At 38.2% G+C, this 125,154-nt stretch overlaps 1 protein-coding gene and 1 pseudogene across 3 annotated transcripts; one reads left to right on the top strand and one right to left on the bottom strand.

The window, feature by feature from the left end:
- On the bottom strand, positions 28,176–101,613 carry ENPP3 (ectonucleotide pyrophosphatase/phosphodiesterase 3). 3 transcript variants are annotated; one of them, XM_021087953.1, is made up of 25 exons: positions 101,244–101,613; positions 99,239–99,314; positions 95,138–95,260; positions 93,278–93,403; positions 88,969–89,029; positions 83,711–83,808; positions 76,174–76,253; positions 75,610–75,729; positions 74,940–75,049; positions 73,551–73,616; positions 72,984–73,056; positions 67,622–67,730; positions 65,653–65,781; positions 65,241–65,272; positions 62,214–62,341; positions 56,914–56,980; positions 54,896–54,983; positions 52,837–53,015; positions 51,125–51,176; positions 48,854–49,008; positions 41,329–41,464; positions 38,823–38,900; positions 37,771–37,903; positions 35,407–35,563; positions 28,952–29,207 (listed from the first exon to the last, which is right to left on the bottom strand). In XM_021087953.1, exons 1-25 carry the CDS (start codon positions 101,319–101,321, stop codon positions 29,037–29,039), a joined length of 2,625 nt encoding a protein of 874 aa, XP_020943612.1. In that variant the 5' UTR covers positions 101,322–101,613; the 3' UTR covers positions 28,952–29,036. The 3 variants fall into 3 exon arrangements, 2 of the variants coding, with proteins under 2 accessions (XP_020943619.1, XP_020943612.1); XM_021087960.1 differs by lacking the exon at positions 99,239–99,314 and having other exon boundaries at positions 28,176–29,207; positions 101,244–101,394; XR_002342887.1 differs by lacking the exon at positions 28,952–29,207 and having other exon boundaries at positions 35,504–35,563; positions 38,824–38,900; positions 101,244–101,404.
- Positions 78,247–79,327, top strand: LOC102160401 (annotated as a pseudogene).

Here is a 125,154-nt window from a genome sequence, read left to right on the forward strand (position 1 = left end):
TGCCCCTAAGCATTCTATTCATGGCCATTGAAGAAAAACTTTTAAATGTAAATCGGCAAAAAGAAAATAAATAAATTAAAATCACTCAAAATACCAGTACCTAGAGATAATTACCATTAATAATTTCATGCCAATTCTTCAAAACTTTTTCTATTCAAATATAAACATATAAAAGTTAACTCTTTTTTAAAAAAATGAGAATCAAATTCTACATGTGATTTTATAACTTGCTTTTTACTTGGAAGTATATCATCTCATATAAAAATTAAAATTTCTCTTGCTTTATTGCCCTCTATATAGATGAGCATACCATGAGTTGTTCAATGTTGTCAAACATTTAGGTAATCCCTCATTTTTCACTATTACTTTAAGCATCATTTATTCATACATTCCTACAGCATAATTCATACATGGTGCACTTGCCAATTATTGCTTCAAAATAAATTGCCAAAGCTCAAACCTGCATATTTACTGATGTGTCTGAGACATTGTCCTCCAGAAAGAGAATCAAACAATTCACTAGCAATGTTTAAAAAGGGCCGTAAAACCTGGTCAAAGAGCAGAATGAACCAATGATCCCAAAAATAATTCTAGGAGAGGGAAGAGACAGTTCCTCTGTTTTGCCAGGTGGCCCGATCACTGGGCTCTCAGAGTTCACTAAGACAATGTAAATGATTGTACCTCTGTTGCCCCATCCCAAACTTGCAAAATGAGATAGCAGCAGAGTTAGACGATTATCTAGAACAATGGAGAGTCCCAGGGCAGAGCCTTCTGAGAAAGTATGGGTTCAACATGCACTTGTTCAGGAAAAAGAGCAAAAGCTAGCATTTGGTGAAGAAAAGCTCATTGTCAGCAGTTGAGAAAAGATGATGCTTCAGAGAGGCGGACTTCTTTATTAAGCAAATACTTAAACAGCACTTATTATGGGCCAGCTACTCTGAGTACTTTATAAGCCTCAAATCATTTAATTCTCATAAAATAAGGCAGATAACACTTTCAGCCTCATTTTTACATGGAGGTTAAGTAATTTGTGGGGGATAGTTCTCAAGTCTGGTTGTCCCAGCACAAAGTACTACTACCCATCAGGGAATGTCCCTGATCCCACGATGGATCCCCAACTGCTCCCACATATATATGGTGGTAAATACGCAAATTTCCAATCAAGCAAGAAACACGATTTAACTGGTATTGCTGTAGTAAAAACAGCCACGTCCAAACTTTGTACACAAAATACCTAAAATAACTAAAATAGCTTTAGATAACAATGTGGTCTCTGTAACTGATTTGGCCTGGTTTCATTTGCCATCTATTAATTTTAATTATTTGGGTTTTTTTGGGTGGATTTAATTTCTCTTCAATAACTCATAACTGGACTGACTATTTAAGGCCTTACATTTTCCAAAGAAAGCCCTATAACATATTTCGTCTCATTTAATCCCCAAAACAACAACTTTGGAAGGTACTGAGGGTTAGAAAGTGACTTGTCTGAGGTCACTCAGCTAGATAAATAACGGAGGCAAAACACACATGCATTATCTTCTAACTACTTCCCCACTCTGTCCTAGCAACTTCCCTCCATAAGCATGTAGCAGACGTTGAAACTAAGGAAAGATATGAGGGAGGGTTAAAAGGCAAAGGTAGTTATATAGATAGATAAATATTTAGAGACATAGGCACACACCATAATATTTCATGTATTTTGAATTCAACTATCTGGTGGACATACCTTCCAAACTCAAAACCATGATCAATAAATCGATCGATCGATCTATCTACTCACTACTAGTCAGCTTTCTTCTCCAATCCCCACAGAACTATTCTTTTTTTATATTTTATAAATATGATTTATTTATATATAAATACTTTTTTATTATAGTTGATTTATAATGTTTCTTTAATTCAGTTTTAAATTTGTGTTAATTTTATGTTTTTTTATTTTTTTGATTCACCAGTTTTTAAATTTTTTTTAAATTTATTTTTTAATAGTTATTTCCCCAATACATTTTCCCTAGTGTACAGCATGATGACCCAGTTACACATACATGCACACATTCTATTTTCACACATTATCATGCTCCATCATAAGTGACTAGACATAGTTCCAGCAGGATCTCATTGTTAATATGTTCCAAAGGCAATAGTTTGTTATCTATTAACCCCAAGCTCTCCAACCACCTCACTCCCTCCCCTCCCACTTGGCAACCACAAGTCTACTCTGCAAGTCCCTGATTTTCTTTTCCCCGCAGAACTATTCTTAAAACTTACTTCAGGAGTTCCCGTCGTGTGCAGTGGTTAACAAATCCGACTTGGAACCATGAGGTTGTGGGTTCGGTCCCTGCCCTTGCTCAGTGGGTTGAGGATCCGGCGTTGCCGTGAGCTGTGGTGTAGGTCGCAGACGTGGCTCGGATCCCACGTTGCTGTGGCTCTGGCGTAGGCCGGTGGCTACAGCTCCAATTCGACCCCTAGACTGGGAACCTCCATATGCCGAGGGAGCAGCCCAAGAAATAGCAAAAAAGACAAAAAAAAAAAAAAAAAACTTACTTCATCTCAAATCTTCTGGCGTCTTTGTCCTCTGCAATTGACAGAGAAAGTTAAGGCCTCCTTTCATTCATTTATTCAGATGTTCACGTGTATGAGTGAAACTGCCCTTGATGCTCTCTACGCAACTTCCTAAAACACCTTCAGTCTCTCTCAACGTAAACACACACACACATACAAACACACACACACACCCCCCCACAGCCTGAGGCCTTTCATTCCCTCTACCTTTTATAGCTTATAGATTATATCTCAATTTCTTCTCTTATTCCTTAAGACATTATATTAAAATATTTAAAGCATGCCCCAAACCCTGTATAATAGCTTTGCCAAATCTTAACAATCTTACCCAATTGTTTCCTTTTGTTATAGAAATACACAATAAAAATACCGTAGATGCTTTCATCCCTCTCTCCTTGGCCCTTTTTCATTCTCTCCCTCACTAGAAGTAACCACTAACATGGACCACATCAAATGTGGGTTACTTATTATTTATACATATATTAACACTCCTTCATCTTTTGTATTCTTAAAATTTTCTTTAAATGGAATACTAGAGTATAATTCTGAAGCTTGTTTCTTCCTTCAATATTGCTTTTGAGATTTACCCATAATGATCTGTGTAGTTCTAGTTCATTGTTAACTGCATTTTATATACTATTGTACATACATGCTACCATTTGTTTACACTTGCCTCTTTATGAATATGTGGGTCATTTTTAATTTTCTAATTATAAGGTCTCATCTCCTGCTCCTTCAGGGGAACTATGCTTCTCACCCTGATATTAGCAAACTCCCCTGGAGCTGCTGCAGCACCACCTCACACACTCACCACTTAAGTACTGAGTTTTCTCTTGTGTTTGGGCCCTAGGGCTGTATTCCCTACTTTTTGCAATTTAGCTACATTTTTAAAGCATGTTTGTCATATCTTGTCCAACATATCTAAGTGTTACCTAGGAAGGATGTTTGGTTAGCTGGTTCTTACTGCCTGAAAGGGGAAGTCACTCTTTTTCTCTCTAAACTTCCCTTTTCTTTGATATCTCTACATTCTATTGCTTTCCTTCCTTTTTGCTCCTCTTCCCATTTCTTGCTCTTTAAATATTAGAGTGATCATAAAGTCAGTCCTGACCTCTTTCTCACTCCATCATACACTTCCCGTGTGATCATTTTCATAGATAAAACTGACAACAGCGTGCCGATGACTCACAAATCAGGAACCCCAAATTCTCCAGCCAGAATTTTCTTGACTTCCAAATCTGTATATCCATTACCTCTTGTGTATTTTCACATGAGCAGGCCACTGGAACTTTAAAGTCAGCACTTCTAAAACCTAACTCACTCCTCCCCCCAAATCTTCTCTCCCTCTTGTATCTCTAAGAGAAAGGCAGTGTCATCCACTCAAGTTAGCAAACAAAGTTGCTCTGGGCTCCTCCCTTTCCCTCAATCTCCACGTCTGCCTCCCACCAGAGTAATCAACTACCACATCCAATCAGTTCCACTTTCCTTCTGTTCTATTCAATCCTCCACTTTCCCACCTTTCCAGGCCTTTGCCATCTCTCTCTGAGCGAGCACAATAGCTGCCTCACCTCTGCTCTTGTGCTTTGCAACTTGGATTTACAAATGTAGCAAGTAAATATAAAGGATGCCCAGTTAAATTTTGAATAAAGAATCCATATTCCAGATAAAGTATCAATATTTTTAGTGCAGATATTTTCCAAATATTATGGGATATTAATATTCTTCGATACAGCCAAGAAAGTGAGCAAAAAAAAACTTACCTTGGGGAGTTCTCATTGTGGTGCAGTGGAAACAAATCCAACTGGGAACCATGAGGTTGCAGATTTGATCTCTGGCCTTGCTCAGTGGGTTAAGGATCTGGCATTGCCATGAGCTGTGGTGTAGGTCACAGACCTGGCTCAGATCTGACGTGGCTGTGGCTGTGGCTGTAGCCAGCAGCTATAGCTCTGATTAGACCCCTAGCCTGGGAATCTCCATATGCTGTGGGTGCAGCCCTAAAAGGACATAAGACCAAAAAAAAAAAAATCTTACCTTGGTATTCCCAGCTTAACATCCTCAGATGTTCCCCAGTGTCCACCGGATTGCCTTTGGCATGACACACAAAACTGGCCATGACCTGGCTACTCTGTACCTCTCCAATTTTTCTCACCCCTTAATCACTCATTCCAGCCCCACTGGCCTCCTTCTAGGTCTTGAACACAGGACTCTTTTCTGCCTTGGCATTTGCAGGTCCTCTGCCTGAACCACTCTCCCTGAATCTTTGAATGACTGCCTGACTCTCATTTTTCAGAACTTAGCTAAATGTCACTCATTCAGAGAAACTTTCTCTGGGAATTCTAATGATGTTACCCCTGGTCACTCTTCATCTCTATCTTGTTTCTTTCCTTGATAGCATTTTCACAGTCTCAAAGCAGCTTGTTTATTTGCTTACCAGTTTATTATCTATCCTTATACCATCTATAAGAGTGAAGACTTTGCCCGTTCACCACTCTACAGGTTTCATACAGCTTCTGACACACAATTGGGGTTTAATAAATATCTATAGCACAAATGCATAAATGAGTCAATGAATGAACAAGTGAATGGTTAAGCCCTCTGGCCATGAGTTTCTTTTGACCCTCTGTTTATGCCCTGTCCTTTATGCTTTATCTTAGTCAGTTTGGGCTACCATAACAAAATGTCATAGACTGGGAGGTTTAGAAATTCATTTTCTCATAGTTCTGAAGGCTAGAGATCCTAGGTCAAGGAACCAGCATGGCTAGTTTTTGGTGAGAGCTGCCTTCTTGACTTATAGATGGTTATCTTCTCACTGAATCCTCACACAGTGGAGTGAAAGAGAGAATGAGAAAACTTTCTGATGTCTCTTCTTATAAGGACACTAATCCCGTCATGAAGGCCTCACCTTTATGAACTCATCCAAACCTAATGTCTCCTACCTCTAACTCACATTAGGGATGAGGGCTTCAACTTATGCATTTTGGGGAGTCATAATTCAGTCCAAATAATGCCCCAAGGGTAATGTCATCTTTTCCCTTCTGTGTGTTCAAACATCATCATTTCCATAGATAGAATTCAGGCAAAATAAATCACATTTTCCTTTGAACCTCACCGCCATCCTAGTCACATGTAGTATTTTACTGTAACTGGCTTCTTACATTGATTGTCTGCCTTTCGGAGACATCTAAGTTCCCTGAGGGCTGTACCAAGACCTCATTGTGCCAGACTTGTCTGGCATAATATCTGGCACACAAAAAGAAACATTCATTGATTGAATAAATAGTTGGTAAATGAATATGAGCATCTACAAAGACCGCATAAAATGACTAGGACTTGAGGTAGCCAATATTCCTATCATATAGCTCATAAGAGCAACTCACAGAAGATGTATTCTTGAACTCTTTCATAATCTAAGTTATTGTTCATGACATTAATTAATTTGGTTACATGATTTCCAAATCAAGCTGTATTTGTTTGCCAGGGCTGCTTTAACAAAATACCACAAACCCTGTGGCTTAAACAAGAGAAATTGACTTTCCCACAGTTCTGGAGACTGGAAGTCCTAGATAGAGTGTTGGCAGGGTTGATTCCTTGGGAAGGTTGTAAGAGAAGAATCTATGCAGGACCTCTCTCCTTAGCTTGTAGGTGGCCGTCTTCTTTCTGCACCTTTACATCAAATGTCGCAAATGTCTGTGTCCAAATTTTCTCTGCGTGTAAGGAGACCAGTCTAATTGGAGTAGGACCCACCTTAATCACCACATCTTGACTTAGTTACACCTTCAAAGATCCTGTTTCCAAATAAAATTAAAGTTTCAGGGATTAGGACATCAACATATGGATTTGGTGGGATTACAATTCAGCCTCTAAAACCATCTCTGTTATGCTCCTGGGAGAAATGACAGGCAAGGCTGGTCTAAGCAGTCACATAACAGCAGAGAGAAAGGTGTTATCCACACACCTGAAACCAAGGAAGAGAAAATGGCAGATGCAGGGGCGGCAGAGGCATTGAGGAAGAACTCACTGAAGAACAAACACAAGACATCTATAAAAGGATACTGACCAAATGGTGGAGTGTACCCTGCTCATGAAAATGAATAGGGTCTTTAGGAAAATATTTGGTTATGTTTTAAATAGCTTATTTCAAGGAGCAGGAAAGGCTGTAATACATTTTATAAAGCAATCCTTCAAGTGTGGTTCCATGGTTTTAAATATTGCTTCTTAAAGGTAAACCTCCAGGCCCACAAAAAATTTAGCTGCTTAAAAAGACTCAGCCTCCGGTGGTCCCATTGCTTCCTGATAACTTCCATCTTAAAGTCAATTACCACAGATCATAGAATAGAAATGAAAACACAAAAGATCAAATAGTTCCAAAAAGTAGGTGTAACCATCAGGACCTTGCATTCAGGTGAGAAACTCCTACATGTAAAATAAGACACGTGCTTTCCTTCCGTTCCTGTTCTTGCCCTTGACCTTCTCTTCTTTGCCACCCACCTTGCAGGACATCTGCTTAAACATCCTGGAAGCGTGAATCACCATGTGTAAGGAAACCCTGCAGTACTGGTTTCTTGGAAGTCTGGCAGGTGACTCATATTTCTTAGATTTTGCCTTTAACAATTTTATTTGGAAAAAAGTTTTCATGTTTCCCAAATATATGGTGTGTCTCTTAAAAAAATTTAAACATTGGAGTTCCCGTCGTGGCGCAGTGGTTAACGAATCCGACTAGGAACCATGAGGTTGCGGGTTTGGTCCCTGCCCTTGCTCAGTGGGTTAACGATCCGGCGTTGCCGTGAGCTGTGGTGTAGGTTGCAGACACGGCTCGGATCCCGCGTTGCTATGGCTCTGGCATAGGCCGGTGGCTACGGCTCTGATTCGACCCCTAGCCTGGGAACCTCCATATGCCGCGGGAGCGGCCCAAAGAAATGGCAAAAAAAAAAAAAAAAAAAAAAAAAAAAAAAAGACAAAAAAAAATTTAAACATTATAAAAGCATGCATAGCTTGTTAAGCCTAGAGAGTGTTCTGGAATATGGGGTCAGTAGATGCAAAGTATTACATTTAGAATGGATAAGCCACTGGGAACTATGTCTAGTCACTTATGATGGAGCATGATAATGTGACAGAAAAGAATCTATACATGTATGTGTAACTGGGTCACCATGCTGTACAGTAGAAAAAAAAATAATGTATTGGGGAAAGAAAAAAAACATAAGATGGATAAGCAATGAGGTCCTACTGCATAACACAGGGAACTATATCCACTCTCTTGGATAGACTGTAGTGGAAGATAATATGAAATAAAGAATGTATATATACATATGTATGCCTGGGTCGCTTTGCTGTACAGTAGAAATTGGCACAACATTGTAAATCGATTGTACTTTAATTTTAAAAATGTAAAAAGAAAAAAGAAAAAAGTGTTGCATGCTTTTTTTTAGCCTAAGGTATTTATTTTCAGTTCGTCATGTTGCTCTATATTTATTTTTAAACTGTAATATCATCACAACCACATTAATTATGATAATGCTAACAGTTTTAACAAATATCCATATATATATAATTCAAACACATCACCTTGAGTATTTGGGATGGCTAAACTCTTCCTCCGGCAATCCTAATACTTCCGTATTTGAAAATGAATCAAGTATGAGAACATTATATTCTAGTTCCACTTAACAAAGAGAGACTTCTTTGCACATTGAATATTCCTAAATTTTTTCCTCAGTAGATTAGGAGATTTGGCTTTGGTCTGAATTTCTTTATATTCTTGAAATCTCCTGGTGGAATTCTTCAACTTAAGCTAGTTCTTGGACAGCTAGAATGATGGTGAGCATTGCAACATAAGTAAGCTTATCTATTTAGCGTGCCATAGGTCTTAAATAAATAAGACTGCTCTTTGGAAAACTCCCAAAGGGATTACTTTCTACCTTTGGAAGAGCTGAGTGTTTCTACTTGTGTAAAATCACTTTTCACAATCTAGAAAGGGGTTTAATAAAATATTATATATAGAGCCCTTGGCTAAGTAACTTAGATACAGGGGACAGAATATAATCAATACACAGCATATGGCCCTATACAAGCATCACTAGAAGGATATGCATCCAGATACAGCAGCAATTTGCTCTGCTTGGTAATGTTTCAAGCGTTATTTCTTTTGCCTGTTTGTGTTTCTCTGTTTACTGTAAACAAATATAGTTTTATAATAAATAAAATTAAAAAGTGATTTTTTTTTGGTTTTTAAGATAATATTTTAAATTCAGTGCAAGTGTTTATATATTTATTATTATTATTATTATTTTTAGGACTGCACTCGCAGCATATGGAGGTTCCCAGGCTAGGGGTCAAATCAGAGCTGTAGCTGCTGGGATCCAGCCACAGCAACGTGGAATCTGAGCCATGTCAGCAACCTACACCACAGTTCACAACAACGCTTGGTCCTTAACCCACTGAGCAAGGCCAGGGATTGAACCTGAGTCCTCATGGATGCTAGTCAGATTCATTTACCGCTAAGCCACGATGTGTCAGTGCAATTGTTTATTAATCCATCTCTTTTTTCAGCTGAAATTTCCCTCGTTAATTGGATAGTCCAAAATACTCATTTGCAAAATGGGTCCTATTTCTCCTTTAGGTGTTGAACGTGCGTTTAAATTTTTGTTAGTGACATGCAGATAGAACCAGAAAGCACCCATGAAAGAGAATACTTTCTTATCTAAGAAAGTAGTCATTATTTGCTTCAATATTCTAAACTTGGAGGACAAGTATTAATAGCAGCTAACCTGATTATCATAACAATATTTTCAGTTAAGAGATGGATCACTGCCTAAAAGTCTCAGTAACCCTAGTGTGCCTGAAATTCTGTGCTGGCTTTTGTTCTCACCCTGTGCCTACTCTGAAGCCAAAATCAGCTTTTTGTCACATCTCCAAAAGAAATCCCATGCTAAAATGCAATCACAAGTAATGCCAATTTTACTGATGATTTCTAGGGGAAATGAAGAAAGAAAATTGCATCACATTATCATGCAGAGAAACTTAGTAAAAGTTCAGCTTCACTGTTTTCTTCCACACTCCCTTCTCCTGTCTGTCAGTCAAAAAAAATCTGCTCTATTGTCCTGACATTCAAACCCAGCCTTTGGCTTGCTGCCAGCAGTATCTGCACCAACAACAGTCTTCACCACGGCTGTGAAAAATAGATCAATACCAACTTAGCGTTAGTTCAGTCTGGCCCGTGAGTATTTTATGTTCCATCTCGGGCAGTTACCAAAACATGCACCCAATAAAACAGGTATGTGTGTGGTGGTGGTGATGGTAGTGAAATTTTGTAGCTAAGAGCATATATTATTTTCACCGGCTGGATAAATACACAAAATCATCACAGATCCACAAGGATACACGGATAATGATATAAAGACTTTTCGACTCTGCGCTCAGCCAGTCCTTGTCCCAAACTTGGGCTCTCATTGAGAAAGAGCTGGCCATCCCTGGAGACCTTAGAGATGGGACTGAGTTCCTTCTACCTGGGAGCCTTCTGTACGCCTCTCTGAAGCGGTGGCTTCAGAGAACACATGGAGCTTCCCAGTGTAAAGTATTTTTTAAGAAAATGTTTTAGCAACCTTAAAAAAATTTTTTTTTGTCTATACTTTTGTGTAAGACACTTGACTAATCAAGTGAATTTTAGTTGGAAACACATAGCAAACTTCGACTTTCCTTCAATAGTCATGTGTCCAATTAGTATATAAACTACCTATAAAATGAGAATAGGAAACCTTACCTTGATAGCTGTCGTGAATCCAAACTCAAGCTTTTTTCCAACTATTTACACCATCACTCAGCAACCATTTAGTAATTGCCCAGTTGCTGTTTCCAAGTATGTGGGCACTGGCTTGTAAAGTCAGAGTGGGAGAAGAGGAAAACCCAGCCTACAAAGTTTCCATCAAATAAGTCTAAACTCCAGACATGTCTTGAGTCACTCTGACGCTACTTGGTTATTGAAATTCTATGGAAACATTTTCCTACTCGTTGGCACTACTAAAACCTCCAGACCGCTGGTTTCCAGTCTTATGATGCGGTGTGCTGTTTTTCCCTAATTGTTTTTTGAAACCTAAAAGTGCAGTTCTTCCACTTTCATCTTTGCTGGTTTGGGGGTTTCAAAATATATTCTTATTTTAAAATAACAACAACTACAATTTTATATTTGAATTTACCATTTCATCTCAAAACCCAAGTTACCCACCCTCTCTGAGGCAGCCACATTCCACAGTGGTCTCAGAAGTACCTAGTGCATCCAGCTTTCCCGCAGCAAGCAAATCTGTGAAGGAGGGGAGAGTGTTATTAGCCCTGGATTCCCTTAGGCTCTTTTTTGTTAGTCCTTCCTTCATTATCATTCTTATCCTCAAAGCTTTTGCCCACATCTCAGGCATCTATCATTTCTTGAGATCCCAGAATTAAGAAATTAAGAATCAAGTGAGTTAATCTCTTAGGAGTATATGCTCTTCAAAAAAAATGCACAGACTTACTAAATCTCTCATGGGAATAGTTAAAACCCCAGGAGGCCCCGATGTGGCTCATTGGGTTAAGAGCCCAGCATAGTGTCTGTGAAGATGCAGATTCTATCCCTGGCCTTGAAGTAGGTCAGAGATCTGGCACTGTCACAAGCTTTGGCATAGGTCCCAGATACGGATCTGATCCACTGTTGTTGTGGCTGTGATGTATAGGCTGCAGGTGCAGTTCTAATTCGACACCTGGCCCAAGACCTGACATATGCTGCAGGTGTAGCCTTAAAAAGAAAAAGAAAAAAAAAAAAAAAGACTCTAGAAGGAAAATGTTTCTGGCAGGCTCTTAAAACCAGTTGGTCTCTCCTTGTTGGTCACCCCAGATTCTTCAGAGGGGGTATCATGTGGGACTAGGGACAAACTCTACATGTTCTGAACCTCTCTTGCTGCATCTGTACCTACTCGCAGGCTTGTGTAGAGACATAGGTTTGGGTAAAAATAAATAAGTAATATTTTATGTGAAAACTGGTGAAATCTGAATAAGGCTACCTAACTGGGCTAGTTAACAGTATCCTCCCATGACATTGCCTGGTTTTAATATTTACTGTAGTCTTATAAGATGTTACCCCTGGGAAAACCAGGGTAAAGAATATACTGGGCTTTTGTACTTTTTTTAACTTCCTGTGAGTCTATAATTAATTCAAAAATACTTTTTTGTGTGTGAGAAAAAGGTGAGAAAGGACTTTAAGATCTTCCTGGAAAGGCATAGTGCATTCAGGAAATATTAAAATGTTACTTACCTAATTTCCAGTATCTTTTATGACCCTAAGTGCTGTGTGCCTCATTTTAAAGTAACTAATAATTACCCCTTCCCTATACCTCATTAAGAAAGAAATACCTTTAGTTCTCAAAAATAGGTCTTTTTGAAAAGCATTAAGGGGATTTTTCCCTTTTGCCTATTTAGAGCATGAGCTGTCATCCCGACTTGCCCAAATGTGGAGAGGATATGAATGAAGTGAGGAAGTTAACCTTTTGCATTCTTTCATCAAGTACCAGAAGAAAGACTGGTGTTCTGATATTCAAGGTCCTAACCTTGCATAAAGACAACTAGATGTTTATCACAGATTTTTTTTTTTTTTTTTTTTTTGCTTTTGCTTTTTATGGCTTCACCTTCGACATATGGAAGTTCCCAGGCTAGGGGTCAAATCAGAGCTGCAGCTGCTGGACACAGCCACAGCCAGAGCAACAGGGAATCCAAACCGCACCTATGACCTACACCACAGCGCATGGCAACACCAGATCCTTAACCCACGGAGCGAGGCCAGGAATCGAACCCACATCCTCATGGATACTAGTCAGGTTCATTACCACTGAGCCACAACGGGAACTCCTATCGCAGATTATTATTTGGGGAAAAGATTATCTAAATTCCTTAACCTCCTGTCAGCACATTCAAGGACTGGCTTCACCGCCAAAACATAGTTTTCTTTGGGGAAGAGCCAGAAGAAAAGACTGCTCCTTTTTGGCCTCAGTGGACTCTGGAAAGGAAGAGTAAAAAGAAAGAGGAGCAGAAGCAAGCAGATATGTGTATTGGTTTTTATATCTCTGGCAGCCCAAAACATGACAGGTTCACAAGGAAATAGCTTATGAGGGTACAGTTGAGGTGGTCTTGCCTTTTGAACTTGGTCTTGCCTTTTGAACTTGGGGAGGAAGGCAAAATGGGGTGCAGACGTAAACACAGAGCAGAATGCTAGGCAGATGGAGCCCCTGGAGTTAGCTTTTCTGAGCTACTTGGCTTCCTGCTGGCATGGATCCTGAGCTCAAGGTCAACAGTGTGGGAGAAGGTATCCCACAATAGGGGGTGAGATTGGATTTCAAGACTAACTAGATAGAGGGAGGATGTGGTGAGAGACTCAGAGACTGAGATGCCTAAGCCAAACGGATGGACCTTGACGTCACCATTGGTAGCTTCTAACTTGGAGACTAATGGGGCAATTCCATGAGAGGCAGAAAGGAATTTACCTCTGAGGCCAGAAGATGCCAGCCAGTCCACACTCAGGGGCAACAGGAGGCCAGGGATCTCTTCTTCCCAGCCCCATAAGGTCACAAACTCTGCTTCTTCTTCTTTCAAACCTGGACACCATGCAAGAGGGAAAAAAAAGAAGAGAGACATTATATAAGAACGAAAGATTTTCATCTTAAAATGTCAGAACACTACCCAAAAATATCACTTTCATTTTAAGGTCACACTAGGCTTTAAGCAAGACTAGACTTTTGGTTAATTTTTTTCCCTGTCAACCAGCATATGATGACTCCTCTGCACACCTGAATATAACGTAGTTAGTTATGAGTTCTATTTTTCAGTCTGCTGTCCATGTGTCTTGTACGCTACAGGCATTCTACAGGGTACCTGAGCAACTAAAGAAAAAAAGAAATACTAAAATTGAGCAGGATTTGCTTTCACTCAGACAAATATATGGCAGGACAAATTATGTTATTTCATCTTTACATCTAAAGTCTCTCTAAGCATAAAGCACAATCTCTTTTCCCTTTCCTTTCCTTTCTTTTCTTTTTTTTTTTTTTGCTTTTTATGTCCTCACTCCTAGCATATGGAGGTTTCCAAGCTAGAGGTCAAATTGGAATTGCAGCTGTTGGCCTACACCGCAGCCACAGCAACACCAGATCCGAGCCATGTCTGCAACCTACACCACAGCTCATGGCAACGCTGGATCCTTAACCCACTGAGCAAGGCCAGGGATCGAACCCGCAATCTCATGGGGACTAACTGAATTTGTTTCTGCTGTTCCATAACGCGAACTCCTCTAAGTGTAATTTAGTATAGCTGAAGCTATAAAAAATACTTACCTTAGCGTTTACTGAGCCTTTCTCAACAGATTCACTGGTAGTTGCTAGTACAAAGATGAGTAAGAAAAAGTTCCTACTGTCAATTGCTCACAAACATTTAAGGAAATCATTGTGAAACAACATAGGCACTAAAATTAAAGACAATTAACAGTCCATCTGCCAGTCTTTCACTAAAACTCTAGTCAGCATTGTAACTGAATCAATAACGTGTCTAATAATAATAATGCCATCTATAATGGGTTAAAAAACTATACTTCAAAATGGGTAGGTTGTTTTATTATATGCTCAATAAAATGTATTTTTTTCTGCTAATTTTTCAGACTAGGCTAAGTTCTTTCACATTGAGATCTATAGGCTCACTATAATTTTTAGAACAAGTATCAGCCTAGAAAAAGAAGCACTTTTCATTTTTCTAAGCATAGTTCAGTGTCATTTCACTTAATCCTTACAACAGGCATTAAGTTATCCCATATTATCAGTAAAAGTGAACCACACAGAGTTCACAGTGAGCCCACCTTTAACCACTGTGCTGCACTTGCTTTTACTGTGCTTTTCCTAAAGCCCTTGGCAGGTCTAAACTAGTACTAGTCAATGCAGTAGTACTAGTTTATACCAATTGGCTTTGGTATTTACATTTACCAAAGTGTTTCCTTTAGAACACTAGAACTATAGGTATATGTTGCTAATATTTTTTGTTGTTAATTACAACTAAAATTTGGGTTTTTTTTTAATGAAATAAATCCTCAGAGCTGTTGATACATTAAAATGCACTGCATATATTTTCTTTTTTTTCTTCTTTTTTTTTTTTTTTGTCTCTTTGTCTCTTTGCTATTTCTAGGGCCCCTCCCTCAGATATGGAGGTTCCCAGGCTTGGGGTCTAAACGGAGCTGTAGCCACTAGCCTACACCAGAGCCACAGCAACACGGGATCCAAGCCGCATCTGCGACCTACACCACAGCTCACGGCAATGCCAGATCCTTAACCCACTGAGCAAGGTCAGGGATCGAACCCACAACCTCATGGTTCCTAGTCAGATTTGTTAACCACTGAGCCAGGACAGGAACTCCGACTGCATATATTTTCAAAGGACATTATAGTGCTTAGTGTTTTCTAGAACTATAGGCCATTTTGGAGCACCTCCCAGGTCTGTTAGGTTTCTCTAGAGAAACATTACTGATAAGATAAAAATAATATATATAAGATAAGGAGGCTGGCGAGTCCAAAATTTGCAGGGTTGGCCAACACTCCGGGGGCTCAGAAAGGAACCAATGTACGGTTCAAGTCTGAAGAGCTGATGTTGCAGATGATGTCAGCAACTTTTGTTCTGAGTAGGACTTTTATTCAAGTCAGTCCTTCAACTGATTGGATGAGGCTCCCTACATTATGAAGAGCACTGTGCTTATCTCAAAGACCACAGACTTAAAAAGTCCAAAAACATCTTCACAGAAGTACCCAGAACAGATGCAAGCAAGTTAATACATAAAATTCACTATCACACATAGAGATTAGAATTTCACAGAGATCACTTTAGAAAATGCTGCCCTAGCTGGATTATCATCTTCTTGGAGGCAAGACCTGGGTTTAAAATTCTTGTATCCCTCAATATCTTGATTAATTGATGGTAAAAGATTGTAACTCTGATCAATGGGATGAGCACTGGACTTAGAGTCAAAAAACACAGAGTCCAGTCCTGACTCAGCATTCTAGCAATTTTGTGATCTCAGGTAAACTATTCAATCTCTATTATTTTCAGGTTTGTTATATGTGAACTGGGAGTAGGCATAATTTTAGCAAGGAGTTCCTGCTGTGACGCAGTGGGTTAAGAATCCAACTATAGTGGCTCAGGTCCCTGCAGAGGCACAGGTTCAATCCCCAGCCCCATACACTGGGTTAAAGGATGGGGTTTTGCCACAGTTGTAGCACGAGTCACAATTGCAGCTCGGATTCAATCCTTGGCCTGGGAACTACCATATGCCACGAGTGTGGCAATGAAAAAAAAAAAACTCTATCAAAAGATTGTGGAATTAAATGAGAAGGTATATGAAAGTGGTGCAGAGCACACGAATTCTAAAATATTTATAACAATTATATAACTCCGGGACAAAAGACCACATTAAAATATGATAATGTCAATGTATATCTCTGAAAAAATCAATACCCTTTGTTATTTTTTTCTGTTATCCATATTTATTCATTTTATTTTTAGCCAAAAGTGAAACATTTCATGTTATTTTAATGTTACCACATTGGAGTATAGGTTAAACCATATGAAATTGTCATTGTTTAGCAGTTGTTGAGTTACTAGTTAGGATATGTCTTATCCTAATACTGTAATATGAATAGGTGGTAAAATGCAGGGTTACATTTGAGATTATTGCCAACAGACTTGTTATTGCTCATGAGAACTTGATAGACCCCATTCATTATTGTCTGCCTACAAGAAGATTTTATTCTGGAACAGAATAACTCAGAGTACCTATTAAACATAACCAAAAGGGAAAAAAAAAATTGATCACTTTTTTGAGCTGGGCATAACTTTTAAAAAATTTCCTTTATCTAGTTTTTTATTCTTCATGTGCATACAAATAGTTATGGGAGGTCTGAGGGGACAAGAAACTTCTCCTAATGGCCATGCTGACTTCCCACTCTTCCTCGAAACCGCCAGACTTCACAGATTCCTCCCTGGACCTGCCCAGCTAACACTTCATCTCCCCCAGGGCTTTGTCAGATCTCACCTTCTCCAAAAGGCCTACCCTGACCACCCTATTTATTATTTTTAGCAAACTTCCCCCTAAGTCTCCACAACCCATTGCCTGGATCCTTTCAACCCTGCTTTCTTTTTTCTTTTCATCCATAGCACTTATTTCTTTCCAACACATGTAATTTAATTTTTAAATTTGTTGTATCTATTATTTACTGTTTGTCTTCCTCACTAGAATAGAAGCTTCTCAAGGGCAGGCATCTTTTTGATCAATTTTGTTCACTGATGATCCAGAGCCCCTAGAACAGTGGCTGGTACATAGCAGGAGCTCAATAAACATTAGTTGAAATAACTAAATGAGATTAAATGAGAAGATCTTGAACAGGCAAGATGTGTTGTTGAATGACTAGAAGAAGGTAGTTGGCTCCAGATTCAAAGGGACTGCAAGAGAGGAAGATATTTCCCGTTGAAGTAATTGATGAAAGATGTGATTCTAAATTTCTGTTCCTTAGTTTGTGGAAAACTGCTTCAATGCTGTAAGAGGCAGAGCTGAAATCTGAAGAGATAGTTAATGATGAAATCTCTGCAGAGTAAATCCACTTTCTGAGATGAGATCCAGACAAATTGGGAAGAAATATATGAATCCACTGCCAATGCCTGTTCATCTGAGCCACTGTGGACAATCTGTTTCCGATTTTTTTCAGTATCTCAGGGTAACAAGATTAACCATGCCAAGGTTCCTTTCCCCATTCCACCCTTAAATTGCTAACATGGCCAAAACTTATAAAAATATTCTTGGACCTAACCAATGAATAAGAACTGTAATAGAGGCAGGCCAAATTTAAAGATCGGGGCAACCACAAACCATGATGGAGGATGCTCCTAATGTGACTAACCCATCCTGGCAGGAAATATAGGAGTCAAACCTCCAAATCACAGGGCAAAGATCAACCTGACACAATCCACAAATTTGAGTCACTGAAACTGTGCCTAAACCTAAGTGAAGCAGAAACCATTGCCTGGTTTGTTCAAAAAGAACGTGCTTTCTATACAATTGAGAGAGGGCAGTGCTACCATGTTAGAGCTGCTGCTGCACATAGTCTGGACCTGGTAACTTACTGAATCTCCACCACAACTCGGTGAGGCAGGGACTAGATGATTCCACTTTTATAGATGAGAAAACCAAGTCACAGAGTTCAAGAAATCTGCTGCAGTTTACACAGTTAGGAAGTCAGGATTTAAACCCCAGTGTCTGTAACTTAGAAATTCCTGGTCTTATCAATTCACTACCACCTCATAACACAACGAAAAAGAGTTGATTTCTTGAGAGAGGCTATCATAAATAAACTTTATAGATATCACATTAAATAGAGAAGCTATTGTGCAAATCATTAGGCAAAATTTCGAGAAATACGGGAGTTCCCATTTTGGCTCAGTCGGTCAAGAACCTAGCATCCATGAGGATGTGGGTTTGATCTCTGGCCTTGCTCAGTGGGTTAAGGATCCAACTTTGCCACAGACTGTGGCATAGGTCACAGATGCGGCTCCGATGAGGTGTTGCTGTGGCTGTGGTGTAGGCCGGCAGCTGCAGTTTTGATTCAGCCCCTAGCCTGGGGTCTTCTATATGCCTCTGGCGTGGCCTTAAAAAGGAAAAAAAAAAAAATTGTTTAAGGTCTTTGTTTATCCCTTAGAGATACAGAACACTATTCTCCAGTAGAGCGAGTTATACCAAGGGCCTAGCTGGCCTCTCTTGATTGCTTCTACACCCATGCATCTTTAATTGACACAGTGAAAAACATAATATCTTAGAATAACATTATCAGCCCTGCTCTAAGTCCAGTGTTGTAATTTACTAGTTGTTATTCAGCTACATTTGTACTGTGGATTTGGGACAAGTTAGAATTGTGAACCCTCTGTCACTGAGAGGCTGAGGTTTATTCCTGTCTGGGAGTTTATACAAGTGTAAGTCCACTGATTGAGGGAGTGATTGTGGTCTGCCACGGGTGCTGTGTAAAAAGGAAGTTGTTTCTTCCAACAGCCTTGTTTGTGTTTTTGAAAACCGTTTCAGTTTATGTGCTGTCTTCCATTCCCAGGCCCAGCCCTCTCAAAGTAAACAGATGACAAGTAGTGGTGGTGGGGTAATGGTGATGCAGGGGCGGGGATGGAGGTGGAGGAAGGAAAGAGATTTCCCTGGGGCAAGAAGCTTTTCAAAGAACCCAAATATAATTTCAAAATCAACACAAGTGCCCAAACCAGATGGGATTTACAGCATCAAGATCAGTCAAATCTATAAGTATAAATAATGGACATTCTTATTAAATTCCAACTAAATTAATGGTTAATGATGAATTCTTAGCACATCAATAAGTGCACCTCTTTATCCCATTCACTTCCACCCATCTGCTTCTACTTTCCCAGAAAACTCATTTATTTATGATGCTTTCTGGAAGAACAGACCCTAAGCTCCCTTAATTCCAACTATGGCACTGAAAATTCTGAATGAGAAGAAAGAGAGAAAGAGAGAAAGAGGGAAAGAAAGAAAAAGAAAGAGAGAGAGGGAAAGGGAGGAAGAAAGAGAGGAAGGGAGAAAATAAGTTTCCAAGGTCTTAACTACATCTGGAAAATAATCCAACATTTAAAATTTCCCTTCATTCCAAGTATATTCCCAAGACCTTAGCTGACCTCACTAGGGTTAGAATATTTTCTTTCTACAAACAAGATTTAATTGTAATCCTTGATTCAGTAACATTGAAACTCACAAAAATGTCTTTTTTATATACTGGTCTACCAAAATACATATAGCTAAAAATAGTAACAATGGGTGGTTCCTCTATTTAAAAGCAAGCAATTGTGTTCTATTAAATTATCATTTATATACAAAGCACTTGTCAAAAATTGAGCTGATCGCATACTTCAATGTCAGCAGGATAAAAAAGAAAGACAGTTACATCACCTGAGAGATGACATAGTTCGATTGTCTGAAAGTCAAAAAATAATTCGAGAAGGCTTGGGGTGATGGTTGATCATGGATGCTAACACAGATTATTACTACACCCACATAAGTCTCCATTAATTCTCAGCTACACAATTTTGTAAAAAAAAAACCAAGGAATTTATCAAAATATCAAGCAATTATTTCCTTACTCCAATAAGTTAAAATTTCTGATAGAAAGTGTTTTTGAAGTCCTTGAAACTCAAGTATTTTCCTGAAAAATTTGAAATCCCTCTGAGAAAAAAATTTGATTCTGAACCAGAGTGACATGGATTGACATTTCCTCAAATCGATGTTCAGATACTGCATTCAATGGAGAGGGATTCCCAGTGGCTATTAAGTAATAGAATATAATTGTTGTAACCACAATTAATTTTTTCATATAAGCATTTATATGTAAATTTATTTTATATATAAAATGTTTATATACATAGTATAAATATATATATTTACTTTGGATATTGTTACAATGAGTATGTGTTTATGATTTAGAAAAAATGAATTATTTGCATTTTTGGTGGGGGAAAACTACATCTCAGTACATTCAGGTCTTGAATATACCAATTTAGGAATTAAAGTTATGCCAAAATAATATTTTGATTTTTATTAAATAAAACTGCCATGTATATGTTTACCAGCTTCTAGGAATTTTCACAGATGATCCACTTTCAAAAAATTACATATGTGTAAGGTTATTCATTGCTATATATTTTTAACTACAAAATATTGGAAACAATTAGAGGTCCTTAATAGGAGATTGTCATAATAAACTAGGATAGCCCAGAGATTTGATAACCTAATTCAAATGAGCCTTGAAAGACAAAATCTGCCAAAACCACACAGGAAGAAATAGACAATCTGAGTAGACATATATTTATTAAAGAAATTAAATTATTAATGGCCTTCCCAAACAGAAAGTACTAAACCTAGATGAATTTACTTATAAATTCTTCTTAAGGAGGAAATTATATCAATTATCTACAATCTTTTTTAGAAAACAGAAGCAGAGAGCATATTTCCTAACTCATTACTTGAGGCCAACATTACCCTAATATCAAAACCAAACAAAGACACTATGAGAAAACTAAAGACTAATATCTCTCATGAACGTAGATTAAAAAATTCTCAACAAAATATTGGCAAAATAAATCCAAAAATGTATAAAAAGAATTGTACACCACAACCAAGTGGGATTTATCCCAGGTATGCAAGCCTACTTAAACACTTAAAATACAATTAATATAATTACACCCCACTGATAAATTATAAAAGAAAATCATATAATCATATCAGTAGATGTAGACAAAGCATTTGACAAAATCCAGCACCCATTCAGGATAAATAATTCAATAAACTAGGAATAGAGGGGAACTTCATCAGCTTAATAAATAATATCTCCAAATATCTACCATGAAAATCACACTTAATGATGAAAACTCAAACTTTCCCACTAAGATTACATCAAAGGCAAGGATGCTCCTTCTTACCCCTCCTTTTCAACTCATGCTAAAAGTTGTAGCTAATGTAATAGGACAAGAAAAGGAAATAAAAGTATATAGATTGGGAAGAAAGAAATAATGTCTTTGTTCACAGATGACATGATTGTCTTTGTAGAAAATACAAAAGATTTACAAAAAATTTGTTTAGACAAACAAAAGATTCAGGATAGCTGACATGATATTGAAAGATAACAAATTTAGAGAAATTATACTACCTGACTTCAAAATTTACTATAAAGCTGTAATAACAGAGTGATACTAGTAAAAGAACAGAAAAATAGATCAATGGAACAGAGTGATACTAGTAAAAGAATAGAAAAATAGACAGTCCAGAAATAGATCCACTTAAATATAGTCAATTGATCTTTAACAAAGGAGCAAAGTCATTGTAATGGAGTAAAGATAGTTTTTTCAACAAACAGTGCTAGAAAAATCAGATGTCCATGCACCAAAAAACTCCAAATGGATCAAAAGCATATATGTAAAATGCAAAATAATAAACTCCTAGAAGATATCACAGGGGGAAACCTAGATGAACTTGAGTCTGCTGAGGACATTTTAGGTATAACACCAAAAGCATGATCCATGAAAGAAACAATTGATAAACTGGGCTTCATTAGAATCAAAATTTTCTTCTCTGCACAAGACAATGTCAAGAGAATTGGAGGACAAGTCACAGACTGGGAAAAAAATATTTGCAGAAGACATATCTGACTAAGGACTATTACACAAAACTTTCAAAGAACCATTAAAACTGAACAATAAGAAACAAAATACCAGATTTTGTTTTATTTTATTTGTTGCTTTTTTTTTAGGGCCACACCCATGGCATATGGAAGTTTCCAGGTTAGGGGCTGAGTCAGAGCTACAGCTGCCAGTCTACACTACAGCCACAGTAACATGGGATCTAAGCTGCATCTGTTACCTACACCAGAGCTCATGTCAGCTCCAGATCCCCAACCCACTGAGCAAGGCCAGGGATCAAACCTGCATCCTCATGGATAAAAGTTGGGTTAATTTCCACTGTGCCACAATGGGAACTCCCCAAACACCTGATTTTAAAATGGGCCAAAAATCTTAACAGACACGTAATCAAGAAAGATACACAGATAGCAAATAAGCACAGGAAAATATACTTAATATCATCTGTCATCAGGGAAATGCAAATTAAAACAATAATAAGCCTTTTAGCGACTGTGAACTGGGGAAGATTGCTGGGAAGAAGACATAGGATCTGATTGTCCTCCCAGCTCTTTAACCCTCTCCCGAAGCCACTCAATAAAATGGCTTGATCCCAGGAAAAAAAAAAAAAAAAAAAAAAAAAAAGGCAATAATGAGATACCACTACACATTAAGTAGAATGGCCAAAATCCAAAAGACTAACAGCACCATGTGTGGAGCAACAGGAACTCTCATTCACTTGGGATGAATGCTTGCTGGGAATGCAAAATTCTGCAGCCATTTTGGAAGGCAGTTTGGTAGTTTCTTTTAAAACTGAACAAACTCTTACCATATGATCCAGCAACTGCACTTTTTGGTATTTACCCAAAGGGGCTGAAAACTTACACCCATACAAAAACCTGTACATGGATGTTCAGAGCAGGTTTATTGATAATTGCCAAAATTTGGAAGCAACCAAGATGTTCTTCAGTAGGTAAATGAATAAATAAATGAGTATATCCAGACAATGCATTAAAATCCAGTGCTACAGAAAAGAAAATCATGGACTTGGAGAATAGATTTTGGTTGCCAAGGTGGTGGGGAGGGAGTGGGATAGATTGGGAGCTTGGCATTAATTGATGCAGACGATTGCCTTTGGAAGGGATAAGCAGTGAGATCCGGCTGTGTAGCACTGGGAACTATGTCTAGTCACTTATGATGTTACATGGTAATGTGAGAAAAAAGAATGTATACATGTATGTTAACTGGATCACCATGCTGTACAGTAGAAAAAAATATATTGGAGAAATAAAAAAAAAACAAAATAAAATAAAAGTAGTTTCTTTCAAAAGCCAATAAAAAAAATTCAGTGCTAAAAAAATGATCAAGTCATGAAAAGACATGGAAAAAAGTAAATGGATATTACTCAATGAAATAAGCCAAATGAGAGGACTACATATTCTATAATTCCAAATATTATCATTCTAGAAAAGGCAAAACTATGGAGACAATAAAAGCGTTATTTCCAGTTGTGGGAAGGGTAGGGAAAGAGATAAATAGGTAAAGCATAGAGGACTTTAAAACAGTTCAAGTGTTCTAGATGATATTATGATGGATATATGTCATTATGTATTTTTCCAAAACCATGAATATAAAACACAAGAATGAATCCTTAGGTAAACAATGGGTATGGGATGATTATGATGTGTCAATGTAAATGTACCCTTGGGAAAAAAAATCACCGCTCTCGTGAGTGACAGTGATAATGCGAGAAGCTGTGCATATGTAGGGGTAGGGATTACACAGGAAATCTCCTGTACTTTCCTCTCAATTTTCTTATAAACCTAAAACTGCTCTGCTTATTTTTTGCAGAAATAAATACAGGAGGGATAAACTAAAAACTAATGACGTGAGTTATCTACACGTGTCATATGGAAAAGGATTGGAAGGACAAAGAACACTTCATCTGAGTGTTTTTTCCATCTAATATTAACTTTCAGAACCATGTTAACATTTTCAGAACCATGTCAAAAAGGATGGAAAAACCTTCAAATGCAATTTAAACAGAAACAAAGAATACTATTATATTTCAAAGAATAACATAACTACACTTAAGGGGGAAATTTAATCCAAGCCATTTGGGAACACAGAATTCTAATGATAAATTCTTAGTCTAAAAATACAAGAAAACTGAAGACATCTCAATTCTACTGAGTAGATTTGTTTCTCTCAATGGTATTGGTTAGCAATTGCTTCTTTCCTTGTAGTGTGGGATAGAGCAAATGAGCAAATATGAGAAGTTTGGGAACTAAGTTTCTTAAAAATGGAGAAGGAAGATACCATTATGAAATGGGAAAGGGTTGGAGAGAACCCTGTAGTACTGAATGGTAATTGAACTCTGCTTTTTATACATGTAATTATAAATATAAATAGAGAAGTATAGACAAAGAGATGTGAATATAGATTGTACTTTTGTTGACCAATGAGGCCTAAAAGCAATGACACTCCAGAAGTAATTAGAGCACCAGCACTCACTAAATGGAGAAATGGCTGATTCCAGAGTTAGCATAAAAGTACCAGATGAGCCTAAACCATTATTATTCTTTTTTGTATCAGGAAGTAAGAAAGTGCTCAAAAAAATATTGAGAATATGTCAAAAGGACACAGGTCCTCACGTACAAGAGCTCCCACAGGCCAAATGTGGGACAATTTGAGTAACAAAATAAATAATAATTACAGTGTATTTTAATCAACTGGAATAAAAACTAATCCACAAGTCTATACAGATAAGACACAAAGAGCAAACAAACAAACAAAAAAAAGAGAATGCTTTTCAATACAGGCAGAACACTAATAAAGGTAGAATGAATAATGGCAGTTTTTAAAATCACCCTTTTGCAACTGCTGCAGTAAAAACTGAATCAGGGTAGAATTATTAATGGATGCTGAAAACAGTAAGTGAAAATTTAATGGAAAACAGGATATTTATAAGGTCTCAAGTACTCCCCGCCATAACTTCAAAATTATAAAGAGAAAAATACTATCTTTGCAGAAGAGACGTCTGGTGAACATCAACTTAACCAAGTGACCAAATTTGGCATCAATAATAATGGTGAAATTGAACATCTTGTGCTTCTCGACATGAACGACGGAGGACACAGTATCACTGATGTCGTGTCCTACACAAATGCAGAACATGGATCCTATCATAAGGAAATGTCAGACTAGCCCAAATTGAGTCTGCAAAATAAATGAACTCCTCCAAAGGTCAACATTATTTGGTAAAGACTGAGGAATTGTTGGGAGTTCCCGTCATGGCTCAGTGGTTAATGAATCCGACTAGAAACCATGAGGTTGTGGGTTCGATCCCTGGCCTTGCTCAGTGGGTTAAGGATCCAGCATTGCCGTGAGCTGTGATGTAGGTTGCAGACGCCGCTCGGATCCCGCGTTGCTGTGGTTGTGGTGTAGGCCGGCGGCCGCAGCTCCAATTCAATCCCTAGCCTGGGAACCTCCATATGCCACGGGAGTGGCCCTAGAAATGGCAAAAAGACAAAAAAAAAAAAAAAAAAGACTGAGGAATTGTTGTACCAAAAGGGAAAGAAAAATTAATGCAATGCATGCATTCTGCTTTGTGTCTCAGAAAATAAAATGTAACGGAAATTCCTGAAAATGAGAAAAAATCAAATTTGATCAGGAAATTAAATGGCATTGGATCAACATCAAACTTCCTGACTGCGGTTGTGCGAGTTAATGTCCTCGAAGTTAGGAGATACACACGGAAGCATTGTGGGGTGAATGGGCATGACCACAGCATTCTCTCAGGAAGCTCAGGGGCAAAAATAAAGATGTACATAAATATACATACTGAGAATTTTAACAGTTAGTAAAGATGGGTGAAGGTAATAGAGAGCTCTTTATACTGTTCTTATAACTTTTCTGTATCTTTGAAATTCTTTCTATATATATATATTACATATAAAAATATATATATGTATTTTTATGGCCACACCTGCAGCATATCAAAGTACCTGGGCTAAGGGTAGAGTCAGAGCTGCAGCTGCTGGTCTATACCACAGCCATAGCAACATCAGATCTGAGCTGTATCTGTGACCCAATGCCAGATCCTTAGCCCACTGAGCAAGCCTGGGGATCGAACCCACATCCTCACAGACTATGTCAGGTTTTTCACCTGCTGAGCCGCAGTGGACACTCCTAAATAAATAGTTTTTCATTTATTGTTTACAATAACTTTATCATTTATGTTTTAAGATTTTTAAAATACAAGCTCATTACAAAAAATAGGCCACATACTGAAAATTATAAAGTAGTAATTGTAAATCCCCTGTAATTCCAGGACCTGTTAAATACTTGATGTCCTTCTTTTAGAATGCTTTTATACAGGCATATTTCTTTCTAATGGGATAGTGATTATACAAAAAGTTACATTATACAATCTCTATGTAAAAATATGTAATTTTAATTTTTCTCTGACTAAAATTTTTATTTCTATGTTGAGCACCTATTTGATCTGATACAGAAGGCAATGTGGTTGCTTTCAGAGAAACTCGGAAGCAATAAAGACACCCAGAGTTAAACTCAGTTTGAGGGGGGTGGATGGGTCACTTTGCTGTATAACAGAAATTAAAGAAACAATGTAAATCAACTATACTTTAATTTTAAAAAGTAAAGTAAAAAAAAGTCAGGAGTTCTCATTCTGGTTCAGAGGTTAACAAACCTGACTAGCATCCATAAGGATTTGGTTTCGATCCCTGGCCTTGCTCAGTGGGTTAAGGATCTGGCATTGCTGTGAGCTATGGTGTAAGCTGTAGATGTGGCTGGGATCCTGTGTTGCTGTGGCTGCGATGTAGGCTGGTGGCTACAGCTCCAACTGGATCCCTAGCCTGGAAACCTCCATGTGCTGAGGATGCGGCCCTAAAAAGACCAAAAAAAAAAAAAAAAAAAAAAGTCATAAACTCTCTAAAACGATATGGAAAAATATGAACATTGTCAGGTTAAGTGAAGAAGTGGAATATAAAATTATTCATCTACCATGATTATAACTGTTAAATATGTTGAATATTCACAGGGCATAAACAAACATTAAAAGCTAAAAAAACAACTCAGTTCAGGCCTGTAACCATTCTTCGCTTTTCTCCTCCCACAGTAGAGTCTAAATTCTGGGTGGATTTGTCTAGTTTCCAAGCCACAGTAGGGCAGGGGACCATTGACTAGGGGAATTCTGTCTGTAAACAGGGCATCAACACTTTTGCCACATAGCTGGAAATAGTGTCCAATTTTTGTCTTGTCTTTCCCCTTCTCTGTATTGCACTTTTTTTTTTTTTTTTTTTTTTTGGTCTTTTTAGGGCGCATCCAAGTCACATGGAAGTTCCCAAGCTAGAAGCTGATTTGGAGCTGTAGCTGCTGGCCTACGTCACAGCCACAGCAATGCCAGAAGCAAGCCGCGTCTGTGACCTACACTGCAACTCAGGCAACGTCAGATCCTTAACCCACTGAACAAGGCCAGGGATATGGATACTAGTCAGGGTGGTTACCTCTGAGCCACGACAGGAACTCCTATATTGTACATTTTAAAATGAATCCTGTAAGTAGAATAAAAAAAAAAAAATCCAATGGCCCTAAACTAACCTTTAAATTAGTTGTAATTAATGATTCAAAGTCCCAATAGAAATTGTTTTTTTGAAGCTCTGATCACAAGATTTTTTTTTTATCACCAGTAAAGCGTCTGTCCCCTGGATGAACTGGTCTTTGTGTCCGAAATGAATCTGGAATATTGCCAGTCAGCCAATCTAAATGTCTGACCAAAGGTATTGTTCCTCAAATAAGTACTGGGATCGTTTTGCTTAATAAACACATTTTGAAAGATTAAAGAGAGACATACAAAGATAATTTTGTTTTAAATTTTAGGCAACTCCAAAGGTCAAAAAGTAAAAATTTTATCTCCGTCCGTTAGTATTAATTCCTCCCTCTCTCCACACTGTCTTTATTATATAAATCAAGTTATTCACAAACCATAGCCCATAGGCCACCTCTATGCTGCCATTTGTTTTCATAAAGAAAGTTTTATTGGAACAGTTACTTCATTTATCTGTTATCTGTGACTACTTTCTTGATGGAATGGCAGAAGTTGAGTAGTTGCAACAGAGACTGTATGGCCTAAAAAAGTTGAATATCCAGCACTTTCTAGAAAAAATTTGTTAGCCCCTAAAACATGAGAGCCTGTTATACATGCTATTGACTGCGTTCATTTAACAATAGCCAGACAGTCAATATGTAAATCGACTTCTTTCTTTATAGAAGTGAAATAGCATTACTTTGCTCATAATGCCATAATTTGCTCAACCAGTCTTTTATGTAGTTTTCTGGTCTCTGCAAAAGTTTTATAAATGAAATTACTTAAATGAAGGTAATGTGTATTTTTTATTTTAATAAATACTGCCTGACTGCCAAGATTAAAAAATTTGATAACAAAACTGACATAGAATTGATTCAATTCAAAAGTGAGATCTACTTCTCTTGTTCTCCCTTTTGTTTCAATAATGCTGGGTAGAAAAAATACAGCCAAGGTTTACAAACGAGATGATAAATATAATAAGGAAGGTATAGGAGTTCCCGTTGTGGTTCAATGCATTAAGAACCCAACTAGTTTTTTTCTCAAAATTCTCTATCAGATTTTACTATAATCATACAATACAGAACTTGTAAAAACTTCAGCTGAGTAGTTTTGTGAAGTCATGTGTGTGTTCATTTTTTAGATACTTTGTATTTTCTTAAACTTGGTAATTGTGTATTTCTTTATCATTTAAAAATATACTATTTTTTTCAAAATAATAAAAAAAAAAAAGAACCCAACTAGTATCCATGAGGATGTGGGTTTGATCCCTGGACTTGCTCAGTGGGTTAGGTATCCAGCTGGGGCCTAGGTCACGGATGCTCTTCGGTTCCATCGTTCCGGGTTGCTGTGGGTGTGGTTAGTCTAGAGGCTGCGGGTCTGATTGGACGCCTAGTCCGTGAATTTCCATATGCCTCAGGTGTAGCCCTTAAAAGAAAAAAAGAAAGAAAAAAAAAAAAAGAAAGGTATAACATAGCATAACCTTTGTGCAAAAAAAATGGAGCTATTGTCATAGAAATGGAAAAGAGAAGAAAATAATGAAAATTATGCAACATGACTTTTAGAAGATTTAAGGAAAAATAGAAAAATTTATTTTATATTCTTCAACAGAAAAAATCATTTACATTTTTCCAAAATTGTTTTATATATTAAGTTAAATAATGGTTTCAAACGTGGGTAAATATGTCTTTAGTTGCAAAATTTCAGAGACAGGCTGTACTTTTTCCTGATAAAAGTCAAGTCCAGTAAGAAGTTCCACGTCACGGACCCGGGCAGCGTGTGCGTGGAATCTCTCTTCAACCCAAAGAGCCTCTGATTTATCCTCCTGAAAAAGAAAAAACAAAAGACTTTTTCTCTGGAGTAAGATTTTTCACTAACAGAAAGATCTTTTACCACTCAGAAAGTCCTTATTCGTGTGTGTGTTACTGAGATATAACTGACATATACAAAAGTTTCAAGTGGACCACATAATGGTGTCATATCTGTTCCTGAGGTTTTTACTGCCTTAAATCTTAATTTGATACAGCTAAGTTTTGCTGTTTATTAAAAGAAAAAAGTACAAAGTATACTATAACAAATACAGATCATCATCAAGTCATAGAGGTTAGCTATTTTTATATGTACTTCAGATACAAATTTTTTTTAAATGAAGTATTAGAGATGAAGTTCCCCGATCTTCCTCTACTCAGAGCTAATCATTATCATGAGTCAATCTGAATCCAGTCTGTTTTCAGACTTTCACTGCACAGCAATAACTAGCGTTGATTTACGTTTTCAAATGGATATACACGATGTCAGTCGTAATCTATACTTGCTTTTCCATTCAATATCATGTGCATAATCTATCCATAGTGAAATACCTAGATCTAGTTAAGTCAGTTGTTATTAGCGTGGTTTGTGGTAGCACATTTTATTTTTTTCATTGCCATGTTGGTTGTAGTTTGGACATTATAAATAATAGTATAATGAGGAGATTGGCCCATGTCTTCTGTGTTCAAGAACATGAGCTTCTAAGATATATAAATGGAATTGCTGGGTCATAGAGTACATGTCACTTTACCAGATAGTAAACCAAGCACTCTTCAAAACGTTTATATCAATTTACACTTCCATTGGCAGTGGAGGATAATACCCACTTCCTCACATGCTTGCTAAACTATAGTGTGAAATAATGGTTTTCCCTGTTTAAATTTGATTACCCTGAGTATTATTATCTTTTCAAATAATTAGTGGCCCTTTTAATTTTAACAGACTTTTAACTATATATAAAAATAGTAGTGAAAAATAGTAAATAAATACTACAGTAAAAATGTTTACCTATATATACTATATATATGTAAATATAAGTTTAATAGTTTAGAGCCATGGATTTCTTCAAAATTCCTCATTAATTATTAGTTTTCTGATAGTTATATGATATTGTTAAATTTCCAGTTAACTTTTTTAAAAGTAAGAAAGTGTATAGGTTTGTTTAGTAGATGGGTCTGCTTTAATAACTTTCAGTTAACTTCAGCATACATATACTGGTTTGCTTTTCTTTAAAATATACAAGATTAAAATAGGCAGCTACTATTTGAGACAGAGGAAGTATAAAAGGAAATCAAGCACTGTTGGTTTTGAACCTCTAAAGTACTTCTCCATGTGATATTGGTGAGATGAATTAATATTTTTTAAATAAATATTCAGTGTACTAATTTTAACTCATATTTCCAATGGGAATCAAATTCAGTCTTTTTTCCCCTGCCTTCACTATTTCAAATTTTAGCAGCACTGAACATTTTCGATGATTTTTTTCATAAACTTTTCTCCCATTTGGATTTTATTACTCTATATTTTCTCCTGGCTTATCTGGTATCTATCTGAATGTTTAGAATGTTTAGACTGAACACCTGACAGTCTTCATTTTAAAAAACTGCAATGAAATGGAGTTCCCTGGTGGCTCAGTGGGTTACACATCTGGCATTGTCACTGTGGTGGCTCTGGTTACAGCTGTGATGGAGATTCCATCTCTGGCCTGGAACTTCCATGTGCCATGGGTTCAGCCAAAAAAAAAAAGGAATGAAATGATTTTAAAATAGAACACATAATTATATTGAAGCAGGGGTGATACCCAAGCTGTTTCATAGCAGCTAGTTCACTGGTACCAAGCAATCTGAATAGCAGCAGCCAGCCACAGACAACTACTCTAGCTGTACCAGTGCATCCCAGGAGAATAGAAGCCTTGCATACAGTTTTTATGAGCCATGTTTAAATATATGCTTTTGACTCTATACATATACATGTGTATATATTTGTGTGCATGTGTATATATATTTGATTATATATGTATTCGACCTGTAAAATAAATACAAGTATTATGTACACCCAAATATAATTCAATTTTTCAGTTTTTTGAGGAAACATCAGTTTAAGTATTTCTCCCCCCTAACCACTTTCTTATTCTCTTCCTTCTTCACTTACAGTCTGGTTTATTGTTGCCATGATGCTAATTAAACCATTTTGACAGGGGTGACCTAACTGAGCAGATTTTTTGTGGACCTTTCACTTAGTTGTTCACCCCAAGGTTCTGAAAGTTCCTTCTTTGTCTTTTGCAGCCCTGCTGACTTGTTTGATGACACCTTCTTCTTGCTCAATTGCCTTTAGTTTTTTACATCCAAGAAGAATAGACATGTCCCTTAATATGATCTTTAGATTTCTTCTTTTCACTTTCTTCCCTTGGGCAATTTTATTTCACTTCCATGATTTAATACCACATCTATCTCTGCAGTTCTGTTCCCTTCCAAGATCCATATCTGTGCAATATACACCTATTCTATTTACAGTACAATTGTATACCCCAATTGCTTTTCCAATACACACTAATTTTGAATAATGATAGTCACTCGGACCCATGGCAACATTCTCATTTATTTGACAGGCAATTTCACAATACAAAGTTGAGGGAAAAAAGGAAAAGGAAGAGGAAGGAAGAAAGATGGAAGAGCAAGAGAAGAAAGAAAATAGATAAGGAAATAAGGATCTAGTTTCCTAAATCAAGTGAGAGGTGTTGTTGGGAATATACCATTTCTACAATTGGTGTCAGTTCCCTCAAACCTCTTAAGGTGTGAGTACCTCCCCATCCTTGGTGATTAGAATATTTAAAGATGCAGAATTTTCATACAATATAACCCTTAAAGCAAGCCAGCTATTTCATCGAGTGCTTGAAGCACAATGACCTGTTCTAAGGCTGGTTTCTCAATCTGAAGACCATCAACAGCAAATTTATCCTTCCCCAAAACAACTGATGTCTTTTATATTTCTTGGCCAGTCATGCCCAAATTTTCAGTCACTTTTGACTCCATTATCTTGTCTCTTCTATCCCTCGTATCTAAACGACAGTCACATATTATTAACTCTACAATCTCTCTCTCTCTTTTTTTTTTTTTTTTTTTTTTTGCTTTTTAGGGCCATACCCATGGCATATAGAAGTTCCCAGGCTAGGGGTCAAATCAGAGCTGCAGCTGCCACCCCACACCACAGTTTATGCCACATCCTCAACCCACTGAGCAGGACCAGGGATTGAACTGGAGTCCTGATGGATGGGTTTGTTACCAATGAACCACAGTGGGAACTCCCGATCTCTCTTTCATACTCATTATGTCTCCTGGTGATCTTTATAGAGGTCATATCCTTATCACCATACCGCCAATTCCTTAAAATCTTGGAATATGTCCCATTCATTAGCAACCACATCTTATTCATTAGAGGTGATGCCCTATTTACTTGGAGGTTGTCTCTACTTTGAATGTTCGGGGAAAGCTTCCTATGATTAGTACTTTACCTTGAAGTGTAAGCAGAATTTTTAGCAGGTTGAAAAGAAGGGAATTCTAGAGGAGAAAAGAACATGAGCAATGATGTGTAGGCAGGGAAAATCAAGAGGTATTCAAGACATTTTAAGAGCCTCAGTTGTCCTGGAACTTGGGTCTGCAAAGTCAATTGAGGATAAATTGTGAAGAGCCTTAAGTATAGGCTGGGAGATTTTTGTTTGTTTGCATTTTTATTCAAGGTTAACAATCAAACTTTTGGGATATGAAACTATGTCCTCATGAAGGCAAAGAGCTTGGTAGTGGTACACAGAGGTGAAGGGGAGGAGGACAGGAGACAGTGAAACTACCTATCAGAAGTCCTGATAGAAGGCAGTCTGAGCCCAGACCAGGGTTAGAAAATAGATTCTTTGTTTCACACCCATTCTAATCCACACATAATGGCTACCCAGCACCTCTATATAAAGAACTAATTATTCCTGATTCAGTGGAAAACAGCACCACACTGAATTAATCACCAATGTCTGCTGCTAAAAGAGGAAGTGAAGAAAGATGGCTTACCCTTGTCTGGACTAGAAAACTTCTGACAAGAATCAACTATGCAACATCTCCTGATAGCTTTTTGTTTGGAAAATCTTCCTCATTTTAGGGCTATGAGTGACCCACTGCTTAACCTCTAACCTTTGCCCTCCCTCTTTATTCACTGAAGGTGACTGAAACACTCAAGTCTAAATCCTATCTTTGAGACGCAGCGAAAATGTTGCTCTCCTTACCGGGAAGTATTTATTTCTCCTTTGAAATCCCACAACAATTTTATCTGTCCCTCCTTGTGTCATTTATTCTTCCTTCTTTTATTTTACCAGGTTTCTAAGTGCTAGACTCTGAGCCTTTTTGGTTAGAATTCATGTCTGTTGTATCTGTGCATCACCCATAGTCCACAGTATGGTGAAGGCAGTTTGTGTTGAACACCTGAAAGAATAGTGATGAACCCCAACCTGGCCTAGAACCTAAACTTTAATTCCCATCTCTAACAGCCCATGGGATTTTCCATGTGAATGGTCATTTCTACAAGCCAGATGTGCCTGAACTTAATTTTCCTACCTACCTGCCAAAACAGTTCTCATTCCTAACTCCCCTCTTTCTTTTTCCTAATTACTCACTTGTAAAATCTCTGATCCAGCTTTCAGACTCCCTTTTCTTTGGCTCTTGCATCCAGGCAGTTACTGAGTCCTCTTCCCTTCTTCACTCCCTCCCTCCTAATCCTCTCAATCTGCTTAAAATTCTGCCCTTCCTTAAGGGTGATTTTTGCAACCTTTATTGATTGATTATTCCAGCCAAATGTGTTTTGAATTTGAAATACTAAATCCTTATAATGACATTTGGCAATCAATCTTAACTTTATAATGTCTCTTTTTAACATAATTTTAAAAATAATTCTTATGTGATCAACTGACGCATTGATGTGTCAAATCGCATTTATATATCAAAGTTATATGTGAACCCCTTGAGAGCAGAGACAATGTATTCCTCCTTGGTGCATTCCAAACAGTTTCTATCATGAGACACTGTACTTAAAAGGTATATAATACATTTGTTGAATGACTTGAGTAAAACCCAATTACAAGAATACATATTTTTTCCATAAAGAACTGTATGAGGAGTCCCTTTGTGGCACAGCAGGTTGATCCAGTTGCTACTGTGGTGCAGGTTCAATCCCTAGTCAGGGGAACTTTCATATGCCATGGGTGTAGCTAAAAAAAAAAAAAAAAAAAGAACATATATGAAGGTGAAATAACTATATGCATATAATTTGTCTTGATACAAAAGATTTTGAGGTGGCCTATTTCATGGTGTTAAAAAAGGAATGTTACGTGAATTAATTCACTTTGTAAATATGTGTATGTGTGTGTATGTGTGTGATCCTATCCAATCCAACATAGATAGACAGATATATATATTTTCAGACTCATGTTTCAAGATGATGAAATTGTTACATTTACATATTTATTTAATAAATATTAATTTGTGCCAACATTGGGATGGAGTCTTAAAGTTTTTTTGTCCAGAATAAAAAGATTAATAAGATATAATCCCTTCCTTTGTTAGTGAAAGTGAATAAAATGTATCTAAATAAAATACATGACACGCATATATAAACACATGTTCATGTAAGCATATGCGTGTTCAAACTGACTGTTTTTTTTTAATGGCTGCACCTTCAGCATAATGAAGTTCCCAGGCCAGGGACTGAATTTGAGCAGCAGCTGCAACCTGCTCCACAGCTGCAGCAACACCAGATCTTTAACCCACCGCGGGGGGCCGGGGATCAAACCTGTACCTCTGTATCAACCTGAGCCACTGCAGTTGGATTCTTATCAGAACTCCTAAACTGATATTAATTCCATAGAGATCAGCATTCTAAGGAAAAGTTCAAAAATGAAGTTATATTTAGTACAACTCTAGCCCATGAAACACCTAAAAAATATTCTGCAGTCAGAGTCAGCATTTTTTTTCTTTTGGCCGTGCCCATAGCATGTGGAAGTTCCTGGGGCCAAGGACCGAACTTGCACCACAGCAGTGACCTAAGCCGATGTAGTGACAACACTAGATCCTTAATCCACTGTGCCACAAGAGAACTCCCAGGGCCACTTTTATGAAAACCCAGATGAGCTTTGACTGATCATTTTCTCAGGCCCGGGGCCAATCCAGGAGCATACTCACAGGGCAGCTCTCCACATTGGTAGGTCGGTGAGGGATGACAAAAGGTAGGACATCCAGCCACCCAGGGCAGTCTTCAGGGGTTTGGCTCTTATTTTTACAACTGGTCAACACCACAAAGTAGTGTGTTGGGATGGGAACACTCGTGTTGACTACATATCTAAAAACATAATTGAAAAGATTTGACTTTATTATACTTTTGCTTCTGAAGATTATACATACCTTTATATATTTTAAAAGAAATGTCAAGGTAAAATTAGAGTAAAAGAAAGTAAATAAATAGAAAATACAAAATCCTGTTATCATACATTTTTAAACTACAGTGAATCAGAAGAAGCGAGATTTATAGAAGCCCATGCTTGGTCATTTTAACATCATGGGAAAATATTAAAATACAAAGAAAAGCAGGGCGTAATAGTCTACCTCCTGTGTTTCCTGGTTTTGTTGACTTCATATTTCACAGTGACATTTACCACTAAAGCAGCGCCTGCACATGAAGAAGCTGGGATTCCAACTCTATCTGCACACTTCTACAAGATGTTTGGATGTGTATCATCCTCTAATATTCTATGCATTTCTAAGTTTTCTCAAGTGATCCTGTGCTACCAGCTTCACAGTATAGATGGGGATAAAACCATACAGCTGATATGACAGTCCTCCAGTCTCAGATAACAAACATAAAAGTTCTAAGTGCGAAGTAAAGGTAAGCTATTAGTATGAATCCACTAAAAGGAATATGAGCTGGTATAAGTAGTACCATATTACTGTGATTTAGAATCAGAGCTAGACTGTCTGGGTTCATGTTCTGGTTTTACCAGTTAGCTATGGAACCTAGACAAGCTGCTTAACGCCCCTGTGCTTCAGTTTCCTTTTCCAAAAGGAACTAGTAGAATTTATCATGGGGATCTTTTCTGGATTAAACGAGGTATACCTAAGTACATAGATGTGTACTTAGCAAGGAATAAAGTGCTATCAAGGTGTTTGCTAGGATAATTTAACAGTGAAAGACAGGATCAACAAACACTAAGATAAGGATAAGGCAAACAAAATTTAAAAGGTCACACACTTAGTGGTCATAAATGTTATTTTATGTAGGTGTAGGTAGAAATTATTGCTTTACATAATCTAGGCATAGACAGTGCAATAGTTTAGTTTGGCCCTTCATCCAATTCGATAATAAAAATAATGGACAACATTTCTAAAACTCTCTATTCCTGGAGTTCCCATTGTGGCTCAGCAGGTTAAGAACTGACTAGTATCCATGAGGATTCAGGTTCAATCCCTGGCCCAGCTCAGTGGGCTAAGGATCCAGCATTGCCATAAGCTATGGTGTAGGTCATAGACATGGCTCAGATCTGACATTGCTGTGGCTGTGGTGTAGGCCAGCAGCTGCAGCTCTGATTCAACCCCTAGCCTGGGAACTTCCATATGCTGCAGGTGCAGCCCTAAAAAGAATAAAATAAAATAAAATAAGACACAAAAATTCCTGCCTCGTGCAGCCACAAAAATTTTTTTAAAGTAAAAAAAAAAAAGCAAAACAACTCTCTATTCCTGTGTGCTACATTCAAGGTAATTCTTAGCAACCCATTATGACCAGGTTTAGTACAAAGATGTACAGTTTAGAAGGACTAGTTTTCTACAACAAGGCTATACTGTCTCCTAGGAGACATTTTTATGAATCATCCACTATCCAAAATATTGTACAATATTTTGAATAATCACGTCTTGACTTTTTTAATTTATTGCTGAATTGGTTCTATATTTATTGATAGCACAGTGTATCTTCCTTACCTCCTTAACCTCTACAAAATCACATTTTCCCTTCCCCATTAGTTTAGAAATTTTCCAAATAAAAATGTTGCTAAACGTTTCCTAGACATTTTTTTCTTTGCCTGTTTCAAACATTTGTCATATAAAATTTTTGCTAAATGTTTAGGTAGACTACTTGAAAATAGAAAAAACAATTACATCTCTGTATCAGAGTTCCTGTAGTGGCTCAGCAGTGACAAACCCAACTAGAACCTATCTAGTATCCATGAGGACACAGGTTCAATTCCTGGCCTTGCTCAGTGGGTTAAGGTTCCAGCATTGCCATGAGCTGCAGTATAAGTTGCAGATGCGGCTTGGATCTTGCTGTGGCTGTGGCCTAGGCTGGCAGCTACAGCTCCACTTCAACCCCTAGACTGGGAAATTCCATATGCTGCGGGTATAGCCCTAACAAAACAATAAATAAATTTTTAAAAATTACATTTCTATATAAATATGTTAGATAATATTTAGAATAAACTTTAATTTAAAATATTGAAATTTCCCCTTATGATACTCTATTGGTAAATCAAAAAGTCCATTTGGTTTCAAATTACTTACTCAGTAATTTCATCTGGAGCATCAAAATGACCGTCATAATTATAATCAAATACTGGTCCACTAACCACATTGACTCCATTCCTTTCCATGGCATAGTTTATAAGAAGAACATGGTGGAAGTAATCCCACATTTCTAAAAATAAAAGAATAAGGTGTTAAAAAAAAAAAACAAACCCTGCCTCTATTGAACACGGAAGCATTTTCTATTGTAAACAGGTACACTGAAATTAGCAACCAATTCCTTTTTTTTTTTTTTTTTTTTTTTTTTTTTTTTTTTTTTTGGTCTTTTTGCCATTTCTTGGGCCGCTCCTGTGGCATATGGAGGTTCCCAGGCTAGGGGTTGAATCGGAGCTGTAGCTGCCAGCCTACACCAGAGCCACAGCAATGAGGAATCCGAGCCGCGTCTGCGAACCACACCACAGCTCAGGCAACGCCGGATCCTTAACCCACTGAGCAAGGGCAGGGATCGAACCCACAACCTCATGGTTCCTACTTGGATTCATTAACCACTGCGCCACGACAGGAACTCCTAGCAACCAATTCTGCTTCAATACTTGTTAGTCGTCATTGAGTAATTCTGCAAAACAGTCTATGCCACAAAAATAAACAGCCACATCCATGATAGCTTTTTGTTGTTGATGTAGTTGCAGTCTTGAAATTACAGCTAAATACGTCTCCAAATGCCTCCCTGGGGCTTTGCTTTGGGGACAGTGAGTATTGAAAAATGGTCAGAACACATACCCTAATTATGACTGCAGGGACAAACATTTTTCATCTCCTTATGGTGAGTATCAGCGAATTTTGTTTTGTGACTAGCTCTTTACAGTAAAATTAGGATTAAAAGAATTATCAAAACTCTAGCAGCAAGTCACCCACAGTTGAAGTAAGTGGGAAAGAATTTATGTCAGAGATCCCTCCTGTTTCTATATTTAAAATATGAGAACAAAATGACTCAATAACAGGAACAAATTGCAATAAAATATGTGTCTAGTTCAGAAGTTCAAGGAGTCACTTAAGGTATTTAAAAACTAATAGTCTAAGTATATACTTACTTTTGAATGCTTCATACATAGGGACCAAATTACTTGTAATTAAAGCATCATATTGACTATCAGAAGTTCTGTTGTTGGCTGCAAAACAAATGAATTTTATTAAACCCAGCTACAAGAAAAATGTGACATTCTACATAATAGGCTCACTATGATTGCATATTAATGTAAATTTATTAACACAGGCAACACAAGGACACCAAGCACTCCCCAGTAGAAGGATAATGCAGGAAGTTTTAAGCATTTGATACCTGTAGTGGGTTGGTGACCCTCAAGAATATCTGTCCAAGTCCTCACCCCCATTGCTTCTGAATGTGATAGGTAGGGAAATAGTGTCTTTGCAGGTGTAAAGGTTTTGAGATGTGATTATCCTGGACTTAGGGTGGGCTCTCAATCCACCGACTGGTTTCCTTATAAGAAGAGGGAGGATTGAAAAAAAGGAGAGACTCAGGGGAGAAGGCCTTTGGAAGATGGAGACAGAGGTTGGGGTGATGCAGATACAGCAGCTCTAGTGAAGCAACACCTGCAGCCCCAGATGCTGGAAGAAGTAAAGAAGGACCCTCCCCTAGATTCTCTCCTTCAAAGGGACCGTGGCCCAGTCAACACCCTGATTTCAGACTTCTGGCCTCTAGAACTTTGAGAGAATAAACTTCTGTTTTTTTTTAGGCCATCAAGTTTGTGGGTAATTTGTTACAGCAGTTTCTAGGAAACAAACATAACACTGATAGGGAAGCATCGTTACTGAATATACATAAAATAATAATGCTATGAAAAATAATTCTTACAAAACAAAAAGTTTTCTTAAGAAAGCACATTTTAGACTTCCTTTGGGGCTCACAAAATAATGACGTGGTGCTGTTTCTACAGTGGCTGTGCCTCGATCCCTGGCTCAGGGGCTTCCATATGTCACAGGTACAGCCACTTAAGAGAAAAGAGAAAAAAAGAAAGTGAGTTTTAACTCAGTGAAGACTGCTGACAACACCACAAAGGACTGGTTTGGCGGGCTCATGGAAGTGCCATCTTGTACCGTGCATGCTGAGCGTGTGTGCCCTGGAACAAATCTACTGGTTGGAACCTCAGTTCCACTGCCCACCAGCTGACCCACTTGGACAAAATGCTTTGTCCCTCTGTGCCTCATGCGTCTCATGGCAGCTATCTTATTGAAATATTAGGAGGATTTAAATTGCTGCAAGCCTAGAGATGTTAGTTATAATGCTTTTTATATTTAAGCTACATTTGTTTGGCTACCTTAACTAATACTCCAATGAAAGGCCAATGTGTGGGCACCAAAAAGCAAAGAAAAGCAAGATTTTTTTTTCCCCTTAAAATTTCATATGCTGTTCATGTCCTCATATCCTCTGCTGGCCTTTTCTATTCTTAAACTAAACTCTGAAAGTTGGAAAAGTCAATAAATGTAACATTATCTTCTTTCCAGAGAAAAATAAGAATTTGCCTGTAACGGAACTGCTATCAGAATCTGTAATGGAGAGTTAGAAGGAAGTTTCATTCTATCCTTATAATTCTTGGAGACAAGCTGTTTAGTTCTTCATTACATTTTCTTGTTAAGGCAAACATTTACCAATCAACCAATATCTTAGGGTGTTATAGAAATAATTTTACATGCCAATTAAAAATGTTTTGTTAACAAAATGTTGCAACTATTTAAGGTTTATCCTAGGGTTTACATAAATTTGGTACAACTCTAATTATCTCTAGCTATTGTAATAAGATATATCAGTTTATTATCCCAGTTCTCTTAGATGTTTTACTTTAATATGCTACTTGTTTTCATTAAGCCTTTTTTTCCCACTACAAATTTCAGACTCTCTAAATTATAAATCTCTAAATTGATCTCTTTGATCATGGTTTCCAGAAAAATGAAGCCAAATATCTGAAGATACCCATTCCCAGAAGCTGAAAATTATTGGAAATCTCATGGGTAAATTAAAGAAATGACAATTCCTGTTGAACAGAGAAGAGATTTGAGTTTTAGAAAAATCACACTGGCTTTTGTATGTTCCCAAGAGAGAGGTTTTCTGAAAAAAAAATTTTTTTTAAGTTCATTCAGCTGCTTAATCCACAATTTAAAGTTGCTGGTTCATAAAGTGAGAGGCCCAAATTCCAGCCTGATTTATCGTCACAGGTACAGCTGCATTCGAGAAGAAAGCCTTAGCTTGGCCAGTCACCAGAAAAAAAAAAAAATGTTTTTTTAGACGCTTGTGTCCCTCTCCAAAGAATCTTCGGTTTTAAAATTAAACTTAAACCTGCCGAACTCTCTGAACATCTGGGCCAGATTAGAACTGATGTGTGGTTCCCAGAGCAAAATTTATTAGTCTCTATTATAGCTGTTGCCCTACTCCAGGCCAGCCCATAACCACTGGAAGCCTCCTGGACAGCTAGTTTAGCCCAAGCAGGTCGTTTTGGTGGGGAGCATATGTTTAAGGCACATGCCCACATCCAGCTGATGAGAGTTTTCTAAGCAGCTGCTCTAAAAAAGAGTTATACAAACCAGGAGGGTAGAGGAAGCCGTGGGTGATATTCTTGTCTGCTAAATAGAAGGAACAATTTTGGCTCTCAGAAGGAGCAACCCTGACATCAGCCCGCAGACAGTCTGGGACAGTGGGAGGAAGAGGCGATGTGTCTCCCTGTTGAAAGAGAGAAGAAGAAAAAAAAATGACGCCCACATTGTGGCTCACCCATCGCCTTATATGGTTTGTCGCTTCCCTAGAATGTTTTTCATTTGACCGTTTCCTATTTTCTTAGTGAATCAGGTCTACACAAGCAATGGAAATGGATGTCTTCAGCAATGTTTTCTTCTGTGGTTCCCTTCTGGTTAGGGACATGGGAAGGGCAAATCAAATACACCTTGGAAAGGAATATTTGCAGAATAAAACCTAAATTGAGGGCAGAGGAACAGTGGGAGCTGCTACTGCTAAAAACCAAAACCCTTTTCAGGATCTTAATTTTAGGTGGTGATATTTGCTGCACTTGCAAATAAAAATTGAAAATAAAATATAAACAACTTATTTTTAAAATATTGATATCCTTCAGTTGAGCAAGAAATTCTAATTAACTTAGATTAACTCAAAGAAGCTAGAATTGTATAAATTAACTCATTTCGGGACTTTAATAAATTTGTAGCTATGCTGTATTCATCATGAATATAGGAATATATTTTTATTTTCTTTGCAACTTTTTTTTTTTTTTTTTTTTTTTTTTTTTGCTATTTCTTGGGCCGCTCCCGCGGCATATGGAGGTTCCCAGGCTAGGGATCGAATCGGAGCTGTAGCCACTGGCCTACACGAGAGCCACAGCAACGCCAGATCTGAGCCACGTCTGCAACCTACACCACAGCTCACGGCAACACCGGATCGTTAACCCACTGAGCAAGAGCAGGGACCGAACCCGCTACCTCATGGTTCCTAGTCGGATTCGTTAACCACTGCGTCACGACGGGAACTCCCTTCTTTGCAACTTTAAAGACTAAGACAATAATTTATTTATTAGCAATCATCCTATAAATGTGGAATTTTTAAGGTAATACAGTATTATATGATCATATTTTGATTAGCACGCAGTCACAAGTATATAAACGTTTTGCTATTCATTTAATTTTTTCAGAGATTTTGATTTATATGCCCTCTACTGCCCACAATGTATATAGTCCTTGACAAAATTATTTTATAATTTATTTGAAAAATTAAATTAAATTAGAATGTTCTCCCTCTATTTACTACATTATACTAAAAGCAAAATTAGCTATGGTGGTCTAAAACATATGTGGGAATCATTTTAGAATATATGCATGCATCAAAGCATCACATTATATACCTTACACTTACATAATGTTATGTGTCAATTATATCTCAATAAAGCTGAGTGAAAAGAAACAAAACATACAAGAGCAATTCACAAAGGAAAAGGCAACGTATACTGCATACTATATCCATAGGCAGGAGAGCCCCACCATGAGGTATAGGACAGGCAGAAGTTGAAGATGAGGGGAAAGACAAGGAGAGAATGTATCCCTAACATACAGCAACATGCCAGTTGGAAAACACTATATAAAAGTTGAATAAATTTCTCAACTGACTGCCACACAAATATTTACCTCTGCTCCCTTCTGGGATCCCCTTAAAAGAACAGTAATGATGAAGACATATAAGACATGAAAAGAAATTTTTAGAAGCTGAAAGTCAGATAAACATGTTTGTTTACTACGGTAACCTTGACTTGGTAAACCAGTAAACACTGGTTGGGAGACTACAGTTGGGAAAAACCCAAAGAAGCTGATTCCTATTGTAGAACAGCAAAAAGCGTAAAACTTGGAGTCTCCTAAAGACAGGGGGTATGTGTACAGTTGGAAAGAAGAGGAGAGGTTGAAAGTCTGTAAATGAAGCCAGATAATTTATTCACTGGAGAGGCTGAACCAGAGGAACAGCAAACCACATTGAAAGCAATAGAATCAAATTAAAAACCTATATACTGAAAGGTAAGATTCCCTCCAGTCTCATCGCCTGCCCCCATGTAGCCTATAATCCTGTACTTTGATTCCGATGAGACGTCTTTTCTTCGGAAAACAAACCAGCCTGAAATGAAAACTAGATACTTACTATTGGAAGTCCCCAACAAAATGTCTGGTTCTTGTCCTGATTAACTATCAGGAAGCCTATCAAGCTGGCAAGGCCCAGCCACGTAGCCTAGTGCCTCTCCCTTAAAATATGAGCTGACAGCGAAGGACCACCAGATATTTCTTGGGCTTGGGGAGAGAAATTGAGAAGATAAAGAGACAATGCAGAGAGCAGAAGAAAACTCACTTCTCAGAGAGATGAGAGTATGTATGACATCCATAAAGAAAGAGCAGAAAAGAGAAAGAGATAACAGAAAGAGCTCTTAGGTTTATTTATTTATTTATTTGTTTATTTATTTATTTATTTATTGCTTTTTAGGGCCACACCCATGGCATATGGACGTTCCCAAGCTAGGGGTCTAATCAGAGTTATAGCTGCTAGCCTATGCCACAGCCACAGCAATGAGGGATCCAAGCTGCATCTGCGACCTATACCACAGCTCATGGCAACATCAGATCCTTAACCCACTGAACAAGGCCAGGGACCGAACCCACAACCTCATGGTTCCTAGTTGGATTTCTTTCAGCTGCACCACAATGGGAACTCCGAGCTCTTAGATTTAAAAATATGACAGCAGAAATTAGATAGTCAATGAGATCTAGAAGATGAATTTGCAGATATTGCTCAAGAAGCAGAATTAAAGACAAGAGATGGGGAAAGGGAACATATAAAAACATTAGAAGTCTATGATATCACTTACATGTGGAATAAAACTGTGTTCCAAATAAACACATCCAAAGAACAGAGATAGACTTACACACATAGAGAATAAAATTGCTGTTGCCAAGGGGGAGGGGGAAGGGAGAGGGATAGCCTGGGAGTTTGGGGTTAGTAGATGCAAAGTATTACACTTAGAATAGATAAGCAATGAAGTCATACTGTATAGCACAGGGAACTATAACCAGTCTCTTAGCATAGACCATGATGGAAGAAAATATAAGAAAGGGAATGTGTATATACCAGGTCTCTGTGCTGTACAGCAGAAATTGACACAACATTGTAACTCAACTATACAAAAAGAAAAAAAGCATTAGTCTAGTACTCTATTCATTTTGAAGAAAAATTGCATCTAAAATTCTAAAGCTAAACCATCAATTAAGCATATCGACAGAATAAAAACATCTTGAGATGCACAAAATCTCAGATATGTCTCTTCCCTAATTCCTTTTTCTTAGGAAACTCCTCAGTCATATAGTCACCAAAACAAGGAGCAGACCAAGAAAGATGAAGACATTTGTGTTAGATGCAGTGGATTAGCTCTCACCATTTATTTCACTCTCCTTCTGGTGGCAGATACTAGAAATCTTATTGCTTATATTATTATTGCTTAGAATTGCTTATATTTTTTCAAAAACATATAGTGAACAGTTCTGAACGGCCCGGTTTCTTCACTTGGCATTAAAGGGGCACATAAAAATGTTGTTAAGTGGGAGAATCAGAAAGGTTGACTGATGACCGAATCAGCCCTATAGACACCCAGCATATTGTCTGTTGAGGTTTCCTACCACCCAGTATTTGACTTGAAGAAATATATGATATACACATAAAAGTAGCTGTAGATGCACTTTCCATAATGTAAGGAAAGTGAAATGACTATATTTAATACTTGAAATCATAAAAATGTTAAGGAAGAAAGTTTATTATAATCTTTACTGAGCCTGCAGCCATGGAAGTTGTGCTCAAGCGATTTAATTGGGTGAAATGTTCACTACTTTTCTCGAAGTGGTGCAGACCTGGGGCTGGGGGAAAAGGGCCAGAATGGCCCTTACTTTAGTCAGAAAGTACTTAAAAAAAAAAAGTTACACATTTTCGGCTAATTGAAAATCTTAAGATGTGTTTCTTACATGTCAAACCTGAACCTCCAAATATAAGTGCATCAAGACTGGGAAAGACAGATGTGGCCTCCTTTATAAAGGAGAGATCATGCAGTAAGCAGCCTTCTAGAAGGATGAAGGGAAGCTGTGGTTCTATCATTTCTGAATCTTGGGCTCCTGAGAGAAGGCACAGGGAACCACCACCTTATCACTACGCCCTGCGCCACTACCTCCCCTCCCCCCACGGTTTTCATCCTATTATCCTTTCAGAGTTCCTTAGAATTTTTTAAGCCAGAGGATAGAAAGGCAGGAAAACAATAAATAGAACCCAAGCACTCAGATAAAATCTGAACTCCCTCGCTCTCAAAATTCTTCAAGGGAAGCAGACAATGAGCACAGACAGGAAAGTGAGATGCTTTCATTTCTAGTCTGGCATGGAAACAAAATAGAACTTGAACAAGGGATAAAATTATTTTTATTGACATTATAGACTCTCCTTACCTGTAGGCTGACTGCCAAAGCTAAAACTTCTTTTCTTGAAGACTGGATAATTATGATCTTGCCTTATGGTAAGGATAATGGCTATACACATTTTAAATTATTTTTCTACTCATGGGACTTTTTTCTATAGGGAAATATATTTCTTATAGTTCAAAAAAGCTTATGCAATAAACAATAAAGTCCCTAGTTTTTAAAGACTCACAAAACATGACTGGTCATAATTTATAATATCAGAGCTAACAAGCTTTTGAAACAAAAAAAGACGTTGTAAAACTTTAGATATGGGAAATGTATATACATATGTATATAGAGAGGGAGATATTTTTCAAAATGTATTACATTTTCTTCTCTGAAAAGCCCTTTCACTTCATATTCAACTCCTGAAGAATATATGCTAAGTAATAATTGTAATTCTTGCTATTATTTTTAATTTGTCACCAAGCAACAGAAAAAACAATTCCCATCTTCCTACTGAGAAGGCCCACAAGCAATACCCTTATACCATCTGATCAACCTTAATGGTTTTGAAACAAATGCTGTAGGACCATGATTTCAAATCACAGCTACTTCTCCAGAACTCTTCTGAGATAATAACAACAGCAATCAGAAAACCCACCAAAACCACAGGAAAACAAAAGCTCCCTAAAATTTAAAGACACAAGCCAATTGGGTCCATGTTCCAAAAAGTGCTTATTTAAAGTCTGATTTTTCAAACACAGAGCTGATTTACAACATTTTTATGTGAATCTCAAAACATCCTCGTATGTAATTTTCTTGAACCACAACATACTAACAGTAATTTCTGAATTAGAAAGCAGAAAATTGCTAGAATTCCATCCTGTCACGTGGAAGGAGAAATACACAAGCAGCTCTGTGGGATCAGTGAAAGGACAGGAACTTTTGGTAACAAAGAAGCTAGTTTTAAAACAATAACAAAAAAGAATTGTACTAAACTCCTCGTCTGAGCCCACTTAAAATCTCTCTGCCTTTGGTTTCCGCTAAAGCTCATATAAATTCAGGAATGCAAGACAGCAAGGGAAAGTATTAAAAACAAACATTCCCCTTAACTCCGCATAATCTCTGGTACCTGGACTTTTCAAATAGAGATCTGAATACTCAAACTGGCCTTGAATATACTGTCCTTCTCAAAAACAAAAAGGAAATAGAAATTATTTTAAGAAATAAGTAATTTCACACTACTGTTTCATAATATGCTTCCTAGCATGCTGAAGAAAATCAGACAACTGAACATTCTGCATATTATAGAAGCGATGTTACCATTAACCATACATATGAATGCAGGTAACTGTTTGTAAAATATTTGTCCACATTGGTAAACGACGTTAGTGCTCTCCTACCACTGAACACAGTTAGGCTATTGTCAGCAACAGAGTTGGCTTTCAGAACACACAAAGCTTTAGTTAGTAGTGGGAAAATATACTTATTTTTTTTCCCAAAATTCTGAATTGGAACAAGAAGAGTAAATAAACTGGATACAACCAATCACTTCTTTCCCATAAAAGGAAAGGAATAACTATACCCTTAGCAAGAACAGTAACAAGTAGGGGGGTGTCATCAGAATCTTTGCATCTAAAAATACTAAGATTTCCTCTACAAATACAGCTTCCTGATTATTTATTTACCCTGGTTGGAAGTACTGCTTTGTCTTTAGTTCTTTAAAAATAGTGGTTGGGGAGTTTCCGTAGTGGCTCAACAGTTAACTAACCTGACTAGTGTCCATGGGAACGCAGATTCAATCCCTGGCCTTGCCCTGAGCTGTGGTGTAGGTTGCAGATGTGGCTCAGATCCTGTGTTGCTGTGGCTGTGGCTGTGGTGTAGGCCGGCAGCTACAGCTCTGATTGGACCCCTAGTTTGCGCCCTTCCACATGCCATGGGTGCGGCCCTAAAAAGAGAAAAAAAAAAAAAATAGTGGTTGTAATTAATTTATCCAGTGCATTCATCCAATAAGCATTTAACTGGGCAGCTCCCTTGCGCTAAATAAAACCATTCCTGCCATTCAGGAGTGTTTGGGCTGATTTTTGACAGACTTCAATTTTGCTTTAATTTTTATTTCCCAGACTGCTATTGAAATTCAATTACTTGACTCATTTCCTTAGCCCATTTATTAACTAAGATGCCTATCATTCTCTTGTTTACTGGTAGAAATGTATTAGCTATTCTGGATCCCAATTGCTATTCTGTACACTCATCACTTGTTTCTTACATGCAATGCAGGTACACTGTCCCAACCATAACTTTTTTTTGCCACACATTAATGTTGGTGCAGAAAATTAATCAATTTCCTCTGTACTTTTGCTATTGTTGTTATTCTCTGTCCTAAGAAATCCTTCTCTATCCTAAGGTCAGAAAGATATAACAAAGGAAAATATCAATTTGCTGTTCACATTTAGGTCTATAAATTCACTTGCGATTTTATTTGGAATACAAATAAAAGAAGGAACCTAACATTTTTTTATGATAGCCAATTGTCCTGGTGCCATTAATTAAAAAGGAGTTTGCAAGATAGTGAAAGAGGAAAGAGGATTTAAGAATTGGATTCTCAACCTCAGTCTCTGCGACATGACACAACCGTGCGCGTAAGTCTAGCCTGACTCCTTAGAGTGCTAGATCTTCTGGGAAGCATTACCTCTTATTCACACGGTGTTTCTTGTGCCAACCACAGAACGCAGCAGATAGTAAAGTATTTTTAGGTAATCAAATAAATACAAAACCCTTAAGACCTCAGTTACCATCACCTTTCAGATATACCCACCATATATTTGGAAAATACCAAATGAAATGAGTCTCTGTACTTCCTGTTGCTTCTCTTTGAAATCTTTTTTCTGTCTGCTAGACCAACTGGCCAATTGGCCTGAAACACTTTCTACTTTCTCCTGGCTAAACACCATGTACTACTCTTTTGCATCTGTGTTGCACCTGTAAAACCTTGGACATAGATAGTCTTACAAGCCGAAGGCCAGCGGGCTCCCTTTGGAATCTCTACTGGAAATCAAAATTCAACTTTTAGAATATTAAAGAACTACAATTTCTTTCCAGTCTGCATGGATCAAGGGACACAGGAACTTACCGGTTTAGGGACAGTATATGAGCTCCAAAGGGGCATCCTGATAGTTTTGTCAAATCCACTGACATATTCCCTGTGATAAAGGAGACAGGGTTCTTTGTTCTTTTGCATAAGCCTGGGCCTCCCATATGGCAAATTTAGTTTCTCTGTTGCTGTTACTAAAATAAAAATAACATAAAATAAAAAATTTTTTGTGAAATTAGCAAATGTTTCTATACATAGCAACTATCACTCTCTGATGGCTTATTATTTTCCAGGTATTCATATATCTATTTTACATTTTTAACCTCTTTTAATCCTTACAACCACCCTATGAGGTAGGTGTTATTATTCCATTCTACAAATTATAAAACTAAGGCTTAGAGAAAATGTTTAGCTAAACAGCTAACAGCTCACAAGACATGTTTCAAGAGATAAAAACCTTAAAATCAAAAGTACATACTGTATAACAAAGATGACCTACTTTAATAATTCTTAGGAAAGAAATCAGAGTTTTATTAAGAGTATGTCCTAATGTATTTATTGGTTTTTAACTGTCTGCCATTATAATTTAAATTCCATCAATTATTGATGGTTAAAAAAACCCACAGGGTATTCATGTCAAGAATAACCCTCAGTAGCTTATAAGAAGATTGTCAAAACAGCCAACATATTTATTGAAGTTACTATGTGCAAGACACTATTCTAGGTACACACATCTGTTAACTCATTTAATCTTCATAACAACTCTAAAAGTAGGTATTTCCATTTTATAAATGATGAATCAGACCCAGAGAGTTTAATACAAGAATACTTAAAAGACAACAGGTTGACTATAGTTAATAATACAGTATTGCATATTTGCAAGTTGCTAAGAGAGTAAGTCTTAAACATCATCTTCACAAGAAAAAAGAAATGTTTGTAGGAGTTCCCGCTGTGGTTCAGCAGGTTCCAAACCTGACTAGTATCCATGAGGACGTGGGTTGGATCCCAGGACTTGCTTAGTGGGTTAAGGATCCATGTTGCCCTGAGCTGTGGTGTAGGTTGCAGATGCAGCTCGGATCCCATGTGCTGTGACTTTGGGGTAGGCGGGAGCTATAGCTCCGATTTAACCCCTAGCCTGGGAACTTCCATAGGCCGAAGGTTTGGCCTTAAAAAGCAAAAATAAAAAAAAAAAAATTTGTGGAGTTCCAACTGCGGCGTGATAGGATTGGTAGCGTCCTGGATGCTCGGGACACAGGTTCCAATCCCAGCCCAGCACAGTGGGTTAAGCATCTGGCGTTGCCACAGTTGTGGCTCAGGTCACAACTTGCGACTCAAATCTGATCCCTGGCCTGGGAAACTCCCTATGCCGTGGGGTGGCCAAAAGACAAAGAAAAACAAAAACAAAAACAGGAGTTCCCATTGTGGCTTAGTGGTAATGAACCTGATTGTATCCATGAGGGCAAAGGTTTGATCCCTGGCTTTGCTCAGTGGGTTATAGGATCCAGCATTGCCATGAGCTGTGGTGTAGGTGGCAGACTCGGGTCAGACCCCTGTGTTGCTCTGGCTGTGGTATAGGCCAGCAGCTAGAGCTCCAATTGGACCCCTAGGCTGGGAACTTCCGTATGCTTAAAACATGAAAAGAAAACAAAAACAAAAACAAACACCCAGCCGAAAAAACAAAGATAAAACCAAAATTAGTTACTATGTATGGGGACAGATGTTAATTTGACTTACCATGGTGGTCATTTTTCAATATTCACAAATATCAAATCATTATGTTGTTCCCCTGAAACTTATGTTAAATGTTAATTACCTCAATTAAAATTGTTTTATGTAAAAAAAAAAAAAAAAAAGAAAGAAAGAAAGAAACTGGTAGTAATAACATTGCTCCAGGCCAAGCACTTCTAAATTCTTTCCATGGATTAGCTTTTTTAATCTTCACAGTTATATGAGGTGAGTACCATTACTATAGATGAAGAGACTGAAACACAGAAAGGTTCAGTAATTTGGCCCAGGTTACACAGTCAGGAAGCAGTGGATGTAGAACTTAAACCCAGGCAGTTTGTCTCTTTACATCTAAGAAAGTGAAGAGGGCAATATAGACAAGGCACATGCCAGGCTTAGAACCACTGTAAGCACTCCATGCTTGTTTTGTTGTTCTTAGATCTGGGGTTTTTTCTTTCCTGAATATTGGCAATAAAATCTTTACGTTCAGATGAACCTGTGAGCTTATTTGGGAGAACCCCCAAAAAGCAACATGGCGCTTTGTTAGGTCTAAACATGGAAGCAACACACTTTCTGTTGACTTACTTTCATCTTGAGTGAGATTTAGCATCTGATTTACATGTTCTATGTCAGCATTCTGCAAGATAATGTGGGAGAGAGGGAGAAAGTGAATCAAAGTTACAACCTATGTTTTAAAAGGTGATCAAGATTATTTCTGTGGTAGTCACATGAATGTTTTACTACTGAACAAAAAAGTCAGACTAACTTGAGTTTAAATTCCAGTTCTGCTTCTAACTCAGAAATATAGAGATATAACTCCCAGGAACACTTTTTTTTTTTTTTCTTTGGTGGGGGGGAGTTTGCAAAGATGTAATCGATAATGGGACAGATTATTCTGACCTTAGCTGGAATCAACGACTAAGTTGGGATGACAACATCTCAGGGCTTCTCAAGCTTTAATATGCATGCAACTCCCTCAAGGATCTTGCTAAAATACAGATCCTGATGCAGTAAGCCCAACCTCAGTGGGGCCTGAGATTCTGAATCTCAAACTTGCTTACAAGCAATGCTGACATTGATCCTGGGACCACAGTTTGAGTAGCAAGGGGCATTGCTTACAGAGAAGAACTTGGGGTTTTCTGTCAGAGAGACTGAGATTCCATGACACTGGAAAATTTGCCTAACTTTTCTGAGCCCTCTTTATCTCTAAGGTGAGGAATAAAACACTCACCTTATAATATTTATTATTATTATTTTAATCAGTGGTTCCACTGAAATCCAGAGCAATAGGAAACCCATAACCTTACTCTGATCTTTTGTCTGGATTTGATTTTTATTGGGAAATTTGGACTTTTGTCCCTTTAAGCCTTTTTTGGTTAGTAATTTATTTACATATTTATTTCTGTGGCATAATATCATTCTGAGGATTAGAGAGCGTAGTCTTCCCTGCCCCCTGGCTCCCAAAAACAATTCTTATCTGAGGCAGCAGGTGTTTATTTAGTTCTACAACCACACTTTGAACTTGGTATCAAATGCACCTTGACATTAGCTTTAGCTTGATGGACTCCTGATAACTGGGCTCCCATTCCATTCTGAAATCCCAGCCCCATCCACTCGATGCAGTTCTCACAGGTGGGTTTGGTCCTTGCATTTTGAGCTCCTGTTCTGACTCCTTGCCTTTAGGAGGCCCCTCCTAGCGCCAGAATCTCACCCTGTTGAGAGTCTCCTGGGAGCTGAAGTCCTGCCCCTGAGCAGGACTAATCCACTAAAAAGAACTTCCCAAGGCTGAGTATTGGTCAGCCAGCCCCCGAGCATTATCTGATCAGAGGATATTTCACTGCTACCCAGAAGAATACCTCCCACTTTGGATACTAGGCTTCCCACTGAGTAGATGCCACAGCTCCTATCCTGGTGGGTGTATCTGATGCTAGATCCCAGGCCCTGCGTCCTCCCGCTCTTTCTGCTCTGAATTAACCAGGCATGACCATCTGATCCTTAAGGTATAAGAGGGATGGTTGATGAAGGAAATCCAACAGAGCCCCAGGCCTCCACAGTTTCAAATCACTGAAGACAGTTCACAAGGGATTAACAATTTCCAAATAGTGCTTTCCAGTTTATGAAATATATTCACATACTTAATCTGATAATGTATCTCTCATTTCCAGATAAGGCTCAGAGAAACCACATGTTTACTTAGTAAATGTCTGAGCCAGAACACAAACATGGTTGTCAGCTACCCTGGTTATAGATTAGATTGCCCCTTTACATTCTAATGGATTCATGAAGTTACTACTTACATTTTGTAGCCCAGGGCATGAACATTCCAGAGTATCTGTGGGCAATAGCACAGTAAAGCCGCAAACAGAAAACTTTGATACTTCCTCTGCATGGGATGGGTCATAAAAAGGCACCTTCAGAAGGTGGTTTAAACTACCATGTGTACCATTGTTTGGTGCTGGCTGAATGTGTAGAAGATCTGTTCAAAAAATAAATTCAAAGTAGTTTTAAATTAAAAGGCAACAATATCTACGCAGAGGGTGTGAGAAAACAAACACCCACTGTTCATTTCTTTAATACATTCTGCTGTAATGCAGTGGAATACGGCCATTCAGTTTACCAGTTCCTCCATAACCCACAATTTCCATACCTACTCTATCTAGAAAACAGAAACAGTTGCTGAAATGAGCCACAGGAAAGTTCATGAACTGTTTCTGCTCCTCCAGAGAAAAATGTCTTTGCTTAAACCATCTCATTTTGCCTTAGACATATCATGGTTTTCTTTTTATTTTTCTTTTTTTTTTTTTTTGTCTTTTTTTTTTGTGCTATTTCTTGGGCCGCCCCTGCGGCATATGGAGGTTCCCAGGCTAGGGGTCGAATCGGATATATCATGGTTTTCTAGCATAAAAAGCTATACTTTTAGTAAAAACAAAATTAATTTATTAATAAGATAATAATAATAATAAGACTGTACATTAGTTAAGTAATGTACAATCTTATGGTATATATATATATATTTTTGTCTTTTTTTTAAGGGCCGCACCACAACATATGGAGCTCACGGCAACACAGGATCCCTGACCCCCTGAGCAAGGCCAGGGATCGAATTTGCAACCTCATGGTTCCTAGTCGGATTCATTTCCGCTGCGCCACTACGGGAACTCCCCACTTATGGTATATTTAATTCTAGGAAAATTCTCTAAGTACATATACTTAAGAGAAATTAAACCTAGTAAACTTTGCTTAATATTTTGAGAATTTTTTCTAATTTTTCCCATAAAAACAAAACATACAACTATTTCACAAACATAATCTTGTAAGTGGCTCCTACTGAATACTATCAAAGAAATCTCTCCTTGAACTGAATCCCATCTGGTTCCTATTAAACCTTCCCTGAAAAGGGCCAGCAGCCCTGACCATAAAGTCAGCATTGGGAACCAGGAATTTAAGTTAAGGCTATAACACATTATTTCTAACTGAACACTCTTTGGTCTCTAAGTCACATTCGATTACCACAGGCCAGTGGCAAGATTAAGAGTGATAATTGTGAGCATATTTATGTTCACAAATTCCTATAGCTAAAGATGAAATTGCAACTCAGTCACTGACTAGCCTAGCTAAACGACGTGTGGTCCGAGGTAAGCATGTAGTCAGGATGGGAGGTTAGATTCCTCAAAACTCTCATTCATTAAGGTTTTTTTAACAATGAGTGTAATAAAAACATCTACCCAAACAGGACTTTTTTTTAACCATCCTTTTATGCTTGAAGCTTTCTCTCTGTAACTACAAGAAAACACTTCTGTTTTTTGGTGTGTTATTCCTGCTCTGAAAAGTTGAAAGTGTAATTTTACTTATATTAAATTCTACTAAATTTTCATATAGTAACTAATAGAAAAGCTGGTTTCCTGAGATCTAACCTTTATCATTACCAAAAAAAAAAAAAAAAAGAAAAAAGAAAAGAAAATATTCACACTTGTAACTGAATAATTCTGAATAATAAACAATTCTCCCTCCTCTTTTCTATTTTCTGTTTTCTTAGGGCAGAGCATCTATTTCTGGGATTCAATTTTTCACCAATTTCAAAAATGTGAGTTTAGGCTTTTTTCTGTGGTGCAGTGGGTTAAGAATCCAACTGCCGTGGCTCAGATCACTGAGGAAGGGCAAGTTCACTTCCCAGCCTGGCCCAACGGGTTAAGGATCCAGCATTGCTGCAGCTGTGGCCTAGGTTGCAGCTACAGCTCGGATTCAATCCCTGGCCCCAGAACTTCCATATGGCATGGGTGCGGCCATAAAAAAAAAAATACATATGTTTAAAACTCTACCTCTATTTGTTTGTTCAATTTATATAGACATACTTACCACACATTAGGTTATAGACTTCAATATTGTCAAATGGTTCAACTTCAGTCTTCTCTTTAAAACTGGGTCCATGTGCCAAAAAAATAGCCTAGGTGGTGATAGTCCTCCTGTTACTAGATGCCACGTAAACTCAAAAACAGATGTTGAAAGAAACACAATTTTCTTTCCCTAACAGCTCTTCTATTTGTTGTCTTAGCCCTCTGTCCAGACTTTTTTCCACTGTATGATTTTTTTTATAATTGACGTATAGTTGCTATACAATATTACATAAATTATAGGTGTATACATATATTGATCCACAATTTAAAATACTCCACTTATACTGGCTGCTTTGCAGATTTTTGCATCATTTCTACCTGTGACGTTGTACCAATCCCAATCAAATATAATCTATGCTGTATTTTCTAAATCACCTGCTTCCATAGAGCCTCCTATGTCAACAGACTAAGAGAATACAAGCAACGTGTGCAACCAGTCCCAGCACAATTTTACAAGACTCGGGCAATAGAAATTAGAATTCATCACACAGTGTCATATATTCTTTTTATACTCCTTTCATATCATTGTTCAAATATGTTGCTGCTATGTGACCAAAAATGTTGACATTTCTAAGCATTAAATTTTTGCACAACTTGTACCAACTCACTGATTTCTTAGATACATTTCCCATTTACTTTTAGGATGAAGAGATCTAAATATTTTTCTTTGTGTTTAACTAATTAAAGGTAACTTAATTATATTATTTATAACAGATCTAATTGTTTTAAACTCCAAACAGGAGGAACAGTATCAAACATGGATAAGCAATTCTTTTCAGGTGACAGGAATATATACACACATATATATTATCCTGAGATAATCAGCCAAGAATTGGAGGCATAGGTATTTTCTTATAGTAATTAACTTAATTATCAAATAGTACCCTAATTAAAAGAGAAGTATGATGTCTCCAGAAATTTCTCAAGTATTTACTAAGAGATATAACTCATCATGACCATGTTAAGAGGCAGTGTGTTCTATTCATAGAGAGCCCAATACATCTTTCTTTATTTGGAAAAGGATGTGTGTGTGTGTGTGTGTGTGTGTGTGTGTGTGTGTGTGTGTGTGTGTTACAAGTGGAACCAGGTAAGACAAGCAGGTTGTATTCCTTCACCTGTTGGGGAATATTAGCAACACTTTACACATGGCTTCCTTCAAGGCTCCAAGGACACCACACAACTCCTGCTTTTTTCCTCTTTCATTGGATCTGCTTTCAAGTCTAAGAGCTTAGGGCTCAGTATTTGGTCTTCTTCTCCACCTACATTCAATCCTTGAGGATCTTCTCTAGTCACGTACATAATTTATATTGTGTATATTTACTTATACACCTTATACACGTAAACAATTGATGAGTCTAAAGCTCGGTTTTCTGTCTCTTTAGGTAGACTCTCTAATTGCCTTTACATAACATCTCTTCTTGCATGCCTAATAAATACTTTAAATTTAACATGTCCACCTAACACTCACTCTTTCCCCTCCAGTCAGTTGCAGTCAGAGCCTAGTAGCCTTCTAATAGCCTAATGAAGGTTCTTGTGCCCTCAACACACCAGACACATTCCCACCTCAGGGCCTTGACATTGGCTGTTTCTTTTGCCTGGAACATTCGTCCCCTGAGTATTTGAAAGAAGAATTCTTTCACCTTCTTCAAGTCTCCACTCAAATGTCATCTCAATGAATCTTACTCTCTCCATCTTATTTAAAGTTGCACTCTGCTCCCATGGCACCCCCAAACACCCCCAATTGCTACCTGCTCTCCTTTCCTTTATCTTTATTTCCCATAGCACTTATCCCCTAACATACCAAACAATATATTGCTTTATTATGCCAGTTGTCTATATCCACCTGTTAGAAGGAAAACTTCATGAGGGCAGGGATCTTTATCTGTGTTGTTCACAAATGTATACAAGAGTCATCCTGAACATCAGCTGTCATAAAGTAAGTGCTCAATAAATGTTTGTTATAAAAAAGCAAAAAGTTACCTCCATGCTCTTAAATTCATTATTATAACCATGGTTGCCTCCTCCACAAGATGAAGATGTTTTACTCCTGTAAAGAAATGATATTATTACATTTTTACCAATCTTTTGACATGAAACCTTATTGCAAATGGAGCTGTAATGGATTTTGATGTAGCTTCTACTTTTATATAAGTAAATTTTTCAGTCAACAACAGCAGAAATAGATTTATTTTCATGTGCAAATTCACAACCACAGAAAAACAGACAGAAAAATGGTAGAGGATGGAAAATTCCAGGGTCTATAAATAGAATTCAAAGTGTTTGACTCAAACATTAAGAAAAGGATGAACAGGAGTTCCCATAGTGGCGCAGCAGAAATGAATCCAACTAGGAACCATGAGGTTGCGGGTTCGATCCCTGGCTTTGCTCAGTGGGTTAAAGATCTGGCATTGTCATGAGTTGTGATGTAGGTTGCAGATGAGGCTTGGATCCCAAGTTGCCGTGGCTGTGGTGTAGGCTGGCAGCTGTAGTTCCGATTTGACCCCTAGCCTGAGAATCTCCCTATGCCATGGGTGCGACCCTAAAAAGAAAAAAAAAGAAAAGGATGAACAAAGGCACAAATTTTTTAAAAATTTGTCTTCGGGCTTACCTGTACTTTTATACCTGTACTTTTATCCTTGTGTGACTAAGAATAGTTTGATTAATATGTTACTTTACGTATTTCAGTGCTTTAAAAATAAATCTTTGGAACTGAGGAAATTATCAAGAAAGGAGAAAGTAAGTACTACCTAGAATGGGGAAAGCAAGAGAGGCCTATTTATAAGGGGTTTAAATCCGATTACTCTAAGGTGTCAGTTCACATCATCTTAATTCCAATAAAATTGTTGGTAGAAGGTAAAATTTGTTTAAAAAGTATTTTTATCCCTATTGCATGGATATTCAGTTTCCCAAGATTCACCGAACTGTATGGTTGAGGATAATTCAGTTTTAAGTTCTGTGTGGGAAGCTAGAGTATTCATTAATGAAAAAAAGAAAAGGTCTTTTGAACCAAGCCATTGGTAAAATTTTCTAAAATTGATCCTTTATTTATCTTTCTGTTTTCAGAAAAATCTAGGGTTTTCTTTTTCTTTTTTCTTTTTTTGGCTTCACCTGCAGCAGGTGGAAGTTCCTGGGCCAGGGATCACACCTGAGCCACAGCAGTGACAATGCCATACACTTAATTGCAGGGAACTTTCAGAAGAAAACGTAGTTTTTGTTTGTTTTCATATTTCCAACTTCTAAACCAACTGAATTAGAAAACTTTAGTATTACAAAATTGCATTTGGAAGCAAAAGTTTAAAATATTGTTTAAAAAAGCTCTATTTTCTATCGCTTTCCAAGTGAAAACCTTAGAAATTTGCTCCTTTAATTGCCTGTATTCAAGCTTTCCAACCATTAATTTGGCACTGGAAATTACACGTGGAAAGATGGAAGCTGACACTTGGAAAAGATGAGTTGATTTTATCTGTCATAGTCTAGCTCAACTTCCAAGTACCATATAAAATTTTTTGAAACAAATTCTCTTTTATCTTCCTCATGTCTAATTAATAAAGGCAAAATCAAGGCCTCCTTTCTCACTAGAGGTGGGTAATGACACAGATGGGAGATGAGAAAGACTTCTCTCTTGATACCCAATTAGTTGCCAAGTCCTATCTTTTTGTTTCGTTTCTTTCTTCTACTTTCACCGTTCTAAGATAGATAGATCTGACCTAACTTGGTTATTGTGACTCTGAACTCCAGATCTTCCAAATAACTCTAATACACACACACACACACACACACACACACACACACACACACACCCCTAATTGTCTTTAACACTATATATCCCTGCTGGAAATGGAAACATATGTTGTAATGAGTACACATGTGAGACAGAATATAATGAACCAGTACCGTCCTGGGAAATCTGAGTCACCATACATAATTTCCTGATAGTGTGCTAACTAGTTTCACCACCCGCCATGGCGCCACAGTGTCCCTTGGGGCTGCCATAATGCTGAAGAATGAGTCACTACACCTCTTTCTAACTGGCTGTCTCTACCACTCACTGGACCATCTCCTCCATATGGAAGATGCAGCGAGACCTCTGAAATGCAAATCCCAATATATTTACCTCTAGCCCTCTTGTACCTCCCAATGATCTCCTATTTTCTCCACAAAGTCACAGTCCTTAGTCTTAAAAGGTAAGGTCCTTCATACAGAGGGAAGCTTCATTCACTAGTTGCTCTGGCAATAGGGAATACCTGCAGCTGATGGAATCTAGTCCCTCTGCCTGGAAACCCGACTCTCTACCCTTCCTTGCCCCAGAGTTGGTTTAAAAAGGGTTGGCGGGGGGCGGGGGGGTTCCTCTTCTCTGAGCAGAATAGTCAGAGAAGGAAGCACCTCTAAGAAGACACAGCCAGGCAGGCTCAAGGCTCAGCAAGCAGATGGCTGCCTCCAGTAAAGAAAAGGGGTCCCTTTCCTTCTGCAGACACAGTTTGTCAAGACTTGGCGGGCTGAGCAAGGAGTAGATTTCTGCTCCCACTCATCTTCTTGGGTGAGTGCCTCTGTGCAATGCACAGACCAGACAACTGCTCAGGAAGACTTGTTTATGGGGCTGTGTTTAGCATAAACCATCCTGAATCTTCAAAACCCAGGACAGGAAACAGCCTACCAGGAAGCATTCTCTAACATTATCTGGCATCCGTACCTGGGGTATGAACCTGGGGGTGAACTCACTCTTTGTTTCCTTGTGCCTTATACTTGATCCCAGGGCAGCAGTTGTTACACCCGATTATACCTGTTGCCATCCTCCTTCCCTGGACAGGAACCCTTAGGGTGGGAACTGCGTCTATCTCCATTTTGCCTAGGATGTATTTTGTCAGTTTCCAAACATAAAATGAAAAGCTTTTATTCATGTTCTCTAAAAGGGAACTTTAACATTATTCCAACTGGTTTCAAATAATCAGGTTTCCCAAACTAGTGAGATCTAACACATTTTTAAAATGGCAAATAAGAGAAGGAAGATAGATTATGCTATATAATGAAATTTTCTATAATTCTGAAAAGGGAATCTAACCTAATTATCAAATATTCAACATGATAACTAAAGATGACATATTTTAACTTAGAAAATAGGTAGCCTGAGACTCATATGTTAAGAGCTGGAGATAAAGTAAACCCAGGACCTAATCAGATGGGACTCCCCAGGTGTTCTGGTTAGGGCTGAGGTCAAGGTTTCCTCTAAGTTACCCTGTATGCAAATAGCAAGGGAATAATAAAATCAGACTATCCTTTTGTTAGAAATGAGAACAATGTTGCATTAAGACATTAATCTGTCCAAGTTCTCACCATAAGCTAGGTGTGGTGCCTGGTCTTGAACTCTAGGGCTGCTGCTCTTTTTACATCTGATGGCTAGCTAGTAAATGTACAAAGCTCACAATTTGAGACTGAGTATTAATGTGTGAAATCCAGAGGTATTTTGGCCGCTGGACTCTCCTTCTATAACCCATAGTCCATGTTGTCAAACTGACGGGTACTTTCTCATTTTGTACCAGTGGTTTAACTCCTTTGATCTCTTATCCTTAACAGTAAATAATTGGAGATCTTATTCACATTAATTTATTACATACATATACCACTAAAAATCCTATATATTTAACATTAATAAAGCTCAATTTTAGTCACAAATATTAATCTTCTTTCAGGGAACAGTACCCTGAACCACAGTACAGCCCACTGAGCCAAAGAGCTATGAGACTCCAATTCCAAGAAGAAAGGCCAGTGCCATCTAGTGGTGTTAATTTAAATTACACTCTCTCTGACTTAGCAGTGTACTTAGCTTTCTTGTTCTCTCATTCAATAGACTCTACCAAATCTCTAGTTCCTCATCCTGCACACATTAATATCAGAACACAACTTCCTCTATTCCATCTCCTCTTCCTCTGTTAAACATATCTTTCATAAAGATGTTTATAAAAAAAGAAAAGTTGTTCCCATCGTGGCTCAGCGGTAACAAACCCAACTAGTATCCATGAGGATGCAGGTTTGATCGTGGGTTAAGGATCCCGTGTTGCGAAGGGTTGTGGTGTAGATCCCAGACACCGCTCAGATCCCGAGTTGCTGTGGCTGTGGTGTAGGCCGGCAGCTGGTGCTCCTATTCGACCTCTAGCCTGGAAATTCCATATGCCACAGGTGCAGCCCTAAAATAAAAGATGTTTATGTTTCGTATCAAAAGCATTTTCCTCTGCATCCCCCTGGCATTTTGTAACATACAAACAAATAAAAAAAGGCCAGAAAATGTAATATTATCCTGATTCCATTTATATTCACTTATGCCTATGCAAAAATAACTGGAATACAATGCAAAAATAGGGAACATGAGTTAAACTATCAGAGAGTGTGTGTTTATTTACTGGCTTATTATCAGGCTTCTCCATTTGACCAGGAGGGCAGGAATCATTTCTGTATCCCAAATGCCTAGAACAGGGTTTGGGATACACATAACAAGCATCAGTAAAATTCTGTTGACTCAATTAATCGATTATTTTGGGGTGGAGTGATTCAGAATGGCTTTTATTTTCTCTAAAGAGACATATTTTGCAAATGCTCTATAGTCAATATGAATCACAATTATGACTAGAAAAAAAGAAAGGTTACAGCTAATTGATTAGGTTGGCCTTTTAGCCATAAGCATGCTCTTTTGTAAAAACCACAAAGATGACAAAGACCTGAAAGAGCCATTTAATCAATTACTCACTACAAGCCTGTAAGACAACTGGTACATCTTTATATCTTGTTTGCCACCTGAAGGAGACCACAGCGGAAGTTAAGAATGTACTGATACGGATCATCTCTGGAAAAGTCAATGAACAGTCAGCCTTCTTCTTCATTCTCATCTATATTGTGAAGGCTAGAATGCTAAGACCAGCCAACCAATAACTGTCCTTTCAAACACGGAAGCGCTAGATAGCATATAAAAGATCAAGAAATTGTCATGCTCAGGAAAACCCATGTGATCATAATAGCAGGTAAGGTTAAACAAATTTATAATGAAAGATGACTGTTAAAAGTACCACGAGACCCTAGTACATACAGCAAGACAACAAGGTCCTACTGTATAGCACAGGGAACTCTATTGAATATTCGGTGATAAACTGTAATGGAAAAGAGTATGAAAAATAATATATATATGCATAACTGAATCACTCTGCTGTACAGCAGAAGTTAACATATTGTAAATCAAATATACCTATAAAATTTTTTTAAATATTATGAGATAAATTAATAGGGACACAAACCTCACAGCCTGCCACTGTCGATCCACCAAAAGATGAGCTTTATCAATTCTGACATTTTTGGCATAGTGTAGTCGTTTTGGCAAATCAGGGGTCAGATAGGGTTTGAAATGCTGATCAGGTTTTCGGCACTGAAAAAGAAAGTATTTCCTCATGACACCTTTAAAAGATGCAAAATAATTCATAACTTCATCTCCTAAGTCAATTTATTAAACACTTTTTAAAAGTAAGAGAGTTGATTCACAGAGCAAAAACAGACTTGTGGTTGCTTAGGGGAGAGCAGGTGGAGAGGGAAGGATTGGGAGTTTGGGATGAGCAGATATTAGTATATAATAATAGTTTTATTATATACAGGATGGGTAAACAACAAGATCTTACTGTATAGCACAGGGAAATATACCAATATTCTGTGATAAGCCATAATGGAAAAGAATATTAAAAAGAATGTATATATATATACCTGTATGTACATATATCTGTATGTATAACTGAATCAATTTGCTATGCAGAAGAAATTAACACAACATTGTTAAATCAACTACACTTCAATAAAAATTTTTTTAAAGTAAGAGGATTTAAGCCTGGCAAATAAAATAGGAATATTAAACCTGTTTTCAGTGTAGTCACATTCCCTAAGTATATTGTTTTTAACTGTTGCAACATATTTAAGTTGCAATTTAAAATATGATGTAAACTATATGTTTGATGTTTGAAAGTTTTTCTTCCTGTGTATATATCTTAAATGACCATAAATACCCCTCCTTTTTTGACAGAGAATGGATAGAAGTCTAGATTTAGAGTGGCAATTACAACTTTGGAGTCTAAATTATACCTTAAAACTATGTAAAACATTCATAGATATGGGTAAATTTTTTAAAACTAGTTTAATTGCTCCAAAACATTCCTTCACATTTAACTCAATTACCCTGCATTTGCTTATTTTTCAAATCAGGTCAATAGTTTTTGAAATCTAGTACAGTCCTTCTACTTCTGAAAATTCTTTCTACATAAGAAAAAGAAGAGTCACTATGAAATAGACAAAAAACAATTTAAAAAGAAATACAGAGTAGGAGAGTGAAGAGTTATAGAATAAAAAAGGGAAGAGAAAAGAATTTATTGCACAAATATCTCCCCTATTTTTTCTTGCCTACTTTTCTATCTCTTCCAGGATTCTGGAAGAGAATGCTTTATCATTTATCATTACTTCTTTCTTAAGCTGCTATTTTGTAACTTCCAGGCAAGCACATGATGGCATCTGTTGCAAAAGCAACTTCCTCAAAGGTTCAAGGGATCAGAATGTGCCCTGAAGGACCACCGATCAATGGATGAATCACCCTTTGCCAGCTGGGTGTACAGCCAGATAAAATCCAGAGAAAACTGAGGATGCACTGCTAAGCTCTGAAGAATAATAAGGTTATTCTTTGCATTTGAGAATTTGAGACGAAGACCCTAGAGTTAAGATGAAACTTTGGTCATTTGATCTAAGAACAAAGCTGAAGCTGTTACCTGTCATGAAGCTTGCCAGTTCATGTTTGCTTATGATTGTCCAATATCAGCTCAATATAGGCCCACAGAACAGCATTCCTGGAAATACTGCACAACCACACCATTTTCCTGGGAAGAATGGACTACTTCGTAAAATGACAGTCCATTTCTTTGAGACTCTACAGCTCCAGGCCTGGTGCATGTCTGTGAGGTCATGTCATGACCATTTCCAAAGCCTGCATGTCCAATCCCTTTTGCACCACTGGGATTATTAGACGTTTGCCCTTTCTCATCTCACTAACAGGACTTCAGCTATGAGGATCGATAGGTGATGGAAAAAAGGGAAAACAATGTGTGGATTCTGAGTCCATTTGCTGATAATTTTCCACTACTGCTCCAGCTGCAAGAACACACTGCATGTACACCCCACACCAGCAGGAGGTAAGAATGCCCACCATGCTTAATCAAGACCAGAATATCAGATGTAAGAGAAAAAAAGGAAGGATTAATACTAAAGAATTTCTGCCCCAACAGTGCTTCCTACTTCAAATTTGCAGGGGGTCCCAAGTTACAGCAACCATTCTTTCCCCAATGTTTCCTAATCTTCAATCACTCACATTTCATTCTGAGTTTTTACTATAATTGCATATCACTTAGACAGAAATAAATCCAGCCCCATCCCAAGCATTGGCAAACTCATGAATCCATATAATCGTTTTACACTTGCAAATATACTTTAAGCATAGAACTATTAAAACCACCACACGAGGCTATTTCAGGTCTTTCCAGGAGTAGTGAACCCCACCTTGAAAAAATCCTGATTTCTCTAAGCTATTTCTTTTTTTGTCTTTTTAGGGCCGTACCAGCGGCATATGGAGGTTCCCAGGCTAGGGGTCCAATCAGAGCTACAGCTGCCAGCCTATACCACAGCCACAGCAATGCCAGATCCAAGCCACATCTATCACCTACACCACAGCTCACGGCAATGCCGGATCCATAACCCACTGAGTGAGGCCAGGGATTGAACCTGCAACCTCATGGTTCCTAGTCGGATTCGTTTCTGCTGGGCCACAAGGGGAACACCAGCTATCTGGTTTTTTGATCTGCTTGTTCACTTACAACCTGAGATGCAAGAGCCAATCAAAAGCAGTTACAATTACATTTAGGGTAAGGAATTTATTTTTCTGACTGGTACAAACGATCTATAATATCTGTGCTTCACTATTTTCTGATATTAAATAACAAAAAGTGTGAAAACCAATGACATCTGAAGCTCACTAGCCCAGCTCCTTTAAATGAAAGATTAGCCCATTCAATTTAGGAGTCAGCATCCCTGTTTTTCAAATGAATTTCCTATCATGGTGTCAACTCCAAAATAAGAACAACTAAAATGAAAGCAACTAACAGGAATATAAACTGTCAATGGCGAATTTAAGAAATAAATTGCAAATGGCTTAGATGGAAGTTAGAGAACACAAATTTCTTGAAACCCAGATTAAGGACATTACATTAACTTAAACATGTATGTTAAGAGACTGTACTTACACTGAGGTTCCTAACAATTTCTTCAGAATCAACTGTTTCGAAAGAAAAATAAATGTCACATTACAATTGATACTTGATAAATGCAAAAAAATGCAAAAGTTCACATGAAAATGAAAGAGACATTTATTAATGATTATGATCTGGTAAAATGAAATAAATTTTTTTTAAGAAAGACTTATTTTAGCACTTAAGAATGAAGTGGAATATATTTTAACCCAACAGTATTAGATACTACCACAGACTCTATCAATAGACTGTACTTAAATAGGGGAGTTTCTCGTTTGCTTCTGTATGGTCTTTCCAAGAAGTCAGAATAGTGGGGCTGGTAATCCCTTCATCCTCAGAATCAGAGGGCTATGGTTATTCACTTTTAGTTTTACCTTTATTTTTCCATTTCCATCTTCATACTTACAGGTAAAAAAGTCCTGAGGTATATTGCGAGCCCTGATGCGGGGGGCAGGTCCTTCATACATGTAGAAGTTTATTTGGGAAAAATAATCAGTCATATATTCCTGTTTTTCACAATAAGTCTGATCCATTCCTGAATTAAAAAAAAATTATCCACTGAATGTATAAGATAGTAACAATTGGTTGTCTTTTGATCGGGTCAAATAGGAGTCATATTACATTATGGATCTCAAACCAAGTTTCCCTGAGAACCTCTAGGAGTTACCCAATTACTTTACTCCAAGTGGCAGGCCTTAAAAACCCTGGCAGTGGAAGAGAAGGATCATGCTTATAAGAGAAGAATAGACAGGAATTATAAACAAATCATCTAGTCAATGTTGATCGATTAAAGTAATTTCAAAGAAGAAAGTTCTGTCAGAAGCTAAATAAATCTTTTTTTTTTTCTTTCTTTCTTTTTTTTTTTTTGTCTTTTTGCCTTTTTCTAGGGCCGCTCCCATGACATATGGAGGTTCCCAGGCTAGGGGTCAAATCGGAGCCATAGCTGCTGGCCTATGCCAAGGCCACAGCAACGCAGGATCCGAACCGCGTCTGCAACTTATACCACAGCTCATGGCAATGCCAGATCCTTAACCCACTGAGCAAGGCCAGGGATCGAACCCACAATCTCATGGTTCCTAGTCGGATTCGTTAACCACTGTGCCACAACGAGAACTCCGCTAAATAAATCTTTATAAATAAGGCAACATGCTATATTTTAAAATTTTTAAATAAAACTGTAACATGCATTTTTATAAAACAATATATTTAGAGAATATTTACTTTTCACATATGTATTATGTAAATTTACATACATAGTATATGTTCTAAAAAAGTTTTGGTAGTTAAATTTTTTAATTTGAAGATTCTTCAGACTCCATCCAAATTTATATTTTTATTAATTTTATTATTTGTATATTTTATCATTTATTTTCACAAAAGAAAATTAAAATATTTCCTTTAATTTTAAACAATAGGCCAAAGTATTAGAGCAACATTTTAGAAACTTATAAAATAAATTACTGTTTCCCATTATCTTGACATTCTAAGATGTAAAGAAAAGTTCTGCAGTCGTGCTCCTTTTCCTCTTCTTGCTCCACCTCGACTACTCCGTCTAGAAAAGGTCTATTTCTGTTTTATGCACTTCCTAACACACCATATTGAGGAAAGTACCCAGCATTGACTTAGCACTTAAACAACTTCTTTTTTTGTCTTTTCAGGGCCGCGCTCACAGCATATGGAGGTTCCCAGGCTGGGGGTCTAATCGGTGCTGTAGCTGCCAGCCTATACCACAACCACAGCAATGCCGGATCTGAGCCGCATCTGTGACCTACACCACAGCTCATGGCAACGCCGGATCCTTAACCCACTGAGGCCAGGGATCGATCCTGCAACCTCGATGTTCCTAGTCGGATTCATTTCCACCGTGCCTTGATGGGAACTCCTAAACAACATTTTTTGAATGAGTGAGTACTTTTAAAAAAAGATGAGGTTGCAGAGAGTGTGATAGCTGTCTCACTTCCTTTAACACTCAGCTTAAATGAAATGGAGGAACAATAAATAAATACACAGGAAATGGTAAAACTAACCAATTTTGTAAACTGTAGCCAACCTATACAAATGAGTCATTCACTGAAAAGAAGACACTTTTTATGATTAACAGCCCAACCACATCTGTGAGTACTATTAACTCCATTTTTACAGAAAATGAAGTCTATGGATAGATTTTTCGGGATGAATGTTAGGATAATTAAACTGGAAGTATAAATCTTAGTCCTCTGTTCATCCCAGCCTATGACAAAACTCATTCTTTGCTCATTCAAGAGCTGCTAGGTCTAGAAATACAGACTTTAAAACATCACAATTATTTTTGTATGTTCCCCGAAGTGATAAGATATAATCAATGATAAAATACAATTAAAAAAAACGAAGCATACCATGGTCAGCCAAAAGGATTATATTGACACAATTGTCTAAGTTTCTCTGTTTTAGGCCTTCCATCAACAATCCAAAAGTGTTATCCACTAACTGTAAGGCTCGAATTACCTAAGGGGGAAAAAAAATGGAGTTAAGATTGTCTGTATAACTTAGGATTTAATTAACCAAGTTAAAAATTAAATACATTTCCTTCTCTGAAATCATTGGGTTTTGAAATAAGATATCAGAGAATTAAGAAATCATTGGATTTTGAAATAGGATATCAGCAAGTTAAGAACCCGACTAATATCCTGAGGATGCAGGTTTGATCCCTGGCCTCATTCAGTGGGTTAAGGATCTGGCGTTTTGCTGTGAGCTGTGATGTAGGTCACAGATGCAGCTCAGATCGGGCATTGCCGTGGCTGTGGTGTAGGCCAGCAGTGGCTCTGATTCAACCACTAGCCTGGGAACTTCCATACGCCGCAGGTGTGACCATTAAAAGATTTAGTGAATAATATTTAACTGACATAACTTCTCATTATTTTTTCCAGTGAATAAGAAAGTGTAATAGCATTGGATTGGGGGCAATGTTCAATCTCTCTCTCTCTCTCTTTTTTTTTTTTTTGTCTTTTTGCCTTTTCTAGGGCTGCTCGCACGGCATATGGAGGTTCCCAGGCTAGGGGTCGAATCGGAGCTGTAGCCACTGGCCTAAGCCACAACCACAGCAACTCGGGATCCAAGCCATGTCTGCGACCCACACCACAGCTCATGGCAATGCTGGATCCTTAACCCACTAAGCAAGGCCAGGGACCGAACCTGCAACCTCATGGTTCCCAGTTGGATTCGTTAACCACTGCGCCACGACGGGAACTCCAAATCTTTCATGGTACTATTATTACAATGATTGTTTTCTTTCCTTTCTTGAGAAAGAATTTTACTAGCCAATTACTATTAAAAGTGTTAGTGCATTATCTTATGAAATTATCTCAGCAAACATTCATAGATGGTGCTATTGGAACTTCCAATGGAGTAACTAGGAAACTCAAGGTTTAAAGAAGATAAGTAGCATATTTGTGATCCTACAGGACAGAGCAGAGCTTGCTCTCATATCATGTCTATCTACTGCCAAATCTATGGACTCCAAGATGTTTTCCTGCCCTCATTCTTGGGGTGACACATGCACTCTGGTTTGCCAGTGAGAGTCACGGTTTCCACTTGTTGTCATGACAGGATTTTGTTCCCTTTCACATAGTCAACCTATTCATGGCTCCTGACTCCTCCAGCACTAAGAGCCCTTCTCCTTCGTCCTCCCCTGGCACCCTACTACCACTGGACTCTGCACAGTTTTGAAATCATCTGAGCATGTGTCTGCCTCCCCAGGAGCACATGAGCTCCTACAGGAAAGAGACAGTGCAATGTAACTCACACCTGCTTGCTAAGCACAGAGTGGTTCATGAAGTACACACAGATGGCACGTTGCACTGAACGTGATGTGAGTAGATGCCAGCCTCCAGCTCTCACCAGGACAAGGGAAGGAAACAAGAGATTCCTGTAGCAGGAGATGAGTAAGTGGTTTTTTGGATGCTAAGATAATTAATAGGAATAGAAAGAGGTGAGGCAAACTAGTTTGAGCAGAAAACTCTGCTTCTTTCACATGGAATCATGATCATTCACTTTCACAGGGGACACTGTAGAAACGGTAAAAATCAATCCTTGATAAAATGAACTAACTGGTAAGGCCCTCAATGAAAATTTTTCTTTGGATCCAGAAGTTCCCTTTGGAATTCAAGGCTGCTAGGCAGGAAGATTGATGGAACGGTGACACAGTCTACTTTTCAAAAGGTCCAACATCCTTCCCATCTTGTTCTGTCTCCCCAATGGAGAGCTTCAGCGCTCCGAAATTCTCCCAGCGCGGACATGAGCATTACCAACATTTAAATCAATCTGTTCTTAATTTCGATTTTGTCCTCTGAATTGAATTTTTCTTTCCAACTTTTTTTTTTGGCCACACCCATGGCATTCAGAAATTCCCAGGCTAAGGATGAAGCCCTTGCCACATCAGAGAAAATGCCAGATCCTTAACTCACTAGGGCACCTAAGAACTCCTCTTTCCCACTTTTCAGTCCATCTAAGATTAATAATTTGCTTTTCAATAAAGTATCGCAGCTAGATCTTATTAAAGTATTAGACAATTACTGAAAGTTACTAGGACTTCAGGACATTCTGTGCCTACTTCAATGTCAATGCTAAAGACTCACTGGGACAAATTTGTTATGAAGTACCTGATTTTACTATATTTCCAATGCTTCTCCACCTCCTCCTGCCTGTCCTAATTCCATCACCCTCTCCATCTCCATTTCATAAAGCCTTCTCCAGCTACCCCAGGTCATAATATTCTTCCCATTTAAACGCTATTTAAACTATGAAATCTTGTTAAGGTTTCTTTTTCTTTTCTTTTTTTTTTTTTCTTTTTAGGGTCACACCTGCATCATATGGAAGTTCCTAGGCTAGGGCTTGAGTCAGAGCTGTAGCTGCCAGCCTACACAACAGCCACAGCAATGCCAGTTCTGAGCTGTGTCTGTGACCTATACCACAGCTCAGGGCAACGCTGGATCTTTAGCCCACTGAGCAAGGCCAGGGATCAAACCTGCATCCTCATGGATACTAGTCAGGTTCTTAACCCACTGAACCATGATGACAACTCCTAAGGTTTCTTTTTAAAAGAATCTTGTTGTTTATTAACCCATTATTTCCTTTAGCTGCCTTTTCAACATGGTTTCTGGCACGGAGCCTCATTTTCATCACCTCTAAGCATGCCTTGCACAACATATGGGCCACAGGAAGCAGCTAAAGCTAGGCTTTAAAGGGATAACAGGTCAAGAGCAAGGGTATTGATGATTTAAAAATCTAGAACAAGTTTATAAGCTTTCCACATAGTAAATGAGTGAAAACAAACTAAAATCATCTTTTTACTTTTAAATTATGTCATACTAACCCTGAGTCAAAGTATGTGATTAAAAGTAACAATAGCAATAATAAAAGCATAAAATCTTCCACTTTCTCCATCTGTTTTGCCTCTTCCTCTTAAGTTTTAAATGAGGCTTAGTCTTAATTCCTCTTCTATTTTCATTCTTCATTCTTTCCTGAGTACATCTCTACTTCTATGCACTATCTGTATGCTGCCAAGCTGCCTGATCTCCATCACCTTTGTGCTTTATTTTTTTCATTTTTATTTTTTGTCTTTTTGCCTTTTCTAGGGCCACTCCCGCAGCATATGGAGGTTCCCAGGCTAGGGGTCCAATTGGAGCTGTAGCTGCCGGCCTATGCCAGAGCCACACCAACGCCAGATCCGAGCGGCATCTGCGACCTACACCACAGCTCACAGCAACGCTGGATCCTTAACCCACTGAGCAAGACCAGGGTTTGAACCCACAACCTCAGGGGTTCCTAGTCAGATTCGTTAACCACTGAGCCATGACGGGAACTCCACCTGTGAGATTTAAACTCCACATTCTGTTGCTTTCCAGACATCACAGTTCCCCCACTCACAGCATGGTCTTCTCCTCTCAACTTATCGCCCTTCAATGGTCTTATTGGAAGGAATATGCCTGCTTAGGATGAAAACCTGAAAACCATCCTTGACCCACCACCCCGTCACTTAGGGCACACCAAGTCATATCAAGTCTATCACTTAAATAAATCTTAAATATATCTTCTAAATAGTTGCCACCACCATAGTCCAAGTCAGTCTTATCTGTTTCCTGGAATGTTCTAAAAGCTAACTCGTCTCTCCCCACTTTCCCTTGCTCCCTCTAACCCATTTCTCTTCCACAATAAAAGTGATCTTTAAATGCACACAGATCTGATCATATCCTTCACTGATTAAAACACCTAAGCCCCCCACTGCACATTTTATGGCCTAGAAGGACCTGCATGTTTTGGCACCTGCCTCCTTCTGAAGACTTTCTACTAGCCCTGCCCCCTGGTTCACAGACCTTAGTGGGAGGTAATCCTCATACAGCAGTTCGAACAATACCTGGCTCAGAGCAGCAAACAATAAGAGTTAGCTGTGATTGTTATTTTTACCATTATGATGTTTTCTATTTGTCTAGTCACCTGTTCATCTGTCTGTCCGTTTGTTCATTTGATGTTTCTCTAATGCACTCAGCTCTTGCCTCAGTCAGATTGTTTGTAAACTTTTATCCTTTTTGTTATTCAAAGAAATTTTTGACCCTCCCTAACCCAGACTAAGCCCCTTTAGACCTCTCAGGGCATCCTGACCTTTTCCTTTGCAGCGCTTTTCCAAAGTATACCTAAAATGTATTTGGGTGCTACACTAGAGCATTGAATAGAAGAAAAAGATAATGGCACCTACACTCAGCTGTCGGAGTCAAACGTAGACGAGAATGCCCTCTCTCAAATAATTAATCACATCAAATATGTATGACAATTAAAATATAACAGAGGAAATGGTGAATATGCTGTCGATAGTTACTAAGCCATCACTCTTGGAATAACCAAATTAAGTGTTAAGTTCTGTGAGACAGTCAAGGGTGGTACAGGAATATAAAAGAGGACTAATGGGTCCAAAATGGTCAGACTTAAGCAGGGCTTAAACTAGGAATCATTTTGATTTAATGGGAAGGAAGAAGGGCATTTCTGATGAATAGCTAAGCCATGCTGTCAGAATAAATATAATTGCATTCCAGTTGAGGACAACTGTTAAATGACTTTCCATGGGGTAGAAAAATGCTGTACTCATGGATACCTTTGTAGTTTTATATTGTGTCCAAGACAATGCTGGCTTGAGTGGATTTCGGAAGAGAATTGGCTTCAAAAAATCATATTTAAAGACTCTATTTCTGCAGTAAATACAGAATGGTTTAGATAAAGAAGAAATTAATATTGAAGAATCTATTTCAAGTACAATGGGGGCCTAAGAGGGGAATAACTCTGAGGCAATAATACATTAAGTCCACTTATAAAGAACTTCTGATTGCAACTATGCTTGAATAGACAGCTGGATATTCCACGATGGACTTTCAAGTGACACAGCTTGAGATGGGCTACATTAAGATGTGAGGCAGACCCATGGTATCTAGCCTTACTGTTTTTGTCATGTGAAATAACTATGCTGCATCTAAGTATTCAGTAAGTGTTATCAAATTAGTCAAGATGTGGCGAATAAAGCAGATATTCTTTTTAGACATTTATTTTTGTGGTTAATAAAGCAGATCATTTTTTAGACTTTTAATTCTTTTTATGTCTTCATGTATCTATCAAAATATTTGTATTCCGTGGGAACTAAAGAATAGTGTTTCATGTTGTGGGTGAAGGCTAGAAAATTTAATATTTGTTTTTAAAAAAACAAAACAAACTTACTGCAGCACTGACTGGTCCCTCTTCATGACCTGCAGAATCAGGTTGTTCCACATATATGGTGTAAAAATCAGGTCTAGGGGTAAAATTGAAACAGAAAAAGATGTTATCCATTTGGGATAAACCTGCAAATGGGGTTTGGGAGATTTGTAGGTCTGGAACATTGTAGCAGTTCCCTCCTCTTGTTCTCTGGTCTTTCCTTCTCTTCATCCAGACCCAGTAGTTCAGTGTGTCCTCATCAGGGACAGTGTCCTACCAGGAAGTAAATGAGACCTTCCAGGATGGAAGCGTTGGTCTGACGCAGTTCTGAAAATCTGCCTTGTTCCTGCTAAGACTCCGTGCTGAGCCTCCCTATTTCCTGGTTTACAACCTTTGGCTGACTCTTTGTTCTGCCACTTTAGTTCTTTCTTTAAATGGTTGCAGGAAAAAACTTTAAAAAAACACCCATAAAAAGGAACTGCCAAGTTTTTGTTTTTGTTTTTCCAAAATGGTCTGAAACTAACGAAATACTTTCATTTTATGCCCACAAATATCACATTGTGCCAATACTTCTCTGATGCTAGACGTTACCTTTCAGCTTTGGGCAGGTCCAGCCACTTTAACACAGTAAAGATCCTCTCTTCATATGTGACAGTACTAAAATGAAAGGTAAAAATAATCTTTAATGAATAATCAAATCAAGAACAACTTCATTATATTCTTACTCAGGAAGGCAGGTTGATTTTTCAGCTGTTCATTTTATGTTCATAGATTATAAAAATACTGAAAGGGATTCAGGATTCAGTATTATTCAAAGCAATACCTGTTTTCAATACCCATATGGAGATACTCTTCTCTCCCTGTAAACTAAGTGTGTATTGCTTACTTTCCTTCTCATCCATCCCTCCTTCACTGTTCCTCCAAATAAAATAAATGGCCATTTATTATGATCCATTCATTCATTTCTTTTTATTCACTTCATTCATTTATGCATTTATAGGCAATGACTGTCTACTGTCAGACATAACGTGTTTATTTCAAACAGAATTTATCAGGGAGCAAACCAAAGATGGCTTTCTTCCTCGAGGCTACATTCTAGACGTTCTAATAGTACATTCTTACATTCTAATAATAAATAATAGGCCTGCTCCATAAATAAATTGCTTAGGTTATTAAAAGGCGACAAATGCTATGGCGGGGTGGGAGGTGGGGAAGCAAGACTAGAGCCAGAATAAGGAGCACTGAGAAACTAAACTATCCCTCTTGTAAAATCAGATAGTCTGGAATTGGAATTCGGCGTGATCAGGCTAAGACAATATTAGAAGATAATTTTGGAGCGAGAGCCAGAAGGAGGTGAGGGAGTGAGCTGTGATGATACACGGAGTGACATTATCGCAGGCAAAGGAACAGCTGGAACAAAGGCCCTACAGAGGAAGAAAGTCTGATGTGCTGAGGTCACCGAGGAGGTCAGAATGGCTTGACCAGAGTAAGAACCCAGGAAAATAGCAGGAGAGGAGTCTGAGAGGCAGAAGGATAGCAGGGCTCGTGTCAACAGGACCTTGTAGGCTTTCGCTCTGCGTGAACCAGTGAGACACCGAAGTTTATGGTGCCAGGGAGTGTCATAATTGGACTTCTTTTCTTAAGTAATTATACTGGAGGATGAATTGAGAATAGATTACAAGGACCAGAAATAGAACCAGGGAGATGTGTAAAGAGGCAACTGCAATAATACATGTAAAAGAAGATGATCGTTATCTATAAATGCATAATAAAACGTTCTCAGACTGCATATATTTTGAATTAGAGGCACAAGCATTTGCTGACAGAGCAAATAAAGGGATGTAAGAGAGAGGAATCTATGTTGACTTCAAGATTTTTGGCCCAGACAACTAGAAGAATACAATTACCATCAAGATTCAGACCCAGAAAAATTTAACCATTCCTGTCTAGGTGGGATCACACCTGCAAGTGCTTCACTACCTGTTGTAAATTCTGTATATGGAAGGAAAGGTGCCATTTATAAACACATCTGATCCTGGCCAAAAGAAGGTTCCAGCTTTTAAACCTTGATACATTGCTGTCAGCCAGATCTATAAAAAGAGAAAATTTCAGGTAAATGGAGGGCAGGAGAACAACTAATTTGGGCAAAAATGGTACTATTTATGAGAAACTGAACAATATTAACAGCTGAAAATTGTATTTAATTATTAAATTGTATTTAAATTATTAACATTTGTATTTATAGTAATTTTAAAAAGTAATTATCCAGGCATCCACCTTGGAAAACAAAAAAAAAAAATGTAGGCAGGCAATAAGAAAGATCATTCTTCGAACTGAAAAATCCATAGTTCTTTTTTCCCTTTTAAAGATTTATAAAACAGAATGGGTAAAAAAAAATGAATGGATACTCTTTCTGAGTAACTTCCAGGCTGATATAACATCCAAGTTTCAACTCAAGGCAATTTAGGTGAACAATCATACACATTTAAAAGACTCAAATTAATTATAAACAGAGGCGAAACACCTTCTCACCCTTAGCCCTTGGAAATTAGAAAGATAATGTAAAACGCAAAGTGGAGAGAGAAGAATGGTCCACTGTCACATTGCAAAAAGAAGGTTACTTTGGTGCCACATGTAGAATGCTACATACTGGTTGTCCTTGCCACCAAGCTGGATTTTCTTTCTCCTTCGAGGAAAGTGAAAAATTCTTGTTGAGGTTTACATCATACATATTATTGTCAATGATGCCATGTGATTCTGGATATAACCCCTAAAAATATAATTTTAAAAAAAGATTTGAGATAAAATGGCATTAATAAAACATATTTTTAAATTGAAATAGCATAACTCATATTTTTAAACAATGTCATACACCTTTCAATATAAAGCCCCTGGGTCTGAACCCAAATACCAGAAAAACCCCACAAAAAAACAAAAGCACAAACATATGAAAAACATAGCACTAGACAGTAGACTGTGAAAACAACATTTGTTTTTAGAATGGAGTGTTGCTTTGTTAAACCCCGGTTGGGAACATGTGAGCTGGATAACTTGAATGTTTAGGTGAATCTGCAAAATGGAATTTGCATTTACACACACACACACACACACACACACACACAACTAACTAAGGGCTAAAGTTTAAGTAAGCTGTAATTACTGTTCCAGAGTAATAAAAGACTAAAATGCAAAGTAGTTGGGGCCAAGCACTTACTGTGACAATGGAATAATGATTTGGGAAGGTTTTGGTTGGATAGGCAGGTCTCAGGTATTTTGAATGAATTCCACATGTTTCTGCAATGAAGCACAGTGAGAAATTAAGACATTGTTTCTTCCTTGGAAGTTGTTTGAATAACTAAAAATCTGAATACGAACGTTACCCAGAGAAACAGAAAATTAAGGGGTGAATTGCAGATGAAAAGAGGTTGAAATTCTGATGCCTAAAATTCCTCCATCCCAAGGAACGCCAGTTTTTAGGAGAGGAGGGAGCTAAATCATGGCTCAGGGGAAAAAAAATGATAATAATATGTTAGGCTTTGATCTCTGTTGCAACAGCTCAGCTTTGCTATTAAGGCCTCAAAGCATCCATAGACAATATGAAAACAAATGAGCATGACTATGTTCTAATAAAACTTTTTTGTAGACATCAAAATTTGAATTGCACACAGTTTTTTCCATGGCACAAAACATTCTTCTCCCCCTCAACCATTAAAGAATGTAAAACAATTCTTAGCATCAGCAGGCCATACACAAACAGGCAGAGTGGGACATATTTGGCCCATAGGCCACAGCTTGTTGACCACTGAGCTAAACATACCTTAAATTTTTATACAGTGCCAGCTTTGTTTGATTTTGCCGCTCTCCTCTTTCTGACCCAAGTCATTACAATAAGAATTTCTATGGAACATTTGCTTCTTGCTAGTTCTTCTACGTAAAGTCTCTAATAAAACGAAAGTTCACACAACTATCTAGGTAACTGAGAAGGAATTTGACTCCTATAAATGCCTAAATTCATACCATGTAGCAATGTTTACAAAATGAACTAACTTTACTGCTTATTATTTTTCAGTAGAATTTCCACTTAATCAGTGGAGTTTCCTGTGATCTGTTTTCCACAAAGCATGGCATTAATTTTGCTTTCAACTGTTCTGTTGTTTCTGTCTGTGCGATAACCCTATTGAGGAGGTCAGAGCCACTGGAGTCCATCGCTCTTTCCTCAACAGCAGTGAAAATTTTCCAAACCCAAATCCTGCTGACTCTAATTCTGAAAGAAAGCTTCACCGTTAGATACTCTATTCGGGTGCAAGCAAAAAGTGAAAATGACTGCTGTCCAGAAAGTAACAAATTTTGCAGCTGGAAATAAGGTTTTCTCAAGGCTTGCAGGTGGTCTCCTTCTCAGCCTCTAGAGTACTGTTTCCAATATGATCTAGGAATTACCTCCTTTAGAATCCTCTTGGGTCCAATACCAAGTCCACGAAATGGGATTTGGGGAGCGGGGGAATGGTGAGGGTTGAAAGGGAGAGGAAAGGGAATGCAAAAAAACCCCTACATTTCTAACAAGCACCCCAAGTTGTTCTGATGTACTTGAGTTTGAGGCTGGCACTAAGACATAGCATATCATCAAAGATTAAAATAACCTTTTTTCCTCTTTTTTAGTCAATACCTCCAATAGGTAAATCTTGTCCTCAATCGAGGAAAGACATATTTAATATTGTTAAGAAGTCATATGATTGGAGATCCTGCTGTGGTACAGTGGGTTAAGAATCTGACTGCAGTGGCTGAGGTCGCTATAGAAATGCTGGTTTGATCCCTGGCCCAGCTCAGTGGGTTAAAGGATCTGGCATTGCTGCAGCTGTGGCTTGGATTCAGTCCCTGACCTGGGAACACCCATATGCCATGGGTGTGGCCATAAAAAGAAAAAAAGTTATATGATAAGAAAACAAAATGAGAACTAATCCATCCATGTAATTAAAAGAATTTACGGAGTTCCCGTCGTGGCTCAGTGGTTAACGAATCCGACTAGGAACCATGAGGTTGCAGATTGGATCCCTGCCCTTGCTCAGTGGGTTAATGATCCGGCGTTGCCGTGAGCTGTGGTGTAGGTTGCAGACGCGGCTCGGATCCCGCGTTGCTGTGCCTCTGGCATAGGCCGGTGGCTACAGCTCCGTTTCGACCCCTAGCCTGGGAACCTCCATATGCCGCGGGAGCGGCCCAAGAAATAGCAAAAAAAAAAAAAAAACAAAACAAAAAACAAAACAAAAAAAACAAACAAAAAAAAAGAATTTACGTCAGGAAAACAATCATAAATAAAGAGACAAAAAGTCAGTTTCTATTTCATTGAAACATGACTAACACAGTCAAATTCTTAAATGCTTGAAGGCATACAGTATAAAATAAAAAACAAAGCTACCAGTGATGTGAAAACATGACACCATCCCAGTTTTAAACCAGACACACCTACTGACTATCAATAGCTTCAAGCTACCTTTTTGAATCACCTGCCTTTGAACCAGAGCTGTTATCAAAAGCAAGATCTTCTACCTTCGTTTCTTCCAGATCTCAGTAATCTAAATCACAATCGAACAGAGTAATTCTGGAAGGATACACCATAAACCAGTAAGAACAGTTACTTCTGCAGAGAAAAACTAGGAAGATCAGGAAAGAGAGTCTGTTGGTTGGTTAATTATTTTTGTTTTACTCTATACTCTTTAACATCACTTTCAAAAGTTTATCATTTCCAGATTTTACTTGTTAAAAACATCTTTTAAAAAGAAAGTACCAGGAGGTGTTTACAGCCACTGACATGGTTCGTCCGCTAAACTGCATCGTTGCTGTGCCCCAGAACATGGGCTTCGGCAAGAACGAGGACCTGCCCTGGCCTCCACTCAGGAATGACTACAAATGTTTCCAAAGAATGACCACAACCTCTTCAGTAGAAGGCAAACAGAATTTGGTGACTATGGGTAGGAAGACCTGGTTTCCATTCCAGAGAAGAATTGACCTTTAAAGGACAGAATTAATACAGTTCTCAGTAGAGAACTCAAGGAACCTCCACAGGGAGCTCATTTTCTTGCCAAAAGTCTGGATGATGCCTTAAAACTTACTGAGAAGCCAGAATTAAAAAATAAAGTGGACATGGTTTGGCTAGTGGGAGGCAGTTCAGTTTATAAGGAAGCCATGAACAAGCCAGGCCATCTTAGACTTTTTGTGACAAGGATCATGAAAGAATTTGAAAGTGACACATTTTTTTCCCAGAAATTGACTTGGAAAAATATAAACTTCTCCCAGAATATTCAGGAGTTCCTTCTGATGTCCAGGAAGAGAAAGGCATTAAGTACAACTTTGAAGTATAGGAAAAGAACAATTAATGTGAAAGTGTTTTTTGATCTATTTCACACCCTCTCCCTCTCCCCAAAATGTATTTTTTTTGTTGACTTTGGACCTGTGGATAATTATTTCAAAGCAGTGTGCTTCTATTTGCCATTCATCTAAGCTAGACATGTATCAGATACCTTTTGTGAAACATTTCTTGCTCTAACTGTCTGAATGCCCATCAAGAGCCAGGAATAGGTTACCAGCACCTGCCTAGGGTAGAATATCTACTATCTAGCAAGACAACCCAGAGTGGGAGAGTCCCCTGGCGGCATGAGTTGAAACCAGGGCCTGTAGAGATAGGAGCTAGACAGATGGGTCCAAAGGTGAGAAATAGATTTTACACAGAAGAGCTAGAACTCGGTTATTAAAATTAGATGAAAAGAGGAACTATGAATTACTCTATGTGTATCACACATCTGAGAAAAATTCTGTTCATTCACACCAGGGAATCTAAGTTGCGAACTCTAGGATAGTCCTTGGATGCAGTAAGGAGGCAGGTTTGAGACAGTCTTTTCAGTGGTTAAAAGGGTAGGTCTGAAACCTTTAAAAAGGTTTAGCAAAGATTTAGATGATTATATATCTAAAAAAAAAAATAGCATTTTCTGCCTTATAAGGTGGTACAACATTTTTAGAGTGTAAGTTAGAAACATCAAGTAAGATTCAACATATTCTTCAGCGTTCCCATTGTGGCACAGCAGAAACGAATCCAGACTAGGAACCTTGAGGTTTCGGGTTCGATCCCCAGTCTTGCTTAGTGGGTTAAGGATCCAGTGTTACCGTGAGCTGTGGTGTAAGTCCAGACGTGGCTCGGATCTAGCGTTGCTGTGGCTGTGGTGTAGGCCAGCAGCTGTAGCTCTGATTAGACCACTAGCCTGGGAACCTCCATATGCCACAAGTGGGGCCCCGAAAGGCAAAAAAAAGATTCAACATATTCTTGGTTTGGATCCAGAACTTCCACTTCTAGAAATTTGTCCTGAACAAGGAGATGAATCTAAGAGTTTTTGTTAAAACATTTTTTTTTAAACTTGGAAATAGCCCAAATGTTGACTAATAATAACTAACCAGCAGGTCTATTAAATGTATTATCTGCAGCAGTTAAAAGTAAAGAAGTACTGACAGAAAAATGACAAAAATTGCCGAGTAAAAGAAGCAAATTGTAAAAAAAAAGAAAAAAGAAAGTACCAACCCAAAAAACCTTAAAATACAAATGGAATGAACATATATCCATAGTAACTATAAACTATAAGAAGGAGTAGAAGACTTAATGGATGAGTAGAAGGAATAGCTGAAGAATGTACAATGCAGCTTTTGCAGCACTAGGAAATAAGTTCATAGCAATAAACACCTACATTAAAAAGAAAAAGTTTCAAATAAACAATCTTACTTTACACCTAAGGAATTAGAAAAATTAGAAAAAGAACAAACAAAATCTAAAGTTCATAGCAATAAACACCTACATTAAAAAGAAAACGTTTCAGGAGTTCCCATCATGGCTCTGTGGTTAACGAACCCGACTAGCATCCAGGAGGAAGGGAGGTCCATCCCTGGCCTCATTCAGTGGGTTTAGGATCCAGTGTTGCCCTGAGTGTGGTGTAGGTCACAGAGGCGGTTCAGATCCCGTGTTGCTGTGGCTGTGGTGTAGGCCAGTGGCTACAGTTCTGATTGGACCCCTAGCCTGGGAACCTCCATATGCCATGGGTACGTCCCTAAAAAGACAAAAGACAAAAAAAAAAAAAAGAAACAGTTTCAAATAAACAATCTAACTTTACACCTAAGGAATTAGAAAAATTAGAAAAAGAACAAACAAAATCCAAGGTTAGCAAAAAAGAAGAAAACAACAAAGATGACAGAAATAAGTGAAATTGAGGCTAGAAAAACAATTTTAAAAATCAACAAAATTAGAGTTGATTTTTTGAAAAGATAAACACAAGAGACAAAACTTTAGCCAGATTAGCAGAAAAAGAAGACTCAAATCAATAAAATCAGAAACGAATACCACAGACATAAAAAGGATTATAAGAGACTACTGTGAACATTATACCCCATAAACCAGATAATTTAGAAGAAATGGATATATTTTTAGAAATGTATAGCCATCCAAGTCTGAATTGTGAAGAAATAGAATATCTGAACAGAACAATAACAAGGCATCAAAAACCTCCTAACAAAGAAAAGCCCAAGACAAGATAACTTTACAGGTTAATTTTACCTAAAAATGCCAATTCTTCACAAACTTTACCATGAAAACCTCAAGATCACTGATATGACTCTCACTTCAGGGTGGTATTAGTGCATGCTCAGTTTCCACGAGCATTGTAGCCCAACCCAGGCAGCTTTGTGGGACACCAGAGATGAGCTTCTAGACTTTCTTCAAGTGATGTACCTTACCTCAAGCCTGCCATTCTTGGCAGGTCCTAATCCTCATGCTTTTACATCTACTCTTTTTTTTTTTTTTTTTTTTTTTTGTCTTTTTGCTATTTCTTTGGGCCGCTCCAGCGGCATATGGAGGTTCCCAGGCTAGGGGTCCAATCGGAGCTGTAGCCACTGGCCTACGCCAGAGCCACAGCAACGCGGGATCCGAGCCGCGTCTGCAACCTACACCACAGCTCACGGCAACGCCGGATCGTTAACCCACTGAGCAAGGGCAGGGACCGAACCCGCAACCTCATGGTTCCTAGTCGGATTCGTTAACCACTGCGCCACGACGGGAACTCCTACATCTACTCTTAACTGGGCCTCCTGGAAATGAAAGGCCCCTTTTGCCTTGGTAGACTAGATAGTGATGGCGTCACACATTAAAGGATTGAGATGTTGTATAAATGACTTTTAAAATATTTTAAACCTTAGAAAGGGAAAGCTCTGAAGGGCCCAGTATTTCATTAGTGTCCTTTCCAGCTCTGGATGGGATGAGCAAATCAAATAATTCTACGTCTAAAGGGATTCAGTTCAGCCTGGCTAGATGAAGTCCCTTTTGGACACAGGATTTAATATCCAGACTATCAAGGGAAATGCAGATAAGGGAACAGAAACTGAGATTTGTTAATTAACTTTCCAGGCCAAATACTTAGCAGTAAGTGGTGAATCTTGAATTGGGAGCCAGTTCTCTCTGGGACCCAAACTCTTAATCTCTATGCTAAAAGATCTGCCTCTGAATTGAGAGAGAAGCTAAAGCAACAAAGTCCCTTGTGTTGTAGGGGGAAATAATGTCTTTCTAATCATGGCATTTTAGTGCTGGAATTAGTAGTAGAACATTTGATCTAATCCTTGCATTTTACAAATAAGGAAACTGAGGTTCAGAAAAGGTAATCAATATATAATATATGTTTGAGTGTGTACACACACACACACACACATATGTTTGCGGTACTGCCATGGCAACTTGGGATCCAAGTTGCGTCTGTAGCCTACACCACTGATCATGGCAAAACCAGATCCCTAACCCACTGAGTGAGGCCAGGGATTGAACCTGCATCCTCAAGGATAATAACTGCTGAGCCTCAACAGGAACTCCTCAGATATTTGTTTAATAATTTGGAGAAAAATAAAAACAGGGAACTACAAGAATTGTCATAAATTTTGAGGACTGTGGAGGTAAAAGAGGGCCTGGCCCAGTAGAAGGATAAAGAAAGAGAGGCCTTGTGGGGCAGTGGAGAGTATGCACCCTGGAGCCAAACCTCCAATATGTCTTAGCTTCTTACCCTTGGGTACCCCATTCCTATTTATTATTAACTTTATAAAACTATGTGAAAGCCAACTACCCTAACTCAGAAGTACATCATGATAAAGATGATAATAAAGCTAAGCATTAATAACTTAGAATCACCTAATGTACACTGTATATATATTCTCACAGTATTTCTATCAGGAGGGAAGTGACCATTTTACAGATGAAGAGACTGAGGCACCAGCAGGGAAGTAAAGTGGTTCGAGGTCTCAAAGCTGGTAAGTGGTAGAGCCAGGTTCCAGGCATTTTGATTCCATATCTGGGAATAGATGCTGGACTATTCACCTACTCAGGTTCCTTCAGGTTCTTATCCTAACTAGTCACATCCACCTTGCTAAGACCCAGAACCCAGGTCTAACAAACGCCATATGAGATGGTATATATGCATAGATTTTCACAGAGCAGAAGTTATATCCAAATAAAAAACAAATCAAGACAGACAAAAAGATGAACATGCTGCAAAAAAAAAAGGAAGGAGGAGCCAACAAGTATGAAAATACATATCATGTAGTAAAGTCTTCAAGTTCTTGAGAGGACTTGGGTTAAGACAAAGCACTAAATATTAAAGGTAAAGGTCAGAAAGAAAGGTGCGCTGTCTGAATAACCAACTAGGTGTCTCACATCTGTATGACCCTGTTTGTAGGAGACTTACTCAGTTTGTTGATATTAGGGATTAAAGTACCCCATGTCTGTAAATATTCAGCTCTAAATCCATCCATGGAAAACAAAATAACGGGTGGAAGGTCAAATCTGAAAACGGAAAACAAAAAATTAGTCCATTATTTTAATTTTTTAAAAAAGACACTTTTCTATACTACTTATAATTCCCTTACTTAGAAAATGCTAGGAAAGTACAGTCAGAGATAGTTCCTAACTCAAGCTTTCCTTTGTCTTTCTAAAAATTATTTCCATTGGAATTCCCGTCGTGGCGCAGTGGTTAACGAATCCAACTAGGAACCATGAGGTTTCGGGTTCAATCCCTGGCCTTGCTCAGTGGGTTAAGGATCTGGCGTTGCTGTGGCTCTGGTGTAGGCCGGTAGCTACAGCTCCAATTAGACCCCTAGCCTGGGAACTCCATATGCCATGGAAGCAGCCCTAGAAAAGGTAAAAAAGACAAAAAAAAAAAAAAAAAAAAGAAATACAATAAAATAAAAATTATTTCCATTAACAATCAGTATTTCCCACTGTGGCACAGCGGAAACAAATCCGACTAGGAACCATGAGGTTGCGGGTTCGATCCCTGACCTTGTTCAGTGGGTTAAGGATCCGGCATTGTGGTGTAGGTCTTAGATGTGGCTCAGATCCTGCGTTGCTGTGGCTCTGGCGTAGGCCAGCAGCTGTAGCTCTGATCAGACCCCTAGCCTGGGAACTTCCATATGCCGCTGGTGCAGCCCTCAAAAGACAAAAGACAAAAAAAAAAAAAAAAAAAAAAAAAAGAAAAAGAAAAAAAGAAATCAGTATTTCCAGTGTGTTATTAATCCATAATAAAAAAGGTAAAATTTTTTTTAATGTTACATAAATTATCCAAGCTTTCAACTTGGATCTACCATTCTCTGAGTTCTAGAGTTTAAAAAAATTTGGCTAACTTTATTTCCATTTACTCCTTGGCATTTGCTATCTATGAAAACCACATGCACCGCATATGAAATATCTCTAGCCCTGAGAATTTACAATGACAGGGTAGGGTGCTGTGGAGAACAAGGAAGGGCTTTGGCCTTGAAAAACTTGAGTTCAGTTCTCTGCTTCATTCTTTATAAGCTATTTAACTAAGAAGTTATTCAACCTCTTGAAACTCAATCTCAGCCCACTCACTCAACACTTTGGAATCATTAAAACATGGCACGTTAGTATCATTGCCTCATCTCAGATATATTTAGTATTTTACAGGGGTAGGTATACATAGAGCTCATTATGTGCACTATTTGCAATAAAAGTCAGCAGCATGCAAGAAGAGCACTAACCAAACATCACCGAAATGGGATTCTTTATTACAGACCGTTCACAATCCTGGCTTTGCCTAAGGATCCAAAGGCAATAATTGCTGAATTCAGTACTCACTTTCAAAAACTATAAAAGTTACAATTATTCTGCCATCTTTTGGGTATAACTGTTACTTATTATGATATTGGACTTAGAGACTCCGTAGCTTATAAGACGTTTTATTCTTCTAAAGTTCTATATGTTTTATTCTTTATTTCAATATCTCAGGATATGAACCTCCAAAGCATTTCAATCTTTTTTGAGATGAGTATTTAAGCTATAATGATGAAAGGTAACTTTTGAATTATAGCCAGAGATTATCTTTTTTCCATTCTAAATTTTTTTCACTTTTAAAATTTTACTTGCGTTTTAAACACACACACATCAAAGATGTATAGCTTCATAAATGTTGCCTAACTGAACTCCAGGTGCAGCTATTACCCAGATCAAGAAACGCTATTACTTAGAATCCTTCCCTCAAGTTCCCTTCCTGTCACCAAACTCTGCAAACCACACTCCACCAAGGCCATCAGCATCCTGATTCTAAGAGCATAGATTCGTTGTATCTATTTTTGTACTTCTATTTATATATGAACAGAATCATACAGTATGTATTCTCCTGTGTCTAGCTTCTTTTACCTGATATTATGTTTGACATATTTTTACATATAGCTGTAGATCATTCATTCCCATGGCAGTCTAGAATTCCCGTGAATGAGTAAACCACAGCTTATTCATTCAACTGTTGATGGGCATTTAGATATTTCCCAGTTTAGGGCTATCATGAATAGAAACTATGAACACAGTAAGTTTGTTATAAAAATTAAACATAGTGCATGCAAATAAGAATGCCAGATATTTTCAATTCAGTGCTCAGTAGTTTATCTAAATTTTTGAAAAAACACATACAATTCCAAGAAATTTGCTTAGAATAAGTCTTTTAAAATTCTCACAATTGCCCAGTATTACTATAAAGAAAATTCTGAATGCTGATACCAGCTAAAAATAAGACAAATAATTTCAGTTCTTTTCAATACGTTTCCATAGAGCTAGCAAAAAATATTAGGGTTGTTGTCTATTTACACATTGTGAAAGAAACTGTGAGGAGAGTCTGGAGGAGGTCTCTTTGGTTTCCTGGAATGTGGCTTATTGTAGAGTAACTTATTTAACAAATATTTGAGGCAGACATGGTGCTAGATACTAAGAATAAAAGCATAGAGTGATGAAATAAACGTATCTAAGTGGTGAAATTGAGCCATAAATAGAAGTGGTTAAGGACTAGATTTGGGTATAGAATGTTATTCAAGTACATAAGAGGACATCAGATTCAATATTTGAAGGTAAAAGCAGGCTTTCCAGGGAGTGTGACATGTGAACTGATGCCAAAAAAACGAATAGAAAAATATGAAATGTGAATGAGACCAATGTTTTACTCAAGGAACACATGCTGTGCAGGAGCCCATGTTACAGAAACAATGCCTGCAATAATATTTATGACTCTCGAAAACATCAGGTTGAGCAAAAACAAAACAAAACAAAAAACAGATTCAAGACAACAAACGAAGGAGGTCCTGTCGTGGCTCAGCAAGAAAAAACGTGACCAGGATCCATGAGGAGGTGGGTTCAATCCCTGGCCTCACTCAGTGGGTTAAGGATCCAGTGTTCCCATGAGCTGTGGTGTAGGTCGCAGACACGGCTCGGACACTACATTGCTGTGTCTGTGGCATGGGCTGGCAGCTGTAGCTCCAATTGGAACCCTGGACTGGGAACTTCCATATGCCAAGGGTGGGGCGGTAAAAATAAAAAAAAAAAAAAAGAAAGAAAGAAAAGAAAAAAAAGGATATATGATTCCATTTATGTGAAATTCTAAAACAAGAATCCATGGTGATGAAAATTAGAACATCTTTCTGGGGAGATGGAAATATTCTATATCTTGGAAATATTCTATATCTGTGTGTTACATGGGGTTCTGAATTTCCTAATCTCATTATACTGAATACATAAATTGTGGAAACTTCAATGTATATGAACCATACTTTAAAAAAATATTAATGGAAAACTGTGACTACTTTGACTACAATGTGTGAAAAATTCATTAAGAAATTAAAGTGACATTGCAATTTGCATTTCAAAATACTTATTTTTTTCATAAAGTCATAAGTATAGTGCTGATCTTAAAATTTCCATTTATAAATATGCCATCAAAATGACATCGTCACTTAAAAACAGGGTTGTATATCTCTGGGATCAGGATGTTGATTCAATTCTCACAAGATATCTGAACTTGGCACTATTATTATTGCTATTATTATTACTGTTATCCTGGTTTTATAGATGAAGCTTAGGGAAGTTACTAGTGCAAAGTTATACAGGCGAAACCAGGACTGAAACTCAAGTCTTTTTTTTTTTATCATTCTGAATTCTTTTTTTTTTTTTTTTTAGGTTTAGCTTTTGTTTTATTTTTTTAATCTTTAAAAAATTGTTTTATTGTTATTTCCCCAATACAATTTTTTTCCTACTGTACAGCATGGCGACACAGTTACACATACATTCTTTTTTCTCCCATTGTCATGCTCCATCATAAGTGACTAGACATAGTTCCCAGTGCTACACAGCAGAATCTCATTCCTAACCCATTCCAAAGGCAATAGTCTGCATCTACTAACCCCAAGCATCCCATCCATCCCACTCCCTCCCCCTTCCCTTTGGCAACCACAAATCTATTCTCAAGTCCATGATTTTCTTTTCTGTGGAAAGAGTCATTTGTGCCCTATATTAGATTCCAGATTTAAGTGATATCATATGGTATTTGTCTTTCTCTTTCTGACTTACTTCACTTGTTATGAGAGTCTCTAGTATCATTCTAAATTCTTTACTCTTCTAACTAGAAGCTTCTGAAGAAGGCATCTGGATCTGAGGACTGGCATAAACCAAAGTAGCATGGTATACAAACAGACACATCACCCACACACATTTTTTTTTTAATGAAACAACATTATCTAAAAATGCCTTCATCAATTCTCTATAGCCAGATATTCCTTTCTCCTTCTTCTGTTTGACTGTCCCCCTCCCATGGCTTGAGGCAGAAAAGTAAAGTAGGTGAAGGATAGAAAGGACAACTGGAGGGGGAGGGGAACTCCTCTTTGACTGGGAGGTGACGTGGGTCACATTTCTAGGGCTGGGCAAAGTCTGGGGAGCCACCATCACAAACGTGTGGAGGAGATGCGTGGGAAGGGTGGGAGAGGGGCGGCGCCTCCCCCAGTTCATCTCCAGGGCCCTCCTGACAGAGTTCTCCTTCCCTGTTCCACAAGGTCTACTTCACTGGGAGGCCTTCCATGGACAAACCTCTTCCCCTTCCCTCAGTCAGAATAGATCTGAGGTGCCAGGATGATAATAAAAGAGAGCTCTGGCTGGAAACACTTAGATCTAAATTCTCCTGATCACAAGACCTTGGGATGTTCATATAAATAATCATCTTTTCAAGTCACTGTAAGATATGAATATAAGGTAATATATTTTAAAATGCTCTGTAGGAGTTCCCACTGTGGCACAACGGGATCAGCGGCATCTTGGGAGAGCTGGGACACAGGTTCAATCCCCTACCAGGCACAGGGGGTTAAGGATCCAGCGCTGCTTCATTTGCTGCTTAGGTTGCAATTGCAGCTTGGATCTGATCCCTAGCCAGGGCACTCCATAAGCCTTGGGGCAGCCAAAAAAAAAAAAAAAAAGAAAAGAAAAAAAAAAAAAAGCTCTGTAAACAGTAAAGCAAATGAAGGTGTGTTATGAGTTTGAAGCCACAAGGAATCTAATCTTTTGTTAACTTTTCTGTTTTAAAATGTTCATAGGGTGGAGGAAATTCCACCTTTGTCTCAACTATATTCCCACATGCCATCCATTAAAGGAGGATAAATATTCCCACGTCCTTCTCACCCTTCTGGGCACTGAGGCTGCTGGGCTTCGCCACACTCTTCTTCCACCCATGGGGTTTCTCCTGAAAACATAAGATCAAAATCTTTAGACAGGGAAAGAGAAACAAATGTTCAATGATATGATCTTTGCAAACAACTTATTTCATGTTACTCCAGTGAAGTTCTTCCAGAACATGTTAAATACTACTTCACATGGTGGCAAGGTCAGTGCCTCTGGTGATTTGCAGAGATCAGTAATTGACACTAACTGAATACCAGGAAGCCCATCTTTACAAAAGTAACAAAGGGAATTCCTCTAGCTGGAAAAGGCCAATTTTGTACTTCTTTTTTAAATAATGATTTTTCCTTCAGGGACAATTTCTTCCCAACTGCTAGGAAAAAAAAAAATGAGTTTAATAAATAAAAGAATACCATCCAAAGAAAAATGAAAAGCATGAAAAAAAGAGAAATAGCCAGTGAGAATAACTGATATTGATATCAAGTGGGAAAAACTGAACAAACAAAATTTCTAAGATTGTAAGTAAAAAATTCTCATTCTATAGATGTTTCTGTTTACAGAACATTCTAGCTAGTTAATGAAGTAGAAATGATAGAATAGGAAGGTCAGTATTTGCAGCTTCTAATGGATCTAGGCAATGATCATCAACAACTAAAATGCCAAAAAAAGAGACAACCAGACAAGTGGTGCCTCTTTACGGAAGTAATACACTACCTGTGAAGGATACATGTTAGATAGATAGATAGCGGTAGGAAAACACTTGAATATGAACAGTTCTCAGGTTCTAACTACCAATTTGTAGGAAACATAGGGGATGACAAACCATTTCTTAAGTTACAGGGGATAGAATCTGCAAAATCCAGACTGGAAAATTCTACAAGACAAATGACCCCATTTATTCAATATGTAAGTTGCAAAGGGGATAAAAAGAGGAAAGGAGAACCTACTTTTTTAAATTAAAATATAGTTGATTTACAACATGCTGCCAGCTTCTGCTGTACAGCAAAGTGACTCAATCATACACATATATGCTTCATTTTTTTATATATTATTTTCCATCATATTCTACCCCAAGAGATTGAATATAGTTCTCTGTGCTATACAGTAGGACCTTACCATCTATCCATTCTAAATGTAATAATAGTTGCATTTATTAACCCCAAACTCCCAGTTGATCCCATCCTTCCCTCTAACCCTTGGCAACCACAAGTCTAGGGAGAACCTATTTTAAAGGACCTGAAATATATCAGCCAGTTGCAATGTATGGTATCTATTTGGATCCCTGTTTCACACAAATCTCTCTTTTTTTTAATGCCATGAAACAAAAAGAAAAATTTGAACACTGATGGGATATTTGTTGACAATAAATAATTACTGAAGACATTTTTTAGATATATTGATGGTATTCTAATTTTGTTAAATCCTCATCTTCTTTTAGATACATGTGGAAAATACTTATAGATATTTAAGTATAGGATTTGCTTTGAAGTAATCTAAAATTTTGAAAGAGAGGTTGACAGTTCCCATTGTGGCTCAGCAGGTTAAGGACCCAACACAGTCTCAGAAAAGATGAGGATTTGATCCCTGGCCTTACTCAGTGGATTAAGGATCCAGCATTGCCTCAAGCTGAGGCATAGGTCATAGATGTGGGTCAGATCAGATATTGCTGTAGCTGTGGCGTAGGCCTGCAGCTTCAGCTCCAATTCGACCTCTAGCCCAGGAACTTCCATATGCTGCGGGTGTGACAAAAAAAAAAAAAAAAAAAAAAAAAAGTAAAAGAAACAGAGGTTGGGGAAATACAGTGTATATTTTATGAAGAGAAAAAACCCCAAACTTGAAAATAACCAGAATGGGGACTAATCCCTAAACTTCACTTTAATGTCATGCTGGGAAGTATTTAAAAAGCCCACCAGGGAGTTCCTGTTGTGGTGCAGCAGAAATGAATCTGACTAGGAACCATGAAGTTGTGGGTTCAATCCCTGGCCTTGCTCAGTGGGTTAAGGATCTGGGGTTGCTGTGGCTGTGGTGTAGGCAGGCAGCAACAGCTCTGATTAGGCCCCTAGCCTGGGAACCTCCATATGCTGCGGGTGCAGCCCAAAAAGGACAAAAAGACGAAAAAAAAAAAAAAAATCCCACCTATGGATTATCCAGTTACCTAGGAGTTCATACCTTTATCTGGTTTATCCTTTACCATTTATTCATTTTACAACTTAATACAAGTTAATCAGTTAATCGGTGAAAAATTAACAGCAGTATAACTGATTCTTGCCTGAGAGCAGATAAATTGTCCTATAGAAAAGCAAATCATTTCTAGTGATTATAGAATCATTTTTAGTGATTGTATTCCAACATTCCTTCAATCCCATGTATACTTAATTTCTTGCATTCTCTCTCTGAGCCAGCTTTAGATTCCAGTTGGTTATCTCCTTAATGAGTTAATAAATCTTTGATGTATTCATTTTACTTTCATGGGAGTTTTTATTTCCATCCTTTTGAAAATTTTACTGTGTCAGTATGAGACAAAATTGGTCATGAAGTGATCATTGTTGAAGCAAGGTGATGGGCATATAGTAAAACATCATACTATACTCTTCTTTCTATATGTTAGAAATTTATCATAATTTTTTAAAATTCTAAATAAAATATATAAGTAATTAGTTGGTTTATTGCACAAAAATCATTCCTATCCCCTCCAGCTACTACCTAGAGGTACAATTTTGGCAAGAACCATTTAACATCTTTAAAAAGTGTTGTATTCTTAGACTGAGAAAACATTTACCTTTGCTTAAAAAAATGAACTGCAACGATTAAATGAACTCCCTCAAAGTAATTAATTAGTGGTAATAGTAAGCTTCAGCACTGCTTACAAAAATTACTTTTGTTTCTTTTAAATTCAAGCAATATCATGTAATGAGTTCAGTGAGAAAATTTTCCAGATGACCTGAGGATCAGTACTGAGACAAAAAGTTGAGTTAAAAAATTAGGGTAGAAGGAAGGAGAATGCAAAGGTCAGAGGCAGTAAGGTCAATGAACTTTAGGGAAATAAGCAAACCTGAAAACTACACTTGCCTTTGTAAATTTAGGGGGATTTTTACCTAGACAATATTCACTGTTAAATATCAATTATTATTTAAAAACACAGTTACCATTTTAGGCTTTTAGTTTCTGTTCTGATTCCCATTTTTAGCTGATTTTCAATTATATTTTGTATAAAAACTTATTTATCTATTAGTGCAAAACCTATTTTCTACTAAGAGATTATAATTTCCAAGTATAAGCTCTACTGCATGTGGTGTTATGAAAAGAGGGATGGCAGCTTGAAAGAATTTTGTTGATATGTGTCATATGAATTCTTCCTAAATCTCAACAGATGTTCAGAGGGATGGGTGACCCTTTAAAAAAAAAATCTATGGAGTTCCTGTTGTGGCGCAGAGGTTAACGAACCTGACTGGCATCCACGAGGACTCAAGTTCAATACCTGGCCTCGCTCAGTGGGTTAAGGATCCGGCTTTGCCATTAGCTGTGGTGTAGGTCGCAGATGCGGCTCGGATCTGGCATTGCTGAGGCCCTGGCATAGCCTGGCAGCTATAGCTCAGATTGGACCCCTAGCCTGGGAACCTCCATATGTCATGGATGCAGCCCTAAAAAGAGAGAAAGACAAATAAATAAATAAATAAAACTACATCACTTATAAAGTGGCAAAGCAGGTAAAATCAGGAATTGAATAACTTGGATTCTGTGGAGGGAGTTTTGTTTGTTTTTTGGCCATACCCATAGTGCGAGGAAGTTCCTAGGCCAGGGATTGAACCTGTACCACAGTAGTGAAAGCGCTGGGTCCTTAACCCACTGCACCACCAAGGAACTCCATTGGATTCTAATCTTGGCTCTTCATTACCTCCTTGAGAGTCCTAAATCAATAATTAAACCACTAAGGACACAGTAGTTTCAATAATCACACTGGTTTAACAAACTGCCATTTGGGCCAGAGAACTTCTTTTGTGATGTTTTAACTTTAGGATCTGCCATCCAGTGGCTCAAACTGCAAGTAGGTCCAGCATAGTCATTGGACTGACAAAGACCTCGTTTTACAGACAACATGGAATTTCAAGTTTTTTCTTCTTCTTTTCTACAATATCTATGCTATAAACTCCTTTTCTCTATCATGCACAAAACTGTCTTCCCACAATAAATGCATTTGGTCTTTTCATCTATATGGAGTCTCCAAAGATTTTTTGACTTGTTTTAATCGGCAGCCTGGGCCAGCTCTAAGGTCACTGAACTCACAGAGGCAAACAGACCAACACCTGCTTACCTTGGCAAACACTCCTATAGTCAGCACAGCAGTCTTTCTTCTGTAAACAATCATCTGAACAGGAGCAAAGGCTGGATTCTAGTCTGGTCTCCCCACAACGAAATTTATTGCATGTCCACAATCGAGCTATAAAATTACATGATTCGGTTATGAACATATAACTTATTTTAAGCATCCAATACCAAAAATATAAACTCTGTGCATTTCTTTTTGTATTATCGGATGATCAAATCTTAGTTTTCCTGCATTCATAAATGAAAATACATAATACAAATAAGAGGGGGGGGGACAATGCACCCCTTTTCATTTGACATGAGTGGCAGACAAAAATGCAGCTTTATGAGTTTCAGCTCTGGTCTCCCTTACAGGTACACCTCTGAGAACCTCTGAACACTTATCCCATTTCCACCCAAGTGCAGGAGCTCCTGATGGTAAAGAACCATTAACCTTGACTGACTGTTGCCCCCCAAGAGCAGCCCCCCACCCCCAACCCTATCTAGGGACAGACTCCTCCAGGAAGAGGCGATGACAACAGACCCAACACGGTCAGGTCTGTAAGAATGTGGGCAGGTCAGGGTGCCTCCCAACGGAGAGGAAAAAAGTGGTAGATTAGCTCCCCACCCTGCCTCTGGTGTTCCCCCAGGCTAGGCACTTAATATGAGGTCAGTTTCAATAAATCCCAATGCTAGAAAAAAAAGGCTGGACCGAGGCTGCTTCCTGGGGCCACCTGCCAGGAAACAGTGATGAGAATCGACATCGGCCCAGTGCTCAGACAAATGCATTGGCTAAGTGACAGCTGTGCGTTTCAGTTATGCACAGTTCCTCATTCTTCATCACTATGTACTCACAAAAAGATTTGGCGAGATTAATTAAAGGGGATACCGAGTTTATCTGTACAGGGTTACCCCCTTCCTCTTGCCTTTTTCAGAGAGCATAAATAAGGTAAGGAGCTCTACTGTTCTAATCTTCACTCTTTTCCTACCACTAGATACCGCCCACCATCACTTTTCCTGATTTCTTAGAAAATTAAATATCGAACACTAAACTGTCTCTTCTGCCTTGAGAATACAGTATTTCTCAGGTTGTGTTCTGTGGAGCACCAGTATCAGGAGGGCCAAGAATCATCAGCTTTCCAAGGGAGTCTTATGGCATCCTGAAATCTGAGAACCACTGAAAATGAAACTAAATAAGAGGATTAACGTAAGCCACAGTAAAACACTTTTGAAACTGCTGTAATTAGACAGCTTTTCAGCTGCTAGAGGCTGTGTATTCCTCCACCTCAGTGAAAGAAAGTGTGGATTCTGTAGTTAGCACTGTCAAGGGGGAAAAGGTAATAAGAGACCCTGTGTACAAGGTGTTATGGGCTAAATCAGGTCTCTTCTCCCAAAATGTTGAAGTCTTACCACCCCCCCATTACTATGAATGTGAGCAGCTTATTTAGAAAAGGATCTCTTCAGATAATCAAGTTAAAGTAAGGTCATTAGGGTGGACCCTTAATCCAGTATGACGATTATTCTTCACACACAGAGAGAAGACTGGGAAGACAGGGAGAAGGCCATATGAAGACGAAGGCAGAGTTGGGAGTCATGCTGCCCCAAGCCAAAAAAAAAAAAAAAAAACACCAAAGACTGCCAGCAACCCACCAGAACCTAGGAGGGAGGCATGGAACAATCTCATGGCTTCAGGAGGAACCAACCCTGTCAGTACCCCTAGATCTCGGACTTGTGTTTCCAGAACTGTGAGAAAATGAATCTCTCTTGTTTAAGCCACCCAGTGTGGGGGACTTTGCCATGGCGGCCCAAGCAAACTCATGCACAAGGTGTCTGGCGAGCCTTTGTGCCTGTTCTCAGGTATGCGTACTTGATTCCACACAGGTGTCTTCAAAATCCCAGCAGCAGTCGCCTCGGCTTTTACATCCCACGTCACACCGACAGCCCTCTAGTCCTCTATGTGAAGGATCAAAGCATTTTTTCCTGCAGCTTCCTGGAGTGTGAAGGAATAAGGAAACCAGTGCTTAGAAGTTATCTAGTGTCTCTCAGCTGGACGGCGGAACGGACTAGGACAGATGATTAGATAATTTTTATTGTGGTGTATGATTCATCAGTGCAAAGTGATAATCAATGAGCAACACACAACAAGTGATTTTTACCTAGGACCCCTGAGAGGTCACAGACTCAAAAACACCAGGTACCATTAGCAGAGAGTAGGAGGCATAAGCAGAGTCTAAAGATGGTGGAACTGGTTGAAAGTCTGGGTATGGAGTAGCAGCTACCCACTCCACCTTCCACTCCAGAAAAGAAAGCTCATGAACTGGAAGAAACTGGGAGGAGTTGCTTTCATCACAGAGACAGTAGACATGGAGGGCAGCTATGATGAGAAAAAAAGATGAACATGTCTTACTCTTCAATGTGAATGTGTAATCATTCACATTTAATGATGTGAATTATCACATCATTACCAGACATTTGATGGACAGCAGGATAGTATCCAACACGAAAGATAAATACCAAACATTTGATTACCAGACATTTGAGGACAGCAGGATAGTATCCAACATGAAAGATAAATACCAAAACAAAAAGAAAAAAGAATATTTGAAGAGGAAATAATGCAGGGAACAGAAGAGTTACACACACACATACACACACATACACACACACTCACAACTGATATTGAGATGCTCAGAAAAGATACTGCATCGTAAAATAAGAAAGTAAGCTATAATTTTAAAAGGGGAAATCACATGCAGGGTGCTTTTGGAGATAAAAAAGACGCAAGCAGTAATGAAAAATTCAGTAGAAGAGGGAGTTAGCAGAATTATGGCTCCCAAGAAGATTCCATGGCCTAGTCTTTAAGACTGTGAATATGCTGCCTTTCGTGACAAAGGGACTTTGCAAGTATAATTAAGGTTTCTACATAGTTGACCTTGAAATAGGGAGATAGTACTGAAAAGTGAAAACACAGAAAATGGAGATGATAGTTAGAGAAATCATCTTATAAAATTTCCCAGTATTGGAGAGCAAAAATGATTCTATCAAAATTGCCTACCAAATTTTCCACAGCAAAACTCAATAGGGATAAAGAGATCTGGAGAGCTCACAGAGGAGGATCAGGAGAACTCTATAAAGGATCACAAGACAGAATGCTATCAAGTTTCCTAAAAGCAGTACTGGGAGAGGGCATGGGCCAAATGGCATGTTAGATACACACCAAAGAGTACCAGGCAATAAGTAGATAGGCGCACAAGGACAGATACATGCCTATCAATTTAGATGCATAGCAATCACATACCAAAGTTCAATGAGAAAGCCAGGAGGAAAGTTTATCTACCATTTACATAACAGGTCTTCACATTTTTATACTCACTCTCCTCCTTTAAAACATTTTCCATACATTCAGGACACAATAATCACCTGCTTTCTTCCACATTCCTGGCTCCTCCTTTCCAGTCTTCTGTCCTTTAAGATTCGTACCCTGGTCATATTGCTTTAAATCCCATGTATGATGCTGGCAATCACCATACTGTATGTCCAGCCAGGACGTCCCCCTTGAAAACCAGCCTCATGTATCCAACTACTTTTTGACTTTTCTACTTGGACATCTGGTAGGTATTTCAGATTTAGGATATCCAAACTGAGCTCTGGATTATTCTCCCCAAACCCGCTCCTTCTACAGCCTTCCTCATCTAAATTATGGAAATGCCATAGTTTCAGATATTCATGTCAAATATTGACATACTTCTTGACTCCCGTTTCTCACTCTTCATCCAGTCTGTTGATAAAAACCTATCTACTGCATTAAAAGATATCCAGAATCCAAATACTTCTCACCAGTTACAATGCTACCATCCTGGTCCAAGGCCTAGGGCTTGTCTACATTATCACAATGATTTTCTAATTGGTCTCTCTACTTCTGGTTTTGCTCTGCCATTTATTCATAATACTGCAGGACGAGTAGTCATATTGAAAAGCAAACCACATCATGTCATTTTTCTGCCCAAAATCTCCAGTCACTCTCCTTCACACTCAGAATGAAAGCCAAAGGCTATACTTTGACCTACCAACCCCTCTGTGATCTGACTCCTCTTTGGCTGATCTCATTTTATGACTAACCTCCCTCTGTCCTCTTAGTTCTAGCTCACTGATCTCCTTGTTATACTTTAAATAGAACACGCCAGGCAAGCTCCTGCCTCAGGCCTTTGTACTTGCTATTTTCTCTTGCCTGGAATGTTCATCCCCAGAATATCCCTGTTTCTTCCTCACTTCCTTTAGCTCTTTACTCAAAAGTTGTTACACACACTCCATCCTGTCTTGACTCAGTATTTCGCATTTCCCCTTTCAGTTTTACTTATTCCTCAGTACTTTCCCTATCATATTAGACATATATTGCTTATTTTCTGTTATTTGTCTTTCATGCTAGGATGTAAACTCTTCGAAGGATTTTCATCGTTCTTCATCACTGTATCCCCAGTAATTAGAATAGTACCTAACATAGAGTCAGTGCTCAATTGCAGAAGAACAAGTGAAAAAGGATCTGCACATAAACTAGAAAAACTGGTTTAAAAACTCACGCTAGAAAAAAAATGTATATTAGCTATGAAAAGTAGGTTAATTGGAGCAGAGAATGGTGTAAATGATCCAAGGTTGGATTTAGGAACCAGTCGTGGTGGAAGAATGAGAGGGTGAATATGTTAAGGACGCTGGCAAAGAGGGGCTGGAGTCAAAACACCAATCCCCTGGGCAGGAGGGGGAAGAGAGTGATGCCATAAAGGCCCTGATAGACCGAGACTGAAGGAAGAGAATAAGGAACAATGACTCTGGGGAGCCAGACAGTACTATACTAATGCAAGGAAGGGAGGGAAAGAGTCAGCATAATTGGAGATTTTGTTTGGATATTACTATTTGCCTCTTGCAATTAATTTATGTGATTTGTGGGATAAATTAACAAGAAATGGTGCCCACCTGTGTGCACCAACATCAGAATAATACCACCAAAATGCCCTGCCAACAGTTGCTAGATCTAGGACTGCTCCTGCAGCTCAGAAACATAACAGCCAAGTGACTGAGAAAAGACAGTCATTTTCCAGCCAATACACATCTTTTCCATTTCACTGTCTTCCCATGTTACACTAGGGGTACCGAGTGTTTGTAAATTATTAAGGGAAAAAATAACTGGAAAATTTCTGGTTAACCTCACCAAGAGTCTCCCAATGAAGAAGCAATAAGACGTTCCCCTTTGGAGTCAGATTAGAAGTTAATCAACCAAATTTAAAAGGGAAATAAGTTATCTAACATTTGACTTCCTACTTCCCCTTAGTAAAAAGTATCAAGATAGTACATTGAGATTATAGAAAGTGCTTTTCATAGAGTCACTTGTAAATGGTTTACTTACTGTTCATACTAATGGGATATGGCAAAAGGGATGTGAGGTGTTTTGATAATTTGGGCCAAGGATCTCCTATTTTTTTCTTTGCTTCTTATGAGAAAAAGATGTGAAGCTTATCTTGTGCAGTACCTCTCAAGAAAGTGGCACTGTCTAACCAAAAAATAGTGAGATTTCAGGGATGGGATAATGCTAATGTGATATCAAGATACAGAAGTTGTGGCAGGAGGTCCTGGGAGAGAAGCAACAAAGACTTTGGAGGCCAAGTTCATCACAAGTTATTAATAAAATAGGAACTAGGAGAGGTACCAAAGTCCTCTATGAAGGTGAGGAAAAGTAAGGGGAAGTACTGGAATGACGTGAATATCAAAGATGGTCAAAGAGGAAAGTCCAGAAATGACAGTGGATTATGCTAACTACAGTTGTGGGCTCCTGATAAATGGGGTGTGGGAGAAAGAGAAGCCTAGCAGGAGAGTGCTGTATGCAGGGGAGTGGAGGCAATTCCAGGTTATGATAGAGAAAGTGATAAGAAAGAAGAAAGAAGGAAAGGTTCTGAGACAATGATGCCGAGGGGAGTACCTTGCTCTTCTTGTTTCCTGAGTCCAACCACCAGGCCAAACGCAAGTGACACAGCCACCAACAAAACAAGAAGAACCTATCACCAACGAAAAGAATGTGACCTTTGCGATTCCGTTAAAATATACAAAGATCCAGACAATCACCCTCCCTCAGTGATTGTTAAGGGAGCACAATAAAGAATGCTAGAAACCTAGTAGATGCATTTACATTTTTAGATAAAACTTTTGCTAGAATTTGGAGACATTAGGGTACCTTCGAAACTATGATTTTTAAAATATTGAGCTTCTATTGTGTGTACTAATAACCCACTGGAATAATATAAAAAAAAAGAGAAATTAATGATGAAAAAGTTTTGCTCCCAAGTTGATAATTCCCTAAATTTATATGATAGGATAAATATAATAAATGGCATAAGAGCTAGAAGAGAAGGCCCAATTTCCAAGAAGGATAATGAATAAATCAAGTATCACAAGGGCTTCCTTTTTTATAGTCACCAAGCTCATTGTTTCATTTACTCCTTCAAACAATGCTTGTGTGACAGAGAACATGGTGATGACATTAAGTGAGGTAAGGAATTTAGGAGAAAAGTGTAGCCAGGTAGGTGTGAAAAAACTATTCAATTGGTTTTGGCAACCAGGGAGCCAAAGGGACCAGCAGCAGGCACTTGAAATCCTGTGACAGAAACTCAGGAAGTGGTAAGAATTAGTGGCTTACTTGGAATTCTTGGAGGAGAATATACTCCTAAAACCACGAAAGGCACTGAGATTTCCTAAAGTAAAGCTCTTTAGCTATGATTTGGTGAAATGCAAAATGAGAAGAAAGATAAATCGGCCAAACAATGCACATAAGTGATAAAAATGGAAATTTCATGGAGTTCCATTGTGGCTCAGTGGTAACCAACCTGACTAGTATCCATAAGGACGCAGGTTCAATCCCTGGCCTCACTCTGTGGGTCACTCTGTGCCTTGAGCTGTGGTGTAGGCCAGCAGCTATAGCTCCAATTTGACCCCTAGCCTGGGAACTTCCATATGCTGCAGGTATGGTCCTAAAATACCTCCCGAAAAGGGAATTTCAATGCCATCATGCAATCAAAGGGATGGAAGAATTCAAAATGCGAAACTACTTCACAGTATCTGTGTTTTTTTTTTTCTTTTTCAGCTGTACCTGTGGCATATAGAAGTTGCTGGGCCAGGGATTGAATCTGATCCCAAATTGCGACCTAAGCCATAGTTGTAGCAATTCGGAATCCTTAACCCATTGCACTAGGCCAGGGATCAAGCCTATGCAGCCAAGTCAGAGATAACACTGGATCTTTTACCCACTGCACCACAGCAGAAACTCTGCACAGTATCTGTGCATTGTTATGGAGACTGAGCAGGAGAAAGACAGGGGAGATGGACTGACTTTTGTGCCTTGAGTACAAAATGGGTGGTTAGAAAACAGACAATGGTTAGAGGCTAAAATTTGGTGGTAAAAGGCAAAGATAATGTAATCCAAAAAAAAAAAGAATTTTTTTTTTTTAAGGACAGGAAATATCTTACTGTATTAAGGAAAAGAAAGAGAAAATAGCCAAAAAAAGTCTATCTATCTCTAGGAGTGAAGTAAAATAGGATAAAATTCGTGGTCCAACAAAGAATATAAGGTACAGTGATTTTTTTCTCACTTGTTCATCTTAAAATATTCATGCAAAAAAAAAAAAAAAAAGGTGACTTGGGAGGTAATTATAATGCTAGTAAAATCAGTGCTGCCAAGTATTTTGCCACAGATCCTAATCTCTTAGATTGATCAAATATTAATTTGTTACTCAAATTTCTTCGTTGCAGAATGTGGTTTGAATGTGGTTTAAAACCTTCACTTTATATTAGAGTTGTCATGAGGAACAAAACTGAACACAGTTGCTGAAAACTTCACATTTAAATAGCAACACAAACAAACATAACTGGGGAGTCATACCCCTAACATTTGTCAAAAAGCTACAAAGATGAAAATGTTCAAATGTACTTACAATACAAATTATCTTGTACTTCTTGGCAGCGTTTCTCTTAACAGGTTCTTCCAATGATAAGCTCAGCATTGAATCCATTGTTCTGTTAGCTGTGTAAACCTGTTTTACCAGAAGACGACAGAACTCCTTCCTTTATTTAGTCCGGCAAAGAGAAACTGTATGAATTACACGGCTGTGGCTGACTTTTAAATGATTGGGAAGAGCACAGCTCTTTAGTGATTGGGCAGTTAAAAGAGAGGAAAAAAGTTGTAATAACAATACTGTTGAGAGATGAAAGTCCATTTCCAGTACATGGTAGACAGCTGTTCTTTTTTTTCTTAGAGTTTATACTAAATACTTATCAAAAAATATATAACAGGAATAATACAATAATCACATCTTAATACAATGATCATTTATTTTCTATAAAAATAACCAAAACCAAAATGCCTGGTTATAGAAATTCCAGAAAGTTTCTGCATTTATATAAACTTCATTTTACAGTTGAAAACAATATATCAACCATGCGCTTTAAATACAATAGAAACACCAACTCTGCTGAATCTATACAAAGTATTAATTATGTGATAATTATAGCTTGGATTTTACAGTGTTCACAATTTGACGTGTTTTCAAATGCATTATCTCATGTCAAACTTAACAATATCCCTTATAAACATTTGTCCCTATTTTGTATGATGAGTAAAGTAGGGCTCTGATTATTTGAATTAAGTTGTGTGACTTACTTGTCCCAAGTCACATTTACTAGATGCCAGAAATGGAACTGGAACCCAATTCTACCACAACCCTAAATCCAAGGTAATTTTCACTAATCAATTAAACATGATCTTTTCTTATTTATACCGACAAAAACATCCTAATAAATATACTTTATGCTGAGAAGGGGTTACTGGTTTTTGAAGAAAGAATTTTTTAAAATTTTATTAGGGTATAGTTGATTTGCAGTGTTGTATTAGGTTCAGGTTTTCAGCAAAGTGAATCAGTTATACATACACATGTATCTATTTTTTTCCCATATAGGCTATTACAGAACATTGGGTAGACTTCCCTGTACTATACAGTAAGTCCTTGTTAGTTACTTATTTTATACATAGTAGCATGTAGGTGTTAATCCCATTCTCCCAATTTATCTCTCCCCCAAACGGTTTCCTCTTTGGTAACCCTAAGTTTGATTTTGAAATCTGTGAATTTGTTCCTGTTTTATAAATAAGTTCATTTGTATCATTTTTATTAGATTCCACATATAAGAAATATCATGTGATACTTGTCTTTCTCTGTCTGACTTACTTCATTTAATACAATAATCTCTAGGTTCATCCATATGGCTGCAAATGGCATCATTTCGTTCTTTTTATGGCTGAGTAATATTCCATTGTATGAATGTACTACATCTTCTTTATCCAGTCCTTTATTGATGGACATTTAGGTTGCTTCCATGGCTTTGCTAATGTAAATAGTGCTGCAATGAATATTAGGATGCATGTATCTTTTTGAATTATGTTTTTCTCTGACTATATGCCCAGGAGTGGGATAGCTAGATCATATGGTGGTTCTATATTTAGTTTTTTAAGGAATGTGCACACTGTTCTCCATAGTGGTTGTACCAATTTACATTACATCAACAGTGTAGAAAGATTCACTTTTCTCCACACCCTCTGTAACACTTATCATTTGTAGACTTTTTGATAATGGCTAGTCTGACTGGTATGAGCTGATAATCTTATTATAGTTTTGATTTGCATTTCTCTAATAATTAGTGCTATTGAGCATCTTTTCATGTGCTTTTGGCGATCTATCTTTCTTCTTTGGAGAAATGGATATTTAGATCTTCTGACCATTTTTTGATTGGGCTTTTTTTTTTCTTTGATATAAAGCTGCATGAGATGTTTGTATATTTTAGAGGTTAACCCCTTGTTGGTTGCTTCATTTGCAAAGATTTTCTCCAATTCTGTGCGTTATATTTCATTTTTTTATGGTTTCTTTCATGGTGCAGAAACTTTCAAGTTTCATTAGCTTCCATTTGCTTATTTTTGCTTTTATTTTCATTACTCTAGGAGGTGGATCAAACAAGATATTGCTGAAATTTTTGTCAGAGAGTGTTCTGACCATTCTCCTCTAAGAGTTTTGTAGTATCCAGGCTTACACTTGGGCCTTTAATCCATTTTGATTTTATTATTTATTTATTTATTTATTTATTTATTTATTTAAAATAAGTGGCTGCACCTGCAGCATATGGAAGTTCCCGAGCTAAGGGTTGAGCCACAGCTTCTGTAGAAGCAAAGCTGGGTAGTTTGTTGAGTCACACAGGAAGTCCATGATTTCATTTTTGTATATGGTATTAGAGAATGTTCTGATTTCCTTCTTTCACATGTAGCTGTCCAGTTTTCCCAGCACCACTTCATGAAGAGACTATCTTTCCTCTGTTGTATACTCTTGCCTTTTTTGTCATAGATTAGTTCTTGGATTTATTTCTGGGCTTTCTATCCTGTTCCACTGATCTATATTTCTATTTTTGTGCTAGTTCTTTAGTGTTTTTGATTACTATAGCTTTGCAGTATAGTTTGAAGTCAGGGAGTCTGATTTCTCCAGTTCCATTTTTCTTTTTCAAGATTATTTTGGCTATTTGGGGTCTTGTGTTTTCATAGAAATTTTAAAACTTTTTGTCTAGTTCTATGAAAATGCCACTGATAATTTGATAGGGATTGCACTGAATCTATAGATTGCCTTGAGTGTATCATCGTTTTGACAAATACTGATTCTTCCAACCCAAGAGCATCTTTCTATGGTTTTTAAGTCACTCATTGATTTGATTTCTTTCATCAGTGACTTATAGTTTCAGAGTACAGGTCATTTTCCTCTTTAGGTAGGTTTATTCCTAGGTATTTTATTCTTTTTGGTGTAATGGTAAATTTAATTATTTCCTTAATGTTTCTTTCTGATCTTTTGTTGTTAGTGTATAGGAATATAAGAGATTTCTGTGCATTAATTTTTATCCTGAAAATTTACTGTATTCATTGATGAGTTCTAATAGTTTTCTGGAAGCATCTTTAGAATTTTCTATGCATAGCATCATGTCATCTGCGAACAATGACAGCTTTACATCTTCTTTTCCAATTTAGATTTATTTCTTCTTCTTCTCTAATTGCCATGGCTAGGACTTCCAAAACTATGTCGAATAAAAATGGTGAGAGTGGACATCACTGTCATGTTCCTGATCTTAGCAGAAATGCTTTTAGCTTTTCACCATTGAGAATGATGTTAGCTGTGGATTTGTCATATATGGCTTTTATTATGTTGAGGTAGATTCCCACCATGCCCACTTTCTGGAGAGTTTTTTTGTGTTTGTTTTAACCAAAAATGAGTGTTGAATTTTGTCAAAAACTTTTTCTGCATCTATGGAGATGGTCATATGGTTTTTATCCTTCAGTTTGTTAATGTGGTATATCACACTGACTGATTTGCAAATACTGAAGAATCTTTGCATCTTTGGAATAAATCCCCCTTGCTTATGGTTTATGATCCTTTTAATATACTGTTGGATTTCATTTGCTAATATTTTGTTGAGGATTTTTGCATCCATGTTCAATCAGTGATATTGGCCTATAATTCTCTTTTTTAATGGCATCTTTGTCTGGGTTTAGTATGAGAGTGATGGTGGCCTCATAGAATGAGTGTATGAGTTCCCACTGTGGCACAGTGGGTTAAGGATTTAGTGTTTCCACAGCTGTGGTGTAGGCTGACGCTTAGATTCAGTCCCTGTCCTGGGAACTTCCATATGTTATGGATGAGGAAAAAAAAAGAGAGAGAGAGAGAGAATAAAAAGAAGAAGTATGGGAATGTTCCTTCCCCTGCAATTTTTTGGAAGAGTTTCAGTAGAGTAAGTGTTAACTCTTCTCTAAATGTTCGATAGAATTCACCTGTGAAACAATCTGGTCCTGCACTTTTGTTTGTTGGAAGTTTTTAAGTCACAGATTCAATTTCAGTACTGTGACTGGCCTATTCATATTTTCTATTTCTTCGTGGTTCAGTCTTGGAAGGTTGTACCCTTGTATGAATTTGCCCATTTCTTCTCTGTCTATTTTAGTGGCATATAGTTGCTTGTAGTAAGTAGTCTCTTATGATCATTTGTATTTCTATGGTGTCAGTTGTTAACTTGTATTTTTTCATTTCTAATCTTACTGGTTTGAGCCCTCTGCCTTCTATTCTTGCTGCATCTGCTAAAGGTTTATCAAATTTATTAATCTTTTCAAAGAATCAACTTTTGGTTTCATTTGTCTTCTCTATTGTTTTCTTCACCTCTGATCTTTGTAATTTCTTTCCTTCCACTGACTTTGGGCTTTGTTTGTTCTTTTTTTCTCTAGTTGCTTTAGGTGATAGATTAGGTTGTTTGAGATTTTTCTTGTTTCCTGAAATAAGATTGAATTGCTATAAACTTCCCTCTTAGAACTGCTTTTTCTGCATCCCATAGGTTTTTTTTTTGTTTGTTTTTTTGGTTTTTTTTTTTTGTCTTTTTACCATTTCTTGGGCCACTCCCGCGGCATATGGAGGTTCCCAGGCTAGGGGTCGAATTGGAGCTGCAGCCACCGGCCTACACCAGAGCCACAGCAACTCAGGATCCAAGCTGCGTCTGCGACCTACACCACAGCTCACGGCAACACCAGATCCTTAACCCACTGAGCAAGGCCAGGGACCGAACCACACCCTCATGGTTCCTAGTCGGATTCGTTAACCACTGAGCCACGACGGGAACTCCATCCCATAGGTTTTGGATTGTTGTGTTTTCATTGTAATTTGTCTCTAGGTATGTTCTGATTTCCTCTTTAATTTCTTCAGTGATACATTGGTTGTTTGGTAGTACATTGTTTAGCCTCACCTCCCTCTGGTGATCAGGGCCATGTCTATAGATCTGTTTAGAGGTGATTGCAAGTTCCAAATAACTTTAGGAAGCCTTTCTGGGTTTAACTTCTTTTTTAGGAGCAAGAGCTGTTTTATATATGGATGTCTGTCACCTCTTTCCTTAGTATATGCTGGCCTTTATCCCCTTGATAGGAGGTGTGACTGATGTTGTGGTGACCAGAGCCTGTCCTGAATACTGAATGGGGCCTCCTCTTTGCTCTGCAGTTACCACTGGCTTTTCAGGGGCAGTGTCTGCTCCCTAGCTGTTGGAGTAGTAGCCCCCAATTGTTTCTGAGCTGTATGTCTGGTCTGTGGCATGAAGTAGGCAGGATGACCACTCCCACTAAGATAGGAGCTCCTGAGTGTTCCGCCATTGGAGCTGTTCCCCTGTGAGTGTGCTCTATTGTGTCACCTTTCACCCATTGTGTGGATTCACAGAGTACACTGTTATTGGCACTGTTATGCTGGCAATTGGCACTGTTATGCTGGCAATTGGCCCTGGAATCTTGCAGGCATTGTTTTCACCGGGCAACCAGGGTAGATCCACTGAGGTCAGTTCTCAGGCCTGCAATAGTTGTGTACCTAGGCCTGTTGTGGGTTCTCTAGAGGCAGCTCAGACCCTGGTCTGGTCTCAACCCCACATGTACATGCCCACATAGCCCATAGATGTTAAGCCAGACCCATCTCAGCTGCAGAAGTCCTTTTGAATATTCCATAGTTACTGGATTTACAAAAGCCTGGAGCAGAGATGTAAATCTGTGGTTCTCACACCTAGGAGGAGAGATGTTAGGTTTCTTTCTTCGTCAGAGGGCACTGGGGCTCAACTGTGGTTTCAGCCTCACCTCTGCGTGTGGTCAACACCCTGGAGGCTGTTTCCTAAGGAAGCGGGAGTTCAGGAGCCTATCCAGGTAGGAGGGAAGTGGGTGGCATCTGGATGTATAAGCCCACCAGAAAGGAAGTGGGCAGGGATGAGGTGCAAGGGATGATTCCTGTGGGAATGGGCTGGCCAGAGATGTTGGCAGTGAATCCCCTAGATGGGGAGTTGGGCTAGAGATTGGATGTCCAGGTTCACCCCAGTGGGAGGGCTGGGATAATGGTTTGGACAGTTGGGCCAGCCTTGGTGGAAGCCTTTCCTGGGGTCCCCAGGGGCCTGCTTGGAGATAGCGGCTGCAGTGATGGCCCTGCCCCTCCCATGCAGAGAAAAACTAATTCAGTGTCTTGTGGACTTCTTTCCGTGGACCACATTGAATTACCAGGAATTTTAAAAGTTCAGAAGTGAACAAAAACATATTTGAATATCTTCAGCAAGTGGTTCTCTGCACTGGGTAAACATAGAAGCTCCCAAAACAGTTTTGTTTTTGTTTTTGTTTTTGTTTTTGTTTTTTTAATTTGTAAAATTCTGAAGCCCAGGCTCCACATCAATAGAATTAGAAGCTTCTGGTGTATTGTCTAAGGTGGAAGTATTTTGAAGTATCCCACCAAGTGATTTTTTTCTTTTTTTTTAATATAGCCAAAGTCAGTCTAAACACTTTGCTTTGAGTCTTATATGCACTTTTGGATACTCTTCCGCAAAATTCACTCTAGATTCTAACCAAACTTGCCAATTTTACAGATAAGACTAGGGGACGTAAGGATTTGATCATTTTCCCAGATCACCTTGGTAAGTGATCTCTCAGAAGCGAGAGTCCCCCAGGTCTTTAGATCCCCACTGCAGGGAATTTGGGTGTTACTGTTGTATAATATCAAACTAATCGTATAAAAGAGTGATCAAGCCTACACCACAATTTGCCTCAAACATTAGGAGATTCCTAGGACCTATGGCTCTTAACTACTTATCCAATTAAGCCTTCTGTTTTTCTGGGTTTCTGGGTTCTAATTGCCTATTTGCACTTATGACAATCTATCTAGTCTCAACTCCGGTTCACAGTTGTGACACGAAGCTTGGCCCTTGCCATCAGCCTCTACATGGGAGTAAAACATGAGCCACTGCAGTTGCAGACCCACAGCAGCCCCTGAGCAGAGCTTAAGGTGGAGACCAGGAGTGAGGCACTGTGTGCTTTGGGAAAAATGGAAGACCAGGTCTTCAGATAGCTATATATTTTAGGAGAAGAATTTATGGGCCCAATTCTTGCATCTTCTCATCTTTAGAAAAACACTAAAATCCTTCAGTGATGACTGATACCTGTGACTAGCAGTCACCTTCATGAGACCAGCAGCAAACTTCTGTAAAATGTGTGCATGGCTGCATGGACCTCTCCTTTCATCTTTACCACTTATATTTCACTGTATTTCAGATCTGCCTGAAATACTGCCTCCTGGTCTGTAGCTAAGTGGACAAAAGATGTCATGGTCATCTGTGAGAACAGTAACTCCCAAGAGTAGACCAGTGAGCCCTGAGAGAACTCAGGGAAGAAATAAAGAATACTGGCCCACAGCTGGGGTGCATATCAAAGGAGTGATTCCAATAAGCCCAGAATTTTACATCTTCCCATAGAAACTGGTTTTCTGTAAATCTGCTTATCTATAAATCTTTTGTTCCTATTACCTTCCCTTTGTTGCAAAAACTCATATATCCTAGTTTCTCCCCTGGCCTCCTCGGAAACCAGGGCTACCTGAGATGCCGTCTCCGTGACTTAAGTCCTAATTACACCTCAAATAAAATTTAACTCTCAACTTTAAGGTTGTGATTTTTTTTTTTTAAGTCAGCACTGTATTCCTATCCTTACCTTCCCTCCTCTATGTGATGGTTAGTTTTGTACGTCAACTTGGCTAAGCCATAGTAACCAGTTGTTTAATCTCCCACACTGCCAGGAAATCTCTCCTATCTCCTTCCACTCTCATTCCCCAACCCCCTGCAATCCCAAGAACACAAGAAAATACTAGATAAAGAAGTCATGAGGCCTCTGATAAAGTTTTATGTCTGTCACAAGTTAATTGACCCTTGACATTAGATTCTTTATTTTCAAGGTGATCTCAGATTATCTCTATGCTAATGAACATTGGTTATTATAATGGAGAAATATCTCAGTCCTGTAGGTCCTGAGGGTAGTAAGCCTCAGAGAATCTACCTGGGACAAGTTCAGGTATGTTCAGTAGACACGTTGGCATTGCCCAGTCTCTAGTCATATGTTCTGTTAGAGCAGTTCCCCTAATTGAACCCTAAGACCCAACCTCTTTGGAATCTCTTGTCTTATAAACTTATTCCTAACAGTTCTTGCAAGTGTTGGGCACCAGCCAAATCCACACCTTCCATGAAACTTAGACTGCAGAATAGACTGTGTCATCTGAATCTGTACTTTCTAAGTTACCTGAACCTTGGAAGCCTCATGATTCTTTTCCCCTCAATTTTAGGACAGTCTGCTCCTTCTGGGTTTTGAAAGCTTTGCTGTACATATTTTAATGTTCTGTACACTTGTGCTCTGAAATGCAGACACCATTACATCCCTTACCAATCATACATATTTTTTTACACTCTACAAGGTTCCTGTGTCTACAGAATTCTGGAAAATTTTCTGAAATCACAGAAAGCCCACTTGCTAATGTCTCAGGAAAGTCCCAGGGGCCTTGCCAACATCAACTTACTTAAGTCTTGTAAACTGACCCTTCATGGTTCTTGCCCTTGAGCTTGGATGGTAATTGGACAAACCAGACTGGGAAAGTTCAGAGAAACTAGATACACTGAGGGTGGTGGAAGTGAGGTAGATATTAGGCTCAGATCCAGAGCAGAAAAAGACCATTAAGGAGTTCCTGCTCTGGTGCAGCAGGGTAAGAATTCAGCATTGTCTCTTTAGCAGCTTGGGTCATAGCTGAGGTGTGGGTTTGATGCCTGGCCCAGAGCAGTGGGTTAAGGATCTGGCATTGCTACAGCTGTGGCTTAGGTTGAAGCTATGGCTTGGATTCGATACTTGGCGTAAGAACTTCATTATGCTGCAGATGCAGACAGAAAAAAAAAAAAAAAGTCCATCAAGACAGGGAGAACTCAAATAACATAATAGCAGGCATGAGTGGGCAAGTGGCCAACTTCAAGGAAGGTTTATTATGAAAAAAAGGCAGAAAAATCTACAGGTAGATTGATGGGTCTGCTTAGTAAACAGAAAGATAACCAGACAGGCAGGTGGTATAGGAAGTACAGATTCTAGTCCTTGGCAAATGGAGATCTAACACTGGAGCTGCATCTATAATTAGCTGTCCAGGTGGGACTGCCGTAAGCAATGCCAAACCAGGGCCAAGAGGCAACAGACATGGGAAGGGATGAGGCAAAATCTCAGCATGGACTGAGATTTTCTTGGAACTGAAATATCAATAAAGCAGTTGGGTTACTAGACATCCAAACAGATGATAAAGTAGAATTGAAGTTCATGAATTGACATCAGTATTCGTGTACCTATGTGTATGAACAAACGTTTTCCAAGATGAAATACATAAAATCTCATTACCAATCAGCACAGATGAACATTTATAATCAGCTTGGAGATGGGTACCAATAATTTTTAACCTCAATTAAACAAAATGTTATCTCCCAACCCGGGGTGGGGGGAAACAAACTCTACTATTATATTTTTAATTCTATCAATAAAAATGTGTGAAATGTGTTTCCTGCTTTGCTATATAAGTACACACTTCTTTGATTTCGTACACATATCTACATAATATCTTTGGTTATGCCTCTTGGCCCACAAAGCTTACAATATTCACTAATTGGCCCTCTGAAGTATTGTAGGTTTTGAATCTATCCCCTGATTCTTCCAAGTTTCAAAGGCTGGCACTAATAGACTTAACCAGAGAAATCTGCTCCAGCTTATCCCTTGAAACATTGACTACCACCTCTGATGATTCAAAAAGTTAGAACCTGATTTGATGCCACCCATGGCACTGCAATTATTTTCTACTGAACAATCATATTTCTAAGGTTGTGTCTGGACCCTGAAGGATTATTTCTTTCTTTGCCTCAAGTGTGGAAATCTGCCCTACAAGTGTTAGAATTCCACAAGCCTACTCTTTTCCATTTCAAAATTCATATATAATCGTATTTACAAAAAAAAGCCCAAGTTTTACGATGATCTTCCTCTATTTGGTGTTTTCAAGGGGGTCTCACTCAGGACTCAAATTCTAGAGACATCTCCAGAAGAGACATCCTCAAACAAGAGTCCCATCATGCTACATGAGTTCATCAACACTTGGGTGAGCAGCCCCACAAGTGCCATCCATAAAGATTCAGGCTGTGAGTTCACTCCACTTCTTTAAACCCTTATGGGAACTGGGTGACTTTCTGAAACCTTGAAACCCCTCTGGCATGTCAGCTCCATTGGGGCAGAGACTACATTAGTTTAGGACTGCCATTTTGTTCCATTTTGTCTAGTACAATGACCAACCAACACCTAGAAGACATCCCCCCCCCCAGCTTTTTAGGGCCACATCCACAGCATATGGAAGTTCCTAGGCTAGGGGTCAATATGGAGCTGCAGCTACCGGCCTACACCACAGCCATAGCAATGCCAGATTCCAGCCACATCTGCTCACATAGCAATGCCAACTTGAGCCACACCACACTCATGGCAATGCCAGATCCTTAACCCACTGAGTGGGGCCGGGGATCGAACCTGCATCTTCATGGATACTAGTTTGGTTCATTACCACTGACCCACAATGGGAACTCCACCCTAGAAGATATTCAATGAACACTTGCTGAATAAATTATTTAATGGTTCCAGAAATAACCTTAGAGGTCTAAGTCTACTTCACAAATGTCTAGTGAAACAAATTATAACCCTATAGATATGTAATCCAAATATTTCTCTACACCAAGCATTTCAAAAATAGCTATTACCTCAAAGGAAGCCTCACCCATGAAATAAATAATGCCACTTTGGGTGCTTTCATTCAATCCAGAGTAACAGTAATAATTGAGTATCACCAAGCTCCAAATTTTATGCAAGGTGTTAGGAGATGCAAGAATGTTCTGTTTCTGTATCTATTCTAAAGAGCTTCAGTCTGATAGAATAAACATTTAAACCATAATGTAGTGTGACGTGTACTTTACACTAGTTACACTAGTGTGGTTAATGAAATACCAGGGGAATGAATAGAGGAGGAAACAATAAACTTTTCTTCAGGGGATTTAGAAAGGTGCCTGTATTCATTCACTAAGGCTATCATAACAAGGTGCCCCAGACCGAGTGACATTAAAAAAAGAAATTTATTTTATCACAATTTTGGAGACTAGAAGTTTAAGATCAAGTTGTCAGCAGAGTTGCATTTTTCTAAAGCCTCTATCCTTAACTAGCAGATGGCCATGTTCACATGGTTGTCTATGCATGCACCTGCCTGGTGTCTTTGCATTATTATCTTCTCTTCTTATAAGGACACCAGCCATTTTGGATCAGGACCCACCCTAAGGGCTTCATTTTAACTTAATTACATCTTCAAAGTCACTGTTTCGAATATAGAGACATTCTGAAGGTCCTTGGCCAAGGATCAAACCTGAGCCATGGCAGTGACAATGCCAAATCCTTAACCACTAGGGCGTAAGGGAACTCTAGCATTAAGTTTCCTAATAAACATTATGTGACTTAAAAATTAACTCAAGCACTCTTGCTGAGTAGTGAGAACATGAATCTCATCACCCACACCAATTCTATTTACAGAAGAGATTTTGCCAAGTTCTCACGAACTTGCATGGCTAGGATTAAAGAGAAGGTCTGTGGATCTCTGGAAATTATGCACAAACTTTATTGTGCATATAAGTAGGTATATGCACATGCATGTATTTGTTTTCTGTATAGCTTACATCAGAGTCTCAAAGGCAAAGAGCTAAACTTTCTAAGAAACAATACTTTTAAGGATACAATGACACACCTACAGAAAACAAAACATGTTTAGCTTGAACATAATCATGAGAAATGAGACAAATCCAAATTGAGGGGTACTCTGCAAAACAACTGGCCTGCAACCTTCAAAAATGTCAATTTTATGAAAGGGGAGGGGGAAATGGGTTCATAACTGTTCCAAGTAAAGGAGATCACAGAAACCTAATAACTAAACGCAAAGCAAGATCCTTAATTGGATCCTGGGGGAAGAAAAAAATAATAAGTGAAGGACATTGTTGGGAGAAATGAGGAACAGTGAGTATGGATGTATTTTAGATAATAGTATTATATTGATGTGAAATCTCCTGATCTGCTAAGTATACTGTGGTAATGAAAATCAGGTCCTACATGCATGACTTTCAGAAGGACACAATGAAGTATTTCGGGATGAACTAGGATGTCTATAAATAATTCTCAAACAGTTCATATACAGACAATAGATTGATAGGGAGGAAAGGAAGAGACAGAGAGAAACAGCAAGTGTGGTAAAAACATTTAAAATATGTATGATGATTCTAAAATTCCTGAGTTTTTCTCTCAGTTTGAATTTTTTTCAAAATAAAGTTGGGGGAAAAGAAATAGTCTTTCTGAGGAAATTAATGGAGGATATGTTAACATCCATTTTCAAATAAAAGAGTAAGTTGAGCAAACAAAAGATGTTTGTAAGAGAGAGACACTAGCACTGGACAGTAGCCAGGAAACAGGCTTAGAGATCTGTCAATCCAGACTGGCAGAGAAGGGCAGAAGTTCCAAGAAGGATGTCCCTAAAAGGAAGATGAAGTTGGTATCCACTTTATGTGTCTGAACTTGCTGAGAGGAGACTGATATCTCAGGTAGAGATTTCTGGACAAATTAGTCATTGGTACCTTCAAAACTAAGCGAAGAAAAAACATGTGCAATTATTAACCCCCAAAACAAAACAAAAATTGTATAGAAAAGGAAAATATAATCACAATTAACTGTATTGCATTGTGTAAATAATAGATATTGAGTCAGAACAACACGAAAGTCTGTAGTCTAACTGATAAATTCTGATACATGGGTAAGATGAAGATGGAGGAAATGCGAGGGGTATTCAGGAACATTAACTACTCATCTTTCGTGGTATGTCAATACATAGTACCTAAAACTGGGAGAGCAAGAAATGATGTGAGAAAGCATGTTATTTACAAATAAAATTGAAAGTGGTTACTTCTGGGGAGTGAGAGTTGAAGGTGGGGAGGTGTTTGGGAACTGATACTACCAAAATATGAGCTATGGAGAAGTAGTCATCTTTTTATTGACCTATTATCAATGTATAAGAATTAGCCATCTTTTTACATTTACATATTTTATTTGAAATTTTATAGGAAAAAAAGAAATTAATTATTATATTAACAGTATTATCAATTTCTTTTACAATGAGTAACTAAAAAACTAAAGTTTTAAATTCTGGACAACACAATGAACACTGTTGGTATGGGCTAAAGTACTATTTGAATCAAAAATTCTATACACAAGTAAGATGATCTGGGGCAGTGAGGGTTTTATATGGCAGAATAGATTGTAAAAATCAGAATTCTTCAGTCTGTAAAATTTGTGTGGTATGGTTAAAAGAAAAAATAAATTTTGAGTCAAAAGACACTTTGTGGAGAAAGAAAGAAGAAATGAAGAGGCTAGAATTAAAGAAACTGAAACATGAATCTGTAGCAAATGAAAGCACAAGGTTGAATATAGAGTCAGAGAGTAACATGGTGAGGAGAAAAAGGAACTCTCCTGTATTGTTGGTGGGAATGTAAATTGGTACAGCCACTATGGAAAACAGTATGAAGTTTCCTTAAACAACTAAAAGTAGAGCTACCATATGCACCTGGAATTTCACTTCTGGGCATATATCTGGAGAAAACCATAATTCAAAAAGATACATGTGCCCCAATGTTCAATACAGTCCTACTGACAATAGCCAAGTCATGGAAGCAACCTAAGTGTCCATTGGTAGAGGAATGGATAAACTAGATGTGATATATATACACAATGGAATATTACCCAGCCATAAAAAAGAATGAAATTGCCATTTGTAGCAACATGGATGGACCCAGAGATGATCATACTAAGTGAAGTAGGACAGACATCATATGATATCACTTATATGTGGAATCTTAAAAAAAAAAAAAGATAAAAATGAACTTATTTACAAAACAGAAACAGACTCACAGACTTTGAAGACAAACTTATGGTTACCAAAGGAGAAGCAGGGGTAGAAGGATAAATGAGGAGTTTGGGATTAACATATATACACTACTGTATATAAAATAGACAACAATACAAGGACCTATGGTATAGTACAGGGAATTATACTCAACATTTTGTAATAGCCAATAAAGGAAAAGAATCTGAAGAATATACATGATACATACATATATATATATATATATATATATATATATATATCCCTTTGCTGTACACCTGAAACTAACATTGTAAATCAACTATACCTCAATAAAAATAAATAAAAAAGCCATAAATAGAGTCAGAGAGTATAATGATAAAAGACCTATTTTAGGAATATTTTCCTGGTTCTTGAGAGCACAATGGCCCAAATGGGGAGAGATGAAGTCAGAGAGGCCAGGAAGGTGTAGCTGTCACAGTCCCAGTGAGAGGTCACAAGTCCGATGAAGGCAGTGGAAATGGATAACATACGTTGGGTTAGAAATATGAAGGCTGAGGAGTTCCCATCGTGGCGCAGTGGTTAACGAATCCAACTAGGAACCATGAGGTTGCGGGTTTGGTCCCTGCCCTTGCTTAGTGGGTTAATGATCTGGCGTTGCCGTGAGCTGTGGTGTAGGTTGCAGACTCAGCTCGGATCCCGCGTTGCTGTGGCTCTGGCATAGGCCGGTGGCTACAGCTCCGATTGGACCCCTAGCCTGGGAACCTCCATATGCCGTGGGAGCGGCCCAAGAAATAGCAAAAAAAAAAAAAAAAAAAAAATATGAAGGCTGAGATTAAAGAAAGATTCCAGACCCAGGTGACCAAGACAAGTGCGGGGCCATTAGTAGAGAAAAGGGCATCAGGAGGGGAGGTTAGTTTTCTGGAAAGATGACAAGCTAGGTTTCGGTTGAGGTATTTAAAGAACACACATGTTGATGTCTTCAACCTCAAAAGTAAAGAGAAAGAATATCTTTTAGGGAAGAAGTGTAAAAATGGCTCTACTCTTTTTTTAAACTATTACTTTATAATAAATAGTATAACAAGTCAAATAATCTCTCCCATCCCTCTCAGGTAGCCAATATTGTTACTTAAGCATGTTTATTAGTTTTCTGTGGCTGGTGTTAATACATTACCACAAACTTAGTGGCTTAAAACAACACAAATTATCATTTCACAGTTCCCTTGGTTTAAAGTTTAAGTCTCACTAAGCGAAAATCAAGAACTCAGGTGAGCTGAATTCCTTTCTGGAATCTCTGAGGGAGAATTAAAGTTTTATTGCCTTCATTTCCAGCTTCTAGGAGCCTCCTACATTCCTTGTGATTCCCACCCTCCATCCTCCAGGGTGGAAACTTTGCATCTTGCCTGACCATTTTACCTTAGTCAGATCTCCTTCTGATTCCCCTCTTCCACTGTTAAGGGCTTTTGGATTACACCGGACCTACCCGGTTTAATCTTATTTTAGGGTCAGTGGATTAGCAATCTTAATTCCATTTTGCAAATTCAATTTCCCTTTGCCATGTAATCTAACATATTTTCAAGTCCTGGGGATTAGGACATAGATATTTGTGGGGGGGAGGTACTCAATATTCTGCCTACTATAGGCAAAAATATTTTTTATCCTTTTGATGAGATAAAATGTATATTTTAAGGCATGACAAGAAAAAACTAAACATAAAATTCTTTCTGTGTGTCTGCTTGGGCCTCCTCTCTCCCTAATGTGTAGTGTGCATCTGCATTACACATTAACCCGAGCTCCTCAAAGATGGGAGTGCCTGCCCAACTGTGAACACCAATTTTTTTTTCTTTCTTCTTACACTAGTAATGCGACTTTTTAAAGAATTACTTTCTTTCCCAACTCTAGTGTGGGGGTGGGAAGTCATAGCAACTGGCGGCTCACTTTTATATTTACTTTATCTGGACTATGTATCCTTGGTGAACTTTCTATAAAATATCACAATGTCATTTTGATGTATGACCCTTTGTCTTGAAAATGTATATGACCGTGCCTTTGACTTCTAACAAGCAGAAGAGTTCTCAGAGCTTCCCAGGTTGTAATCCTCAGTTTGGCTTGAATAAAATTCCCTTTGTTTCTTAACTTGAGATTTAATTGAATTTTGGTCAACGTTTTCCTTGGCATAGTTGGTAGGATATCAGAGACATCCATCAGAACATTCCTGGCATCCACCCTGAACTAATACTTGGTGCCAGCCCCAGCCCTTGAACCCCACCTGCTTCTCAGAATTCCTCCTGTGCTTCAGTGAGTTCTCCTGATATCTGGACATCACTGCTTTAAATTATTTCCTGAATTTTACTTCAGCTGTTTGTCTTGGGATTTGGAGTCTTAAGAGGATTCCAGTAGCTTATCTAGGTAGGGATCTAGGGAGATATCTGGAGCAAATGGGCTTGGTCATCTTTTTTAAATTTTGGTTTATATTGGAAAGATATATATATATAGTCTGAATAAATTGCTAGTGAAAGGAGAGGCTGAAGGAATATCTGTTCCTTCTAGCCATGAGGTGTTCTTAGGTGACTAAGAACCTAGGGGAGGTGTCTGAGGCTCAGTTCTTAGCTCACAGAGGATCCCACTAGAATCATGAAGTAAATTCTGCTAGCCAGCTGGCATTATAAAGGCTGATCACCTAGTGTCCTGAGAACCCATGGTAGTTTTAGACTACTGAAGGGAGGAACCAAGACTCCTGATAGAGTCCAACAAACCCAAGCTCTTTGGGGAGATAGAAGCAGCAGACATTTGATCTATCGTGCTGCCCTCAGAAAGCTGTCCAGATCAAATCTGACTTAGGCCACCAAATTGAGTGGGAAACTATGCCTCAGAGTCCTAACAGCTCCTGGATGGGCAGCCACTCACTGAAACTCTGGCTGGCTTTATGTACAATTGGAAGGAAGCCAATCTTTGCAACAACTTAACTCTTAAATGGCCAGGATGGAGCTCTGTTGACACTCTAGAGAAAGCCAGCTTGACCAAACACCTTTTCAAAATGCTGTACTCCTAGGAGAAAGCCTATGTCCTTGAAATGAAAACACAGCCCATGTCATCTGAGACTACAGCCTCAATCCAATCAGAAGAACTTAAACATGAAAGGAAATTTTAAAAAGACATGAGGTTTTTTAAAACTCAAGCATGGAAATTATGAGATCTCTGTGTCTGTCTTGATGTATGTATGTATGTCTGCCGTGTACATTATAAATGCAGTATGTCCCCATCCCTGGATGGTGTTAACAAAAGTAATTTGTAAAAGAGATCTATTTAACTGGCTAAAAAGTAAGTGCTGAAAAACTGAATTTTTCTAAATGCAACTTAAATTAACTCCAAAATTTAAAGGATCACATGATCTAGGATTCATCTTTAATGAATAAAAACAAATATAAATTGATGATTTAATTAATATAGGCATGTCTTTAGAATCATCGACCTTAAGTATAATACTCTTTTCGAACCTGGTTAACTGAAAATCAATATACTCATATTATCTATGTTAATATGATAACTTTGTCAATAAGGTAATTAATGGCATGATGATATTTTCCTAAGAAATAAAATATAAATGGGATAAAAGCTTTTGGGTGAATTCTTTAAGAATAATATGTTCTATAAAATGTCTACTAAAAAGAGTTTCTCCAGATTTTTGGCAACTCAAAACTTTAGAGTTCTGCTAAATTAAATTAAATTACAGAAATGCACTGAATATCTAAATCATTTTTAAAAAGATAAAATACTGAAACATAAATTGTCAAAGAAGTCTATGTTTACCTGTTTTTCGTCTCTTATTTCAGAGAGACTAAATATGTTTGAAACTATTAATAAATATATTTTGCACTTTATTGAAAGATTGTCCTATGAAATGACATACATTTCCAGAAATTAATTTTAAAAAGGGAATCTTGAGAAGCTAGTTTTATGCATGGTCAAGACTAAAAATAGATTGAATTTAATTAAATTAATGAATTTTAATACCGAATGTGAATCATGTAAAACTAGAATTTGGATTTTTTTTTTCTGGTGAGAAGACATTTTCTTGAGATTTGCTTTTGATAACAGATTATAAAGTTTCTTTACCAGTAACTCTCTGCACTTGCCTTTGAATTTTTTTTTTTTTCCATTTTGGTCATGTAAATAGTATCATTTCACAGTGACTTATGATCCTACTTGGCCAAATGTTTAAAATCTTTGGATATTTTTGGAGTTCCCGTCGTGGCGCAGTGGTTAACGAATCCGACTAGGAACCATGAGGTTGCGGGTTCGGTCCCTGCCCTTGCTCAGTGGGTTAACGATCCAGCGTTGCCGTGAGCTGTGGTGTAGGTCACAGATGCGGCTCGGATCCTGCGTTGCTGTGGCTCTGGCATAGGCTGGTGGCTACAGCTCTGATTCGACCCCTAGCCTGGGAACCTCCATTTGCCGCGGGAGCAGCCCAAAGAAATAGCAAAAAGAAAATAAATAAATAAAATAAAATAAAATAAAATCTTTGGATATTTTTGACAATGTTTCTCAAATCAAATTAATGAAATTCTTTTGACCCACAGCTAAATTTGGGATGCTTCAAAAGGCCCCTTAACATCCCAAAGAGTGGCATTAAACTAATTAGGCTTCTTAAATTACATGGGAAACACCATCAAGTGAGTAATAATAAATCTTCTCAATTTATATTGTATTGAGAAATATTATTAATACAAATGCTTTAGAAGTTATATGAAATACCCAAACTTTGAAATGTCCTGGTATGTTGACAGTCATAATTCTAGTTATTATCTTGAAATGTTGTCTGTACAGAAATAGCCAAATTTCCTTGACAACTGCATGGTAATCAAGTCTTTAACCATGCTTTCTAAGTCTTTTGTCATTTACAGTGTCTTACTCTGATGCTTTTGCAGAAATGCTTGTAGATGACTTGCTTTTGTGCTCTAAAACTAAATTAGACTCAGTGGCAAAAGGACTTTCACACCTTGTATGAGGGTAATTTCAGAAATGGCACTCTTATGCAAGGTTACTGAAGAAATAGGAATAGAAATAGGAAGAGTCTCCATTAACTATTTATGTCCCACACTCAGTTGAGTCTCTTCCAAACTCTCACCACACTCAGCACAATTCTGGAAGTCAGCTACTTCTTAATGAAATATTGTTGCTTTCTGCCCCTAATACTACCTTGGTTGGATGTAATAACATTAATCTTGCAACTTTGCTTCCACCATCATAGGAAGAAAATAACCATGACTGTACTTTGTTAACAGAGTATCTTCTTGCTCCCAGGGCTGACTTATAAGAAAGCCCAACTGATAAGGATTATCCAGTTAGATTTACAGATGCCTCCTGCTTAAGGGATGAGCAGAGTCATCACAGAACTGGTTATGCAATAACATTCACAGTGGACATAACTGAAAGATTTATTTACCAGAAATAAAGTTAGCACAACAAGTCAAATGAATTGCCTTAACTCTAGCTTGTCAACTAACTAAAGACCAGGTAGCAAATATGGATACTGACAATCACTATGCTTTTGGAATGGCATGCAACTTTGGAATGTTATGAAAACAATGAAATTTTTAACCTCTTCAGGACAAGCTATTAAAAAAAAAGTCTGCAGATTCATTAATTGTTATACAACTGCCAAAACAGTTAGCAATTACTGAAATAACAGGGATTCCAAATCGGACACTATGGAAGCTAAAAGAAATAGCTTCCTAATGCTGCAGCCAAATGGGCAGCTTTAAATAATCATCCTGTCCAGCCTTGAGAATGGCCACTGCTTGACATTAACCCTGCCAATCCAATAGAAGATTTCACTATACAGGCTCAAGAAATTGCCATTATAGAAGAAGAAACAGATATGGCCACAAAAGGGGGTAATTTTGACTTCACCAGGCAAATATAGTTTAGACCTGATAAAACAAAAATTACAGTGTCTATTGTAGCCCAACTGCCATTAATCCAAGATGTACATTCTTTAACCCACTGCACATGTGAGAAAATGGTTTTATGGGGAAAATAATGTTACGGAAATTCAGCCTCTGTCAGCCGGTGCCTAGTTGAAATAGAGACAGAGTTTTTGCGTAAAGGAGAAAAAGATGGCTTTATTGCTTTACCAGGCAAAGGGTGCCACAGCAGGCTAATGCTTTAAAGACTGTAGCCCCCAATGGAAAGAATTGTGAGGAGTTTTATTGTAAAAAGGAGATAAACAGGTTTTCAGATAGGAATCAGTATTGGGACAAACACACATTCTTCTTTCTTCACGGGAGTCTTAGTCATCAAATCTGAAGTCAGAGATCTTGCCATTATCATGATGGTGGTTTTCTGGGTTATTGCCCAGAATAACAGTACTTGAGAAAAGGGCATATCGATCAGAGATTAGAGCCAACTAGGAAAGTTCCTGAAAAACATCATGTGCTAATAATCTTTAACCCATGGGCAATTATGCTTAGGGTGCCTAATCTTTAGCTTATGGGTGATTGTGTTTAGGGTGCAATTAAGCCAGGGAGGACAAAGAAGGACTCTAAGCTGTCCAGTTTTAAAGTACTATTTCTAAAAGAAGCATAAGGAATATAACTTTTCTCTTAGGTATGTGAGATGCTTTTTTTTTTTCCTTTGGTCTTTTGTCTTTCTAAGGCCGCACCTGCAGCATAGGGAGGTTCCCAGGCAAGGGGTCTAATCGGAGTTACAGCTGCCGGCTCACGCCACAGCCACAGCAATGATGGATCCAAGCCGCATCTGCGACCTACACCACAGCTCATGGCAACACTGGATCCTTAACCCACTGAGTGAGGCCAGGGATCGAACCGGAGACCTCATGGTTCCTAGTCGGATTCGTTTCCGCTGTGCCACGATGCTAACTCTGAGATGCCTATATTTTTTTGTGTATCCCTTGAGAGCGAACCAGGATCCTTCCCAAGGCTGTACTTTTTTTGCTTGACTATTCCTTCCTTGTCTTTGCATGCCCTGGTCTGTTGCACCAGCTTACTTTTAGAATTAATTTACTCAGTTAAATTTATTCTAAACTTAGTCCCATCTATGCACAAAATTCTTTCATCAGTGTCCACTTCCCACAAACTTTCCATCACTCTCTGTATCCATATGAGTCTGTCCCTTATTTTCCCAACCAAAACAACAAGATATAAGAGACTTATTTCTTTTCCCTTAATAAAATGCAATTCCATTTCCTCATTCCTTCTTTATTGAGAACACACACATCCTACTTTTCTAAAGCAATCACAGACTGTCTTTTATAATTTCTAAAAACATGTGTTTTTCTTATAGAGAACATCTCAGGGAGGTACTGAACATACTGGTTAATAGACCTAAATACCTTTAGTTTCTCTGTTTTATAACTGATGTCTCAGTGTCTCAATTGACTTCTATTAAACCTAGGTAAAATAAGTTCTTATACTTAATGTTGATAACTCTAAAATCATGTCTATATTAATTAGCTCAACAAACTTTAATTCTACTAAAAGATATTAATTTTATACTGAATATTTCCCAGGTCACGAGTCTAAAATTAATTCTGGCCAGTTAGTTCCCTTTCATATTTTAAGAATTTATCTATGCACTTAATTTCCTTGAAGCCAATTAAATAGGGCTCATTTACACTTAATTTTTGATAATATCATCCCAAAGTTAGACATAAATGATGCATATGCAACTCATAGGCAGACACAGAGATCTCATAGCTTCATTTCCTAAGCTTCGTCATGAGTCAGCTATTACAAATAAAACTCACTAGTTTATAAATATGTTTTGAAAATACTTCTTTCCCCATGTTTTTTCTCAAGGTCTCAAGGCACAGGGCGAGAAAAGCAAGTTCTCCTAGAAGGACTTATTCCCTCAAGTTTAGAATTCTGAAAAGACATTTTCTCAAGCTTGCTTTTTTGAACTGTATATGCCAAGAGTAAATGGGAGTATCTTGAGTCTTCAAATGTTTCAAAAGGAGGAGACAAGAGGCCAGCTCGAGTTTGAAAAGAGAAAAGGGAGAGGGAAGGGGAAAAGGTCAACAAAGTCTCTTGTCCCTTACCCTGTCGGGGCACTCTGGCCAGTCATCCGTGTCAGGAGGAGACCAGGGACCAAAGGGTCCCTGTGGCAGCCACCGGGTCTAGTCCATCAGCAGGTGAGTTGGTCCTCAAGTACCGGAGTGATGAGGATGTCAGTCAAGGCAAAGAAGGGATATCTGTCCAGAGTTGTGAATTCTGAACTTCTTTCTTCCAAGCTAGCTTTCTCTAATCACTGCATATGCAATAGAAGAGCCCATTTTGACTATTTTCAGAGCAAAAAATTTTCCCTTTAATACTCATTTAAGTAGATACTTGAAAGCAACAGTTTTGTATATACGTAAATCTGGCTGAGATGTTGGAGGCTGGCTTCCTGGTGCTCCTTGTTTTTATATTTGAGACTAATGACATTGTGGGGTTGGTCAGTGTGCTGCTTGAGAGCACACTGAAGCACTGTGGGCCAGTGAAGCTGCTTGAGCACTTGTTTCAGTTCTAGCTCAGAGAGGCTTCAGTTCTCTCTTCTGTGTCTTGGGTCTCCCAGTGGAAACTAGGACACTGCAGGTGCTCAGATCGTCAAATGGCCAGTTCTTTTTCAGGTCCCTGGTTGAGCAGGTTTTAATTAATGAGTGGGTTTCCCTGTGGGACCACTGCACAGCGTGAGGACTTGGCCTCCACCACCCCCATCACCAGAGAAAACCATAACGGGCAGGAAGGAGTCTTGCCCCTTTTCTTTGGAGCAAACGATGTCAGGTACTACCCTGTATCTCGACATACTCCATTAAAGCAGCTGAACTGAGGAAAGGTGTCATAGCAGCCTCTTACCTAAACGCCCAGCCCAGACTCCTCAGTCTCTTCCAACAAAGCAAGCTGCTGTACCTAGCGATTGGTTCATAACTTTAACTTGACTAGTCACCTGTGATCTTCCCCAGAGGAGTGCATGATGGAATTTTAGAGATGTTTCCCAGATTGGCTTTGTCTTCCCTTAGCTTTCAAAACTAAGGCTTAGGCTAGTACCTCTGTCAAAATCTTCTCTAGGGTGCCATCACGAATTAAATACTCACGCATGAAACTGAAAGCAAAACCAGAATCCTTGCCAGCCAAAAGGAAGCCACAAAATTACAGATGGGATCTCCCCAAAGGAAAAGCCCCAAACAGGAATCAAGGGTTTCACAAATGGACAAGGTCCAAGGTCCAAGTCAGGGAACTTATCCAGTTGCTGGTAGAGGTGTCACGATGTCCCAGATGCTACTTTTCTCCTCCTTAATTGCTTTGCCAGACAAAGCGGGGGGGGGGGTCACAGCAGGCTATAGTCTTAAAGACTGTGCCCCCATTTGGCTGGCAAAGCACTACAGCTATCTTTTTCTCTTTTAAGCCAAACTCTGTCTCTGTGTTTCAGTTCAGCACTGGCAGACATTTGGCAAAAATAATATTTTAGAAAACTTTACCCACAATTGTTCAAAGGACCTATATTACATTATTGACAAAATTGTATTGAGACACTTTTACAGCAAGCTCCCAAGAGTGAAAAGGATGACGAATTAGAGCCTAGATATTTTGTTTATTGGAAACAACAGCAAATAAAAGATACTTGGCAGCCACAATGACAAGAACCACATCAGATATTACTGACTAATCTAGGCACAGCCAAACTGAAAGACTCCCCTGTAGGAACTTGCCTCTCCACCTCATGCCCTCCCATGCTTGGATACCCACATCAACCCACTCAGATGCCTACATCCTCTGCTGAACTGTCCCTCCATCGGGTTCGATCTCTGGCCTTGCTCAGTGGGCTCAGTGGTATAGGTTGCAGACACTGCTTGGATCTTGCGTAGTTCTGGCTCTGGCGTAGGCCGGTGGCTACAGCTCCGATTCGACCCCTAGCCTGGGAATCTCCATATGCTGCGAGAGTGGCCCAAGAAATGGCAAAAAGACAAAAAAAAAAAAAAAAAAAAAAAAAAAATTTTGACAAG

Source organism: Sus scrofa, chromosome 1 (genome assembly GCF_000003025.6).
Source record: "Sus scrofa isolate TJ Tabasco breed Duroc chromosome 1, Sscrofa11.1, whole genome shotgun sequence".
NCBI lineage: Eukaryota > Metazoa > Chordata > Mammalia > Artiodactyla > Suidae > Sus > Sus scrofa.

Coding starts and splice junctions, on each gene's coding strand:
- ENPP3 (XM_021087953.1), bottom strand. CDS start 101,321: ATGGATTCAATGCTGAGCTTATCATTGGAAGAACCTGTTAAGAGAAAC. Junction 99,315..101,243: donor AGTACAAGATAATTTGTATT/GTAAGTACATTT, acceptor CGTTGGTGATAG/GTTCTTCTTGTTTTGTTGGT. Junction 54,984..56,913: donor ATGAATTTAAGAGCATGGAG/GTAACTTTTTGC, acceptor ATCACCACCTAG/GCTATTTTTTTGGCACATGG.